The following is a 144,179-nucleotide window of genomic DNA, read 5'->3' as shown; positions in this document are numbered from 1 at the left end:
TTCATGATGGGTTTCTTCCAAAAGCTCACTCCAAGGAAAAACATATCTTTAAAAAAAAAAAAATACATATGTATGATATAGACTTTGAGACTAATCACTTCTAACATCGTGGTCCTGGAGCGCTGGTGGAGGAAACTCAGATCTCCTATTGCTAGTAATGCAGTCTGCCAGCACTCCTGAAAAACTACCTTCCTTGCGGCCCCCAAAACACCGTATTTCCGGGGGGGGCCTGCGCTGCAGGCAGCGGGAGATTTGCCATTGACTTCGGCAGGGACAGGATCCCTTTGCCAGTACTTGCATGCGTTAAACTCTGTGTGGCCTTTGGAGAGAAAGGGAAAATAAATACCGCGCGATGAGATTTGATTTTTCAAAATATAACAGTAAGCAGCTCGCCAAGGGAGCAGGGAAGCCCCCTGCCGCGCGCGGGAGGAGGAGGAGGAGGAGGAGGAGGAAGAGGAGGAGGAGGAGGAGGAGGAGGAGGAGGAGGAGAAAGCCCCTGCGGTGCCAGGGAAACCCGACTCCCACCACTCTGCTAAAAAAGCAAACAACAACAAACCAACGGGCCAGGACTAAAGGCCTCGAATCCCACAGCTTTTGCAGCCCCAGTAAATTGCTTTGGTCTGGGCGCTAACAACTGCGTCTGATTTCACAGCAAGCCAAAGGACTGAGAAGCAAATTTTTCCATTCTTCGTGGTTCCCCTGTTGCAAACCAAACACGAGCAGTGCAGCCGCTTCCTCCTCCGACGCGCCCGCCCTCCCCAGCGAAGCTTCCCGCCAGGCCGGGCTTTCGGAAAGTCGCTGAAACCAGCTGGGAGGAAAGGTTTAGAGCGGCCCCGGCCCAGCTGCCCCGCGCGGCTCCGGCACCTCGCGTGCCGGGAAAACCAGGGAGCGCGGGAACTGGGAGGGAGGAATACGCGCCCAGTTCTCCTCTCCGCACAGCCTGCAAGCGGGAGCGCCAGCGCTCTGGGCCTGGCTCTGCGTGCCTGTATGCCTAGCTAAATGTGCGGAAAGAGTAATACCTAGGAATTTTGTGCAGTAGATAAATCTGCACCTTGCGCAGCAGGAAGAGGCGTCGGTATCGCTGGCCTGGTAAATCACGCTGCTCAGGAGTTCAGCAGATTAACTTTCCAGTCATCCCAGGTCTTTTAGAGGAATCTTCCCCCCCTCCCCCCCCTTTTTTTTATGATCCAATTAGCTAGACATGTTAATAAGAAATTTTCTTTCTTATAAAAACTGAGCAAATTTTCTGCTCTGCCTGGAGAGGCATAAATAGATCTTTTCACATATAACTTCAGTGTCCTGGGACTGATTTGTGGATGTATATTGCTGCGTAGAAAGATTATAATTTACAGGTGATTGTTTGGAGGGCTTCAAATTACCACCACTCATATATATGGATATATAAATTAAAAATGAAGCTTCTCAGGAGCTTCTGCATAAACAATTTTCTTGGGAAGAAAAAGGATTCTCAATAAAAAAAGAACAGTATTTTTTATATCTATGCCACTGCATAAAGTACTGGTAGATTATCAGTCCTTCACTTCTATTTCAGCATTTCTGGACCATTTCCTCTAACATTTTATCTTTTTTCTTCCATCATATAAATCCTCATATATTTCATTCCCTGTGGAATCCAGCAAGTTTGCAATCTAAAGGCGAAAGGATCCTGTCACAGGAGTCCTGGCTTTGTGGGCTTTGCTGCATGAATACTTGCTCTAAGAGAAATGGGAAAGGAAAGGATTAACTCCAGCTACCTTAATGAAATATCATTTCAACTTGTAAGTCTCTCTCTCTCTCTCTCTCTCTCTCTCTCTCTCTCGCTTGCTCGCTCACACACACACGCGCACACACACACGCGCACACACACACACACGAGGGAGCATTTTGGAAGCCACTTGTGGCTTGGTTGCCTTGCTACTGGGGAAACCCAATTTAAAGATACCTCTCTAGGAGGTGCTGGGAGTATTTACTCTCAATAATCAAGCTTTCTATTTCTTTTTTAAAAAGCTGGATACTCAAAAATCATTATTTCACTTTGGAGGATATTTTATATAAAGCTCTTTTTTTTTGCTTTTTTTTTTTTTTTTTGCTTTTTAATAATTATGTACCCGAAGCACATCTCCTCGCCCACTGAAGTGATGTGGTTGATCCAAAACAAGATTGGAAGATCTGACCCATGCGGCTGGGCCGGTAGCTGGTCTTTGGCAGTGGCCCAGGGCAGCTCTGCAGGAAAGCCCACCGAAGCAGCACACGCGTGCGGCGCTGGCTCCCCATGGTGTTTTTCCAGCCTGTAAGGATAGACGTAGTATAGCCTTCAAGGGACTTTTTCTTCCGGTGATTGTCCATTCACTTTTTTGAACTCATACGAACTTCTAAGCATTTGCAACACCTCTTCCATGGTTTTGTGGCCTTTAAAGGTATAAGCACATTAATGCAAGTTTAGATCACTTTGGCCTGAAAATAGATCACTTAGTGGTAGTTGACATTCTTTCTCACCCATCAGAAAACAGGTTATTTCTAGTCCTTTTATTGAGACTAGCAATAAAATCCTTCTTGAGCTACTAGCTTGGATTTTTCAATGTAATCATATGGTTAAAAATGAGCACCATTTGTGTGGAGAAGAAGGTATATCTACGTAAAAAGAATATGTTTATAATTGAGATTAGTTGATCCATATTGCCCTAACAAAATTCTGTCCAATAAACATATTCCCCGCTCAGGATTTATTGGCCCTGTTTCTAGCAAAGCCTCTTCTGCTGCAGAGAGAAATCCAGGATTGCGGGTATCCCAGGTAGCAGCGAGAAGAAAGAAAGTGGGATGAACTATTGTATATCACTGATCTCCTGGTCTCCAAATGATGATTCAGATTCATACAGAGATCTATAAAAGTCAGTGGTTTATTACTGTCTTGTATTTCTATATTAACCACCTCATTATCATCCCAAATGGGACGTAAATCTAATGGTAGCCCGTTGTTCTGGTCTGCGTGCCGGCATTTCCCCCGCTCTTACCTTGTAAATCTTGGCTCCGCGTAACGTGAGGGTCTGTGCAGTTTCCAGGTTCTGGGGCAGGAGACATTTGTAAAAAACGAGCCCCTTTGGCTCGGGGAGAGGACCTGCGCTAGCGCGGCGGGGAGTGCCTGGCGGCTCTCGTGGCCCCACTGAATCCCGCTGGGCCTCTTGCGTAGAAATTTGTGAAATGTCTTGGTACCTTGGAGACCAAGAGCAGGTGAAATGAGACTGATCTTTGGTTTGTGATTGGGCTTTGGGTGTTTTGGGGTGGAGCCGTTGTTGTTTTCAAGGTGATGAAGGCAAGGCAGGAGGGTGTTTTTAGCCCTGTAGTGGTCAATATAATACCAATATCCAACTGCTTATCCCCCTGCCTGGCTGGTCCATCAGCTGAAGACAGTGGAAATATTCCACTCTCAACCGGTCGCCGTCGCTGCTTCTCCTCAGGTGTCCCCACGGCCCCGACTGCCTCGGACACAGGCCCCTCCGCCCGCAGCGAGCTCCCCGGGGAGACCTGTGGGACCGCAGCAGCCCAACACAACGCGCCTCTCGAGGGTTTGAGACCCAGGTCTCCGCCGAGCAGGCCGCGCTCTGGCCACCACACCGTACAGCTCCCCATGACTTCCAGTTTTAGGGGTAAGAAGAAAAAAAATTGGATCAAAACCCCGCAATACATTGAAAAGAGCTTTTATAAGCGATCCCTGGCTCACTGCTTGTCAGAGGCAGAAATAATTGCCGGAGGAGGCTTGTGATCTTTTGAGCTTCGCCTTGCTCATGAGGTCTCCTCCCCAGGAGCAGGCGCCATTAGCAGGAGCCAACTTTTCCTGTAATTCAAGGTTAACAGACGTGCTTTTAAGCAACAGTGGAGAATGTGCCTCTTAACAATGAGGTATAATTTACCTAAAATAAAGCAGAAAAAAATGCCACCTTTGCACCAAGATCTCCAAAACGAGACAGCGCTCTTGGCCTCAGCAGAATGACATGGATTTGCATCAGCCAAGGTTCCTGTCCCTCAGATCATATCTCTTGCGCTTATAACTTGTGTATAAACTTTGTAAGGATGCTCCAGCTTATGCCACTACGAACTCAGGCAGCTCAGACTGAGCTAATGCAGACTTGCATTACCGTTCTGTATTTTGTTTGTCCGATGTCAAAAGTAATTCTCTGTGTTTTGTTAAGCAAATCCCTTTTCCTGTCCTGTTTTCATAGAGAGAGAGTGAACTAATTATTTAACCTTTCCGAAGTACTTCAGCTGAGCCATTTCAAATCTGATGCAACTCTCAAAATTATTTTTTTTAAATCCCTTTCTTCTCAATGAAGTGTGCTGCATTTCCCTTCTTGTTAGTGATAATTACTGAAAAATTCATGTTTGAACAGGCGCTTTGTTCAATGTCCCACTTTCTGCCTACCTACTCAGTGTTTGTATCATTACAATTTGATGTGATGAAAATTACTATAATGTTACAGGTAGAGAAAAATGACTCTAATTGCTTGAAATGTTGAGAAGAGTAGGTAGATTTTAAAAGCAACATTGGTGTTTGAATAATGATGCCTACATTTGAAAATAAGAAAGACTGAAACTGCTGGTATTAAAATTACAAGAATTGTATAATTCCCTATATAAGTATTGGGCCAAGATGTGTTGCTTTTATCAACACTTTTCTTCTTTGTTTGTCTAGTTCTTTCAGTGGGAGGAGATCAAATGAACCATGGGGAAAGCAAGCAAACTTGAAATTATTTTCCGTTTCTGTGTAATATGCAACACTTTCTCCACAGACACCTCTCTCTCAAAATGTGCATGTCACCACCAGCTATTTTTGCTGCAAGTTGCTGTCCAAAGCAAAGTGATGAGTTTCCAAGAATTTGATAAATTGCACCAATTCTTTGCAAATTTGGTTGGTTGCCTCTTCTCTTTCTCCCATGGGTCTCCTCCTTACAGAAACAAGCACTTCTGCTGTTTACCTTAACTAGCATATCCTTGGCTATAGGCTTCAGGTAGGTTATTTTTCCCATGTTAACACCTTTTGAAGACGTAGTGGTCTAGTGGCTGTGTTATTCTTCATCATCTTGTGAGAAATAGTGAATGCTTATTGTTATTACTAGATTCATGACTACGTCGTCTCTCGGTGAGCCCTGTGTAAAGATCCAGCGGGATGTTACAGGTGACCATTAGGCTGCCCAATGCTCCTACAGAGAACTACATGGCTGTACTACTCCAACACCTTATCAGAATACTTTGAGCACCTTGGCAAAACAGTCATCTTAAATTCCTGCTCAGAACAGATTATTTGAGGAAGGCTTATGGGGTTTCTTGTAAGGAATATAAATTATCAGCAGTTTGGAGCATGCACTTGGTGTTCCACTCACGTCTGGTGTAGCGGGTAAGTGGACCTGTGCACCCCATGCAAGCTGCTGTTTCTAGAGCCATGCCCCTTCGCAATTTAATACCGATGTCTTTCAGGTCCGCACCTCGTCTTTTCTTTTGTTTTCTCCTCCGGGCCCAGCTGTGCTTCTGGGGACAGTGAGCGCTGGGCACGTCTTCATTAATATTTACCCAGCGGTGGCACCCAAGCTGTGTGCCGCAGTGCAAACAGAGATAAGGACACACAGTCCCTGCTGTACACAGCTTCAGTGAATTTTTAAACACTATCTCACGCAACTAGGAGCATGAAATGGTGGTAGCAGTAGAGTTTTAGCACATCTTACCTGGGCATAAAATAGCAAGAGGGGGCTTCCCCAGTCCCAAGCGGCATTGCAGGCACACTCTGCTCCTGGCGGTAGGACCAGTCTGGGGAGTAACTCCAAATCAAGGCCCGTTAGGTCCTTAATGGATTACTCTGGGCCAGTAAGAGCCAAATGAAGATCTCAGTGCCAAAGATTTCAGTGATGGACACATCCGTCTGCCACTGCCCAAGCCCAGCCCCCCCAACATCTGGGCACAGCTGCTTTGCTCAGTGAGAGAGGGAGAGGTGACCTCCATGCCCAGATTCCTGGGTAGGTCCTGTAGCCTTCAAAGTCTGGATTTACTGTCTTGCTTGCCAAAAATTGGGCCGTTCAGCAGCCTCCCGAGCCCTGCGCGGCCAAGAGGGTCCGGCAGGAGGGTCACGGCTTGCAGCGCAGAGCGAAGACGTTGGAACGGAGATGGCAAATACATACAAGGGGAGGTGGGGGGGTTTCTTCCCATACACCAACTGTTTTGTCAGAGCAGAAGGGTGACCCCTCGTGCGATACAGACGCTGGAAGGGGGCCTGTGCTGCTTCCGCAGCCCTGGGTGGGAACGGCTGCACGCGACCGCGCACGGCCCTGCACAGCCGCAAACGCGGAGAGAGACTGTTCAGGAAAAACTCTGGGAAGCGCATGTTCGCTGGTACAGTATCAGGTGTTTCAAAGCCCTGGCCTAGCTGATCTAATGTAATTTTAGGATCCTGTGGCCAAGCCAGTACCTCCAGAGTGCGAAAAGAAAGGAATTTAGTCAGAAACAAAGAAGCTTCTCCAAAGCTGCATTCAGTTTTGGGGCACGTATCTATGTAGGGTCCCACCTGCAAGCACATCCTCGCTCTGGCTGCGGCAGAGTTGTCTCGACAAAGATGACTTCTCGCTGGCTTTGGCTTTGCTGCAAATTAAAGGCACTTAACAAATGTTTCTGAAATAAGAAAACCTCTGTACTCTCCTCCTCGTCATTCGTTTTCAGATTGGTAAGTTAAATACTGTACTCCAGCATAAACATTTCTCAGGGACGAAGTATACACATTTCCAGTGGAGTGCACTTAATGTAATTTTGTTTGCCAAGTGGCTCTGCCTCCTCCCAAGCTCTGGCTACGAGAGGGTTTTGTTTAGAAGGAGATATAAATTAATTGCACTCGGCACAGCCTCTCATCCCAACTCTCTCTTCCATCCGTACCCTTGGATCAGCTGAAGGAAAGGTGGGCGCCGCTATAGCAGCTCCTTGCTAAAACACGGCAGGACGCCGCCGCAAGTGGTGCTCTGGTGGCTTCGTCCTGGGTCACCGGCCCTGAGCAGAGCCCCAGGGCTGTGCCGGCACTGCCTTAGGTAGCTCGACGAAGGTGCAGTCGCCCACAGCCTTTTTGGCGCGGTGTCAGCCGGGCGCCCGCGCGCTTGCAGCGGTGCCGGCGGCGGCCGGGGCCGAGCATCGCCAGGAGCTGGCTGTGGGGCCAGTGGCTCCTCGCTATTCCCGAAATACCTGGTGCCGTTGCTCTGCCAGGTGTGTCTGAGACCTGGTCCCGACTCAGCTGCCTCCGTTTCAAGGGAAGGGTTGATGCAAGGTTGTGTCGCTGAGTTATATGGTGACGTGAGCTACAAATTCTTACACAGCCAGATGACATTAATATGCATTCAGTAACTTAAGGTCTCATTCAAGAGAAGAAAGCTTAATTTTAGGCTCTAATTGAATGCTCATATTCATAACAGCAGTGCTTATTTTCTGTAAAAATTAGCAAAATATAAGTTTCAGTGATCTCTTAAGCTGGGCCATTCCTAGCAAGTGTGAGCTTTCTAACATTGGCCCATCTCTCTGTCCTGTCTGTAGCTGGATTTCAAGGTTTATGTGGAAATTATGCAAAAACTGGTGAACCCTGACTTACTCAGTGATAGGTTTTGTTCACCCCTGAAAGGCTGGGAGAAAATCCTACAGGCAGAGGGTGCTACTGGTAGGCAGACTTACTCGGGGCACCGTAATGCACATCTGTAGGTAGGTGCTAATGACCCCCTCCAGCTTGCAGAAAAGGGACAACTGTACCGTTTCTTGTGCAATTATATATAATGTAGCCACTGGTATCTAGAATGCTACCAGCAACCCTTGCACAAAAGTTACTAGACAAAAAGTTAAGTTGCATGTACTCGAATATAAGCTTTCAGCATAATATTCACAGCTTAGTACTTCAGCCTGCATACACACAAATATGTCAAACATGCTCTTTCCTTCCCAGGAACACAGCAATAATACTTTCCTGTGTTCAGACTCATCTCTGCTTGCAATATGCTGATACAAGCCAGATCCGTATTTTCTCAGAGAGGAGAAGTCCTCCTACCTGGAGGATTTTGCTCAAAAGATCGCAGCCAAAACCCCCAGCCTTCCTCACACAGTGAGACAGGCAGCGTCGACGGCTTTCCCGCCGGACCCGAACCCCATACGCCCGTATCCACGTGCAGGCGACTTCCCGCGGTGGCAGTGGGCCGGGGCCAAGCCGGGCTCCGGCCCCACACGGAGCGGAGCGGAGCGGAGAGGCCCGACGTGCCCCCAGGCCACCGCTCCTCTCTTTGCCGTGAGACGGTTCAATTAATTTTACGGTATCCAAGGAGAGACGTGCAGCTGGAGTCTTCCCGCTCATCAGAGAGATGGCAGCTACCTTGCGTACAACTACTGCGCTCTTCTACTTTTTTCCCCCCTCTCTCTTTTTTCTTACCTTTGATATGAAAAACCTTCTGAAGAAGGCTTATAAGGTTTATGGCAGAGGTATACAAGAAGCAAATTAAAATTCCATAAATATATTTGCTGGCTGAAATTTATATATCCTGTATTCCTAGGGCATCTAATTAGCACCAAGAATAAAATAGCCTTGCAAAGGATAGGCATTTTGTTCAAATAATTTTTAAAAATTGAGCTAAATAATGGCCATTTTATACTGCACACAATATAATTGTTCTTCTTGTATTGGGGGGTAGTTATAAATTATCCAGTGTCCCATTCAGCGTTGTTGCCACGCGGCGCTCCAGACAATTGTGACTGTAGTTCCCGGGCACGTAAATTCGCTGCCTTCTGACAGCTCTCCCGTTAGTGCAGCTCCTAACTAACCTTCTGCATAAAAAATGAAATCCCCGTGAAAGAATGAGCATTTATCTAAGTGCTGACATTGAAACATGCTGAATAACTCTTTGAATCATTTGTACTATTATGGGTAGAAAATGTAATTATTGTAATCAGCCTTGAGTCTGAGGCCATGTTGTTTAAAAAAAAAATTAAAAAAAAGACAGAGAGAGAGAGAGAGAGAGAGAGAGAGGGGTGGGGGGGGGGAGGGAGGGAACCAGATCTGAACAACGAAAATGAACCTTGATAATGGAGCAGCCTTGAATTCCACTTCATTTATCACACTAATGGATGTCAAGATGACCTCAATCAAACATTTTGTTTTCCAGTTATAAGCAATGGAAAATGCTTTCTTTTTTTTCTGGAAAAAAGAAAGTTATTTAAATTGTTCCTAGTAATTATATTAGAGTAGAAGGTCAAAGTCAATATGAAATAATATCCACCAACCTTTTGATGAGTCTAGTCCAGGGTCTTTACTGACAAAGTTCACATATCTCCATAATCCTCCTGCAATCTTTACATTTTGCCTTCCCTATCTTTTATATTTAAATAGAAATCACATTTCTTGGTGGGTTTGTTTTTTTTTTTTAATTTGGAATCCGTGTAATTTTTCATCTTTCTGAATAAATGGTCATGTGGTTTAAACACTAGCTTCCTGACTAGCATATTTCAGAAGGACAGCATATAGCTGTGAAAAAGAGACAGAAATAGCAATTAAAATAAGTTTACGATAGCAGTGCTTCCTTAAAATGTCTTGATTCACTTTGGCCAGTCTTGCAAAGGAAGCCACTTAACAGACTTCTTGAAGTCTTGTCTAGGTACCAGGTGTCCTACTGTAGTATCTGAGGCAGATCCCAGGCAAAACACTGTGAATATTGGACCTATATCCAATTTTTCAGTTCACCTGTATCTCTGTGATGGACAAAAACATCCAGATACAAACACGTCTGCTCTCAAAGACTGATATAACAGTCAGCTGGGTCCAAATTTCAGCAGGGTCTGCCCAGCTCTGCCTCCTGCAGCTCTTCTTCTTCTGGGCTGATGGACTGGGTAGACGTCCTGCAAGTTCAGTCACACAGTTTCACACCCTGAATAGCTGCTCCTCAGAAATGTGCTCATTTGGGTTTGGTTTTGGTTTGGTTTTTTTTAAGTCATGGTGTAGTAGTATCTCTAATCTGGGCCAGTGTTACCTGTAAAGGTCAAAAGACGTGTTCGATGGGCTGTGTCTTAATTTTGTAGCACAGTGTCGTCTGTAAATCCAGAAATTGACTCAAGTCATCTAGGAATTGTTTTACAGGTTTCCAGACATTACTGTCAGCTGTAGAAGTTATGAAGCTACCTGTGCTTCACAATGAATTATTTCATTGAATGCCTGTATTTTAATTAAAAAGAAAAAGAATACAAAAATATCAACTGTTCCAGCAGGAAACTAGTATGAACTCCCTTAATTTAGCTTGGATCCACCCGCAGCTGTAGCATTTACAGGCTCGTCCCTCTTTCACTCTCATTTGTCCATGGACGAACACACAAATCCTGGTTACCTTCTTTAGATACAGGAAAATTTTTTGAGAGCCACCACGGGAGTGAAGTGAGAACTGATGTCCCCAGAAAAGGCCGTGCAGCTAAGGGCCTTAGCCGGGACCGACAGAAGCTATAGCAACAAAAATAACGTTATCCAAAGAGCTGCCTGGGAACCACAGTATTGTCTTCTCCACGCATTCTCCAAAAGCAAACAAATACAAGCAAAAGCCCCCAAAGCCTCAAAATTTCCTCTATTTCTCTTTGAGCCTTTGGGTTACACTTAGGTGTGTTTCCCAAGCTTTCTCTGAGATCGTGGAGACAAACCGATTACTCCAACAAATCAAACACAACATGGGAGCTGGGATTCCCGCTCAATAATATCGTTCCAGAGGACGGGACGTTCCAAAAACCATGCAATATCGTAAGACTCACAGTAATGAGAATCAGCAAAATAGGAATCCTACATTTGTAATTTTTTTTAACAATGCTTTTAATAATATAGCTGTCTATGTGTTTACATGATGGTCAGAGTAGGAAGATCTGCGTCCTAAAAGAAGTCACTGTTGGAAGACAGAGGCCTCAGCTCTGAGCCACATTTGCTACAATAGATTAGGCAAATCCCTGATTTAGAAACAAGAACTAGTTTTAAGTTCAGGTGTATGGACTTAGGAGACCTGCATGTACTGTCTCATCATTTAAGTCTTGTGTTTTCTGTTCTCTAGTGCACTGTTGTTTCTGTCTTTTCTACCTTTAATGGGATAATGATGCTCTCTGTTAATATTTTCCACTGCACACTATAAAATTATAAGCATGTCTTGATTTTTGATCTAGGAACTTTAAAGACTTTTTATGTTACTTTGGACAGTATTAGCAAAAGTAACAAAAGTTTACTTAAGAGACAGCCGAGTTCTTTAGGAAAAGATAAGATGCGGTAAATGATATGCAAGAAAGGTGCAATGAGCCCCCTGCCCTGAAAACAGCACCGTGCGGACAGGCTGCCACGACCCGTCATCCAGTTAATTGCAAAGCTCCTAGAATGGCCAGTCCAGATACATTTATTTGAAATGGTCAGAAATTGTCCATACGGTAAAATAGCAGCTTGCCTTTCCTTACCAATAAGTCAGCATTTAGAAGAATACTTTGCTTTCACAGGATTAACCTGTGGGGACAAAAATATTGCTGAAGAAATAATCCCATGCTGTTCCATGAAAGCCAGCCTCCAACAGGACGGACAGGGACCGGCTTGCCTGAGAGCGGTGGAAAGCCCTCTGCATCCGTGCCAGTGCAGAGAGTGGCTACGTAGCAGAAAAGACTGAGAATAAATAGATAAGAATAGAGGAAAGATATGTAATATTTAGAAGGATGTATAAAGAAAGGTGGGAAACAGACTTCACTTTCTTTCCAGGGAATAATAGTGCATAGTATAGTAACCCCAGGCTAAAAAATAGACCCGTGAATCACAATAGGGGAAAAAAAAGAAAGTGTGGACATTTTTAAGTTAGGCCTTAAAAACTAAATAAATCTGTACAATACGACATAAATCAGCTGTCTCTTTCCGACTCCCTTCCTTCCCCCACCCCCAAACACCAACTGAAGCGACTGGAAACATTTTGGTTTAAAAGAAAAAAAAAAAAGAAAAAGAAAAAGCTCTAAGTGCTTTTTCTTTCTTTTTTTTGCCAAATCATGCAGAAGATGCTGGCAGCTGCAAAGATTCAATTATACACAATGCAAAAAATAATTTAAAAAAATAATGGCACTTGAAAAAAAAAAATTGCCTCTCCAGAAATTGCGTGGAACAATAAATCTGTTAATTAGCTAATTAATATTCAATTGGGGTCAGTGGGCTTAACAGAACCTTTTCCTGAGACCCAGGAAACGCCGGAATGGCGGTGCGGAGCCTGCCCGCTGCCGCTATCGCCGCGGCGCAGGAGCCTTATCGCGCCGCCAGCCGCCGCAGAACAATAGCGGCCCATTATCGCCGCCGCGCAGCCGCCGTCGCCCGCCGCAGCGTTTAGGGCAATTGATATATGGCTCCTGCTCTATTGTTTGGGGCTGTTTGTTTGCTCTGCTGGTATTTAAGGCAGTGGAGCATCAGCACATTGATTTTCATTGGCTGCCATCTTTTTTTATTTTCTTTTTTTTTTTTCCTTTTCCCCCCCTCTTCTAACAAAATCGACGAGGACTCATCAGTGCGGGCCCCCGACCAGCCAAGTCCCTCGCGCCGTCCCGAGCGCGCGGGGTCTATTTGCCAGCCAGCCCAGCCCGCGTGCTGCGGCCTGCGGTGCGGGCAACGCGCTCCCAACGCCGCCGCCGGGTTTTGTCCGGCAGATACGCGGCGGTAGCACGTCTCCTATTCCAGATGCAACATCTGCCCTCTTAAAAGGCGGTAGTCGCTTTCGTTTGTCTTCCAAGGGACCGCCGTTCTCTGCCGTAAGACCTGTTACCCAGCTCCCCCCTTAACACCCAAGTAGGCAAGTGGTGGTTCTCGGTTTTGTGTCCCCACCCCATGTCCCCCCCTTCCCTTACTGAAAAGCTGTAGACCATAATTACAACTTTTGGAGTTCACTGGGCTGCATGCAGTTGTTTATGGCATCCCACAAAATTTTAGAAAATAGTTTGTGATCAAAATTGCATTTTTTGTTTAGCTGGTAGTAAATCCTCCAGGTTAGTTTAGAAAGGCCATTTAGGTCCAAGCAGTTTGACATAGACTCCTTAAATCATTGTCACAAGCCCTTGACATGTACTATACCTTTTTGATGATTAGATTGTAAATGAAAAATACAGTTGGCATTAACACTACAGAAAATGAACATGATCTACAGGAACTACCTGCTCGTCTAGTTTTTCATCATGCTTAATTTCTCCTCAGTATTATAAATGACACCAAAGAATGTAAAAGTTGCCTGAATACTTAGCAATTTCCTACCTTGTGGTTAAAATTTTTCCCAACCATTTCTCTGCTAAGGAGCAACTCTTCTTTTTCTCCTTTCCACCACTCCCTTATCTGCCCTAAGTTTGCATGAGAGATGGTCTCAGACAGCTGAAGAATGAGGAAAAGAGGTTTTTCACTGGAAATTTGGAATCTGGGAAGTCCTTTTTCTTTTCTTCTTTCTCTCTTTCTCTTTCTTGCAATATTTGTTGCCTTTCTGCTGATATTCAGGAGAGAATATAAATACTTAAAAATTAAAAGTGAAAATTTTGCAAATATTTTCCATATAATGTGCTTTGTTCTTGTCAGTCATTTGTGTACTTAACTTTATATTAGAAACCCTTGAATATGGGTGGTTTGTCTCCGAGTCTGTTTGCAAAAGAACAGTTCAGGTGATTTCTTGCCAGTTAAGCTGTGGGGTACAGGATTTACAGGTGTTGGCTTTTTGTAATGGCTGCTTCTCTATCTAGTTTCCACCAAAGAAGTTTTCTGCTAGAAATGTTAGGAATATACAGGTGTTTCTTGGACTGGGAGGTATCTGAAAGAAGCTAAAAAGTACATGGCACTGCAATCCGGCTGCTTATATTTTTTATTTTATTCTTTGCTGTTATTAAGTATAGACTTTTTTGTTTTTAGTTAGTTCGTTTTTTCATCCTGACTTCATAAGGCTCACGTATTTTTGGGGGGAGGGGATCAATTTTTTTCTTTCTCCTTCAACTTTCTTGCAAGTCACTGGACTTTTATACTTATTTCCTGTGCAGCCTATGTGCAATTATTCTGATTAGATCCCATTTGCCACCTCTCTGCTATAGCACACACATACCCTAAACCTTAAAGGGAAAATAAAAGCTGCTATTTCATATTTTCGTAAATGAAAAGATGTTTCAAGTATTGGGAAACACTGAAAGAAATTCTGCAGTTTGAAGATACTTCAACTTAACTACTAATTGCAGAGGACCAGTGGGCGTAATTTTGGCACTATATTAGCTTTGCCACTCCATGAATAATTTGCATACAAAATGCTTTATTTTGGCAATCTATTAAAGAGCTATACAGTATTTGTGGCTTATCGCATTCACGCAGGAAGCAGGATCCTTGGCCATCTCGTTAAATTCTGTTGATGCATAACAATTTAAAGCATGGCACAAGCTGGTATGACATTTAAAGATGCCTTCACTTAATTATATTACACAAATATTGGGTTGTTTGTTTATCCTTGGGAATAAAGTCTTTTTGAAGTCAAAGTTGGCATGTGTATAAAGGAGTAAATTTTAACTGATCCCTCAAGTGGGCCTCCTACCTGCAAATTGGGGTTCTTGCATTTTTTAAATTATTTGTGATAAGAAGCATTACACTTTGAATACAGCCACTGGAGTTTGTTTGGTACTCCCCCCTTTTTCCACCCCCCCCTTTTTCCATAATGGAAAATATGCTGTTTAATAATAAATCATCACATGAAGCTAGAGGGGTAAGTGTAGGTTGTGGGGAGAATTGGGACAAACAATGGCGTTTGTAACAGACTTTGAGGCTGCAAAAAAGTCATCACTTTTGTCTTCAAGAGGAGGAAAGCACAGTCACGTAACACTACCTATAGACTATCTGTATAGATGGGGGGAAGAAAATCAGGGTAAAAAAATTGGTGGTTTTCCCCCCAGAAGGATAGTTACCATGAAGCAAGACCTGGAGTTTGAGTTTCTCTATAGATAATAAGTAGAAACGCTGCTAATCTAGGTTATATTGCTCACCTCCAATGGGGAAATTAAATTTTCTCCAGTGGTAAAGACACTTTGATATATCATATGCAGAAGGTGAAAGCAAAAAGACCAAGAAAGAGACAGGCAGAGAGGTTTCCATCCCATCAAAAGTCACATATGTGGAGCCTGTAGACGAGAAAAATGAAACCAAGCATTTGCCAGTATTTGGAAAAAAGTGTGATCATTTCACTTGGTAGATGACATTGTTAGAAAAGAGATGATTAAATTTTGGCTCAACGGACAGTGAAGGAAAGATCAGCGCATTGGGAAAACAATGAATTGGAACATGCTTTCTTGCACTTCCTGCCCCCCTCTTAAATTAGCAATAAAGGAAAAAAAAAGGGGGGGGGGACAACTAAGGACCAATCCTACATAGCCTTACTTGTAAATAAATGAGGTGACCTTAAGGTATGGACAGACCATCACTTAGTGTGTTACTGCACATCAGTTGAGCTGCATTAACTGGCTATGTGTCCCTTTCCAGCCATGATATTTTAGAAGTAAAACGAGCTGGCTTGAAATACTTTTGTTTGTTGGGTTGGGTAACCGAAAACATTCAGTCCCCCCAACTCTTGCATAATGTAAAAAAAGTATATGTTTATTTCATTCTTTCCAGAAAAGGCATACACTAAACACATCTCAGAGTGCTTGTTTGGATAAAATAACCAGTATTTGTCTCTGATTTAGCACAGATTTATTCTCATAGAAAAACTAACTGTATATCACATTTCTTAATATACTTGTTCATCTATTTAGAGGGTCTTTGAAAAACTGAGATATATATTTATTTTAATTCTGTAGTTTCTCTTATTCTGCAATAGTTCTCTTATACCTTGTGGATTTTTCCTTAAACAAGCAGAAGTAAGGGCAGTGCTGAGCTGTGTGTGGTTAACCCTGGAGCTTCCTTATCCTAAAGATAAACTCTCAAAAGTTGAAAAGAAGGGTTGGTCCTGTTAATTTACTTCTTCTTTGTACTTTGCAAAGCTGCATTTCTGGAAATAACTTGAAAAACATGCAGGCCAGGTGGAATTAGCACCACTGCACCAAAGGCAGAGCTGCTCCTTTTACTCAAGGAGAAGTCTGGGTCTTCAGTCTACTTTTGGCTTCATTGGGTGTCCCCCCCAAAATTAATTAACTAATGAGCTGATATCAAGTAATTTTTTATATCATGGACTATTGATAAAATCAGTGTTAAGTATATTAGCAATTAGGAAAGTAAGAGGATGTTAGGAATCCTTATGTCCAATTAAGTATGATGATTTAAATTACCATCCTCCCCATTATCCTCTCTTTCAATCTATAAACTGTCCTTTGCTGATGATGGATGTTTATAGATGCACAACTTGAGAAGCTGCATCATGTATTGAACTATCTACCAGCAGTGGGCCACATTAATATGCAAGCACAATGTTTCTAGCCCTCACCACCCTTGTAGTGACATTTAGGCACCTGAACACCTTCAAACACATACTCCTTTGTAGCCTAAGTCCTATTGACTTTCGGTAAGATTTAAGAGTCCTGGCTCGTAATTAAATCACTGCAGCTTGCTGAGTGCCGGTACACCAGTTCAGCTCTGGTCCACGCATGTGCTCAGCGCCTGGCTGCCCAAAACACAGGCACAGCCTTGCAAAACGGACCCAAGTGAAGTGGGACAGGACATCCACGGATGTCCTTCCATGGCAGGGCCCATGGGGTGGGTGCCAGATGGCTTAAAAGGGTTACTCTGGCACTGCTCCTGGGCTGCTTTTTAAAATAGTTAGGCATGCCAATATCTTTTAAAATCTTGCCTTAAGGCTCTGGTCCTCAAAGCGCTGTGGCACCTACCCTCAGTTGGTTAAAGCATTTCCAGTGACTGAAATGTACATGGGAAAGTCCCACTGATTTCAGTTTTTCTTAGGAGTTGGACATCTACTTAACTTAAGGATCTGCACCTAAGGACTTGCTCAAGGTACTGTTTGAAAGTACATAAATATTTTCAATTGCTCATCTGCCTTATACACTATCAGAGGCCTAATCAGTTACTAAAAAGATAAGGTGGTCATTTTTAGTCTTTCTAAACAAAAAAATTTAACTTCTGTACAGGAATATTCTTAAATATCAGAGAGGAAAAGTTTGCCTATGTTGTGCTTTGTATCAATGTAATGAAGTCTCCCCTGTGCAATTATTTCAGACACAAATTAAACAACATTCATATCTACACTAGGAAACAGCGTATTGTTTACTGTTTCTACCAAGTGTAGCTCTAATATTTATATTATACTTTCTACTCATTGTGAGATGTGGTTGAATAAAATTTAGCTTCATAATAAATGTCTCCAGGACTTAATGGACCAACACAGACACGGCTGAGCACCAAGTCACGATAGCAGTGCCAGGCACTTCTGGGGAATTATTTGCAGGTGCAAAGCACTCAACAGTGCCAAAGGTTTGCAAAATGCACACAATAATCATCTGAATAAAAAGTTTTGCTGGTAAGTTGGAGTAACTGGTACAGTCCAAAGTCATGGTTAACAGATCTCATGATGCCTGTCTGGCACCAATTCCACCAAATATCTTTCAATAACCAGGACAAGGAAAAGATTCTAAAATGCTTCATTACTGTATTCATAATAATCTAAAAAAAGGCTGTTGCATAACATAATGATCTCCTACACAGTCTAAATATATAACATGGATGACTGGTGAAAGTAATGAAAACTTGCAGTATCAGCACATACTAATTAATAACTCTTTAAAAAAAACACTTAATGTAAAATTGAGAGCACTAATTTTTGTAGCTACATCAATTTTTAGTAGTAAGAAGTTATGAGACATGTGATCTGCACACAGTAGTTATTTTCCACTGATGTGTAGTTCTCTAATCCCAACCAGCCCAGCTCTATCCGCATGAAGGAGGCCGTTTACCCGAAGGTGCCCAGGCTCTTCACGTTCGCACAGCCCAATGCACATGGCATGTCCATGCGACGGCGGCACACGCCTTTGTCCTCACGGGATCAGCTCACTAAACTTTGGGGATGTAATTTTCAAAGTGTAATTGCATACATGAGCAAAACTGCATGCTTGAAAGGCAGTTGTTATTTTGCCCAAGGTGAGTTACATGTATATGTGTGTGTATATATAAAAAATATAATATAAGCCTTTTGGAAGGGCTTGCACAGGGAGCTATCATCGCCAGGGCATTTTTATCTGCAGTGCAGGACTAGTGTGGTTGCTCTCATCTTGTATGGGTTTTCGCTGGTGTGCTCCCAGTAAGTTGTTTTTCTTTCTTGGCTCAGTCAACACCCTTCTTGTATCTGAGTCACCCATCTAACAAACTTAGACCTCATCAGTGTGTTCTTTGAATCTGATCTTGCACTCGTTTAGGGGCTTTTTAATTTCACTGAATGATGCCTGATTTGAAGGTAGAATTTGGGCCTTTGGGCTAATTTTACTTAATGTTACAGGATCTCCTGAGAGATTTTTAATGGGAACTCTGTATTAACTGTCCTTACAGCTGCACATCCAAGGATTATTTACACTAGAGCATCTTCTCAGCCTTTATCATTGAAAATCATAAGCTACCATTTCTACCCTTTTTTGCCAAGCCCTTGATTCTTCCTTCATCCATATGCAGCTCCTGGCCCCGTTGTCCCCCTCTTTGAGTGGGTCTCCTACTGCTGCAGTTTCTGAGCACGGGAGCAGCTATGGCAAGACACACGAGTGTCTCCATCATGCCTTTCCTCATCTGTGGGAGCAATTGATCAGCAGCAGCAATATTGTCATGCCCAGAGGCCTCAACCAAGCTCTAAACATATAAATACAGTCCATAACTGAAGTCCTGCTAGCAATTGAAGGAGCCCAACCAAGCAGAAAAAAGACACACAGAAGCTGAATGACTTAAGTAAAGACACATGGACAGTAAGTAACTGACCCAGAAATAACAAGTCCCCAGTGGCTGTGGTTAATGTTCTGCTCTTTGAACTTCTTGTCTTTTGTTGATTGCTCCTACCTGGCATCACTTCCCAGGGTCTGCGCCGCATCGAGGTGTAGGTGCTTCATGGACACAGGGGCCATCCACTCATTTTGTGCATGAGAAGAATGTCATTTGAATAACACTGTAGCGTAGGCTGCCATTTGAGCCGGTATGGGATGTGCATGTACCTTCAAAGGCACAGGGGTTGACTTCTGAAAATTGTCTTGGAGATGATGGATGACTGCTAACACCCTACTTGTTTTATTCTTCTAGTTTGCTTTCAGCTGCATCAGTTTGGGGGGGGGGGGTCCTACATGATCCTGTTGCAGTTTTATGGTCTGTCAGGTGTTTCCTCTGACAGTCTGCTGTTCCTCCTGTGTGACAGAAACGCACCGATTCTGCTCGTTTTGGCAGTTCCAGCACCTCAGATCTCACATATACTGGGCCTATTTAGTTATCTATCTCACTAAAATGGGTGCTGGCATTAGCGTATTGTTGCTCACATGTAGAGAGTGACATCTTTGAACAATATGATCCATGGCAGCCATTTTCGGCGTCACTTGCATTAAATGACAGCATTTCATACAAGCGCTTTATTAAATCCCTAGTGGATATACATCAGGGTAGCTCTACTCACTTGCAGTTTTCCAGATCTGCTCAGTTGTTTCCATACCCACCAGCACAGCAGCACGTGACAGTCTTCATGAGGCTGGCCTGAGTGCTGCCTAGCTAGCTTGGTCAGAAATTAGTATGATTTTTTTTTTCTTTTTCTTAACATGATGGGTATCATTAGTCATAGTTTTGATTATATCTCAGTGTTGACCTGTCTTACTTGTACAGCACGCAATTTAAGATTTGGAAAGTTACATTTGAAAGTTATATCGGACTATAATTTGTAAGGTCATCATTTAAATACCTTAATTATGTATTTTGTCATATACTAAGTCCATGCAGTAAATTGAAAGGCATAAAAAATGAGGAGATTCTCTACAATATGTATTAATTTTCTGATATTTCTACCACATCAGTAATGCAAAGCTTCATTGCCACTCACTTTGCTATTGTCTTCAATATGGAGAAATAAAAATAGCTGAGATATAAAATGTTATTATGCTATACCTGTATTTCCTCCTCATACCTTATTCAAAATTTGGATCAAGATCAGGTACAGTCATCCTTGTAAGAAAAAGGTGATTACACAGTACCATTTTATAATATTTCCTTCTGTTACATTTCTTAATTCTTTTCTTACTTGATTTTGAATTTTAAACATTTTCAATGTAATTTCTTGTTCATACGGAATAGCTATGTTTTCTCCAGCTGCATTATCACAAGAGCTGCAAATGTATTGCAACAGTAAATAGTATCTGAATTTTTCACCACAGTAGCTCCTGGTTCAACAGCTAACAGCCCCTTTATACCAGCACCAGCTAGTGAAATTTGCAGGGGGGGGTTGCAACATGTTCCTGTGTAGTATGGAGCGGGATTTAGCCCCATCCAGAAGGGATGCGAATCATACGACATGCATGCTCACAATGTTGACAAAATGCATGAAGGTTTCTCAACACAAAGTTTCCATAGCCGAGAGCACTTGTAAGAAATACGGCTTTTCCTTCATGCTTACCTGCTCTTAGCTGATACATAGCTCAAGGTTCTGCGTTCTTCATGCTTGCAACCTCTGTTGACCAGCCAATTACATTATATTACCTCTGACTAAGGAAATAAGCATCTGATCCAAATCTCACTGATGCTAATGAACATTTCTACATTGACTTCGAAAGGTGCTGTTGGATCAAGCAGCACATTATTTACCTCTGCGGTATTTAAATTTTGATGGTGTCCCACAAAACTAGAATCTTTAAGACCTAGTGAGCAATATGTAACTTTTGCCCCATTAGAAGGAAAACATATAGGTTGGCATTGATAAAACCAGGTAGTTCTTTCCTCCAGCTGACTATCTGACTGTTGCGACAAATTGTCTTCTGTCATGAGTTCCTACTAGAGACTCAGCTGTTGGTATGGAGGGCAGGGTCAGCAGTATAAACTTTCAGAGCTTGGGGAAAAAAAAAACACAGGGTGTTTCTGTAAAGCACACATTTCTGGCCTACTTGAATCCAGCTGCGTGACTTTCAGGTCAGGAAGAGGAATTACAATACAATCTTCACTAACTTTTGATTCTCTACAAAAGGTCTTAACAAAATTGGATGAGTTTTATGTGAATATGTTAGCAGGGTGTAGGATAACTCTTTGCTTGCCTTCTTCTCACTGAACTGGTAGGTAGCCTTTTTAGTGTGAATAGAGCCTTTTTTGTAATGAAAGACTTATAAAAGTATAATAAATGAATGGAAAGAGAAGCACAGTAAGTTCTGCATCTTTTCATTGATCCGTTATTTTTAGTAAATCATATGTAATCATAACACAAAATCCTTGAAATACTATGTGACAAAAATAATCAGAAATCAAGCGCAACCTGAAAATTAAAAGCATCAGCTCACACAGTTCATGAAAGCAGGCTGAATATATTTTAGACGGTCTAGTTAGCATATTGCAATCTGTTTAGCAATGTAGTTAGCATACTGCTGCATCTGGTGCAGTGCTGTATTCCTTATTAATTTTCAATACATCTATTTGCCTGCTTTATTCTTCAGATCCTCCAAGTGCTGCCAGAAGTGCCACTCCATTCCCTCGGATTGAATTCAGCGTTTAACAGCCACTTACCTGGTACTGCAAGTATTGCAACACCTGTATTTACCCCAGGTAGGTGTATATGAGATGGGTGTTAGGAGGACAGCTCAGCAGCCAGTGAGAACACGTGTAGCAAAAATTAATTATAGCATACACTATATGTGATAGAAATGAGTTACTGCCTAATTATGTCTCCTGTTTCCATTCAGATGAATTAACGTTTGTTGTGAGCCCTTGGGAAACCAGGCACACTTTAAAGTTGTAATGAGTGCTATCATTATTGCTTTTGACAGTCATTGAAGTATAATTATCTGATCATCTATTTAAAAAAAAATCAAAACTTGTTATATATGAGTTCTGAGCTGGCAAATTATAGAACAGTCACCTTAGGAGCTGAGCTGCTTGGCTCTTTTCTGTAGTGGCACTGCCATCTTCTGGAGAAACAGAAGTTGTGCTTCCAAATTTTTCACCTTGGGATGAAGGAAACTTCATGAGCAAGAGGTTAAGTGGTATACCCTCCTCTCTCCCCAAATTTAAAGAATTAAAAGAGCTGCTGAAACATCTGGTTTTAATGTTAAAAATGGCTGCGTGACTCTGCATTATCAAAGGATTTGGCTGAAGAACAAAAATGGATGTGATGTTTGGAGCATCATGCACTGTTTCTGTCAAGAGGCGATGGTGAGAACAGTTAGGTGCTCCAGCGGTCTGGTGTTTCTTTACGAAACATAAGTTCCCTAAATGCATCATGACTTGCACAACAAAAAACAATGCAATATTACTTACCCTAATGCCCCAAACAGTCAGTAACCCAGAATCAGGCACTTCCAGATCATGGGATTTTTAAAAGTAAAGAAGATTGTACTGTTTTTCATCTGAAAGGGGATTGTATTGTACTTTGAGTCTGCTTCCTTGGCCTTTCCTGAGCAACCCTCTGATAATTAGTGTTGACTAGCCTACCAATTTATTAAGTGGTGATTTTGGCTGCTGCTGAAGGACCTCCTCAAGTCCAGCTGCACCTCCTCGTCTCTAGGCTTGGCATTAGTTCTTCTACCCAGCTTTTACATTTGCCCGGATCCCCACTTCTTCTCTGCCCCAACACCAGCTTTTCCATGAATTTTCTTGGTCCTCTGGCTGCTCAGACGGTCCTTCAGGCCTCGGAGGACCTCTAACAAGAACCTCTTGGACTCTTCTCAGCCTCAACTTATTGGGGTGGGAGCTGAGATGAGATACCCCATTGCCTGGGGCAGAAAAACAGGTCTGGGCTCGGTGGAGGGGTCTTTTCTGCCTCAGATGCCTTTTGCAAAAACAAGGGGGAGAGCAGCATGTGAGCCTCACATGGGCAGGTGAGGCAAGCAGCTGATCTGACACATTTTCTCTCAAGCAGGGCTGAAATTCCCCTCCATGCCCAGCTATGCCAAGCAAGCCTTGTCTTTTTGCAGCGTGAAACAGGTTGGGGGAAGACTCTTCTTGTTTCAGCTAAACAGTTTCTTACTGTTTTCTCTAATTACAGAATTTTGGCCACCTCCAAAAGATGAAATCCTTCCTCACTTGCACTTCTCAGGTATTGTAACTCAGGTATCCTAGCCCATGCATTTTACACTACTCCCTCTCCCCTCCCAAATTAGAATACAATTGTAATTACATTCAAATTTATCATGCCTTGTTGTCAGGCTATTTTTCCACTATCAGTCAAAAACAAGCTTTGCTTTTCACCCAATCTTCTTGGAATTGTTCTCTCTCTGCTGGGGGGCAGCTGCTTCTGAATTACCACCATTTGTGCTGTGGGAGGGAGCTGCAGCTGAATTATTGCCATTTGTGCTCTGTTCTAGCAGGGCTGCATTCCCACCACACGTGGCTCAGCCTGGTCCCACTCCCATTTTTGCAGGGCTGGAACAGGGGTATGTTGGCTGCTCAGTCAGCCAGCCACATACATCTCCAGCTGAGCTGTTCCCTCATTCTCTCATATTGTGGGTATGCTGCAGGGATGCTGGCCTCATGGATATCCAAAAATTGCACAGCCTCTCAATAATACTTTGGATTTGAATCTTTTTTTTCTGCTTGTGATGCATGCAAGATTCCAAATCTGCTGAAAATGAATTCACTAGAACGTAGCTGTCCAGCCTGTTCATTGCTTACTGTGCGTAGTATCAAATTGCTTCCTGAAATAATCCTGTGGATAATAGGATTGGCACCCACTTTCTTTGACTGCAGTCAAAGCAAAGCACAAGTCATGTATACGAGTCCTTCTGGTCTTGTGAGGATTTTCCTTTTTATCAGAAACACCTAATTTCCTCCACAAGAATTTTACATCACACCGAACAGAAGCTTTCTCATAGACTCGCTAAGATTTTTGTAACTTCAGACTGCCCTTGCATTTTAAAATCATGATATAGCCTCAGGATTCTATTTTCTCTTAAACAAATCCAGTATAACTAGTGGAGACTTCTACCAATATCCAAGAGGATTTTTTTCCGAATCTACAAGAAGTTTTCTTTAAGCTTCAAGTTTTCTCTTAGACCAAAAAAACCCCCACCTCTTTTCCTGTGGTATTCTAAGGGGATATACACGCCAAGGTCAGTTACCTGGCAGTCTATTCCTGCAGCTGTACCACTGAAAGACAAGGAACATTTGTATGTCTGCAAAGAAGAAAAGAGAGGCAATAGACTTTTTTTTTCCCTGAGTACATTTATTCCCTTCAGCAGCCAATACTTTTCTCTTATGCTTAGGGCAATGTTTGAAATTAGTTTCCCAATAAGCCTATCTGGAGAGAACATCAGCAATGCAGAGATTTTACCCAAGACAGATTGCAAAATCAAAGGGTTTCTCTTCTCCTAAGTGGGCAGACAGGCATCTGCCAAGATTCCTTAGTCAAGAGCTACTGCAAGGAGCATGGTTCGAACTGACCGTGTTGATAGAGCCAGGAATTCCTAAGACAGTCCAAAAGTATTTTTCCAAAGAACTTAGTTTTTCATAATTGGCCATTATCCACTCAATTCCTCTGCATTCATTAGCTGCTAGTGGCCCCAAAGTGTAAACATTAACCACAAAGGTCTTCAGCTCCACAAATATTAAAATTCACTCATGGCCATTACAGTAGCTTCCTCTTCTCCCTCTCTGCAACATTGCTGAAATACTGCTGGACCTACAAGTGGATTTTCCGTAATAGCAACACAGCCTTCCCAAATTCTCAATATCTGTGTATGTCTGGTAGATGATCGGTTACCAATTAATTCACTGTTCTTTTGGTCACTAAAAGTTCCCCCTGTTGAAAGGACCAAAGGTAAATGATCTCTTTGAAATACAACATTACCTTCATGTTTAATTTCAATCTGGCAGCTTTAACTCAGTGAAGGTTATCAGATGGTGTCATCAGTCCTTGATCCAGTGGTTTAGCTTACACAAAGTTATCACTTTGATAAAACTGACTGATGGGCAATGGCATGTTTTGCCATGTTCTCAACATAAAGGGTTTTCATAGGGCAGATGTTTTTAATAAGCTGAAAACTACAGTTCCAGACTGCCGGTAGTTCTCAAACAAAGCTAGAGGCTTTCCTGGACACCTCTGAAGTTATGGGCTCATTTTGTGATCAACTTTTCCCAATACTAAGTACACACTTAAGTGTACCGTTTCTTTTCATTATTGCTAATAATTATTGCTAATAATTGCTAATTATTGCTAATAATTTTCATTATTGCTAATTTCACTCCAAAATTAATGATTTTTCTCAATACCTAAATGTCACGAGCTCTTCCTCTTTTCTATGATCTACATTATTCACAGACTGGTGCTGAAACATACTGTAGATGATTAACCTTCTTAGTCAACAATGGCTAGTTCCTCAGCGAAAGATCTCTATTTTCACCTTGTGTGTCTTCAGCCATGTGAGAACAGACTATCCTATGAGAGACATACTAGTTACAAGTTAAACCTACAAAACTGTTGATTTGCTTAGGAGCTCTCTTTCCTGGCTTCCAGTAATGCCCTTTGCTGGAAGCAAAGCGCCTGAAAGGGGCAGCAGCAGACCTGTTTCCAGATATTTCAGCCTGAAGCTGTGCTCTCCAGACATTGATATTAGTTGTGCTCTGGTTAGCTCATCCTGATGACTGGATTAAAACCATACGTCAAGGGCTTGCGCTGAGCGAAAACAGTGGAGATTTTGAACTATTTCACGCAAACCATTCAAAATCTTCTATGTTATCAAGGAACCTCCATTTTCATTTCTTTCTCAAGGCAATTTTTTAGCTCTTTCAGCCCAGCTGCCAGGTTGACCAAAACTTTTTTTATCTCATCTGGTTTCTGATGTTGGTATTCTCTTTTCCACTTCCTGAGTGAATTAATGATGTGCTTCAAAGAAAGGTTTTTTTGTTGCTTCTCGCTTGGTGGGATTCATCTGATCCCATATTCACAACTGCAAGGTGGCCACCTATCTCTGGGCAAGACACTTCATGCACTCTTTATCGCCAATGGGGAAAAATATGTTGCATTTCATCACATCTGAAAGTAAATCTCTACCTACAGTCAGGTGAATTATATCTGAGAAGTACCTATTTCCCAGTACTTGATACAAAACATGTCCCAAATAAAATTGTATACATCACAGCTATATGAAGCTAGTGACATGAATCCTCAAAGACAAAGGCTTTGTGATGTCCTGGCACAGTCTTCTGTAGGTCATGTTCTTTAAGGGGGGCTTTGCAAAGTAGTCAGTACTGTATGTACTCTTTAAATTATCTGTATCCAAGCCACAGTGAAATCAATACTCAGGATGCAGAACTTTTATTTATAAGTGAAGTAAAAGTTTTGCCAGTAATGGATAAAATTATAGTTTAACTGGCTCTAAAGGTGGCTGGCATATAGTAAAGAGGCCATGTTCTCTGGTTCCTGCTATACTAAATGCATCCTCTAGCTGAAAGAAAACAGTGATTATCAGAAAGTCAATTGTCATTCTGCCTCTTTAGAAAAATTCCCATTAAAGATAAAGCCAATTTTAATTAGATTAAGTATCCAATTACTGTAATTACATTTTTAAAAAATTCACATCATGAGGATGACCCTTTTAAAAAGGGTTACAAGAATAATTAGTGTATTCATATTAACCAAAATGTATTGGATAATATTTATACCCAGAAGGCAAAGTACATTACACATATTTCACCTTTGGGGAAAGCTTGCAAATGTTTTGGCAGTGGTATGAATATTTATAGGCAAGAGCGTGCTTTAGCAAGATTATATGAGAAAGCATTTATATGCTCACAAATTTTTACCCAAGGGTAAAGTATACATAAAATGTAGTGCAGAGATTATGGATATGCAAAGTACAATTTAAGCGGGGAATTTATATCAATTTGTTTAATTAATTGGAGCAGAAGACTACTTATTTTTGTGACAGAAGGGCCCAAAGAATTCAAGTTTGAGCTTCCTTTCTGCTGATTAATGGCAGCAGGGAAGATGCAGGGAAAGGGTCTTCCTTCTGCAAGCCATCACCTGGACCAGAGGTTAAACCAACCCCTTTAATGCGCTCCTGATCATAGTTTGTAAGCAATCCCATCTGTTACCTTGTACCATTCTAAACTCACCATGGAGTTGGAAAACAAGCAGGCATCATTTAAGTCAGTACTGCTCAGTACAATTTAGGGTTAAATCCTCCATTTCTCAATATGGAGAAGAACTGAAGATATGCCAAAGAGGTTTGCTCATGCAGAGAAGGCAAGAAACCACATCCTTCTTCCAGGCAACCAGTGCAGCACTAGGGTCACCACAGAAGGCACAAAGGATGTGACCCATTTCTACCTCTTCTTAGCACTGTCCTAGTGCACTGCAAAAATCTACCACCCACACTCCTGCACTATGCACAAAAATCCTCTTTGTAGACTAGAGAGAGCAACATATCACAGAGGCTTTCTCGGCAAATAGCGCGGATGCAATATAACCACTGATTTTCATTTGTTCTACTGCTAATCAACAGATTTGGGAATTACCAGGACTGTGTTAGGATTTGGCATTTCACCTTTTCTCAGAAAAAAGCTCTCAGGCTCTCTACTGGAGTTTGAAGTTAATTCAGACTGCAGCATTTGGCCCTTCACTATTAGGCTGCACTGCAATGAGAAGTGTGTTTGCAGCAAGTACCTACACTCCAACCTAAGTTAGATGACAGATATTGTGTTGGCACATATTTTAGCATGGGCTAGACATATGAGGAGGTTCTCGAGCCATGTGCTAGTTTGCACTGTAGTTTGATTAAGTTAAGGACGCTGTTCCTAATTTACACTGATATCAATTTTTTTTAATTTTTATATCAATTTAGAAGTGGCCAGTCAAGAATGAGCAGATAAAAAAAAAACAGCTTAAACTGATTCATTCAACTCATTCATTTTATTTTTATTTTTGCTAAATTATCAGTAAACATGCTTGAATATTCATGCCTTTCCTGTTTTTCAGAATTGCTGAGTATTGTTTGACCTTACCAGAGGTAAAATTATATAAAACATCTTGATCTCCTTTGTTAGGATCCTATTTTCATAGTTGTTTTAGATTATTAGGGCAACTTGAATCAAAAAGATCTTGCCAATGACTTCCATAGACACAGGACTGGACCTGGTATTTTTTGTGAAGTCCAAGTCTCTTATATCTTAAACTTTCACTGGAGGAGGTCTATATTTGGGTGCAGAAGACAAAAGAGTTTTGTTAAGTCCTCCTTTCTCATTCTTTTTTTACATAATTCTTGATGATTAAAGACTTTGCAAAGAGTTGTTGCATCTGTGCAGTCTCTACATATAGTTCCAGCATTAAACTCCTTGTTTTGACACTGGGCTGCTGTAGGTTTCTTGAGTGGTCATGGCACAACTGCCACACTTGAATCAGAAAGCTGGTGATTTTGTGTGAAAAGTTAATTTTAGAGCATTGGTCTCTCCACTCCTCTTTGGCTTTGAATGGGAAAAATGCTGGGAAAACTGCTGTAAGAGTTTGTTTTTTTCTTCCAGCGATCTTGTTAGGAAGAAGGTAGGAGCAGAAGGGCAACCTACTTCATCCAAACCTAATAATGAAGGAAGCCCCCAGATGTCAATGTTTTAAATCAGCTGGCTTGATAATGCCCACAGCATTTCTAATGGTGAAATTGTCCTCTGACAGCTGCAGCTAAAGCCCAAAAGGCTGAGGTGGTGGTGCTCCTCTGGTAGGTGCTTTTTGTCCTCCCTGCACATCCCAAGGGTTAAAATGGAAATAAAAATGATGCACAAGAGTGCTGGGACAGGCCAGTAGTGGTCTCCCTGTGGTCAAGTTTTCTGCTGTTGTCCTGACTAAGGATTGATGTTGTAGATGCTGAAGTGACTATTCTAAGCAACTGCAAAATCTCACAAACAGTCTCAATGGAGAGACCAGCGCTGCCGTTCATGGCGGTAGGTCATTACCAGGGAACCATTGCATGTTTCATATCACAAACCAAGTGAATTATTTGTTGTTAGAAAGTGGATCGATGACACTTTTACAGTCAGGGTGATGCTCCTACCCCTGCCTGCTGACTTTCCCACTTCAGACATCAAGAGCTGTTGGCAAGTCCAGGGAAGAGGCATAATTAAGACACCAAACAGGTAGTTACTGCTTTTCTTCTTCCCTGGAGCAGTGGCAGTGCCCCAGGAGGACCACCGTGAGGTGCCTGAGGATGGGCGGGCGAGTGACCAACATGTGGGAGGAGACGGCCCAGCCGGGTTAATCCGATCGATCGCAGCAAGCGGGAAGGTGGCCAGGGGCTGCCCCGTCCCTCAGGCGGAGGGCTCGGGAGGAGCCGCTCCTGGCTCCCAGGGTTCAGGCAGTGGCTATTAGCTTGGTAGCCATTTCTGGGTCTGTGGTATTCAGCTGCTGCAGAGGTCCGCGGGGCGAGCCAGAGTCCTTCTGTGCTCCGCTCAAGCCTCATTAAGGGCAACTCTTGCCTAAAAGGAGTTAAATTCAGTAGTCACAGCCCAGACCCCATGGAAAATAGTCTGATTCAACCACAGTAATACAGTGTAATACAAATATAATGAAAATACAAAACCATATAATTTAACTTGACATGACTGGCAGTTTTTTGCTTTAGGCTGTGAAAATGAACAAGTACAAACAATGAGCTTCTTTCTCTACTCCCATCTTTTCTTTTATTGTTACTTTAGAGGGAAGGCAGCTTCAGGATGACTTTGCATAGTGGCAACCTAAACAAATTCATTGGCGATATGCTGCACATTTCAAGCTCTCTCTTGAAAATATATGCCTGTTTATGATTTTTAAATTTCTTTGACAGTCTCAGTAAACGGAATTAACTTTAAATATGTTCTGGATTCTCCCACATCTGTCCTGTGTGCTCAAACCGGGGGAACAGCTCGGTATGGAGGACCCAAACGGGTCATAGCCTAAAAAAGCCACAGGTGTAGCTAGTTGTCCCCCCCCGCCACGGGAAGCCTGACGGGCCGGCGCCAGCGCGCATGCGCGCGCGTGCTCAGAGCGCGCGGGGGGGGGGGGCAACGGTTGAATAACTGTTGACTAACGGCCGCGCTCTGCCTCGGCGCGCGCGGGGCGGGGGGTGGCGGTGCTGCGGGGCAGCTGCGGGCCGCCATGGCGTACTCGACCTTCGGGAAGGTGGCGATGGTCTCCTGCCTGGTGCTCTGCGTCTCCCTGCTGCTGCCGCGGACCTTCTTGTCTCGGGGTGGCGGGAGGCAGGAGCCCGGGGCTGCGCCGCTCGCAGCGCCCGCGCCGCCCGAGGGTAAGAGGCTGCTGGGGCCCCGCCGGTGGCGGCTCCGCTAAGGCGAGGGCGGATAGCTTCTCGCCAACAGCCCGTACCCCGGTGTCGGGGCCTGGTCTCCCCGAGGTCCGTTTTCGGCTTCTGGTCGGAGCACCGAGCTTGAACCGTGGACGGTGACTCAGGCGTGAGCCCGGCGCGGGGCGGCGGCTCTGCGGGGCGCCGCGCAACCGAGCGGGGCCGCGGCCCGTGGCTCGCGAGGTGCTGCTCCGCTGCCCGGCCTCTCTTCGAGCCGTCCTTAGTTGTGCGTTGCGTCTGGAAAGTGCTCTGCCGCCTGGTATGAAAGTGTAGTGTAGTTATTCCTTCCCATAATAAGCGTTAATCGTCTCATTTTCTCTTGTTCTCACCTTAAAGATGCGTGGAGGTTCCAAGATTGAGTTTATTGTTCTCATCTTTGCTGTGGTTTACATTTTTCTTTTTCCCTCAAAGATAGTTTGAAATATTCCAAATTTCATTTGTGTTATGCAACTAGGATACCAAAGTTACTGAAAAGATGGTCATCCCACGTTCTCTTTTTTGTGATATATTACTTTTTATTTGAAGGTTTTGCTTTGTTTTCTTTGTTTTTGTACATAATGCTTTTGATGTTTCATCTGAAATAAAAATTCACTTAAATCATCTTCATTGTTTAGTTTCCTACTCCAGTATTTTAAATTTGGCTTTAATGCACCAGATTCTCACTATCAGCAAGTTATGTCATGATTCATAGACTCAAATCCTGTCATTACAACCCCTTGGACTGTATCCATTTTGCCTGCCATCCCACTGTGTGTGTCCTCCTCTAAGTTTTAGAGACATGAGTCCTTACAAATGTATCCCTTTGGTTTTATGACCATTGCCTTTCACCTTAGGTTTTTCACTCCAAAGCACTTTACAAAGGCGGCTAGTTTCAACTCCATTTCTAGGCAGAGAAAGAGTTTTGTCCAAGACTACTCAGCAAGCCAGAGGTAAGGCTGATGAAAGTACAGAGAACTTGCAAGTTGTGTGTGGTGTATGCTGACCCACTCAGACTCTTCTGTTTGATGGCTTCTTCTATGTACTGCTAACAGCCTGATATTTATGTGATTGTAAGCTTAAGTGACGTTGATTTCATTTGCCCAGGGTAACATTTCAAGCGCACTAAGGCTGATGTTACTGCTGAAACAACATTCTGCATCTTGAACACACACACACGACTCTTATACTACAGCTACTTGACCATGGTTACTGTGTATTCTTGATCTTTAACAGCGTGAATATAGATTCATGAGCACTGTAGATCTACAGGTTTGTAGTTCCATTGCATGATTCTCACACTGAAAACCTAAATGGTAAGTGATTTTTTTTTTGATAGCATGCTAAAGACAGTATTCTGTGAGGGCATAAGTACTGGGCCCAGCAAAGGCCCAGTAAAGAGCATGTGGCCTCAGGGCAGACTGTTGATTTACATGCTTCAAGTTGGTACAGAAGCATGTTTTCTGGAAGGTGGCACCTGTGTGTCTCTATTAACTTCTGCCGAGGTGCAGCTCCTCACTTTGGTTCCGGAGTGACACCAGATGGCGGAGTTGGACAAACCATTTTCCTACAGCAGTGCAGTCTTAGGTGTTTGTGAGTTACTGTTGTGGTGCTCTTTTGGCTGCAGGATGGCCTGGATTCAATTGATCTGGATGAACTTTAAAAAAAAAAAAAAAGTGTCCACAATTTTTCAGTGAAATCTGTCTGATTTATGGTGTTTGTACGTGTTCTGGGAAAGTGTAAAGGGAAGCACCTGCTTTAAGCAGTGCAATCATAAAGTGACTAATCACAGCCATAGGTAAATGCTCAATGTAGATAGTATAAATACTCTTTCCCTCATCCTGTGGGTAAGAGTGAAACAGGAGTTAGTGCATTACTGGCTCAGAAAGAGTGTTCAGCATGTTCCACTGTTGTGCTCAAGGTACCTCTCCTTAGCCGAAGATGTAATACCTCACCTCAGATGATAAGTTTCAGATTAGAATTTGTTGTCCATATTTTCAATTTGATAGCAAGAATTTCATTACACCTGCTATATAGAGCAAACTTTATTTCACCTGATGTAATTTTTAGTAGAAGACTAAATCTTGATTGAACAGTTCTGATTCATATCTTTGTCATTAGTTGTCCTCTTGAGTGAACTGATACTGCAGTTACTGGATGGTAGTTTCAGGGACTTGAAGTGTAGTGACATTCTTGAAGTTAATAAAGTGCTTATTGTAGTCTTGGGGACAAAATGCCTCTGAATAAAATATTCTTGAAGTATACTACCATTTGTTAGAATTGGATGCTATAAGAAAGCTTTTTCTCAACATGGACTTTAAACATGGGAATGACGCTTCCTGTAATAAAGCTATTTTCAGAAGTCTCTTTTAAGAAAACAGTAAACCCAGACAGTACTATAGAAGTTGATATCTCTTGGACAGAAAGGATGTTCTTTTTCCCTATAATAATTTCACATCACATATATATTAAAAACTTAACTGTGAATGCACCACACTTCTAGTTTGCTTTATGACCAGGTGTTTGAATTTTCTAAAAGATTTAAAAAAAAAAAAAACTAGGTAAAAGAGGAAAAAAGTGCTAATGACAATTTTCTAGAGTATTTTTAGTATAGTCCTCAAATGTATGCCTTGCATTTTGGAAAATAGTGCTAAGCTGGTAGTTTAACAAAAACTTTACAGCTCCATGGCAATAGATTTGCAGTCAGTTTGCATTTGTGAGAAGAATGAAGTGACATCAGTTTTACAAGAGAAATATGTGATTCAGATAATTCTTTGGGCCAACCTGGATTTGTGCAATGCATCAGGTGTATGCAGGTGTCCCTACTTGAAAATTAAGATGTTACTGTTTAGGGTAACTTTTGTTTTTAACTGCCAGCTGCAATATTTAATTAAAGATGTTTAAGATTTTGATTGTGTCCATTAAAAACATGTGTGGTAGTTTAAAGTTAGGATTTCCAAATGAACATTCCTTCTAGCCTTCTTTGAGTAGGTTTCTAAAGTTGTATTTTTAAAACTTTAGGAACACAGCAAGAACCATGTTGTAAATTTCAGTTGAAAAAAACAGGAAATGAATGCATATTGTTTGTCCGAGTTCATCTTGATGTTACACTGTTACAAAGTCTGTAGTGACAGGAAAATAAAAAGAATTAGAATAGAAAAATATAAACTACTCCACATGGAAAAAAAATCTAAAACATGGATATAATGATAAATGAGATCATATAAATTAATACTGAAATATAGTGACTTCAACAATGAGCTGAACATGAATTTGTAGTGTAATTAAAAAGGACAAATTATTTGGGTTTTCTCTGGGCAGAGGTATTGGGAGATTAGAGGGTGTTAATGAAAAGCAACAGAAGTGGTACAGTGGCTAGAAAGAGTACTTGGGTTACATGCCAAGAAAAACACTTCTTCCTTGTGGATTATTCTCAACTATTATACTAAGCATGGAGGTTATACAAGAAAATATAGAAGGAATATACTTCTAGTCTAAACAACAGGTTATTTTATCACACAGTCCGTGCATCTTTCTGTGTTCCCGCATACAACTTTAGAACCATTTGGCCAATTCATCTGGTTTGGCAGAGGGATAGAAAATAAATGTTTTATGAAAACACACTGCTGAGTAGGGGATAAAGAGCCTTAAAAGTGTCCTGACTGAGACAAAGGCTTCAGTATGAATGCCTCTTGCTATTAAGAGTCCACCCTAGAGGGAGATCTTGCATACCCTACATAGCAAAAGCTTTACTTGGAGTATGGATCTCCTTAAATAGCAAGCCCAACTGAGCAGGGGAGAAAAATCTGTACGAAACTCTGAATTCTGGTTCTCACAGAATCGTATTTCATTTCCCGTTCCTATGAGTGTTGGAAAAAGAGGTTTTCTTTTTCATTCACTATGATGAAAATTCTACGAGAAAGGCATGTGAGTGGCACCTAGGCATTCCTAACCATGGGAGTCAAAGTACAGTTTGCAGATAGGTTTGAAGGCTGGAATTTGCATTGCTAATTCAGGAAAATAGTTTTGTATCCCACTCTCACATGTTCTTTCAGTTAAAGGTGTTGCAGAATGTCTAGATGTCCAGCTGCTGCTTTTCTGTGTTTGTTACTGTTTTTTGGGGGGGTATTTTTGCATGCACAGTAAGGAATTACAAATGCCAGCTGAGACCTTAGTGTTTCCAAGCCAAAGTAGCATAACCACATTCTGGGGAGTGAAAGAAAAAGACAGGGTGCCTATTGCAAACTGGGGAAGAATTGTGATGAGATTTGTGTGTCCTGGTGCTGTCATTCTAAGGAGTGGTTTGGGTAACATTTGAAGAGTGATGAGAACAGTATTTTTTGCTTTGCTGTCAACTTGTATAAGTCCCATGCACTTTCTAGACCTCTGTTTCCTGTCAGTAATCCTTCTGCACTTCCTGGAATCTGATGTTTGATGTTTCACATTAAAAACTGTGAAACAATGAAGTCGTATACTGTAAATCTCCACATGAATGGAGTGCAAACTTAGTATAGCAGCTGCCTACATATACTTCATGTATGTCAGATTTCATTTTTTTATATATATGTATGTATGTATTTCAGCATTTTACAGATGGTAAGGTATTGCAGAATGATACACTATCCAGTCTAAGAGCTGCTTTATTATTGTACAATAATTGAAATCTAAATACCTTTATCAGCTGTCAAGCTGAGCTCAGTAGCATTCCCTAAAACATCCTCGTTAGGTAGAACACATAACAGGTATTTAATAAAAAAGACACTTGCAATGATCTGAATATTATCAGCTGGCTGGTTATTGTATTCTTTATCATCCGGTTGACTTTAGAGATCATACTTTTTTAAACTTTGCTTTATTCAGTTGAGTATTATTATTGCTGAAAGATGAAAAACTCAGTAATTCTAACGTGATACTGCTATTAAGTAGGATTTCACCTACATTCAGAAACCTGCAGTCTCTTAACCAACAGAAATGTTAGCTGGGACATAATTTTGGTTTCTGGACTTAAAGCTATTCATTGAAGAGACAGGATTAGACAAGACATGCTCTTCTTGCCTTGTAGATGGTTTGAAAAGTTGATGTGAACTGTTACTGACAAATCATTAAAACTGTTACTTAAGGTTAAAAGATTGTAAAAACAGGTAGGGTTTAGTAGGTGGAGTTAGCACATGCACAAATCAGACCTGCCAGGATGCAACCCTCTGAAGCTGTCACAAACGAGTTGAGAAGCCGCTTGAAAGGACAGCAGCACTACACTGCCTTTCAGGCAGAGCTGAACAAAGGTTGTGTGAGGCCTTCTCCAAGGTAATATTCTTCTCCTTCCCACGGCACTGAAAATGTATTTTTAAAGTACTTTCTATCAGTACTGGAGACTAGATTGTGCAGCAAACAAGAACCTAACACATGCACTTCTGTGGTTACAGAGAAGTGTTGCTTACAGGGTTTTATCGATGAATATGTCACTATTTCCATTTGAACATGGTTCATTTTTTTCCCTGAAAAAGCGGAATCTAGTTACATCACCTACAGGTGTGTTAGGATGTTGGCTTATAGCATAAGGCCAGAATAAAGTCACCGAAGAAAACTGAATAAATGCAAGGAAAAGAACCTGTGTAGGTACAGGAAAGTGGTCTAATTAGTGGGTCACCATTAAATTTGACAGAATATATTAGTAATCAGGAAAAAGAATGGTGAGTCAGCTCACCCTTCTCAGGAAAACCTGCTCAGTATGCAGCAGGTGTGTTAAAATCAAAATGCTAGCTTTGATTTAGAGCACTGGAGGTAACGCCAAACATTTACAGTCCCATGCTTTGTATCAGTGGGGCATGCTTAACTACGCTTTGTGTTTTAATTGTGCCAAAATCAAGACTGTTCTGAAAGTTAGCAAAAATTAGCTGCCTAAATATCTTACACTTGAACATTTAACAAGATTAGGATAGCACTGTTCAGAAAAAAACATACAATAGCAAATGCCACAGAAAAGGAGAACTAGTAACTTAGCCTTGAAATATGAGAAGCTGTAAGAAAATAAAAATTAAGAAAGGTATATCACTATGACAGAGATTTTTAAAAGTAGTTGTTTACTGTAGTTATATTATTTTAAAACTATTCTAAAATACCAACAACTTTTAAATATAACAAATGTATTTTAGATAGTTTTTGTCATGTCTGTGAACTTCCTCATGCATTATTTGTAGTGCTGAATATTCCCATAAAGCCTTACAGAGTGAAAATAATGCTGTATTACATGCTGTTTCCTGTAAAGTTGCAACAAAAGCGTTCTTGTGCCTTTTGCTGTTAGATTAAGCCATTAGAGAAGATGGGATTGGAACAGTGTAGGGCTTTTAAAGACATAACAGTTTGAAAATCAGTATACTTCTGACAGTTAAGGTAAAGTAGGTTGTTTAATTTAAAGTGGCATACAAAATTGCTTCTCTCTCTTAAGCATTTCCATTTATTTACAGTGTATGTGACAACTTTTTGCATATGCTTACCTTTAAGTTGCCTGTGTAGTCATTTTCCTCTATCATTTGCATGAGTTTTTCACAGTAGAAAGCTATGGGAGATTTTCTTTCTTTTTTTTTTTTTTAATAAAGAAGTCATTATAAAATTATAAAAATCAGCAGGGAAGATTTAGTACTAGAAGCCATTAAGCTCCCCTTTAAAATTATTTTGATAATGAAATGACTAGAGTGTGTCCCTTTGGCCTGATTATTTTTAACTGAATGAAAGCTTTTAACACATAAATGAGGCCTCGTGGAAAATTTAGAAAACTAATCCATTTAAAAACATTTTCACCATTGTCAATTATTTTCTGTGTTCTTGTCCACCTCCCTTTTTTTTTTTTTTTAAAGGAGTTTTTCATGAATATAAGATGTTTTACAGAGGTTTATCTTCTCCTGCTGTTTAATCTGCACCTGAAGTGATACTGTTTTCTTCATGATATAATACTTGTTTCCACAGTAACCTACTGTTACAACGCATTCCTGCTGTAGCAGTGGGACTTTCTTGTAAATAAGATACTATGACTTCCATCATAGACTTTTAATAATTCTCTAGAACTAGACTGCATGATAACAGCTTCCTTAAGTTAATCCTGAGCTAGTTTGAGAGTGGTTTTGGTCAGTGGTAATATACTTGGACAGTTTCACTAAAGCCTACAGCACAAATGATTAAGTTATCATTTAAAAGTATATGTTTTAATAACAGAACTTTTCAAAACTATTGATATCCCTTCCTAATATTTATTATTGTAATTGCCTGTGCTCAGAAATTTGGTTGTCTATGGTGATGTATCCTAGCAAGAGCAGATGTTAACTTAATCTAATTTTCTGTTGTCTTGCTTCTTCTAAAAATATTTATATCTGGGGACTTACAGAAAATAAAGCTAGTTATTTTCAGTGCTATTTCAAACTTTTTTTTTTTTTATGGTTTCTTCATGCAGTGCTTGTAGCATGCCCCAGCATCAGTGTTCAGGCAGGCTGGCCTAGAAAGAGCTTTCCTACTCTGCGTGCCAAGAAAGGGGGAATGTTGAAACTGGCTTCAGTGACTGACCTCGGCATGGCAACCTTCTTCATACAGCCCGGTCTGGCAAAATGTATCTCTGGTTCTTCTAGCCAGCTCCTCCTCCTGCCAAACTCTGCTGCTTCATAATTAAGTAATTCAGTTCACTCCCCTTTTACGGTGGAGGCAACTGCAGGTGGCTAGTCCAAGCTGGGCAGGGAGATAGAAAACAGGATGTCAAGTACATGGACAGTAAAATTTTCATGGAAAAATTGCTGAATTAATAGCATCAAGGAAAAATATTGCATGAGCATAGGTTTATTGAGATCCTGGTGCCCTTAAGTTGAACAAAACAGTCCATACTTTACAGCACCATTTCTGGCTCTTTGCAGTCTTATGTTGGCATCTATGCATTCGTTCATGTTCACTTCACTTTTTTTTTTTTAATTATCTCTGTATCTCTTAAAGGCTAGAAATAGTTTTTCTTCCTAAAATACTGAAAACAGTATGGCCTAGGCTGTATGCAGTCTGCTCTCTTACATTGCTTTACGCAACAATTTTTTTAAGGGAAATAATTTGAGATGCCACCACTTTTTTGTATCTTTTATTACATATTAGGTAAAATCAGGACTATGCTACCCATTTCTTACAGCACTAATCAAGAATCTGTGAGCAGGTACTGGGCTAACATTGCAGTCACACATCAGTCCTCTAGATGGGTAGTGGTGTATGCATTAGCATACTTCTGCATAATATTGAAAGATCAGGCTCACCATGGAAAGCTGATATGTTTTAGTGTTTGTAGTGTTGTAGCAGAGAAAGGAGATCAGCTGCACATGCTAGTTTTAGGCTGCATAGAGAAGGCATTGAAAGTAATAGAAGAAATACAATTGCCATGTGTTTTTTTGCAGGGAAGCTTGGTCGATTTCCACCAACAATGCGTTACCAAGTGACGCCCGACAGCCGAGCAGCCCCTCATTTACCAAGGTCCCACCTTGCTGAAGCAGTTGCCAAAGCCAAGGCTGGTGGAGGTGGAAGCAGTGGCGTCACTGGGAGAGGTCTTGTGGGGCAGATTATCCCTATTTATGGATTTGGCATCTTCTTATATATCCTGTACATTTTATTTAAGGTGAGAACAACATAAATTGAAAAGATGGATATATCAGCTAAGCAGCCTGAAAACTTAAATGCAAGTACCAGTTTTATATCTGGTTTCATTTCAGCCCTCTTCAAAAAAATGCTTAAACTGGACCTTGGACTGGCAGTGAAAGACTGGTATATTTGATGGGTTTTGCCATTGCAAATACTGTAATTAAGAGTGCAGCAAAGGGTTGCTATAAACGTATATTAGCCTTTGTCCCTTTACAATTTTTTTAGGCAGTTTTTTTCCTTGGAAAATGTGTATGTGTGGTGTGTGTCTATGTGGCTAAATGTGTGTATGTTCTATGTTAGATTAATTTCTAACATATATATTGCATTCCTTTTTATTATGTACTATTGCATGCTATATATGCTGTATAGGTTATGTACTGTATTATGCAGAGAGTGAATACAGTTATTGAATACCTTTTAGAACAAAAAGCACCACATTCTTGGAGAGTGGAAGTTTGTGAGGTTGTATTACCCACTACTCAGCTGAGGAGCTGGCTGAAAGCTGGTTTAAAATGCTACATGCCCCTCAAATGTTTCACATTTGCTTTGAACTTCTTACAGCTTTTTGTTACACAGACCTGACTTGTATGTAGGTGATTACGGCCTGGAGAAGAGAGAACGATGTTTGTACAGTTGCTCTTCCCCCGCTGCACAAACTGACAGTCGCTCAAAGTACCAGCTCGTTCAGGAGGAGGAGGAAGGGGACTAGGCCTTGGGGAATTTGTTGTTTCCTTTGAGTGAGAGTTGAATCCAGACTCCTCAGTGCCTGAAAAGTTGAGTCTGCTCTGGCAAGTAAAAGAGTCCCAGGGCAGGAAAGAAGCGGATTGGGTGAGTTGATTAAACACAGAGAAGAGGAAAGAAGTAGAGAGCCTGCAGCTTCTGTATAGAGCCACACAGTATCTTTGCTGCAGGTACAGCATTTGTACAAAATTGGTAAGGAATAAATGGCAGAAAACATTGCAGGAGGGACAAGTGGGTCGCGTATATTTCTTCAGAACCTGTCACTTTATTTCAGAATAACTGCTCAATCCCCCATTTTTTCCCTTTACACAGAAGAATTACAAGAACAGGCCCTTTGGTGCAATAGATACACATTTAAAATGAAAATGTTATATTTGATGAGTTATGCTTTCGTTATGTTTAAAAATACCATTCATTCCAAGTTTCTTTTAGGAGTTTTCAGTTGGCAAGATTTCTTAGCCATGCTTCATGGTTGTCTCTTTTTGCTGCTGGGGATGCTTTTCTATGGTTAGTTTATAGCATAATTTTAGCTTTCTATCCTTTTCTTTGTTTTGCTGCCTTTGGGGCTTATATACTGCTATTGTTTTAACTCATGTGCATACCAGAGCATTTCTTTTTCACTTACCAGCTGTCTTCTAAGGGAAAAACTGCAACTGGGGAGCGGAAATGTCCTCCTGCTGTACCTGGAAACATGAAGAGAAAAATCAGTAAGTATTATTTCTAAGTTGTGTCTGTGTAGCTGTTTACTCAGTAGAGTCACAATCTGAGCAGCATCTTCAACTTCTGGACACACTATAAAACTGCTGTTCCGCCCAGTAAAGAGAAAGCCAGGAGCTTCTGTGTTAGAATGAGCATATGTTAAAGTGAATTTCTGCACTGTTAATATCTAATCACTTTTGGCTAATGAGAATCTGTGATAGCAGCCTGACCTGAAGCCCTCTTGGAGCCATGTTTTCAGGATACTCACTGAATTAACTGCACTGATTTGCTGAAAAGCTAAAGTGAGTAATGATTAAAAATGGACGATGTCAGTCTATAATTATTCTATAATCTGTAGGATTCTAGTAATAGTATATAAAGTTATTATTAAAAGCTAGCTTCATTTTTTGAATGTGTGAATTCATTGCCATCCCCAGGCTTTTCACTGCTTTTTCCCTTCCTTTTTTACATTGCTCAAAGTTTTGATGACTACAATGTAAAGAAAGGAGGCAGTATTCTGAAATGTTTCTGTGATTTTTTCCTAAACATCAGTGAGGTAACAAATTCACCTATTTGTACACATTTGTTGGAGAAATTAATAAGTTTACTTTTAAAGATTGGAGAGTAGTTACTGTAACAGTATTTAAATGTGTCGTGTTTAGTGGCTAAATTCTAATAATAAATAAAAGTATATGGGGCTTTATAGAAAGTGCTAGCAGTAATGTAGTGCTGTCAACATAGCTGTAAAAATCTTCTCATTAATGCTTATATTAGAATACCTTGCAGATGCTGCATTCAGTGTTCTAGATTGTATTTTCAGTGCACTTACACTGTATTGTGCCTGGCAAATTTGTGCAATTTATTAACAATGCTAATTGTAATTTATTTTCTAATGCTTGGTTAGAGAAACTAACTTTGCAGTCAGTTAAATATTTGCTACCCTTATAGCCCAAAGAACTAGTGATGAAAATGACTCTGCCTTTTTCTAGAGCTTTTCATTTGTGTTCCTAAAGCATTCATTGCAAACTGTAGCAGAGCAGGGGACAAGTCATTGGACAAGTCATAGGAACCTGAACGCGTGGGCTCTTACTAGATCACTGCCCTACTTAGTGACTGGGAGGAAGTAACTCCCTTTCTCTTTGCTACAGTATCCCTGTTTCACTGTCTTGGTGCTGCAGAAATCAGTGCTTGTAGCATCTGCATATAGAACTAACGCAGCTTGGTTTCATTTTGTTCTGCTCTCAGTAACTCTGAAGTTTGAGCATGAGTTTGAGCATGGGCTACACAAGCCAAACAGGGAGTGCAAGTATTTTTGTTGAAGTCTATGCTCTTGCATCTTTCCCATTAACCACTTTGGCTAAATTAAGGCCAGTTTGGGCGTGCCTGCATGTATGCATGCATGTCTACTATTGTATTATGGACACACTTAGAAAAAGAAGGAACCACTGAAAATGTCAGCAGTGCTTTGCTCCCCAGACATAATGTGGCTAGCTCTCGTGCATCCAGGTAAGCCTGACAGACTCTGTTAGTCCTCGCTGTTTGCCTTGGCATACCTGTGCAGGGTCAGATGCGGTCAAGCCCATAAACTTTATCCTCTTTGACAAAGATGAGGTTTCTCAAACTGTAGACTTATTAGAAAATGCTCAAGTGACCTTTTGTCTTTGTTCCCAAGGACTTAGCAGGTAAATTCCATGAGGACTATTAATTTTAAAACAGTCAGTAAACTAAACTGGTATGGTTCCCTTAGAAAAAAAGTTAGATGGCATTTTCTGTTCCCTGACTTCAACCTCCAGGGCATTTGCAGTGACCCACTCACTGTGCTTATCAGGTGGTAGTTCCAAAGCTATTCAAAGGTGGTGCTTTCTGTATGTCCCCCTGCCATTGCCTATAGTACCTGGAAAAGTAGCTAGAGCTCTTTAAGCTTCATGTCTTGGTTTCCTCACAGCCAGTTTGGTTTGGTACAGCATATGCTGCCTGTGGCAATAGGACAGGGATACATTTTCAAAGCTCCTGTTGATGGATTTTGTTTTACAGCTGACTATGAGCTCACCCAACTCCAAGAAAAACTAAGGGAGACTGAAGAAGCTATGGAAAAATTAATCAACAGAGTAGGGCCTAATTGTGACAGGTATGTTTCAAATTACAGCATTTTAAGGAGGGATTCTTCTCCGATTAGAAATGAAACTTTTTTTACAGGAAAAATGTACTTTTGTAACTTTTTTACAGGAAAAAAAAAACTTTTGTGCAAAAATAGCAAAAATTACACTGGCTCTATTAGAATAGTGATTTTATTTCTACTTCAAAGTGTAGAAACTTGGTTTTACATGTCACATTTTTTATTCTGCATTTTTTTCTTTCCAAGGTCTATTTTTTAAAAAAATCATTCTTTGCATCTTCATTTTCCTTAAACAGAAGGGCAGCTATCCCTGCCCCCTATTTTATATACTGTGTTATTTAGAAGATAATGACAGGTGCATCTAAACTGAAAATAAAACATCTGTATTTAAAGTATACAAATCAGCCTATCTTATATGGCCAAAGTAATTTTATGAATAAGTCCCAAGAGAACCACTTGTTTTATGTTATTTTCCAGTGCTGTAGGTTTTTTAAAAATAGAAATGCTATTATATTCTGTATAAATGCATGTTAGAATCTCCATAAAATATTTCTTTAAGGGCAGAATTGTATAATAATCTAATTCTGTAACTTAATTCCAATCTTGCAACCAGTAAATCCATGTATTTTCTACTAAATGTGAAAGAAAAAGAGTTGTAAAATCAGAATTTAAAAAATTTTGTTTATTAATGCTTGCTATAAATCCTAAAGAGATACAGTATTTTACATTATAAAGAAACATTGATAATGTAACAAGTTTGTATTTTTAATAAGTGTAACAGCACATCAATAGGAAAATTCGTAACTGCAATGTTTGAAAATGTAAATACCACAAATATCAAGGTGAAATTTGAAAGCAAACAAGATAGCTGTTCAAACTGTAAAGCATGTTAACTTTTCTTGATCAATCAATTCCTCTGTTTTCAACCCTTTGATAGGAACAATTCTGTGCTAAGCATGAACTTGCATGCCTCGTTCATTTACGCTTTAAATCCTGTTCTTTTTGAACGTGTAATTTTGTCCCTCCTGCACCCGTGGCCACTATTGTGGTTGTATTAGTCACAGCAAGCTGAGGTGCCAAACTTGCCTGACTTAAAGGAACATATCCCTAAGCTGCCCTGTTTCTGTTAGTGAAACAAGGATGCTACTTTGACTGTTCTGATTTATCTGTGTTTGGAGAGCTAGCACAATGCTCTATGCTTATCTTTAAGCTGCCAGAAATGAGCTTATGTGCTGCCCAGATACTGTGATTGCTGTCAGTATAGGATATTTTTTACTGAGAAAATGGGTTTAGGTCCGATCCGATATTTGCTTCATTCATTGCAATTGGTTCAGAATTTTTATTTAGTAGAACTTCCCTTCTTTGTTCGACCAAACTGTTTACATAGGTGGATCTAAAGAGCTCAGGGGAAATCAAAATCTGAATCTAATACCAAATATTATATACAGTTTCTCTTTAAAAGAGGGAAAAAAAGCAACCTCAAGATGGACCAAATACCTGGTTTCCAAATACAACCAAACTTTGAAGCTTTCTGAGCCTGAACTGAGAAGCTAATTAAGTTCAGTGATACTGGATGAGTGCCTTAAAATAAAATGTATAATTAAGAAGTATAATTAGAGCACAGAATTCAGTGCTAGATTTAAATTAAAAGGGAAGAAGAAGAGCATGAAAATTACTTGCGCTCCATTTATTAATGTGCAGGTAAACAAAAATCTTTACAATAGAAATGTCAAAGAAAGAAACAGCTGGTATCAATTTTGCATTAATGCTTAAAGGCCCCAAGCGAGGTCTTAGCCTGTTATGCTAGATATGGCAAAAAAGACTTTCTGCCAGGCAAGTATTGGTAACAGAAACAAAGGTGTATTTTTTTGTTGTCACAAAAAGTGATTTATCACTGTAACACACAATGTTTGTAGTAGTGCTGAGGTCTGAGCTCCTGTCATAGTGTTCTCTCACTATACTTTAAAAGTTCTTCTCTTGACTAAAAAGGTCCAGGCTTTATGCTGGGTTCCTCTTTCTGTTGAATTCTTCTTTGAATCCAAAGATACCCTTAATTCTGTATATTTTTGTCCAAAAATGGTTCTATTGAACTTCCAGTGAGTTTAGAATGATAGTTGATTCTCAGATAATGCTATACCATAGAAAGAAATCCTTGTTTTGAAGGAATAACTTGTGCTGTCATCTGTAATTTTATCATGCTTTCTTCTGTAGCAAGTGTCTGTATTGTTTTATTGCTGTGGCTTGCCCTGCTCATTTTTTTTCCCCTTCAATATCATTTCAATGAAGTGATGCTAGTGGAAGACCTCTCAATACTATTATCTGCTTAGTCAGATGGGATAGAATTATCCAGCCCGTGTTGCACAGAAGAGAGGCAGGCAGGAACTTGGATCTGCTGTTTGTACCAGCCTTGGAGACCTTCCAAACCAGCATACCAGTTGCAATTGCTAAAGCCTTAAATACAGAAATGCCCCTTGCAGAAATGGAAAACTTTCAAAAAGCACAAATGCAAAGATTTTTACTTAGAACTAGCATGTATTAGCAAGGACTAGAAGCAGGGTAAAGAAAGAAAGAACTAGGAAGAAAGAAACCTGGCAGGTACTCAGTAATGTAACCATACCTAAACTAAGAGACAGACAAAGGTAAGTGTTCCATAATGCACACACTTAAATGGATAGTACATAGTACCTAAGGATATAATAATTCATAGCTTTGAGAAAATTTAGCATTCTTCCCACCTCTTTTTTCAACAAATTAAGAATTTAAATTATGAACTTTTATAATCTATTATCATCACATCCTATCAGCATGGGGACCTCAGAATCTCCAGTTTCTAAACATAGATCCTCCTAGTGCAGTATCTGTCAGCAGAGATGAGGATCCTTGCTGGGATTTTGATGATTCAGAAGTAAAGACTGGATTGATGGTTGTGTAGGGTGCTCTGCACTAAAAGCATGCATATTACTTTTCCAGGCTTTTAGCAGAATGTTTGAATGTTGGGGCAGTGGTAAAACCAGTGCAAAAGCTTTCCCTACCCATAGCACCTGTATTCTTTCCATCACTCTCCATAAAGTTTGGTCTATTTTGAAACCACTTTAAACTGAAGAATACTTATAACTGTCTCTCTGTTTCTGTTGAAAAATACTCTCTTGCAAAAATTTCAACTTCCGGGAATTATGTAAGAGGTAGAAATAATGCAGCTTGACTGCCTGTTTTCAAAGTCCTGCTTACCAAGCTGGCATTTTGAAAAACCTTAGCTTTTTTAACATAAACTGAGCAAATGTAATATGGAAGTTATCAAGTGAGAGATATATAGTACTCTGTGGTACAATTTTTGGCCTATAGCTGCATTTTAGTGGTGATTTTTTTAAGATCATGAAGCAAAAAAATGCCAGTTGACATGTCTGAGACATCATGTTAGATTATGGATTTTCATTGCAATCATGATAGCCCTTTAGGAAATGTTATGATTTCAATATGAGAATCAGAAAAATTTACTATATCTATTAGTACTTTGGGACCCTACAAAGCAACGTATGCATCATCAGCACTATGAAAAGTAATAGCTCTTTTGGAACTACAAACACACACAGCAAAAATTATGACCTTTTCTTACACTGTAAACCTTTTACATCCATTGTCCCTTTACAGTGTCCAGAAGTGCATTATACTCGGTAAATCTCCCGTACGAAGCCAACCAGACAGGTGTCTCCCACATCACCAGTGCTAGAGTACGTCTTACTGGAGGCCTTAAATGAAGTAGTAATATTGCGTGGGTTTTCATTTCTCCCTCTGCCTGGGGAATTTCCTCTTTTAAGCAAGACATCTGGGGTCAGAACAGAATTCTGAAATACTCACAGAGACCTTGTGTTCCAGTAAGAAAGTAGTGCTTTCTTTTGAGAGTATCTAGCATATTAGGAATTATCCTTTATGAAATGTCACAGTTATGCAGCTTGTATTATGGATTCTATTATCTGAGCTAGCATATCTCCACACTGTGCTAAACAGACAGGCCTTCAGTGCCTGTCTGTCTTTATGCAGGTGATATATATTCAAATTACATACATTTTTGTCTATAAAAGGATTAGTTTGGCAGTTCTATTTCAGCTATTGTCAAAGGCAGCTTGCTGATGAAACCATTTCCTCTTGCATGCTGATTAATTTGCATCTCAAATTCTACATCTACATAATCCAGGCTTTTTATAACATGCCATGTCAAACCTTCACTTGTTCTGTGAAACAAACTGCTATAGTAACTTGATGGGTCTCAGGGCAATCTCCAGAAAGATTTGGGACTATATCAGCTTTCCAAACTGTTCTCCCTTAGGAGAAGCACAAAGACATGGCGAGAACAAGAATTCTGGAGTTTAGTCTTGTGACCTCAGTCAGACAGTTTAAATCTGGATAACTACTAGTAAAACCAGTGGGCCTGCTCCTGATCTAAATTCAGTTACAGACAACTGTGTATTGTAGCTGTGAGCAAAATCTAGCCCATGCTTTGAACTTTGATCACTACTGCACAAACCAGCAGTATGATTCTAGTCTCATATTGCCTTTACATTAATATGATGCTGCTGCCTTTCACAGAGTAACTATCATGTCATAATCATTCCCTTATCTGTAAAGCATAAAGTACCTGTAGCATTCCCTTATCTGTAGCATAAAAGTACCTGTTACCTTGCTACTCTGTTCATGACAGTTAGTTAATAATAGGAAGAACTGAAGGTGGAAGCTGCAAATCACATGGAGCTGCAAATTTTCAAGTTTATGAGAATTTAGGCACCTGAAACAGTGTTTAGATAGATATTCATTACTTAAATCCAAAACTATTAACCAATTTCCTCCCCCCTCTCTGTCCTCACTAAGATTCACAGAGCAGCTGTCTAATCCTGGAGATCATCTGTCTATCTGATGGTCTAGAGAGCATCAGCTATAATCTGTCTGACCTCACATATCACCTACAGTTTGGCATTCTGTGGACACCAAGAACCACCCTGTCTGAATAACTACAGGTTACAGATCCTGCCTAAAACACAGAGGGAATCAAAAAATAGCCAGAGTAATGCCTCAGTCCCCAGAGGATTTGAACTGGTACCTACACGGAAGAATAACAGAAACACAACATCAGACAAGCACAACAGTCAGAACCATTTTCACGTGTACGTAGGTACAGCCAGTGGTCTTTTTTATTCTGACCTCCTCACCTGCCAAGTACTTTCTTCTTTGCTCATACGATTTTTAGGAAGCTTTATTTCATAGAAAATATTATTTATTGATGACATAATATTAGCTGTTGGAAACATTTTGTTGTAACAGCAAGTAATTGTACTAACTGAGCAACAATAATCATTAGAATCAGCAGTGTAGAACCAGTCAAAATTATAATTTTAGTCTGATAAAAATATCAGTCCTCTCCTACCAAGAGAATCTAAAGGACAAATTAGTTAAACGTAACATTCCCTTATCATTTTAAACCTTCCTTCCTGCTTGTCCATCTCCCCCAGCTAGGCAGCATTGTTGAATCTGTTGCTTGATATAATAACAAACATGATGGTTCTGCCCAGCTGACTTATTTTCAGTGAGGCCTTGCAAATGTAGTGTCTTTAAGATCATAACTAGGGAGTCAGACTGTGGGAGACTAATGTCTCTGTGAGACATTTTGATCAGGCCCCACATGTTGTTTTAAATGTAGCATAGGTTCTGAATTATAGTTTCTTATAATGCCTCAAACAAGGCATGGTCCTCTTATTCTCACTAAACATTGTTTTATAGGCCAGAAATTTCTGTAGTGTCTTTTGTACAAGTCAAGCAGTTCCTTAACTCTTGCTTGTGTATCACTTTTATCTTGCTCTCATGCTGGTTGTACCTGTCTTCCTTGATCTGTTCAAGATTGCAGCCTTTCTGGATAAATGCCATACTTTTTATTCTGAGTTAAAGTGCAGACCACATGAAATTGTTGAATAGTGATCATACTGCATCCAAGGTTTCTTCAGAATGTGCTATAGAGACTGAGCCCAAACTCTGAGTTATCACTATTAGTAGTTTGTAGTAATAGTGGGCTGAATTCTGATGTCTGGTATTTTCTAGCAGAACTCAAAATGTTACAACAGACCAGGAGAAAAGGTTACTTCAGCAACTCCGAGAGATTACTAGAGTTATGAAAGAAGGGAAATTCATAGATGGTATCTCTCCTGAGAAGGAAGCTGAAGAAGCTCCCTACATGGAGGACTGGGAAGGTAAGCAAGACCTTTCTTACCATTATCCTGAAGATAAAATGGAGCAAGGACCCTCACCCTGTCAGAATCTGTTGTTACTTTGTGCTTTCTTTTAAAAAGGGAGTGCCATAAAAGAAAATGGATTTTGAGGCATTCACCATTTCTTACTGTGTAAATACCACCACCAAAAGTGGCATATGAATGTCCATATATGCTCCATCTGCTGCTAGGCTTTGGCTGTTGTAGGTTTATGTCCTTCTATTTCTTCGCTGGGCCAGATTTCATACAAAATCATAAAAACCTTGGAAACGAGAATCAATATGTTTTTTCATAACAACTTACAGATTTTTATTTTTGATTCGTGGTTCTTTGCTCCAGTATTGTAAAAATCAACTCTAGGAAGTCTGTCTTTTAAAAAATTCTCCATTGTAACATCCTTTCTATTCCTCATTGTTTACTTGTTATATAACTGTTTTCAAGACATCCCAATTGAGCTGTTAGCTTTTAGAATTCTAAAGGCATCTTTGCAGACTTAATTCCTTGCTACTTAAGATCCTTTCAAAAATGATTCAAAATATAAAGCATAAACAGCACCCTCAAGCTCTGTTTTCTTCATGATGCATTCTCTAAAATGAAATGCACAGTCATTGGCTCATATCTGGTTTTCCAACTTTATAAATGATGCTGTTTTATAGCTAGAATCTTTAAAACATTAATCAGTCATTCTGCAGACAGGAACAAAAAAATGCATTTATTTAAAGATCTAAGCCTTGGTTTTCACACAGTTTTTGCCTGTTAGCTCTCACAGCTTTCTGCAAAGCTCAGGCATTAACTCCTGAATGTCTGGATTGAAATCTTGACTCCCTGAAAGTCAGTGGAATTTTGCCATTATCTTCCAAGAACTCATGTTTTGCACATTCTTGGCATAGCATTAAACAAGTTATACTGTCAGTACTAAAAAACAGTTGTTTTTAATAAACTTGTGCACTCATCACTTAAATTATTACTACTTTTAAATTTTGTTAATGTTTCAAGCTGCATTTCACTTTATTCCTAAGGTTATCCAGAAGAGACCTATCCTGTCTATGATGATCCTGATTGCTTCAAGTGTAAACAGGACACAATCCTTGTAGATTATCCTGTCCCAAACCAGCCCTCTGCAGAAGAGCTGGCAGAAAGAATGGAGGGCATGGAAAATGAGGATTATCTGTGCAAGAAAACCCTGCTATCTAATCTCACCGTGGGGAGCGACAGCCATGATGTAATGCACAGGACGAATGAGGTAACTGGCATCAATGACCAGGGCAGGGACCTTCATGGCAGCCCAGACTTTGAGGCGTGCTGTTACTGTTGCGAGGAGGACAACGATCCTGCTGTTGTAGCAGAGAACGCTGGATTCCACTCTGAGAGCTGCAGCAAAGCAGAAGAGCCAGCCAGAGAGGACCTGTCCGTGGAGTCTGACAATGAAAATGCAGCACTGAAGGAGGAAAAAGTCAGTGATTCAGATGAAACAGGCATACTGAGGAAGCGCAACACAAAAGGACTTGAGTAATAGGGACAACATGTGGACATGATCCTAGATGGTGACAGTAGAGGTCATAAACTGTCATTTCATGTGGGTTTTTGTTCTGATGCTCCTGTTTGCTTTCATCTCCTCATACTAATTTCATTCCCACAGTAATGATCGCATCATCTCCTATCTGAAGTGCGAGCCAGTGCCCTCTATCATGCAGTCTTGTCATGGTTTATACTGATTTGCCAGTAGCACTTTGCCTTGCTTTTCAGAGACTGATATGTTGGAGCAAATTACACCGTTCAGCTGTTCGTGATTCTTTCCTTTCCAATTTCTGAACAATCAGTTCTTATTTTTGCCATTGTCATCCAAGAGTAAACTAAATGTCTCTTCTGACAACTGTTTGTGTCTCCCCTTATGAAAATGAATCAATATGTATTTATGAGACTTTCAGGAAGATGGAGGAGGAAATATGCTTTCTTTCTCTTACCTGGATGTTAACTGATCGGCAGAACAGACTGTGGTCACACGAGTGACTCTGCTACTCAATCATGTTATTGCTTCTGTAAACCCAAGAAGCTGTTGTCACTGCAGGCCGCATGCTACCACAGCCCAGAGGATGCTGCCCAGCACATTATATGCTACAGGACCAGAAGTCTAATCAATTTTGTGCCCCAGGACGCGCATGAGAGAGAATGAAGCATTGCCAGTTGTGCTTTGTCTTTGCCGTGGCTGTTAGACTGGTTGGTGAAACGCCAAGAGGAGTGCAGGAATCAGACCATAACCTGTGTTATGGAAGAATACTGAAAATACCCCTGGGGAGCCACCCTGGGACTTGGAGAGTACTGGTAGTGTATTGAACAGCTTATTTGAATCCAGGCCATATGATGTGTTTAACAAAATACATGTGTAGCCACAGCGTAGCAGCTTTATTCTTAGATCACTGGGGCATAGGCTGGGTGCGTTTGAAAAGACAGAGCCTCTTGGCCTATGCACTCACATCAGGCTTGTTAAGATCAATGGATGTCTGCCTTTGTTATTCATAGAGAATTCCTACTACAAAAACTAGGTCATACTAAAGCAATAGGGAAAATAGCAGAGAAAACATACTGAATACTTAGTCTATTCTATGAGGACCGTATTTATTTTTAAATCATTTGATAAAACAGCTTTTATTTTGCTTTTATTTTTGTTTCAAAACAACCTGGACTCCTTCAACACTCTCACTTTTCACTGTGGCAGCAGTTAGACCTCTCTCTGAACAGAGGGCTACTATTTTCTTCACTGGGAATCTCTGCATGAGTAAGTACTAGACTATAGTTCTTCTGCCTTAGTCGGTGTCCTTGAACTGGAGCACTAATGTCACCTGACATCAGTCACTGGAATGAAAGCTGTTTCATACTCCTTTGCCTGCTAATACTCTCATATACCAGCAAATGAAGACTTTTATCACAAGCTTGTCTAGCCACATCCCTGCAGTGGCAGACACTGTCCTTATTTGAAGACCACATTTTATTTAGAAAAAATATTACTACCAAAGAAAGAGAGTTGTTAAAGGACTGCCTTCATTCCACTGCAAATAGCATTGTTTTCTCCCCCTCTGAACAACAAGCTCACTGTTTAAACACTCCTAAAAGCTATATGCGAGGAGAGACTGAGTGAGGAGAGAGGTGGGATGATGGGCATTCCTGGCTCTTTTGCAGTAGTAGAAGATTGATACTGTTGCATGGCTTGCCAAGCATACAGCCTTTATTTGGTATTGCCAGATGTTATATGATACACATATGCCAAGGCTTCTGTGGATGCAGCAGTGGTCCAGCCCTTGCCATGAGAAACAAGGACACCATCTCAGCTCTACTGCAGCTTACAGAAAAAAGGACTTACAGAATTTGTCATGTCTGCAAATACGTGATATGTACTTCAAATTCCCGCTGCTTATAAAGGTATGTGAAATTAAAGAAGTTCACTGTTTTTATTTGAATTTGTGCTCGAGTTTTGCAGTATGTTTTAAAACACATAAAGTATATTATGCATAAAGTAAAGGTAAAGTAACATTTCTAAATAGATGTTTTAATACATTAATAAGTTAAAATGTAGTAAATTGTTTTGAGTAAGAAAGCTCATACTCCAAAGTACATTAATCGTAAAACTACTGCAGCATGCATCCAAGTTTTCATGCTGCTAAGGACCGCTCAACTTGGGACGATATCCAGCAAGTCACTGTGCATAGGTAAATGCAGAATTCAGCTCTCTCCTGGGAATCAGTTTGACAGGCTAACATGATCACCACAGAGGCAGCACATAGCTGCGGATGACACGCAGTCACCAAGCACACATTGCACTGGAGTGCAAGAAGAGAAATATTTCTATCAATCAGAACCAATAAAGTGAGCCCAGTGAGCCCATATTACAACAAAAACAGTCATTAGTACTTCTTTTAATACCTGCAACACAACTAAAGGCTTGATTTTTTTTTTTTCTTCTTTACAGCAGCAGGAAGAGAGAAATGATGTTAATGCAAGTTGACTGGTGCCAAAGAGTCTAAACAGCTCAGTCACTTTGGCATCCCCATCCAAGGTACCAGTAAGCGCTGTTAGAATGGAGGCATTTATACCTCACATAGCAATTTACCAGCAGCCTTCAAACTGACTAATTCTCTTCCTGCTTTTATATGCCACTCTTATTTTTGTTTGCTTCATTCTTTCCCTTTCTCAAACAGAAATATGTATTTATATAAGCATTTTAAAATAGGCTGCTCTCACAGGTGTGTCCAGCATTCTTAATGATTAATCATTCATTCTTAGGAGACAGTATTTATGTTTTGAAAAAGAGCTTATTTGGATCAAATCAGCAGTCCACAAAGAACTTACCAGCTTCTAGTCTGGGTAAATCAAAATCATAGGGCAGAAAATCAGCAAACTGGGACCCCAGGAAAAAATTGTAGAAGCTCAAGTGGACTCCCAGTAAATTCACAGTCAGGCTTATTAAAAGCACGTGCTCCTTTACTTATAGTATTTCCCAACTAGCAAATTAAATGGCTATACATTTTGTTAAAGCTAAAATAAACAGTACCTGTTGTTTAAATTAAATAGTTCAATAAAAATTATATAAATGTATATATAAAAAAATAAGCACTTGCAGTTTTATATACATATAAAAATACAATGTTTTATATACTTGTATATAAATACATAAAAAGTATGTTATATATTTATATTGATACATTTTATACACTATATTTATATCTGTATATAAAAAATGCAAGTGGCTAATTATTTCTGGGTATTTGTACATGGGTACAGATCATTATAGGCATAGCTTGGGATCAAAAAATAAAGTATGGATTATCAGATCAGTGCTGGGCGCAAAAATGGTACCAACAGAATTACTAACTCAATAATGTTTGGATAACAGGTAAACATGTAAGAATTTTTTGATCTGACTCACTGAATCGCCCATTAGTGTTCATTTGTTGGATTCTTTCCTTTTTGAGCTAATTGTAAGGCAGTAAGAAAAATCTTGAGGTCACAGAACAATCTAGTGCAATAGTCTTCTATTTAAGTGACTTTTTTACTCACACACCATTATCAAAATATTGTTTCTGTCCTCATGTATCACAAACACTGGACAAGAGAACCCAGGTAAGAGTTGCAAAGTGGTATATTTCTCAATGCTCCTTTAGCAATTACATATTTCAAAGCAAACAAATACAACATCAGACCTAGTATTCCTTGTACAAATACAGCTGGAAAGGTTGGTCTAGACTGCTGATTTTTCTTAACTTGTGAACTTCACCAGTTTTGGGGAGAGGCATAGATTCCTGGAGAGCAAGTTTAGACACCCAGCAATATGCTTGTTTTTCTTAGCTTTCCAGGATGCCTTAGATACAGTCCAGAGACCCCTCTTGCCCTCTGTGAAAACCACTGATGTGATCACCCACCTGTCAAAATGCAGGACTACCCACACCTGTCTTGTTCCTGACAGAGGCTTACCTGAGGAAACTGAGTCTCCTTTCATTGAAAGGTTCTGAGATAAGATGGTCCATGCCAAAGGTTCACTAGCCTTGCAGTCAGAAAATTTCCTGATGTCTAACCTGACTCCTTGCTGCAGTTTGAATTATTTCTGTCTGTCACAGATACAGAGGACAGATGATTCTCTTCTGCTTTCCAGTAGCTTTTTACATATTTGAAGATTGGTGGGTTTGGGGTTGGGTTTTTTTTGTATTTGTGCAGTTGATTATTCCTGCCTAAGTATATTCTTTGCTCTTGTCCTACTGAACTATCCTCTTAGGTTTTTTTCAGACCATTTTGCAGTCTTGTTTTCATATGAGTGAGTGAGTAGGCCAAAAATTCAGTCCTTAACAACAGCTAGAATTGGAAAGAGTTCGGTTAGTTAGCGTTTGCAGAAAACAGCACTGAGGTAGCAGGCACTGCAACTGATAGTCCAGCAATGGAGATCTAAGACAGCAAACAGTTGGGCCTCTACTCGCCCTGTGTTCATTAGGAATCTCATTGTCCTCTTCATGAAGATGAGCAAGAGGAGTATTTCTACACTATGCATTAATGTCAAATCTTTGAGCTCAAGAAAAAATGAACTGAAAATGTTTAGAGATCTGGTAAAGTCAGGGCACTTAAGTCTGGACTGATACTACATTTTTACAGTTATGTTTTAGTTTTGGAATTTATATTAGCATTACACATTAAAAAAACAGTTTAAACAGTACTGGAAACACCTTATGATAATAACCCTCAAATTTCATATAGATAATTATTAACATATTTCGAACCTTGGGTGGGGAAAGACATACTCATTTCAAACAGATTAAGTTTAATATGTCTGCACAGAGGTTTTCTATTGACAAACACTGGAACCTCTATGCCATACACAATGTAAATTATGTGAAAATACAAAATTAATGGTTGCACATACTGATAAATAAATACATTTGCTCCAGAATACCAAAGAGTTTCTTTAAAAAGTTTACTTCATAAAAGCACATTCTTGCAGCTTTATCTAAAACTCCATATAGTTCTAAACAAAAATGAGATGTGTGACTATTCGAAACAGGACAAGACAGTCTTGTGCAAACAGACATAACACAGGCTTTATGAAAAAACACAACTGGTTAAATATAAAGACAGTTTTTCTCAATCTTGATATTTTCCCCTTTTAAATCCCTATATAATTTAAATGAACTTTATATGGTAACATACTCATTCTACTGTATATCATTCATTGGTTTATTTAAGAAAGGCACAGTGATGGATTAGAAAATGTTTACTGTGGGAGAAGAAATTTTTAATAAACTTTTTCATTTTATTGGGACAGAAACATCCATGTAGCACCTACATTTTCTACTTCTAGAAATTGAACTAAACAAGACAGAAACAAAGATGCATTCTTCTTAACAAGGGTTTTATAGTCTAAAATGCATAGTTCTGCGTCTGCTCCCAAAGACCGGATCTTTCAGACTGTCATTAGTTGGATTGAAAACAGTGCAGGAAACATGCAAACAGTTTAATGTCTATTAGGAATTCTCAAAAATTAACTACCTCAGAAGTATTTACTTTCTGAGGTACTTCTACAGGTGTATCAAATTACAAACCATACTCCACAGACCTTTTTTTCCCTGCTGCTCCCCTACGCTTGCGACAAGAAACTGTTCAAACAGGAGAAATGCAAGTCCCAGTCTTACAATAATGTAGGTACAGATGGGCTCATTGCATGGCTCAACCTACTGAAAAGTCAGCCCAGAGGAAAAAGGAAAAGCAGGCAATCGTCTATATTAAATACAGACACTTATATAGAGAAAATGTAAGGGTTTATTTTTTAAAAAAAAACTTCTCCACGTAAAGATTTTTCAAAAATTATTTTAAAAGGGGTTTCAATTGACAGAGTTCCTTTAGAGCTATTATTTTGCAATAATTAACTCCAAGCCAAAGTAATAAATATAATTGTTTATGCTGTCAGTGTGAATAGTGGAAATGAAGCCTGATTAATCCCTAGATAACACCAATGGAAATTTTTTAAGACTATATATACACGTGTACATATATTTGTGTACCCGGCACATATATTTGCACACATAACATTGGAAATATTGGCAAAGGCATAAATTAAACCTATTCCTAATATTGAGAATGCCTGCTATGCTGGGCATGTATGTGTTCCCCCTTTATCCTGTATATATAATCCCCAGATGATCTTATCTTCATGTCACCAAGTACAAGATTTATTACTTAAAATAAACTGTTAGTTTCAATCACAGGAAGAGAATTCTTGCACTTCTAAAACAGTTACAAAAGTAACAAAGGTCCAGTAGTCACCTTTTTTTCATAAATGTTTTACTGTAACCAGCAATAAGCTTGTTTCTTATAGTACTTGTCTGGGAAACTCCCTAGGTAATTTGGCAATTATTATGCAGGGTCAGTTAGTTATTCAATGAGAGTCCTTAAATCATGGACAGCTATTAACAATGTTTTGTCTTTCTAAATGCCCTGTCTGGTTGCAGTAATAACATCTCAGAATTTTAAGGCACGTTTAATAGAAAATGTCACGTTCTTCACTGATAGACTTTAATATGACCCTTTTGGTCCGAATGATGCTTCATGGGATGTGCTTAAGAGCAAAATTTGACCTCCCTTCCAAATCCACTTTCAGACAAAGAGAAAAAATCATTAGGACTCTTGTAGACACGTGCAAGTACAGCATTATAGAGACACAACAGAAGTTAGCGAGGAAAGTTTTGGTTATACCAGTGGGCTTTGCATTAGGCCCTAAATGGAACCAAATGTGAAAATGGCATCAGGAAGACATTTCCACATAAAGAAAGCTGTTTAGGAGAGAAGCAATTGGTACAGGGAGAATTCATACCAATATAACACAGCATAAACAATGATGACCATTGTGGTCTAGAAACCAATATTGAATTCCATTACTCACGCCAGGGGATGCCAAGTAACATGCCAGGTCTCTGGCAAGAAGTCACCCTGCTGTCATTCCCCAGTGTAACCACCTCTTGCCTGCACACAGCATGTGCAAATGGAGCTTGTTCTCACTTTTGTTTGGTTTTATGTAACTTTGCTTGTCTAGTCCATCTGGGCACAGGGCTGAATATAGTGCAAGTATAATAATAATTTTTAAAAAAAGTTATCTTTTTATATGCAATACAAACATCTTAAAATTTTGGTTGACTTACTTAAAGAGCCACAAGTCCCAATTTCTGACCTCAGGAGGAGCCATTTCTTCAGTATTCGGAGAGCTGTATCTCAATGGCTTCAGTTCTGCTTTTTTTCTTTTTTTAAGGTTCCATGCACATCTTTGCAGCAGTGTCCTCAGACTGCAGACAAGTGCACACAAGGTAGGAAACACCACACGGGGAAAAAGCGTGCACTGTTACATAGCAGAACAACATACAGTAGTTGCACTGCCTAGTGATAAACACTCCTCTGTCATAGATATGCCATGTGTTTTTCTTATATGATGACTGCTTGCATGAATGCTAAGACAGCTTTCATTGTCCTCCATATCCAAGCAGACAAAAATGAAGAAGAAGAAAGGAAGATTACTTAAAGGAAGGAAGATTATTTTCTCACTAAGCAAAGCTGTGGTGGGCTCTGTAAAAATAAACCTGGTTATTCTGGCATACTTTACACCATGCTCTTAGCATCAAGCTAAGCTATACTAATAAAGTAGTTGCTTTTAACCTATAGTCCATGGATCCCTGTCATCCATAAAAATCCAAAGAACATGGACTCTTGTCAGGAAGCTTAAATGTATTATACAGGTGTCAACAAATCAGAAAGGGCTAAAAAGCACTGCAACAGAAAAAGAGGACTTTAGAAATGAGGCCTCTGGTGTATGGGCTCTGAGCTTTGAGACTACAGTTCAAGGAACCAGCTGTTAGAAATGCTGTACTAAGGCAAGGTGAATCCCTTTACATGTTCTCCAGTATCTTGGTCAGAAACCTATTCCAGGCTTTAAAATTCACCACCTACCTTGAACTGTGCAATCTGAATCCATTGAGGATTATGCAACTGGAATGAAGGCCACCCTACTTCAAATGAGAACATATACACAGGGATTTAACACACTTTAATTCACAGACATTAGCTTTCGTTGACTTAACTTTCTTGTGTGTCCCCATATGGAAAAACTTGTACAAGCTTAAAAGGAGAAAGTTACAGAAGAATAAAAATCTGGATCTTAAAACTAAGAAGTGGAAGTTAACACAGATTACTAAGAAGCTGAACAGCATCTACCAACTAACTGCAAGGAAGGATTTGAAGTGATAACAAATAGGAATTCATCCTCATGGACTGGTCTACACGCTCCAAAAGACAGAATGACCAGTGGTGTTGAAAATAGGCTTAATATAGTAGTTGGGACAGATCATATCTTAATTAAAAAAAAAAGTCATAGTGTCATTGAATTCAATGGCTCTTGAGAATCCCTAATAGTTAAAGAGCCATATCAGCATTGCAGACAACAGTGCTACAACTCCTGCAAGCGAAAGCATCACTGCCATGGCCCTACTTTAAACAAGAAGTTAGGAGTTATAATATATGGCATTTTTATATTTTCAGTGCACACTATAGAACATTGAATCCCCAAATAAATAGGGTTAGAAATTAAATATAACCCCCTTGTTTTTTACTGAGAAAAACTCAGTTGGCCTGGTTTAATTTATTTGCTGACCAGCTTTTCGGTTCCTGACATTTGCACAACACCCTAGTGTCTCTTCTGGGTCATTAATGTAAATTAACATGCAAGAAACTTGATTTTAGTGTAATTTCAATTGCCTGATTAGAACTCTCTGTAGTAGGGTTTGGTTTTCCAGTATTCTATATTAAAGTGAAATAGCTTAGTCTTCACAGTGCAGTTCAAAACTGAGATCCTCTGTCCACTAGTCAGTCACCTATGGTAAACAGATGAACACAGGTTTGGGGACAGAGAATGTAGTTCTAGTGCCAGCTCCACAAACAAATTTTTGCTTGTTTTTTTTTTTAATAAACTGCAAATGGCAACCTCCCTGCCATTGAAAGAATACTACTACTTACCTACTGTTTCTGAATTGCTGTAAGGCTTTACTAGCTGATGTGTGTTGTCTTTGTGAAAGACTGTTTTTAGTTTCCGGATATCTGTTAAGGCTGATATTTACTGGCCTAATTACAGCCTGACCCCAAGATGTATTGGAAAGTACTGCAATAAGAATACAAATAAGAAAAAAAAAAAGAAAAGAAAGAAAGCGGTGATATTCTGGTGAAAGAGGGCTGTATGTTCAGGCCAGGTCTTAGAGCTGAGTCACAGATTTGTATGCAGCAGGGTCATAGGATGTTTCATGGCACACACTGCACTACTAGTAATAAAACTGCTGTTTTGAAAAAATCTTTGTCATAGCACTAAGCACTGATGATTTGGCCTAGAAGTCCTGGGGGGGGTTAGGTGAAAAGCTTGTATTTTTAGTATCAAATCCCAAATCTCCAAACTGGAGGCAACAGAAAATAAGGCAGAGAATTTAGAAAACACTTCTCTTCTGATATGCTCTATTTGTGATTAACATTGGAAATACTGACCTCCAGAAATAAATGTAGAGGTGCATGGAAAAAGAACAAAAAAAACAAGAAAAGGATGTTGTAAAGGCTACCTTATGTTTTTTCCCAGCAGGACTAGTAATGTCTGTTCATATATCAATTGAGAAAACTTCTGGAAAAGGCAGCTCCCTCTCAACTGAATGAGGTTTGGTATGTCTGCAACTACTTCAAAGTCTCTTTTCTTTAAGCCCAAACTACGTCTTTGAAAATGTTTTAAAAATAGCTCAAAAATACCAGTGTTTTAAGAGACATGGGGATCAATATAGTTCTACTTCTAGCCAGTGAGGACAGGCGATCCTCCCTAAGGAAGAGAGCATGATGGTAAAATTTGTGTTATCTTCTAATATGCCCAGTCTGGAATGAAAAACTCCTCTTAAAAAGTACATTTCACAGACATGATTGAACACTGAACTTATATAGCATAGGTGGTGCCCAAAGCCTGACCACTGACACAAAGCATACTCTCGTTTCATATACTTGGGAGATTTTCTGCACTGCACTCAAGACTGCATGTCTCATGATACTTGCCTAGACAGTAAGCATAGCATAGCCTAAAAAAAAAAAAAAAAAAAAAAAAAAACCAAAGGGAACAAAACAATTCCTGCAGTTATGTGTTTGGTAAGTCAACATAGGAAAGGGATTTCTTAGGGGACATTCAAAAGTGCCTAAGAGAATTAGGAAGTGCAGTCCTGTGAGGACTTTGGAAATCCCATCACTTAGTGTGTCCTGATCACACTGAGAGATTCCTGCAGCCACAGGCTGGGAGTCTGTGTAAGCCAAGCCGTTTCCATTTGCACAGATGGAGCTGCACGATCTCGAGCTTACTGCTTAAGTGAGATCTCAAATTTCAAGGCAAGCTTAAGGAAATAAAATTTTGAATGAATAATTTCCTTGTAATTTCATTCTATCCATAAGCATTAAAATCAGCTAGATTTTAACACTAAAATCTATAAGCACAGTTTAAAGCTTGCATTCTATTACTTTGAGAAAGTTTGTTTTATAATTTACCAATACTTCTAATGGCCTAATTAGGGCATTGTGCCAACTGGGATAACCTCAGTAAAAGAGCCTCAGTTATGGCATCAAATGTGAGAAGCAGATTGCATTGCAAACATCCCAGTATGAGTGTAAAGGCAGTCATAAATCATAAGCCTCATTGTTTTTAAATCAGATGTGCGTGACAGAGTCGCAGTCTGCAGTAACAACAGTTTTGGACAGCTGAGTCACATCCAAGGGGGAAAAAAAGGCAAAGAGTACAAAAGGCAATTTGCAGCACAATCACCAAGTGTGCCCATTTGCTATATAAAAGCATAAATAGGCAGCTAGATTAACTGAATCACTGCAACATGTTCAGGAATAGTAGTTTTAAAACAACTGATGGTGCAGACTAAAACACAACCAACAATACACTGTGAAAAGGAAAAGTAAATCAGATGGCTTTGCCCTTACTGCTTTTCTGTACATTTTGTGACCAGGATGACACAGAAGGTAAAAGTTCAAGCCCCACTGAAATCATTGGCAAGACTTCCATCAAATTCAACAGTGTCAAGATTTTATCCTAAGGAATTGGTTAGCTCTTTGGCTTCTACAGCAGGTAACTCTTCTTACTTTACTGCAGTTCATCAGTAACAATTAAAGAGGACACTTAGCGTGTGGCCAGTGCCTGCCATTCACCATCCTCAAAACACTCCCGCCCGGCCTCTCTGACCAAGGGGCTCTGCTACATGTTGTTTCCACTCAGCTCAGGGGCACTGAGGCACAGAGAGGTTACACAATTTGCACGAAATCACACAGGTGGGATTAAAACCCAAAAGACCTGATCCCTAGGCCTGTGTTCTAACAACTGTTTGACACTGTTCTTTTAGGCTGATTTTAACACAGATCTGTGACTCATAGGGACATCTTTTGCAAGCCGTACCGAAGCACAGAATAAATGCATTACTATTCACTGTTACTTAGTAGGTTGTCTCTCAAGTAGGACTTTAAAACATTCCAGTTCATGTGCAAGCAAGCTTTTGTCAGAGTAATTTTCAAACTGCCGCTGAAGGCTTATATAAAACCAATGATAAGCTTTCATTGTGTTATTGAGTAACCAAATTATAAAGTGAATAGAAAGCTTTTTTTCCTCAGGAACATAAGCATAATTTTCCTGAATCATGTCATCTTCCTAAAGCAATTTAGCAAAAGCAGTGTACTGTTTCCATTAAAAAGAGTTCAAAAGAGCCAGTTAATTCAAGTCTTTTCAGTGAAGGTATGGAGAAACATACCCTTATTGAAAAAGAGATATCCATAATTTCTAGACAGTTAAAAAAATTCAACATATAAAATAAGTTTTAATGCATTTTCCCCCAGTACACAGGCATTTGCAAGTATCAGCTACTGAGCTATAGTTCCCAGCAAAATACCAAAATATTGAGATGATTGTGCAGATCCTTTTCATAGTTCCTGGGCTAGTAACAGTGAGAACTGAAAAATCTCTACACAATTAATTTTGAATACTTACAGAGTAGAACCCTAAAAGGGATGTTTCATACATGATGAACACCACAAACCCACTTTCGTGAAGTGGCACATCTGAAAGGAGCCTGGATCTGCAGTTAGATGAACTCCAGTTCAAGGTTGTGTGAGAAATCTGAGAGCCGTCAGCCCGTAATTCTAATGCGACTGCCGTTCTATTACATGTGCTGTTCTTACTGGCCAAGCAAAGACACTTTACTGGTGAGCATATGCTTCTCTAAAAACAGCAGAAAAACAAGATAGTAGGGGGGTTATCTGGAATTCCACAGCATCAAACCAAAAATCTTCCCTCTGACATCTGCCAAACATCAGTAGAAACTGTCTCTGCCTAAAACACCAGACAACCTACTATCCTGTACTACTAATATAACCAAAGACAAAATATTCTGATACCGGTTCAGATTCTTCATCTCTTCAGGGCAAGAATTTGTTTGCTGTGTGACTGTATAGCATCCAATCCTTGTTGCATCCATATGTAAAATAAATGATAATAAAATCACAAAAAGCCAAGATGCAAGAACTGGGAGTGAATTTCTGATCACTGAAGTGATCTCATTCTTTCTTAATGGGCAGCACTCATGTAAGGCGAGCTTTTTATAGGTAGAAAAGTAGGTCTAATGATTAGTACTTTCAGAGATGTTTCTCTGATGTCTATGCTCGTTTTAAGTCCCTCTTAATTCTTTTGTTCATCAAAAGGGAGCAAAAAGCCAGGAAGTCAGAATTGATGGCATTGGTTCATCATGGCAGATAAAACTCTGTGGTGTCATTTAGGTCCACAATTGTGGAGCTACAAGATTTTATTATAGAGCCCTTTTCACTAAAGCTTCTCTGTTCTAGTACCTCATGAGGAGAGCCAGCTGGGAACTCTGCTACTATTGTAAGGCAACTTGAATAGTGAGAGATTTGCGCAGTAATTATTAGAAAGCCATTCGCGTAGACTTCTGAGCATCAGAATTCATAACAATGGCCTACGACATTACTATTTTATGGGATGAATGCACCTTTGTGTGCCATATATTATCCTACAAGAGGACCAAAATGATGGTTCGCTTCTAGAAAATAAACTCTATTTGAGGGCACCAACGCATTTCAGTTTACAGAATCACTTTCAATACCTTGAAAAAGGAAAAATAAGGCAAGACTGCAAAGAGAATTTGTATAACATTTTGCTTCCAGGCTTGTGGAGAGTTCTGCTCATTGATTGCAACCAATGGTTTGGAAACTAGTTACTGAATGTTTACTGAAAGAAACTCTGATTACATTTTAGCCAAGCTTTTTTAATCTGCTACCTTTTAATGTGTTAATTTACTCTACTGAAAAGCCAAAGGGCCAAATTCAACCCTTTGATAAGGCTTCTATTGTAGGAGTATCACTGGATGTGCACTGTAGGCATTATTCATCTGTAGAGAAATCACTGAGTAATATTGTCAAAATAAACACTTTTAATTTGCACATCCTTGAAGATAAAGGGATTGTGAAGAGAATGAAGAGGAACAGCACTGAGAGATGAAGAAAATTATATAAAGAGCTAGGAAGAAACTGTTTGATGTAAACAGAGTGACAAGTTAGATTAAGAACTCTCATTAAAGCATGCAGTATTTGCCTATAAGCAATTCAGGCAAGGAATTTGTTTACAACACTCTGCCAAAATCAACAGCAGATGAAAAAAAAATCAATATTGAGATTTTAAATAATATTAAATCTACTGTATTCCAAGTACTCACTGGAACTACATGAAGGAAATATATGGCTTGCTGCCATTTATATTTGTCACACTGAGTGGACAAGGTTTATTTCCTGTTGCAAACTGACATGCAGCCACTCCAGAAGCTACTACTAATATGGCTGTGCCAATAACTACTTCTAGGTTATTTTAGTATGTATGTATCTCTGAAAATATGTACTGGTGCCAAGAGTATACTGCTGGTGCGCAGGAAAATCTAATTTCATGAAGATTGTGTAATCTCAGATATGTTCAGATAGACCCTGCAAGTATGTTCAGACAGAACCTGCAAATTCATCAAGCAGTCAAAAAAACAAAATGTGCAGAGCTGCTGGAAAACTAGTAATATAACTTTACATTGTAGTGCTGCCCTTCACCAGAAAGTATCCCTCTCAAATTATACAAATGCCAGTCTAAATTAAAAGCAACTGTTTTTTAGAGCAGATGATGACAAGTGAATCAAAAAAACACAATACCTTGGCTCAAAAACTGAGGAACCAGGGGTTGGCAAGGGACCCTAGACACAAATACTACTGTAACTGACACCTGATTTCATGAGAGCGCCTCATTCCTATTAGTCCCAAGTTAACATCCCCCTCTAGTGACCTGAATTTACAGTGGGGAATTTCTCCTTGGCAGTTCCTTGGCTGTTGTGGCTGACAGATTCTGTTAGGATGATGGGAATTTGAGTCACCGCTTTCCTCCTGGCATGCTTACAGGTTAAAAAAAAATGGTCTGGAAAGAACACGCAGTAAGAGTGAAGCTACACAATGTGCTGGCAGCAAAACTGTCCCAAGAAGTTTAGCTCTCTGCCTTTCCCCAGCTCCTCATTCTCACTCTTGGGCAGAAGTTCATTGCATGCGAGCTTCCATTTTGTGCCAGTAACCTCTTGGGGCCAAGATGCAAGTCAGACCATTGTTATGATCCAGGTTAAAAATAAATCTTCCTAAGCCAACTTCACTACTAAAGCCAACAGATTGTGTATTTGTAGCATATGACTTGCACTTAGGTCTTTTGACACAGTTTTGTGCACAGAGAGAGGCAGAAAATTATGTCAGGACTCACTTTCTTGGGTTATAAAGAAAATACACTACTGGTGAGCCACAGAATTAAAGCCACACAGATTCAACCATTCCCATGCTGCAGCATACCTGAAATCCAAATCAGACCTAAATACTAGCAATGGAAATTCCTGGTTTTGCAATAGGCTAAACAAAAATTCTGATTATCACTGGCACTAGTGTTTAAAGACTTATAACAGGTAACCGAAGGCTTAAGAGCCATCTTTGCATTAAAATCCAAAATGAGATCATGGATGGGGGTGTGGGGCACTGCAAAACCACCAACTAGAGGGGAAAACAAAGCATCCACGTACAAAGTGCTACGTAACAGACTGCAGCTCTTGACTCATCGTTTTGATCATTCACTGAAGGATCTGACTGCTCATTTACCTCAAACAAAGGTGACTTTCCAGTTTATACAGTTACATGGAAATGCTTCTTGCAAAAAAGATGCAAGAAAAATGACAGTCTCCTGTTATTTAAAGATCACATTTGACAGGCTGAGTCCAGCAAGAAAACAGTTCAAAGCTAGCAGACTTTTTTCCCATAGATATAAAGATGATTAGAAAAAAAAGCTGCCGATTATTTATTCCACCTCCATCTGAGAAAACAGACTTTCAAATAAAGCTGTGAAGTGAACAACAGCAATCTAATGGCAAGCATATTAGTCCCCTGAAATTTCCTTGCCTGTATATTTGGAAGGAGACCTGAAGGCAAATGACAGAAGACAGCATTATTTCTTTTATTAGTTGAAATTACACAATCCAAATGGCACAACCTGTCCTTATGGCCTGTCCCCTACAGTCAAAAAGGGACTGAAAGCTATGAGACACGCAGATTTGATTTCATTTTCTCATTATATAATCTTTGGTTGTGCAACACAAGAGGCTATAAAGAGTAAAAAGGGGGATCTGAATACACACAGTATAAAACACAATTACTCCACTCACATTTCAATACCCTTCTGGTGAACTACATATAAATTCTATTACTTTGTGTGCCATCTGGGATAATATTGTATAGAACAATATAGAAAGATTCATTATTTTTAAAGGTGTTTTAAGCTGCACTTTCAGTTGCAGCTCTTGGCTTTTGAGATATTCAGAAGAGAAGAGAATGGCTTGCTCTTTGCTTATGTTTTGAAATGGTATTTGTTTATATATTCCAGAAAAATCAGAAAAAAAATGAAACAAAAGAAAATACTATTTTAAACTATTCAGTGTCCTGCCAATATCTCATTTGTATGCAACATACACTAGATTTGCCTAGAAGGATTTAGCTCAGTAGCTGGCACTACATTACATTACAGAATGACATACACAGTTTCAATCAATTTCAAGCATTCTTACAATGGTAAATAAATATGAAAAGTGGTTGTTGCTGAAAGTTCAAAAAAATGCAATCAACAAATTTTAAAACTGCAAAAGGCCAGACAAATTTAATAAAATATTTCCATTTACCTTCTTCAAGTTTACACAGCCTGCTTAAAATAAGATTCTGTGCAGAGAGTCTTTATCCAACTGTTCATATCACTTCATACAAAATATGTGTTTGAATTACCACAGCAATACAAGGATATAAGTTCCCAACAAGCAACATGCCAGATTCAACATAAGTTATGCTTTCTTGGCATCTACAGAGTTTTCCTTTTCCTTTGCTGTATTCCCAATACATTTTCATTTTAAACAAATTAAAAAGCATGTAGATGTTAAAACATAGTGACAACTCAGAATTCAAGTGACTTGTGCAACATTATTTTGTGCTTTCTACTTCTCCATTTCCTCCTACTGCAATTAAAATTCACCATGCCCTTCTACATATACGATAGCAATGCATCAAGTTCAGTCCAGTATAGGTTTTCAACCCCCAGACTTGGCTTTATGCTACACGAGATCCTTGCAAATTCAAAAAAGTGCATCTTTGTTGTGATCTTTCTTTTATGTTGGATGATGTGAAGCTCAGATTATCCAATGCAGGAATGCAACCTTGAGGTATGGCTGCAGCCTCAGAATAATTCTTAAATGTAAAAAGAAATTTTTTGAAAGCGCGCTTTCTGGATTTAAAAAAGACACACCATTATAAAGGTGCTACTAGAGCCACGGTACAGTACATCATGGCACATCTCCATAACATAATCAAGAACATGAGATAGGACTTCTATTTACACAAACTTGATGCCACTTTCAGAAAAATATGACAGAAAAAAAGGAAAACATTATATCCTGAATGTCCTGAATTTTAAAAAGATTCATTTTATTTTCTCCTCAGCAATATAGTGGTCCTCCAGAACTGCATTTTCCCTGACCTGTTTAGTACGGACCATGAGTGACACCAGCAAAGAATTGGGAATCGTATGGCAAACTGCTTCCTCTGAGATGATGCTCTCCCACACCACTTTACTCACAAGCCAGCTTGCTGTCAAAACTTGAAAGGGCAATAGCAAAGGCTTGTAGTGCACACATTGGGTAGTTGTAGTCCATGGTGAACACATCCTCAGCCACACGACCAAACTGCATCACAATATAGTCAGCTGCAAGAAAGGTCATAAAAAGCGACAGAGCATTATTTTTGTTCACAGCCCCTACTAAATAAGCATGCATTCAACACCATCCTCTGGCCCAGCAGAACAACACACAACAAAACACACTCAAACATCATTCATACATAGTCATGGCAGTAGATGTGCTGACATCAGAGCAAGCAAGGATATCTTGAACGAGGAACAGCTAAGCAATTAAGGATTGCAAAACTTGTACTGCCTTTTTTTAAAAATTACACAGATAGAAAAATGTTCTTTGCTTTTATAGGCATGAAATTTCATAAACACAGAGAAAAACCTGCTTCTGTATAAAATGTGCAAGTTTGTTACATAGACCAAGTACTGAATTTCATATGTACCAAGAACAGACCAAATCAGTTCCTACTTACTTTAGGCAAGTGGATATGTAAGGATAAGGGGGAAGGAGAGAACGTATGATTGCGATCTAGGTCTGCCTCTCAGTTATATGAAATTCAGAAGTTTTTCCTCAGCTTTTTTTCTTTTTTGTACTTTTTTGTCAGCAAGAGGAAATCTTAGTCTCATTCACAGCCTGAAACATGTTGTTTCATTCCTGGAGCTGACCTAATTATTTTCCTTTAGAAAATGCAGCAAATGTATATATCAATGTTTCAAACCCAGTCTAGCTCTCAGAGTCTGGCGCAGCCATTCTTATCACAGTTTCCAACACTCCCTTGTTGTCTAAGCATGGCACTGTTCTAACCCAGTGTGGTCCAGCACCTAGTGTCTATTTATGCCTGCCTAAAATAAGTGCAAAGTGATGTGAAATCAGTCTTTCCCCTGCTCCAACAACTGTACCTTAGCCTGAGAACTAAGAGGCCATAGGAGGCTGGAGGAAAGCAGTATATAGGTGAGGTCCTAGTGGTGGTGTGAGAGGTAGTCCTAACATTTTCAGGTTGAGTACTGCAGGACTAGTGCAACAAAGAGTAGTAATGGCAAAGGGGATGCACAATGGGACCAGTCTGACTCCACCAGCTCCAGGCGGACAGTGTATGGGGACCACAGCAAACAACCAACCGGAGAAGGATTCATGTGCTACAAGTGCCAGAGCAGAGTGATACTGCCCCATGGTCCTGCTGACTGGAAGTAGCTAATGCAGCTCAGAGCAGAAAGGAGTCTAGACTACTGCTCGGTTCACAACCTGGGCAGCAAAGGGAGAAAACTACGGTAGCACATAGCAGAATCACTTCTAGTAGGTATCAAACCGGAGCTTTTAAGCACCCAATCTCTACAACTGTAATGGCCACACAAGGCAGAGCGTAGTGAATTGGACCCAAGTAACTAAATTCATTCAAGTAGCAACAGTAAGGGCAGAATCACTGTTAGACTGCATATGCAGTACTGTTTCCACACATTTCACTCATGGACTCATGGAGCTATACTTACGGTCATTATCATGAATAATTTGGAAGTTTTTCACTGAGGCCTGTGTGACTCGACCGTGGAAATTTAAAACATAGGACTGGGTGTCATCATTCCAGACTGGAGTTTTGTTATGCAGCTCAATGACACTCTCTGTATTTTTGTTCTGCCATCTTGCAAGAAGTGTCTCATGTTCCTGCACACACCAGATACACACTTCAGTTTAACACTTTCACAAGGCAAAAAATACATTCACACAAAAAACATGTTCATAAATCATAGCCCAAAGACTAAATTGTCCCCCTCAATTCTCAGCACAGCATCATCGAATGAAACAGAGAACGCTGAGGTATCTGAATGAGACTGTGCATTTGAATCCTTTCTACAGCTTGGAAAAGCTTAGCTGTATCTTTTGTTAGCAAAATATACTATTATTTGTACTGCTATTGTGAGTCAGACAACTAGTCACACATCCCATTGTTCTGCAACTGTTCAAACACAGAGTGATTTTAACCTCTAAACCTTCAGAGATGCAAAACAAAAACTAACTAAAAATAATTCAAGTTGTTATTATTGTTGACTGATGGTATGCCTTACATTCCGTGGTCTGATGGAAACTCTTTCATGGTCCATATTCATTCCTGGTATGATCACACTCATTTTGCGAGGTCCTTTAAACCCCAAGACATTTGTTTCCTAAAAATGTTTAGAAAAGAATTCATCACGTTCTGTTTTTCTTTAACTTCTTCAGCAAAAGAGATACATTGGCAGCCCAGGGAAATTACTTGTTAGTCAACTCAGAAAACATCTCAAAACTCCTACCTTCACCGACGCTGCCAAACATTCTAGCTTTGTCTTAGAAGCTCCGACAACAGGAAAAATGGAATTGGAGAGTGTTTCCACAAACACTCCTATAACTGGCTGCCAGCAACCTTAATACAATTTAAAAAAAAGTTCTCTTTGTTAAAAAAGGATATATAACCAGATTGCTTGGATACTGCTAGGTCCCAAAATAACGTAGTTGTAATTTAAATATCATAAAATTCAGTCACATATTTTGATGAGAAACAAAATTAAATGTATGGGACCAACTCCATTTATTCCATAGCCAGCACAAAAGCAAACAAGCAGAAGCTGCCAGTAAGAGCATCTGTTAGCAGTGCTGTGGTTTTCAAAGTCTTCAGATATGTTAGGCTTAGAGATGAGGATGGTAAAAAACAAACATATTAGCATGAATGCAAATTTTCTGAGCTATAAAGGCAGAGACAGCAGAGAAATAACATAGGCACCAACAACATATCCATGGAAAATACAAATTCTTCCATTAAACATGATTTGGTGCCTTTCCAGCCAGGTTTTCACAAAACCATCCAGCATTGCACTATCCTCTCAAAAAACAACCACTAAAATCCAAATTCACCTGAAGTCTTTTTTTTTTCACGAGGCAATTTTTTCACTGAACCAACTGGGTCTATGTATTTCAATGTCATCTTCTTCGATCCCAAGAGAAAAAAATAAAGGGTGATATTTTCCAACTCACTCAGTAAAATCTGATTGTATATTTTAGCATTAATTAAGTATATGAAAGAGAGGTGAACAGTGACACCTCTGAAAATTCATCCCTTCATGTTTTGTGCCTTTTTTTGTTTTTTGGTCCCATGCATTTTTTTCCCTCTGCCTTTCCCCAGTGAAGGGCTGTGGGCACATGCTACAGAATCTCAGGAAGGAAATTCCCATTGGTGCTACTCCCAGCGACCTACCGCGAGATGCCAAGAACTGGTCACCCCCAGGCTCCACCTGATGTGGCTCTACCACTGGTACTTTCAGAAGTGACAAGTGATTCAGATGTCTCTCCTTTTACACATTTACTTTAAACATCCTGATTTTATGGAACGCAAAGCTTTCTACAATATCTCTACTTTTGCATGCAAGAATCCACACATCCAGTGAGTGTTTTCCACTCACTGGAAACATCTGAAAATACACACCTAAAATTTACTCATGCAGAAAAAGTTTTGCCATCTGTCAGACCTTTGAAATTACTTTGGCTGTTTCAGCAAACCATCTGGAGATTTTACACAACTTACCAAGCTTTTCATGCATGCAAGATAAATCCCATTGAGTTATTTTGCTGAAGACTCTTGAAGCAGTCCAGCTATATTTATACATCTTCATGACTATATGCATCAATGGGAAATGTTCTACCTCTTTTCTGAAGCACTTACATCAAGGCCTTTGGCAGACTAAACCAATGTCATCAGTTCAGTTGGAAGCAGCTACTTGGTTCTGTATCATGGTGAGACTCAAACTGAAATGACTGCCAGTAGATTATATAAGCAAGAGAGACTGAGCACAGCAAAAGACCATTTCTAAGAAAAGATTCATGCTTATGCTTATTTTCGACTAACTACTGTCAATTTTGGTCTCCTCTGCAATGGCTTAAAAGCTCTTCTCATCAAGCTGCAGTTATGCTATATACAATTCATTTAGATGCTGACTGGTTGAAGACATTGTTCAAGGTAAAATTAAATAATAGTGGTGAATCACTTCCCTCCCAACAAGCAGTATTATCCCTCTGAAACAACAGCACCATATTCTTTGGATTTACTCAGAAACACTACAATCAATACTTCTGCCAAATGATATGGGAATGGAAGGGAATGGTTTCTAGTTGCACAATACATCAGTCTCTGATTACATCAAACATTTTATCTGCAAATGCTACCTGTTTGCTAAAATCAAAGGAAAAGAATAAATTCTATAAATGTGGAATACATAAGTAAAACAGTAGGGACAGAAGAGAAACTTTAATTAAGAACAGACCTTTCTAATATATCTGCATCTAAATAAAATTAATCCCCTTTATCTTCTGTGTCCTTCCTTGCTTCTCCTCTATTTCCTCCCTCCAGTATTTTGTGTGTGTATATTCAGAACTACAAATGGCATTATTAGGGGAACATGGGCCAAATTCTGATTTCACACCATTTTAATGCCACTGACAGTCTTGATTTACACAGGAACTCAAAATTAGCGTTCTTAGCTGGCAGAGCTCTATTGACTTGACCAGCGCTTTAATAATTTAAATCAACCACGGACTTGGCCAGCTATTACTCTGCACTCTCTGCCTCAGCCCAGCCAGTAAGCAGCTCCTGTGAGAAGGCATCACAGCAAACTTGACTGAAAAAGCACAGAACCTCTCCTCAGTTTTACTTTTAAAATATTATGCAGTTTCATGAAATTATGTAAGCGTTTCACTAGAATGGCAATAGCTGCCATGGTAAAAGCTGTGTGCCATATATCCCAGCTGCTTGCTTGACAACAGCTCTCTAGGAGATTCGTGATTGTTTTAGTTATCCCCAAATTTTCCTTGACTTCAGCCACTTCCCTTTCTGGACTTGATTCACACAACAGTGTGCCTTGCCCTTAACACAGTCTGTAGAAACTACTGTTCCATAGGAAGTCTAAACCCACAAAACCCAATACATTATATCACAATGCAAGCGATTAAGGCCTGAACAGAAACATGAGGTTTTATTTTTGCTTTAGAGATATCTGAGTCACACGTTAGATTATCAGCTGAGCTCCGTGCTTGCAGAATCAGATGCAAACTGAAGCATCAGCTTCTGTGGATATAAAGGAACCCATAGCAGAATGTCCTAGTGCAAATGGTACAGTTACACACCCTGCCTCTTGATAAATTTTCCTTCACATTTATGCACAAAACCACAGCGATTCTCAAATCAGCCATTAGGTGCTGCTGCAGGTTTATTAATCTGCTAGCCTGCCATCAGTGAGGAAGAGTTAAAAACAGTTAAGAGCACCTGAAGAAGCTCAGTCCTTGCACTAATTTTATCCATGTTGCTTGGAAAATGCCCTTAGGTGAGCTCCACAAGGAGAGATTTCAACATGGTTACCCCACAGTTAACAGTACACACATTGCCAGCTTCTCCTTGTATAAACGAGACCTGCTGAGATGATTCAGCAGGTCAGGTTCATCAGGTTGGCAGAAGAGGGCACAACTCACTCTCCAGATGGGTATTCGATCAGATGAGCTGAGAGGCAGTGAGCTGCATAGTGGTGCTTTCAACATATTTTTTGTTATCAGTTTTGTTGCAGAAAAAAACTCAAGGCAGGAATTAAAAGGTTTCCTAAGGACAAGGGTGTTTTGGGAATGATCTTTATGGTCCCATTCTTCTTTGCTGTGGTTCTGCTGCAGTCAGGAACAATAATCTCACTTTAGCAAGTCTGACTATTAATAAAATACCATTAAGATTTTCTTTTGTCCTATGGCCATAGCACACCTGCAAGCCTGCTACCTTACTCCATAAATATTAAAACATCCATGGAATGAGTCATTTTCTTATATAAATGTGCAAGTTTTAAACTGCTGACCTCAAAACAGGCATATATAAACATCCTTAGTCTTAGCCGCATTCTCTAAACAGTGGCAATGGTCCTGTTCTTTCCAGTACTCATGTTACACTTCTAGTTACCTCCACTGAACTGCAACTGAATTTTTAATTTAGTAACATTAATGGTTCAAATGTCATTGTTGTTGACTTACACAAACAAAGCCTAAATTTTTCAATGTATAACTGTTTTTTTTAAACTGCTTTTATTGTCTCCTTGTATTTCCAGTTTGCCCCAGAAGATTAGTTGCCTGGCTCCAGGGAATGCCCTCCTATATAAACCAGTAAAATTAACTTTATTAAACATGTAAGTTCTTCTATGGTCCTACTGAAACCTCAGTCCAGCTATAAGCTGATGTGAGATCATGGACTTTGTCCTGTTTTTTTGGATTTCCTGAGTTTCTCAAAGAGTTTCACATCAGAACCTTCAACAGGCTTTGGGGGATCAGGGCAGGGGTGTATGAATCCAGAGGCCAAGTGCCTGAATAATAGAACATGGGGAGAAATATGCCATTTATACTATATTCACACAAGAATAGCAGTCTAAGCAGCAGGAAAAGAACACGCTAGCAGTTAATATTGCTGCCCCTCAGTGCTTTCAGCACTTTACATGGGAGAAGATGGCTCTCCGCTTCAGTTTTCATGCCTGAAAGCTTCCAGGCACATTGCTCCCCACATCCTGAGGCTGACCTTTCCAAGAACACAGTATGTCAATTTGTATGGGATATGCTCTGACAGCTGGACCTTGACCTGCCAGAACTCCAGGCATTCTTGATGACAGCTGGGCAGGAACTTTTAAGAAAAGTGGATTGGGGGGTATTTTTGTTGGAAGTTGCTGATTTGCAAAAATAGAAAACTTTTTGTAGAAGCATATCTACCAATTTTGACTGGAAGAGCTTCTCAGACCAAGAAATTTCTGGACAGAAGGAGTACCCTCACCAAAATAGTTAGTAGTCCAATGGCAACAAGAGAACTGTGCTTCAAGTCCTGATTCACAGCTGTCATTATCTCTGACAAGTGCCCTTCTATAGTAGGCTGGTTTCTCTTAGTCAGGTGCATTTCAGATTTTCTTCTCTCTTTTCTTTTTCCTAGTAGAAAGGAGTTCCAGAGCTTTTATCCCAAGTTTCTCAGCCACTGCTGCAGACATGGCTGTCCAGCTACCTGTTCTTGCTAAGCCACTCTCCATCATCTTTGAAAGGTCATGGAGAACAGGAGAGGTGCCTGAGGACTGGAAGAAAGCCAATGTCACCTCAGTCTTCAAAAAGGGCAAGAAGGAGGACCCAGGGAACTACAGGCCAGTCAGCCTCACCTCCATCCCTGGAAAGGTGATGGAGCAGCTCATCCTGGAGGCCATCTCCAAGCATGTGGAGGACAAGAAAGTGATCAGGAGTAGTCAGCATGGCTTCACCAAGGGGAAATCATGCCTAACCAATCTGATAGCCTTCTCTGATGGAATGACTGGCTGGGTAGATGAGGGGAGAGCAGTGGGTGTTGTCTACCTAGACTTCAGCAAGGCTTTTGACACTGTCTCCCATAACATCCTCATAGACAAGCTCAGGAAGTGTGGGCTGGATGAGTGGACAGTGAGGTGGATTGAGACCTGGCTGAATGGCAGAGCTCAGAGAGTTGTGATCAGTGGCACAGAGTCTAGTTGGAGGCCTGTAGCTAGCGGTGTCCCCCAGGGGTCAGTCCTGGGTCCAGTCTTGTTCAACTTCTTCATCAATGACCTGGATGAAGGCACAGAGTGCACCCTCAGCAAGTTTGCTGACGATACAAAACTGGGGGGAGTGGCTGATACGCCAGAGGGCTGTGCTGCCATTCAAAGAGACTTGGACAGGCTGGAGAGGTGGGCAGAGAGGAACCTCATGAAGTTCAACAAAGGCAAGTGCAGGGTCCTGCACCTGGGGAGGAATAACCCCAGGCACCAGTACAGGTTGGGGGTTGACCTGCTGGAAAGCAGCTCTGCTGAGAAGGACCTGGGAGTGCTGGTGGACACCAAGTTAAGCATGAGGCAGCAATGTGCCCTTGTGGCCAAGAAGGCCAATGGTATCCTGGGGTGCATCAGAAAGAGTGTTGCCAGCAGGTCGAGGGAGGTGATCCTCCCCCTCTACTCAGCCCTGGTGAGGCCACATCTGGAGTACTGCGTCCAGTTCTGGGCTCCCCAGTACAAGAGGGATGTGGCACTACTGGAGCAAGTGCAGCGAAGGGCTACAAAGATGATTAGGGGACTGGAGCATCTCTCTTATGAGGAAAGGCTGAGAGAGCTGGGCCTGTTTAGCTTGGAGAAGAGAAGGCTGAGAGGAGATCTTATCAATGTGTACAGGTATCTGAAGGGAGGGAGTTGAGAGGATGGGACCAGACTCTTTTCAGTGGTGCCAAGCAACAGGACGCGAGGCAACGGGCACAAACTGAAACACAGACAATTCCATCTGAACATGAGGAGATACTTTTTCACTGTGAGGGTGACAGAGCACTGGAACAGGTTGCCCAGAGAGGTTGTGGAGTCTCCTTCTCTGGAGATATTCAAAACCCGCCTGGATGCAATCCTGTGCAATGTGCTCTAGGTGACCCTGCTTGAGCAGGGGGGTTGGACTAGATGATCACCAGAGGTCCCTTCCAACCTCAGCGATTCTGTGATTCCGTGATTCTGTGTTTTGGATCAGAGAAGCCTCCTCCCAAATGTCATTACATTTTGCCTTACAACATCAAAATGTCATTGCATCATGCCTTAGTGCAGTAATTCCATCTGCATAACCTCTCCTCCCAAGTCAACAGGCTCTCTCAGATGGTGCCTGCATGGCTGTGAAGCATCCTACCCCTTCCAGAGCATTATGTAAAAGCTCCAACATCTTCTGACTGAAGGTGAGAACTGGGCAACCTGGCTCTGCACACAAAGATTTTCACCTCTACTTTCGGCTGAACTTCCTGGTTTCTCTAGTGAAGATCAGGTGTTCGATTACGTCAAAGCATGAATGCTGATTTACATAATTGTAAGTGAGAAGGAAATGCAGTATGCTATTTCAGAAACTAAACTGCTCTTTCTTGCATATTTTGCCTGCGAGCAGTACTTACATAACAAATAGCAGCTAGCTCCTGACGTAGGATATTCGCCTCCAGGCTTGCTGTTGTTTTCATTGGATTTACTCCATTGTCATAAACTGTAAACTTGGTTCCCATAAGATTTGATCTATCAAAAAAAAAAAGGAAAAAAAAATTGCCTTTTGTCAATAACACTGCCTGAACCATCTATTCTTTACTGCATTATAGCCCTAAAAGAAAGACAAATAATATCAAGTACAAATAGTTGTCATCTCAAATCACAACTGAATGGCAACTCCTGGATTACAGGGCATAACAAAAATGTAAAAGTACAGTACAGCAGAGTACAGCAAAGATCCCTATAATTACCCCAAAGATTTCTCATGACATCCTATAAACTAGTAAATTCAAGAAGGCAATTAGGAAACATTGAGGTGGGGTGTTTTGGTTTGGTTTGGTTTGGTTTTTGTTTTTAAGAATATGTTTATTCTTTAACAAAACATTTACTCTCTTACCTGCTTGACTGCTAGCTCTATTAGACTATGGACAGTGATTTTCATAAAGTTATAAATAAGGTCAACTTACTTTTACTATTTAAATGGATATCATACAAATGAGTGCAAAATATGACTTTGAGCATATTAATACTATATTATCTTCAATGATTTTGTACTGCAGTAGCACACAAAGTTCTGAGATCCACACAGGCAAACAGCAAGGGGTGGTAAGGTCCCTTTGCTCAGGCATAGACAATCTAAACATACATTGAGAGATACCAGGTAGATACGAACAATGTATGTATGATGGGGTGACAGGTAGAAAAGAAGTGTGTAGTTCTGAAAGAACTGCACTACTTGTAAATAATGACGGCCTTTAGTAAAAGGCAAAAGACAAGAGATTTTCAGAGTATCTAAGAGACAGAACTTCAAAAGTGTTTATATCAAAAGGGCCTACACACAATCTGCTCATGCACTCTGAAAATCCCATTAGATTGTCTGCATCTTCAGGTGCCTGTACACCCTTGAGAATCTGGCCTTCGGGCATTCTAAGAGCATCCATTCTCCTGACTTTTAATAAGATGTTGTCTCTTAAGTACTTGAGACATTTTGAAAACTTGCCTCAGATACCTGAAAACTTTCAGACAATTACCACCTGATGGTATAGTCAAGACTATAATTAAGAAGTCATAGTGGTTTACAGGCTTCTTAATTTCAAATTAAATTTGTATTATGTAAAAACAAACAAACAAACAAACAAAATTTAGATGTATCAGTGTTTACCTCAGTTTTCCAATAAAGCTCTCTCCACCCCGAGACAGGTCAGTTGGGTCTATGGAGATGAGGTAATTAGAGGTTTTGCTCTTCTTTCGTTTCCTTCCAGCTAACAGAAACACCTAAGCAGTGAAAAAAACATCATATTCTAGAATGCCAAAGGTGCTAGCACACACTATATCTTGCTTTGACATAAGGAAACCACAGGCAATTTTTCTGTCTTCCAGCATCATTACCAAAGTCACAGAAGGTCACCTGGGACTTAGCAAAAACAGAAAAAATCAGAAACAGAAAATGATTTTTCAACCACTCAGTCCATTATTTATGGTTTAAATAATTAAACCTGAACTATTTTGTTAAATGTTTAATTCTAAGCTGCACTGGCTTTTCCAGTGGGATTGAAAATAGAGGCTTTTCAAACCACAGAATGCAAAGAGCCCCAGCTGCTGATTGTCACATTAAGCTGCCATGCACGGATTCTCTTAAGGCCAAAGATTAGATATACATGAAGAAAGGAAGTGGAACAAAGTGATACAATTGTTTTGCTTTCAGAAAAGTGTAGGGAAAGGGAATATATATTTAAAAGTAAGATTATATTTTCCTTGTCATACTTCTTCAGACTTTTAATGACTTTTATATTCAGATGCAACTGGTATGCCATTCAAGTTATTTTATGACCTTTTTACCATGCTCCCTTTCCAAGTGGAGGTAATAAGTAGGGTACATCCCTCGATCCATTCCCTTCTTGTCTCTTGTGATTCTGCATTTGACGGTGGCACCCTGTGGAGCAGGTCTTACAGCAAATTCCTCCAGGTCATCAACGTCTATGAGAGGCTCATTTGTGGAAGGACTGGGGGCTGAGGCTGCTTCCTAGAAGAGTAAACAACACTCAGATTTCCTCAACTTTAAGACACAATGTTATAATTACAAAGGAATGACATTTGATGACAGCTGCACTCCCACCCCCCACCCCCACAAAAAGGAGGGGGGAAATATTGTCTTTTCTGTTCCAATTCTTCAGTGGCCTTAAGGGCAGCTTCTCAAGTTAAGGATCTCTCTCCATCCAATCGGTTGAGCTCTTGGCTACTGAAGGCCCGTGGAGCAGATCTTTGGGATGCTGATGCTTAAGCACTCAGGACACATTTGGCAGAGTGGAACAGGGCAGCTGCACAATCAGAGTGTTGTAATGGCACAGAACAATCTCTGACCCACGCCTCCCCATCTCAACACACTTCTCTTTTGAGAAGTCATACCAATGAAGGACAGCGCTGGTTGTTGACAAAAGGAAGAAATGGGCTGGAGAGAGATAGATTAAGCCAGAGAAAGCTGTAAGAGAAATGAGAAATCGGTACAGTACAGATAACAGTGGGGCATCAAGTGGTTTAGCTAGTGTTTGTGGCTTAGAATATTTAAACATCTCAAAGTCTTATTTTATCTTTGGACAGTAGGAGTGAAAACATGGTGGGAAACTGCACAGAAAAAGGCAATAGAGACAAAAGATCTTTCTGTGCGCCTGTGAGAGGCAGAAAGGTAAATATTGACTGTTTACCTTCCTCTTCATTCAAGTTTGGACAATATTTGCTATTCTGTTCTCCAAGTCATAATTTTCATCGCTTCCTTCTGTGAACCCTGAGAGTTATCACAGCAAATCACCTCAGAGATACTCTAGTGCATATTAAAAATGAAACAAGAAAGCCAGGCCTATGCTGACTGGACTCTGAAATCAGACAGCACATAGTAATCCTCACTTGTTGGTACTGACCCCTCACCTTATTGGATTTCTTGCTCGTGGCAGAACCAGGCCGGGTGTTACTGTTTAACTGTGAAGAACTGGAGCTATCTTCATCTTCCTCATCCTCTTCCTCATCAAAATTCATGCTGCTTGAAATGCCTTAGGAGAAAGCAATGCACTTATATGAAATACTAATATACATACTTGAGGCAAAGTGTCATTTATTTTATTGTTGCACCCTGAAGCTTACAGGTGAGACAGGGCATAGGGAGGAGTTCCTTCTGTGAGGCACTGTACAAATACAAACGAGAAAGGAAATATCATGATTTCCATTCTACAGAGAGTACCCAACAAAACACAAACAATACCCAGCTAGGGATTAAAATTCAAACCTCCTTTATCCAGACAAGTGCTTCTAACACAACACAAAATCTTAAACCTGAAATTGGAGCTGAGTGTACAACACACCACAGCTATATGGAAATCTTAACAATTAAAATATGAACCCTCCTACAGCACACTTTTACCTGATCCTATGCAATCTCATGAGGAGCACGTCTTACAGTGAGAAGAAACATTCATATCAAGGAAATGTTCTCTTGCATGTTTATTTGATGCAAAAATCAGAGTATCAGCCCAGGCCAAAGGAACTGCCATAGAGTAGTTAAAAATTTGACTTTATGAGAATCCCAAACCTCAGACATTTCAAAGGAAACAGAACTGTGAACACCAAAGATGACTTGGCAGCAGGTGTCAGTGGTGGGACATTTGCCAGTCCTAGTTTTTCAAGGAGCATCATGCAGATGAAGCCACCCTGTACTTAAGTTCAAAGTCTAAACTCCACATATTAGAGGCAAACTATACAAGATTTTTTTCAAAAAAAAAAAAAAAAAAAGGAAAGAAAAACATTGGTCCAGAATTTCCACTATTGGTAAGTTGGATTGGATGCAGAAGGATAAATGAAATACAAAGATTTCTGGAGCCAAGCAGCATGGGCATAATTAACTTATTCCTTCTGTACTTACCAGGAACATGATCCAGGGCGACAAGACTGGATTGGGAGGTGGAAGTGGACCAGGATGTATTTGCATGGGGATCTGGGAAAGGAAAAAATCCATGGGCTTGATTCTGCAAACCCTCAATTGTGCAAACAAGCCTAACTTGTCAACAGGACTCCTCATAGGACTAAGGGATTGCTGGATGGGGCCGTAATGCTGCTGCCAGAACTTTCAATTAAGCCTTAGGGAAATCACATTTCTCTGCACAACTGAATTTACCTTCCACCTGCTTATACCTGCTGTCACCTTCTTTTTCAGTAATTTGAATTAAGTCAGAAAGACCTGAATCGTAGAACTGAAGCTTCATAATGCATCGCCCATGCTAAATGGTTGCATCACAAACCTTTCTGTGTACTATGTGCCTTTCATGGCAAGTTTTTGGCCTAATTTTGAATTCTAACACGCAGATATACAAATTGATAGACACAAATGTTATACCCAAGTTCTAAACAAATGTTTATTCAGTAACATTGAAAAAAATATCCAGAATCATATTCAGATGGCCTAAATTCTACCTAAATCCCTGTGCCCAGTGTGTCCTCTTGGCTGGCTAGGCAGCTGCTGCTCACTGTCTTTCTTAGGCTCTCTACATTGTTCTTCTGGTACTTCCAGGGATATGCATAGAGACTTACATGCAATTTAGTTTTTTGAAATATGGTGTTGGTCTGCAACAAGCAGAGACTGAATCAAACTAATGCACAGAAATATAAATATTGGAGTCAGTATCAGTAATGATATTCTTCAGTTCAATTTTTTGGCACTGAATGAAAAATGACATTAAAAAGCCTTTAAATATTTTTATGCTGTTGCTGCTTCCAATAACTTCAATGCATATCCCTTTAAAATAACTTTTGACACCAAATGTATACTGGATAATGAAACAAGAGCAAAGTAATAAGAGGGAGAGTAGAAAGGTGAAACACAAGCATATGCAATGTTTGTATTTCATGGAGATGCAACATGAATGGTCCCATTATCCACTTTTTCAGTTCCCCACCCTGGACATATACCACACAGTGTGGCAGCATGAAGTTTTCAATAGAATCTGGTATGCAAGGGAAGCCTGAATTCACGGGTCAACAGATTTTCAAAGTCTGCACAACTCACTCACTCATTAATCACAAGCATTACTTCCTAATAATGACAACCACATTCTAGCCAAATATGCATGGTTAATCTTGGCAATCCATCTTCTCCGGTGGCATCTGTGCAGAAAAACTGCTGCTTGCATATGCTATTATGCACAGACATAATCAGTTACTTTCTATACTTGTGCAAACAATTTCACCACTAATTCTTTTGGTGGTGAAACTTCTGTGTCATTCTTAAAAAAGCCCGCTCTCCAAACCTGGGGGGAAGAATGCTTCAAAGAGCTCCTGTTTTATTCTTGGACCCAGAAATCAAATCTATTAATTCCCTAAATTTTGAAACAGCTGTAGCTTCAGGTGGCAAAGAACTAAGACCAAATTGCTGCATTCCGAGTCTTTACAGAGACATATAGGAAATTGATAAATGTGAAAACTAAATGTTAGTTATTCAGTGTTAAAACTTAAGGAAGTCTGGCTCTGTCCTAGTGACTCATTTGCAAGCAAGGAAGTCTACATCTTAAGACTACTGAAATCAAAAGGATGAATATTTCCTGAAGGAAGAAAATGATTCTAGCTATGGCAATTTATAGCAGATGGAGAAATCAAATAAAACATTTGGCATTTGGTTGCAGGTGGCATCTTCTCTTTGCAAGTGGCATATTCTCTTTGGATTGTCTTGTAACAGAAATTGACTTTCTGGGTGATCCTTGGAGAGCAGAGCTACATTCTGCTAAGAGATATACAAAAGTTCTCTCCAACAAGTTACTGCTAAAGAGCAGAATGGGAACAAATCAGGGTTAAGCACATCTAATGGGAATCAACCTGGCCTTTCCCATTAGGCCAGTTAGCACTCCCCCGTGTGGTTTTCTCCTTTTGCTCCTAGTCCATGTAAGACAAGGATTGATGGGTGACAGCGACTCTAAATGCTCTTTAGACCAATGGGGGCACAGCTGTAAGGGTGTGCTGTAAGCTGTGAAACAGCATTGGAAATCCCTATGAAAAGCCCTAGCTCTACATAAAGGTTCCCATGAATCCTGGGATACTCAAAACTATCTGCCAAGCCTCCTCCACTGGCATCAAGGGGCAAACCACACAATGAGAGTAAAAATACTTTATGGAGACACCACTAGTTGCAGTCTTGTCTTAATACCTTTCTTTGTGTCTCACAGAGCACAGCCTCGTTGTTAATAAAAATAAGCAAATCCCAGCATTCCCAGTTAAAACAAAAGCCCCCACAGAGACTCTAAGCGTACCAGTGGACCAGTTTTAGCTGGTCTGTCTGTTCTGATCAGGAGTATACTCAGATCTTGGTAAGAAAAGGTTGTATTGTACATTTAAGAATATTAAACAACCAAGGGGAAAAAAAAATTGCTTCCACTGAAAATGGACCAAAAAACAGAGAGAATAAAAATGTACCTTAACCTGGATAAAACATCAAAAATAGAAATGCCCCCCTCAAAGCAATAAATCAGAGAGCTCTGACCTAATTTGAGAATTTTTAAGTCAACTGGGATACTAGTAAGTAGTGCGCATGGCAAATAAATATTCTGAGCCATGCTCTAAGACAACACAATCACCGCACAGATCAGAACTTGTTAGTCATGCCAACAGGCCTCCGATTCAAATGTCCAGGAAGTGCCACACTTGGAGAAAAACTGCCCATTTCAGATGAAGTTGCTCACATCTGCAGAATAATATCCCAGAAAAAATGAATCTTAGTGAGGACTGCTCTGCAGACAAGAGGCTGGCATTTAGGTATGAATAGTGTATTCTAGATGAGTCAAGTTTGCACTTACATTTTGCTCTTTATACACAAAGAGTTTATTCTTAAAGCATCACAGCAGTCTTGGCTCAAGCCATCTTAGCTTCAAAGGCTATACACTGAAGAAGAACTCCTAAGCAATTGCCTTCAGAAAAAGCTCTGTGAAGATTTTAGGATTTCTTCCTTCCTACAGTTAATGTCTGATGAAAGATAATAATGCTACAGGAAGGAAGGAATAGATGCATGAATGCATACATACAGGATCTATCTCCCAAATCATGCACATCCTTAAAAAAAAAAAAAAAACAGCACATTTGAGAACTATGTATACTTCCAAGAAATGCTGCGGAATACACAGTTTTGTCATTTTCACCTCTACAAGCAACACCATACACTGTGAAAACATGAACAGAGTTTAGCTAACAGCAAAATTAAAACTAACACTCTAGTTTAAATGTTGTTATTCCAGACTCTTCTTCAACCCTCAAGTATGTGATTTCCAGAGTTGTATAATGTCAAAATGCGAACAGATGGATATAAGCATTAACATCTGCCTGGTGCTTCAGCAGTGCTACTGCATTACAGATGTGAAAGCCACATCCCTGATAGCTTGGAAAGCTCTTGTTTCTTGGGCCAAGAGAGAACTTCATTACTGTTAAGGAGATAATATTACTGACTACTGTTTATTGCAGTAGGCCTAAACTAAAAGAGAGAAGAAACACAGAGTTCCAATCTTTGCTTAGGATAATGTTGAGAGTGAGAATAGAAGGAGTCATCAACATATGTAAAGCAAGCAATAAGAATAAGGAGGCAGCTTTGGCTACTTACCTTTTTTCTGCATTGCTGTTCTAAGATCCTGTTTGTTCTGCTGTTGTTGGCCACTAGCCATTTTCTCTCCATCATCTTCATCATGGCTCGATTGTCCAATAGTGAGAATTTCCACTTGACTTCCTATCTTCTGAACATCCTCTTGAAAAGCAGCTGGGCCATCAATTCCTTCAGACAACAGCAAAAAACTTAGCTGCCATTGTGTCAAGGAGTTACTGAGAAGAGAATCACTTGCAGAAAGTATCTTTTCTAAGAAACAAAGCTCAGTGGCTCATATTCAATAATATTTTTGAGACTTAAACAGGACTAAAACAGCCTGCAAGGCAAGCATCTCACTTCCCAAGTACTAACATCTCCCCTGCTCCATGTCTCTTGATTTGTTTTAAGCAGTCAGAACTACCTGGGAAAGAGCTGTTGCCTAGAAAGGAGTAGTCCTGATTATCAGTATAGACAGAGTTCACTACGCAAAACCAACCCGGCTTCTGAATGCTCACATCTGAACTGCCTCAAATGTATGCCCAGAATGAGGCCCAGATATCTGGGCTATGCAAGGTGTAAAGCATGTGAGCATCAGCAAGAGAGAAGGGCAAGATATATGTGTCTCCTTCAAGCCTTTGCACCTCTGTCTGCAGCATCTCCATTTCTGTGAGAGGCAGACCTTGGTTCCAGTGCACTCTGAGGATGCCAAGCAATCAGAACACACAAATTTTAGAATATAAAACTCTAAATATGAGAGAGACAGTTCTGAGTTCCACATAACAAAACAATGCTCACTAAAAATTTCCAGCAGATGCATATTTAAAATGTTAACACTTGTGGACTTCTTCAACTTTCCTCAGTCTTTATTTTAGAGTCTATTATTTCAGAGTTGTTCAGTCTGTCACTGAAACCCAAACAAACAGCAGATTTCTTATCTCCTTCAGAGAGGAATATATTTATGCAAGGCACTGGTGCCATTCTTTGGCACATCATTCAGCACCTGGATGCCTTAAATGGGTGTTTAAACATGTGAATCAAGGTGTTAGTTGCTCATCTTTATGTGCCAATTTTAGTAAGTGGAACTGCCTTATAATTCATTTGCACTAGAGAATCTCCAAGAGATCATAACCATGATCAGAATCTCACTGCTGCCCTCCTCACCCACAAAACACACATGCCCATGCCCCAGAGACACTGAAAACTAAACAAAGTCACTGGATAGATAAAGAAAATGGATGCAGCTTTCCCAAGGACACAGAACTGGTTCAGAAATAGATAAATCTGAGTCCCATACTACGCTGTATCCCCTAATACACAGAGATTGTCATTGCCAACCAATGCTTCAAAGTTTCAGAAACCTGGGAAACTCACATGTAGATCTAGCAGTGTACACATAAGGAAGAACAACAGGTTAACAAGCCTAAATATGTCTGCTGAGTTAGTACGTTGCCATACATTGCTATAAGATCAGAGCAAAATATAAAGAGGGAAATAAAAATTCCTTGGGTTCTGAATTGCACAGTCAGGAAGAAAGTATTTACCTCCTTATTATTGTAAATCACCTGTGAAGATGGAAAAATGAAAATACAAGCTTTTCATTTTTTTCTTCAGGATAACAAGTTAAAACATCAGATTGCAAATGTACTTCAGCTCTTAGTTAAGATACAGTGCTTATATATATTACTACATTGGTAATATAAAAATGCATTTCTGCACCAATATAAATGGTAATATTATCATTTATAGATATAATAAATAATAAAAGCCTATATACTGCTGGTGTTCTGAAATGCCTGTTAATTGGCAGTCCGATGGAGAATTAGCAAGCATTACAAAGAGCTAGTTCAGTAACAGAATATGGTGCTCCTCACACCAAACAGAGCTGAGTAAATCCTGTTAGAGGGAGCTGTAAGGGGGAATGGGATTTTTTCAGACTGTGATCTGTAGCAGAAGTCTCTGAACATACCATTTCAACCCTTTTTGCTAGCAGCTGTCAACTTGCATTAAAAGACAACTGAATTGTAAATTTAGCATGCTTTGCTGTACTTTTCCATACTTGCTGTCACTGCCACTGCCACACTGCGAAGCACAAATGGAAACACCCTCAGGAACAGCACTGTCTGTACAAACACCTAATGAGACGCAGCTCTGCACTGCAGAAGTGTTTAAAAACTTTCAGGTTAAAAGGAAAAGAGAGAGATGAATAAGAGGAGATGTGACTGATGATTCACAAGTTCTTAGATTTCAAGGCCACAAGGAATTACTGACTCCTCTGCAGCACACAGAACTTTATTTGGCCGTTTCTGCACCAACCCTGTAAATTCTGCTTTAGCTACAGTAATATTAACAACAAATAAACAATCTGTCCATCCAACCTTGAAAGAACAAACCCCTAGACTAACTGAAATCCATAGGAATGTTTCTATCGACTTGGTAGGATGACAATTTCAGACAGGCACTTCATGTGATGCAGAATGCACTGCAACTCGGTGATAATTGTTCCAATGGTAAATTACCATCCCTTTTAATATGTATAACCTATAGTCTGAACTAGTCTAGCTAGTTCCAGCTACTTGTTTATTTTTACACCTTTTTCTGTCAGTCAACAGGCCTTCTATACTACCAGTTATCTTCTTTTAGAAGTCAGTCCTCATCAAAACACTTCTTAACCTTATCTTTGATAAGTTAAATGAACTGAACTATTTATGTCTCTGTATTTTTTCCTGGTCTTCAGATCCTCTGCTCTTCAAATATTTCTGAATTCTTCAAAAGTTTGCAATATCCTCTTTGAAGTTTGGAACACAAGTATTTCAGTAACGGCCTTTTATACAATATACTGCGTAACAGAGATCCTCTCTTCTTGCTTGTCTTCCTTTGGCAGCTATTCTTTCCCAGGATACAGTCTGCCAAGCTGCAAGTGCAATCCACATGCTTTATTACTAAATATAAAACCTGTATCTAGTTTTATAAAAATGCATTTTGTCTGGATTAATTCTAGTTTACTGAATATCCAGATTGCTATGGAAGAAAACCTGGATTATTCACAACTCCACAAATCTATGTTTCTTCAGCAAGCTTTGCCAGCCTAGATTTAAATTCTCCTCAAATTATTGATCAAAGGTACTGAAAAGCATTAGGTCCTTAATAGACAATTAATTACTTCAAAGCAAACACAGATCTGCAGCAACACTGAATGCCTCCAACAGCACAATACAGTCTAAGCAAATTGTGCTGAGGCTGCTGTTTCTGATGCTTGTATAACATCTGCACTCACATCCTGTGCTGTCAGGAACATCACATATTATTAGGCGTTAGGACAAAGGTTACACTAGTAGGTCACATATTTAGAAAAGAAAAACCAACTTCAGCATTCTGAAGAGTGCATCACTGGTAGTGTGTGTTATGAATGCATTATGAATGGTTCCACTGGTGATCCCACTTAAGGGAATGGAAGATGCAGCGAGAAAGAAAAAAAGTGAAAAAAACAAAAAGTAAACCTTTACTGCATTATAACCTTGTACAAAAAACAGTGAAGATACTTGATACTGTAGATGGTTTGTGGCAAATACAGGATTAGCTATTTAATGTTTGTGTGTGCGTGTATGCACAAATCTATGTATGCATGCATATGTAAAATTACTCTAAATGTAAGCACACATACACTTTTATATATATCAGGTCATGTGTGTGTGTATCTTCGCAAGCCACAGTTCAAAAATGATTTTACCCTCACCCACGTACTGTCTGAAAGCCCTTCCAAGCCTGCACAACCATGATGACTCAAGTTGGATTTCTCCCTGTGTTCTCACTTTCTTTGCCTCACTGACTCCTTGTCCTTCCATCCACCTACTAGAAGGATGGTTCACCATGCAATAAAAATAAACCAGCCATATCTATAGTTATAAGTTTCCTGGTTCAAGAACAGGGTCAAAGGAAGCAAAGAAACTGAGCAGGCTGTGCCAAAAAGGAGGTCTTTATTGCCAGTGTCAGGGTTTTCTACTGCTTTTCCCAAAAGTCAGACAGAGGCAAACTGATGAAAAAGCCCTTGCACACCTGCCAAGAAGAAAAGGAATTCTTTGTATTATCCACTCATGTCAATGAGGACAAGGAGGAAAGAGAAAGACTGAAATAACCTCCAGAACACCAGTCCTTCCAGTGAATACACAACTTTGATGTGATCATGTCTCAGATGAAGCGCAGAGGTACAAAATGACAGAAATGAAAACAAAGAGATTACCAAAAATTGCAAATCTCTGGCATTTCCACCCTATAAATGATTATTTATCAATGCCTGTATTCTGTTAGCACCTAAAATGTTCTAGATGGTGTTTATAAATAGACAGTACCTTGCTCTTAGAAGTCTGTAATCTAAACTATCATGTAGAATGTGGATAATCTGATTTTATCATCTAAATTCATCTAAATGCTAAGAAATTTAAAATACTTTAGGAGGACATGTATTGCACTATGATGTCTCTCTTTCTTTGCTTTAAACATCCAAAGTGTCAACTATCTATGCAAAAATTTGAAAGATCCAGGACTGAAACAAGGGAAGGAGAAAAAGATATGGGATAAACAAAGAATAGGAGAGCTGTTAAAAATTTTGCTTAATGTTCATGATGTATGATAAACAAATCTAAGCCTTCATGCATTTTATAGTGTCATGTTATACCTATTTAAAACTTCAGTTTCTAAAGGATGGGCCAACAACTCAAAATCCCTTCGATTTCACTGGATTTAGTAATGACAATACATTATGAGACGTATGAAGCTGAGACCTTTTGTTGTTCCAATCCAGCAATTAGTGGAATCTTTTAACGGGAGGGCCGCAGCACAAGGCGTACATTCCTCTATCCTATATCCCCATTAGCTTTCTGCTGAACAGTTTCTAACCATTTTGATCTGTTCCTATGGACGGATGCTAAAATGAATACTGATGAACCCTCTCAGTTCAACTAGACATAGCTATCACTTTCTTTCTGAGAAGCTAAACAAGTACAAATCATTTGGGATGGAGGCTATAGATCCTCAAGTATATCCCTCCTCTTGATCCTCCAGACCTTGGCGGGGGGGGAGGATTCTGCAATAGCACTAGCAAAGCATTCCAAGTGCAGCTCTGAGTATCCATCTGGGCCTCACTGAATTTTACTTCAGCTTCACAACCTTCAAAATGATTTTGTGGAAAAGAAATATACTTCCTAACCCTATTTGCAAGTGCAAAATCAAGGGTATATTCAGGCTGAACACAAGGCTTGGATCAAAGCCTGTTGACTATCCTGTCTAAACACAGAATCTACAATAGAACAGATCAGAGCTGAGCTTCCTCTCAAAACTGGACAGAGTAAATATTTCTAGACACCCCAACAGAGAAAACCTCAGTCATTACAATCCACTGAAACAGTAACATTATGGCAGAATAAAGAAATTAAAGAAGACAGAACAAAATGGCAGTTTTTATGATTTCACTGCTCAAAAGAATCAAGAATGAGTTAATTAGGGGAAGTAAAGGGGAAGGAGAAGAAAAGACTATTTACTACCAAGCTATGTTTAATCGGGGAAGCTTCAGAGAGGCAACTGGTATATATGACCACTCGTTAAACACGAGCACTAGACTGAACATGAAGAAAGATACTGCTATCTGACAATAGTAAACACACAATGTTATTCTTGAATAAATTGGTTACAGATTCGAATGTGACAATCTACCCAGTAGCAAATTAAAGGCATAAGCATAGTGAGTCAGCTCTCCAAAGCATTAGCTAAGTATTTGACTATGTAGTACATGAATCCCCAATAATTGGATCTTACAAGAAAAGAATCAAATTGTATTTATATACATCACGTTGCACTCATCATGTATTTATGTATGCAAACATTTTGCTGTGAAAAGATTTTTGAGCAAATGTTATTTCCTCTTGCTTCTTTTACATAAACTTGTATGTACAGGAAAGAATTATGAACTAATTATTTACAGAGAGATCTTTACAGTACCTAGGGTAACAAGAAAACACACACATTTCTAAATTATTCTAAAATAACTGTTATAATAAATTAATAATTTCTTCATAAGACATCTGCAAACTAGGAAACATGCTAAAAAGAACTGTACAGTAAATCAGAGAGAACTAAATGAGTTCAGTAACTGAACGGCAAATGAGATTACATACAGGAAAAGGTACATGGCATAGAAAACAAATATTTCTGTCCCTAGTTTACAAACAGGATACAAAAAGTCCAGTTTTCATTTTATAAAGCATTTAGGAGACTTACAAGTTCAACATACAAAAACAGACATATTGCTCACACACTAAGTTTAAAGAATATCCTCTGCCCTTTGTGGGATCAGATCTGAAGAGCTGACCAAGATCAGGCAGGAGGTCTTTAGAAGAACAGAAATCTCAAGCCAAATTTTCTGACCCTAATTAAATATAAGGCTTCCACAAGAAGCCTGTACTTCCTCTATAAACATGCTGGCAGGAAATGGAACTGACACACTACTGGAACATCGTCTCCATTTGTGATTTTTTTATACATGCCTTCAAAGGCAAGATACCAGTTTAGATAAACCACTGGTCTGACACAAGTCATATCCATGTCAATAACATTCACAAGGCTGGTGCCAGCAGTGGGGCTGCAATTGCAAACAGCCCATTAAGATCACTGCAGAGCACCTCTTCCTCTAATTTAAGGATGGCAGCACAACCTTTCAAAGGTTGGTTGGACTCAGAAACCAAAGACAGGGAGTTTAACCTCAGAATCTGTACTTATTAAACAGGATTTCCAACGGTTAAAGAACTAGACTTAAAGCAAATCCTGCTTCTGCATTTATTATTTGAAGTGATCTACATTTTATGTTAAAAAGACCAAAACAGTTGATATTTTTGAAATATGCATTTATCAATAAACTAGACCACTGAGTACAGGTTTATTTCTGGAACAGTGGCACAAGAAAGTAGTATTGCACAAATCAATAAATGGAAAATGTTCTTGCTCAGAATTATTGCTTAGGAAGCACTAATAAAATAGTTATAATGAAATATGAAAATACATCTTTTAGAAATTTAGAACTCTATTGTTTAAAAAAAAAATCACTGTTGGATGAAACTCTCCTCAAAAGGAATTTATTAAAAAAGCAGAAGGTTTAAAGGAAAGAAAAGTGAAGACAAAGCATTTATTGGTCTATTTTTAGGACCAAATAACCTGAAGTATATTCTAGCTGTCAGTATTATGTAAGCCATTTCCCAATGTGTGCCTGCTCTCAAAGTGGCTATGCGTCCATCAACACGGGTGCAAGCACATGCAAAATCACAAAGGTATTTGTTTATAGGGAAGGGAGACAATTAGAAATATTGGTAGAAAAGGACCTCTGGAGGTGATTTAGTCCAAACTTCCATCAAAACAGGGACTATTGCTAACGCCAGACTAGGTCACTAAGAGCAAGTACAGTTATACAGTGTTCTGCTTCAACAATAATCTCTGTGTTCACCTTGATGAAAACAAGAAAACCATAGCAGAGACTATACTTTCATAAATCTGTATCTTGAGGAAAGCCAAAATGACTTCTATACAATACAGTTCATGTGCTGTCAAAGCATAGCCTGGAAGTGTTGTCAGATTGGGGGGTTCCTTGGCTGAAACTCATTTGTTCCTCCTTCTGCCCTTTCTCTTTAATGTGCAGGGAAACCAAGATAAATCTGCTCTGCATGAACTCTTCTTCTCCTGTCAGACAAGCAAGTGCTATGCTGAGAAATGACGCTTCTTGCCCAACAAATGGTGCTGCTTTCTTAGTTGGCCAGCATTAACGTAGTTGCTTGTTACATATATAAATGGGACAGGATGCACTAATCAAAACAGACAGACAGGCGTGAAAGAGAGAAAAGAAACACGAAAGAAGCAAACCAAATCAAGAAATGAAATAGCCATCCTGGCAGAGTAAGTGCTGTGCATCACAGCAGCTCATTTTGCTTTCTGACTTTCATAAAGGCAGGAGGGAATGCCCAACATACTACATAAATTTAATGTAACACATAAAAGAAAAATCACAGGGAAGCTATTATTTATTTGAACACTTAAAAAACTTCCAGATTGCAGATTTCAGTGTCAAAATCCTCATTTATATTGCCCATGGCAGTGAATGAACCAGTGCAGCTCAAAGCAGGGTTCTCCTAGGACATATTTACATGCTATATGTGCTATATGTTCAGTTATAACAAAAATGTTTTCACAGAATGATTCCTGAATTTTCCTATCAAATTTCACTTTGAATTAGCTCCTGGCTTTGCATGTTTTTTTGTTTTTTTTTTTTAAAGAAAAGGTTTTTTATCTTCCTGATTTGTTTCTACCAATTCCTTGTACATAGTCAAAACAAACAAACAAACACACACCCACTCACTTTACCAGATATATTTATTAATTTACTCACAAAACTATACTGGAAAAAAACCCACACTAATATGTACCTGTAATCTTTCAGGAATCTCAATTCTGAAAGAATAATTTAGGTATTTGATATCTAAAGATTACAAATGCTGTGGTTTTGTATTTGTAATACTAACTAAAGTGAACATTTTTCATAGGTAGCTGTTGTAACTATTTTTACTTGTCTGCATTATTTTTCTGTTATGACCATCTAGCAATAGTGTACACCAGGTTCAAAAATATCATCCTTATTTGCACCTTCCTACCATCATGAAAGTCACAAATCAAGCCAGAATTTGATCCACTACCTCCACTGGAAAGGCAAGCATTTTACATATTCATTTGTTTCATTTTGTTTTTTTCCAATACTCAGTATTATACCCAGCAATAAACTGGGAGACCAAAGCTTTCAGAAGTATCAGTTTAATCAGCTGAGCTACTATAAAACGTAAGCAATCTACTGCATTTGCTGCCCCCTTCGCACAAAAATGATGTTTCTTTTTAAAAACAGGCACAGTATGTACTGGATATCATCATTAAAAGTGAAATACCAGCAATAATCATAGATCTAGAAAGAGTTGCTAAGCACCATACTACCCACCACAGAATTACAAAATGCACTGACCTCTGACTTGAGAGGAACAATCAGCTCTACATAAGCAATTAGGCACATCCTTCTCTTGCCTTATGCCACTGTAACCTCATTAGACCCAGTATTTCCCTCACATTTATCTGATGATAGTTTCATCATTCTTGGAGCCACTTAGAAAAGCATTACACATCTAAGATTCAGAGCACTATCATTATACCACAGCTTCAAGAGCTATTCATGTATAATTCAAAGATTTTCACTCTGAATTAGCCCATTATTCATAAGATCGGGTCTAAACATTCTTTTTTCTTAAAGCACAAAGGGCTCAGCTCTGCTCAGAAAGGTAATACTCACTATAGTTAAATAGTGATGGAAACCTTTAACATGCTGTTTTAGCATGTGAAGCATATTCACCCCTGCTCGTTTACAGGACATGCAAAGGTTACAGCATGAAACAAATCTAGGTTGCCTGAATGTTAACAAGGGGAAAATTTCCCCCCCCAAATAATCCACAAAAACAAGCAAAAATATTTCTCAACCATCTAATAGCAATGGAAGAGACTTCAAAGATTCAGTTAACTCTACAGTTCCCAAGCTTACAAGAAAACTTCACTGTTTCCTTCCCTAAGGCTAGAGGGCAGTGTCCATATGGGCCATAAAACTCATTGCAGATTATAAGAATCTTAAACTTTGCACTCACTCCCGTGAAAGCTTCTAGGGCTACTACTTTGTCAAGGACTGGAAGCACGGACACAGCTGTCCACATCATTTCCTCAGCTTCTTCTGGTCACCAGACTGATCCCTAAATTTTCAGACCCAGAGCTTCTTCATATTATTCTCACCTGACCGGCTTCCCAGTTTTCTTTTGTCAAAGGTGCTGTGTAAACTCTTCCCATGATATGCACAAGGTGCAGAGGTCACTCTATCTGGGCAGTTTTCCTTCATACTTTTGCTTTTCCCCACTCTCACTGCCCTTATAACAGCTTTCCCCAGACTTCTAAGTGCTACAGTGGACATTGTTCAGCTAAACACGGTGCATGAACATGGATGCTTCCTGCAGCCAAATGAATGTCGCTCATGTTTATTATGAGCTTGGTCATGTAAGAACCTGAGCAACTCCTGGTGACTGATTGTAGCTCCCACTGGGAGTCAAAGAAAACTAGCACCTAATCAGCTCCTTCCATGGTGATCTACAGTGTTCAGGTGAAAAGTCAAACTGGAGGACTCTCTTTTCTTGCTACTAGTTTTGTAACAGTTACTAACCTCAAAGAAAAGCAAAAAAAAAAAATCAAACATAGCTGTCAGGCCTGACTGAATCAGATCAAATACAAACAGCAGCTCCTAGAAGAAAGGTTAGTACAGCAAAATAAGGGTAAGAATTTCATGAATACTGTATACATTAAACATGTATAAAATAAATTCAATAAACATGTCTTTACACTAGTTCTAAATTACTAGAATAGAACAAGTATAGATAATTTGATAGCCCCCTTCCTTTTAGGATCCTGAAGTCCTTTTCAAGCATGACACCCCTACATTGTACATAGAGGAGGAACAACCACTAAATCAACTCCAAAGCTGAAAACAGAACCTATAACTTCCATGATTTTGATCTAATAACCAACATACTATTCTTCCTCCAACAAAATCTGTTGTGTTACAAAAAAACCTCAGTCCAAGAATTGAATCAGTCTCATCTTCTGCCAATAAGAGAGGATACACAAACAGCCAAGTGTGTTTGAAAAATCAAACTTAGAATAGCGCTCTGCTCACCTAAAGTACGAAAAGATTATATACCCTTCCACAATTAACACCAAGAGCCATATAGAAGTATGATGCTCAAAACAAGTATCTTTTCCCCTTACATATAAAACATTTAATTTTCACCCATTATCATTAGTTAGATCTGAACTTATTAGCAAATCCATTCAGCATTCCTGTAAGATTGTTTTCTAAAGAATCATTCTTACTCTTAGAAGTAACTGAAAAATTGATACCATAAGTTTCACTAAAAGGTTCTGCTACCCCTTGCATTTTCTTCATTCCCAAGTAACAAAAATTAGCTTGTGTTTGCAGTGGACTCATCAGTAAAATCCCTCTGGAATTTGAAGGTCACACTTAGTTTTTCTGTTTCATCCAATAATAAAATATTTTGCAGCTTTGCTAAGGATGCAAGACTGAAATCCAGTTACAATTCCCTGCAAATGCTCCAGGTTTACAACACTATCAAAGGTAAACTAGATACAATTCCATGGATGAGATTAGACACGAAGGAACTGTTAAATACTAGTGTGCAGAAAAAGGAGATTAGCTGGATCAGAAGGTGCAACTTGCACACTCTGAACATACTTTAACTGAAAGGGATTTTGGTTACTTGAAATTTGTTCCTAATCATCAATATAAACTCCAGGAGAAGAGGTACTCATACATGTTTTCAAAGGTTTCTCTAGTACAATTGATGAATGACACCTCCACCCTATGGGATCACAGATATAAGCTGCAACTGATGGGCAACGCTGAAGGCTGAAGAAGATGATGCACAGCATAGCGGCAGAAGCAAGAATTGCTACAGAAGCAGAAGCTTCTATAGTTAACAAATCAAATTCCACCACATATAGCAGTATCAGGATGCCCAGGTCATCTGTGCAAGTCTCACCATCACCCTACAAAAAAAGAGACTAGAATACCTAATTAGCAAAAGTTCCCTGTCTACATATTAAATGATATAACTTTCACTTGACTCAACTGGCTTCCACTAAAGTATGCTGACATTTGCCTGTTTGGGGATTTTTTCCAAAAATGAAGAAAAATGTTATTGGTATATAAGAAAAATACTAGTTTATTACCTGCTCTGAGATAATAAAAAATTGAGTAACTTCTCCTTCATAGTTAGCACACACTGTCCACAGAATAAGTTGTACAGCAAACAATTTCAAAGACAACTATCCAGCAAATTCAGTTCCAGCATGCAAATGAATACTGGTAGAACAATATTTGCAATCATATACTCATGTTATTATTTTTTCCTATGTGCAAGTAAAACCCCAAAACTTCACCAGGCCTGGAGCTAGGTCTTTATTCATGGAGTATTTCAGCATAGGAACTCATCAGAAAACTGCCTAGAAAATATGTGAATTTATATGTACGCTGGTGTTATACAATGTAGATTTGTCAAATCAAAACTGTAACTGATCAGAACAGTATTTGATGTTCTGTCAAAAATATAATACTTACACTGAGTGCCCATACAGGGAAAACGAGCACTGCATGAGTTGAAACACAGGCTCAATATTATGCAGTAACAATGATGTAAGTATTACCCTGTAAAATGGTCAGTTACAGCCTAAGTCAGGTTTCCCTTTTCTTTTAAACTATAAGAAGCACTTCCAAATAAAATCTGGCATCTGTACTTCCGTGCTGGAGCAGAATTAGTTTCTATGCAAGTTCTGAAACATCACCTTTCTGTTCACTTATCTTGCCAACAATTTTTACATTCAGTCAATCTTACCCTTGACTTTTATTTAGTATTTTAAGCCAGATACTGACACACTTTTTTTTTTTTTAATAAATAAATAAATTTACCTCAGGGCTACAATCTAAAGCCCCTCTAACCTAGGTCTTCCTTTGTGGTCAAAAGGACTACAGACAGAGAAGCTGTAGATTCAGATCTCAAAAATTAAGCTGCAATATGGTTTAATGGCTTGTGATAAGGCAGGCTCAGGTCATGCAAAATCCCTGTAGACAAGCCCCAGTATTCTGACCTCAATAATTACCTTTGTTAGTCATTATTACCATTAAACAGACTTGTCAAGGATATACACTACTTTCTTACTTAAGCAATAATGCAGAGACTGTTGGACATATACAAGATGGGAATACAGTACAGTCCAGGCAGGATAGTGTTACAGTGGCCTGATCCAACAAGTGTGAAGTTACTGGAAAGACATTTATAAATTTGATTAGTCATCTGGCATCAAATAGAAAGATGCTGTATGTCCTGCTACAAAAATCTCTTTGTGTGTGTGTGTGTGTGTGTGTGTGTGTGTAATATATACAAACTGGCATACTTCTAAAGTAGTTCACACAACTTCTTCTATCTGTTCTATATAGTTCAGGTAGTAAAACTAATAACAGCAATGTCATTTCTTTTGTCAGTATAAATAGTACATTTTCTTTTGTCAACTCACTCTTACCAAAGTCATTGCAGAAAGCTTTTTATACAAACACCTCACACATACTGACCAAGCAGGGTACAGTAACCCTGAAGTAACAACTCGAAGAACACCACTGAGGATCATATCTTGGTTTTGTTGAAGTCATTATCAAAACTTCCTCTTAACCTCTAATCTGTGCAGAGTTTAAACCTCAGTAACAGTTTGGACAGAAATGACTGCAATTTAAGGCTGTTCCTCCAAATTACATTACATGCAGACAGTCTAAAAAACACATTGGTGTAAGACAGCTCTCATTTCCTTAACATTCATGAAACACAGGTGTCTGTTGCATGAGTACTTTTTTCCTCCTCTAGAATATAAACAAACATGCTGCTTTGGAAAAGATTTGGTTTACAAATTTCAGCCCTCCTTCATTCCCAAGTTGTACATGCTGAGACAGGACCCAAGTCACCCACATTTTCCAGTCTCATAAAAATTTGAATAAATTAATTTTAGGCAATTTTCAGCTAGCAGAAATTCACTGGTATTCAAAGAAATTAAAAAAAAAAAAAAAGGAGTATTTTGCAGTCAATTCAACATTTGACATTCAGTAGCATGCAGCTAACCTTTGTGTTTGCCTTTTTTCTCCTTTCTGGCGTTGCCAGTTTGACAGCTTGCAGCTGCTGCCTTGGTTTTTTTAGTTGATTTCGGAGCTTGGACATCCACTACCACCTTTACATCTTCCTGTTCGGCCTCCTGCACTGCTTGAGAGATTCAGGGTGCCCCACCAAAAAAGAGAAAGAGAGAGACAGAGAGAGATGAGAGAGAACGAACTGAGAACTCTGTGAAGGCACAAAGGAGTAAGCAGACATAGCAGAGTCTAGGGTTTGATTGGTATTTCAGACAATTCATGCAGAGAAGAGATTCAAATAAGCCGGAAATTGCAACACTACAGTCAAAAACTGAAGGTGTTAGGTTAGACGGGATACATTTCCTAACTTTTCTTCTCCTTCCAGTAATATATCACCTTCTATCTTTCAGGCCAAAAATAACGTCAGAATACTAATGTGCTGCTGAGCTAGTGTAAGCAGCACATTTCCTCATAGTAAAACTGTCAGACTGACCATCAAGAGCAGCAGCATGAAGACAGAATGACTTAATTTAGACTTCGTAGTGCATATGCTTACAGCTACATCCTAACCCCATAAGCAAAGAATCATCAGAAGCTTTATTTTCAAAACACACATCTTATACAATTGTATATACCATGCTATGATTAGAAGAACTGCCATGCATTTATTGAGAAATTATAGCCCAGGCTGAAATTACAAACTGCTCTCACTTTGTAATGTCTGCAAATTAATTAATTCTTTTGAAATCTCAGCATAAGATACATGGCATGAATTGTGAATGTCAGCATAATTCATGCAATACTAGTTGTTTTCAAAGTAAAAAGAGGTTTTATTACTTTCTAAAAGCATGACACACTTTGAGGTCAATATTTGAAATCTATGAAAGCACCATACACAATAACTCATTCTTCTGGCCAGGGCAAGCCTTGAAGTGAAATAAAAATGAGTTTACAAAGGCATAAAAGCAATTACCCTTGTGAAATGAATACAGAAATCATCCAACTTCCCAGCCCCAAGCAGAACAACCTAGAGGTGTGCACTGAGAGATTTTGGCACCAGCTGCTCAGTCTCTGTTAATTGCTAAGCCCCCTGGCTTCACATGGTGACAGGGATTTATCTCAGAGGAATATGATGCTGGCACTTGGGGCCTCCCACCATTCCTTTTTCTTTTACCAGAAACCAAAGTGTTTTCTTTAAAAGAAAAAAAAAATATATGTCCACTAAGGAACCTTCTTGGAAAGAACTGGTTGCTCCTAAGATCACTTTAAAAAATCCCTGTTCACCAAATCCTTTACCTACATGAACAGCCATAGGAACACCAATGTGATCCTCAGAGGAATAAGATGAAATGGATTTAGCTATGTCTCTGTGAACTGTAGCTTACAAACCCACATCTACCCTGCCCTGGCACAGCAATCTATTATAAATAGCATAACATTCACAACACACTGAGCATCTGAGGAACTCATTAAACACACACTCCTTTTTTCATCACAGAGAGGGAGGGCTCAACTTTTATAGAGAACATGCATGAAATTGTCAGGGTATGTGTGAAGAGGCCCAAAGAAACAGCTTGTCATAGCCCAACTCCTCATTCCTCTTCCTGTCTTTATCAAACACTAATCACAAGATTGCAGTCCCTTTGCTGAGCATCACAGAGCACTGTGGATAATGAGCAAGACAACCAGAGTAGCGAGTGCACAGAACCTCAGGGAAAATGGCACATAAAAGGCATCATGGCAGCCTCTGACTAAGCGGGGCACCAGAGTCCCTGCTGTGATGTCTTTAAATAGGTGTCTTTGTGAGCCCAACTATCTGTCCTATATTTGTAGCTCAGCTTTAATAATTAGGGTAGGTTCTTTTCATTGTTTCAAAGATGATAATTCAGTTCATAACTGAAATTCAGTACTTTTCAAATGACCTACACTCAATGACCAGTTAGTTCTCTAAAGCCTTTTAAATATGGCCATATTCATTCATTCAGAGGAAACATCATTTACTTAGCCCAAAATAATGATTAATCAAGAAGTGATGAAACATTCTGACATTGTTAATTGAAAAATGACTTATCTTCACTGTCTTGTCAGCCATCCTTTGATCTAATAAGTAAAAGTCTGAAGCTTTATGAATTAGTTTTGTCCTATAACTTTTGTCAAGAGATATCTGATTATAAGTACAGGAGTGGGACTCCCACAGGAGAGAGAAGGAATATTTCCATTATTTTGATCTGTAAGGTGAAGACAAGATTTCAGTCCTGTGGCCATTTTAAACATATTCCATCACTGCTGTACATGGGAGACAGGACTTTCAGACATAAGTGATGGAGGTTGCAAAGTAAGATCTAAACCATAAATGTGCAAAACCTACAGCTGGGTTCATGAAAGGAGTTAACACGGACTGTCCTGTTTCTAAAGGACACTTTTCTGAGCCATAACATTTCACCATAACACTTCATCATAACATTTTATAACTACATCTAAAATAAACCCAAATCTAACCCCAAAATACTATCTCCCACACAAAAACCCACCATTTTATTCTTAGCTATTAATTATTCAGACAGCAGCCGATTTTGGCTAAGGCTCATCCACTCCCTAATGCTTTCTTTGGTGAGTGCAGGTATAAAAGAAATCACGCAGTTTTACTACTGGCTGTACAAACTCAGGTCAGGAAAGCATCAAGTTCCAGGGACTCAGCTCTGCATTCACAGTTAAGCACACAGGTACGTCAGTACTGTTCTGACGCTGCCCGTAAACGCTAACCTTGCTGAATACCTCATGTGTTAGTGCTGCGCATTGCAGTGGGGTAGGAAGTGAAGTTTATGCAACACAGCGTTTCCCATCAGACAGGGCCAATACTTCGATTCTTGCAGAGGATGGACAAAGGTCTATTTTCCAAAATCTGTGGACCTCCAAAAGAGAGCTCTGTGGACCTACCTTGCTAAGTGGCTCCAACAGATTCAGCTGTGGTGCAAAACAGAAAGTTCTGTATTCTCTTTCCAGTCCTCTGCTTTCCCCAACCCTGGGTAGTTGCAAGAAAAGAACTACCATTTCTCATCTCCCTATTCACTCTGCAGCTGGTCATTATGGTGTGGAGCTTTGAACTTATCTATCCAACACTGCTTCTAGTCGGTCTTTGTGGAGATGAAGGGATAACTGAACAGTTCGCAGAGGTGATGGTCATCCCCCACTATGTAGCTGGGGAATCACATATCCTTCCCTCTGTCCTTTACTACATCTTTGGATCACTAAGCAAATGCAAGAGTATCTGTTTTTAGAGCCACAGTCTATCAACACCACAGATCTCTGTGCAAGCTTGTGCAAGAATTTCCCGTCTCAGCAGGATGGGAACCTTAAGCCAAACTCTAACCTGCATTTTCCACAGACCTTATATAGCACCATAAAACAATGCACAGTTCCCCACAAGAAAGCCTGAATGAGGGAAATGAGTTAAACTGGCCTCCCTAGGTAATATTCACAGATACAACAATATGATTGTGTCCTTCATTGAACAAAAGTTTTAAACAACAGTAGCACTAGCACAGAACAAATAAATGCATATACCTTAAATGCAACTACAGGAATGGATTTTAAAGACTTTCAGTCACCCAGATACACATTCATTTCAATACGGAGAAAGTTTAGGCAGCTTTAAAAATCCCAGCTGATAGTTACCTTGACCATTAGGAGTATTCTCTCAAAACCCAGCCCAATATTCCATATACCCTGTCCAAATTATTCACATCTTCACTTAAAAAAAACTACAAAAAAATCCTTTTCTGTTAGACTTGTTTGTACCAGAATTTGCACTTAGGCAAGAAAAAAAATGCAAGCAGGATGTGTCGTGATGGAACAGAATTCCAAACAGCAAATATGGCTGGACTGTCAAACTTGATGTCTCATTCTCTTTTGGTCTCTTAAATCATAAGAAATAGCTTTGAGATAACTGGCAAACTTTCAAATAATACAATGACATGATTTCGATTTTAGTGTTATTCATACATGTTCATTAAATCAACTGACCACTAACCTCCATATTGTAATATATAACAATTATTTTGAGGAAACAGAAAAGAGCGCAGATTACTATATTATTTCAGAATCTGAACTAAAAAGAAAAGAACAACAACAAACAAGTAGTATATATTAACATAGTACAAGGTGAGCGTAGGAAGACTTATGAAAGCAGAACAAGGTAGAGTTCTGGCTTTCCCTGGCTTTGCCAATGTTCTAACTGATAAAAGTGGGGAAAAGAATTCTCCCTCATGAACAATCTGTGTGTTGAACAGTACCACGTTTTGCAGGATAGAGCTACAACTCACAATCAAAAAAAAGGATGCAAGTTGTAAGAAAGTGAATAATCTGTGATGCAGGCAGTGCAAAATTGAAAAAACCACTGAAAGATAATTGTCCGAACATATTGAAGTGAATAAAAATAAAAGGGATGTTTTTCCATCTGTCCTTCATGATCACAAGTTCACACAGAAAATTAATTTCAATGTAGCATGCAGAGAAAATGCAGATTTTTTTTCATTTGCATACCCATATTTCTTGATAGGAATGCTTGCACACTCTTAGGATCCTAGAGGAAGAAATAAGAAAAAAAAAACAACTATCAATCCTAACCTACCAATCCCTATCACATAAAAAATGCCAAGTGCTAAAAAAAAAAAAATATTCTTGATCAGCACATTATGTGAAGAATGAAGGGGGAAAAAATCACAGAAAAAAAATTTTTAATGAATACGTTAAAAAATTGTGCAGTCTGCCTGAAAAATACCTCAAGTAGAAAGAGGCTAAACCAGATGGATAAGTTATGTGTTGCAAATCATTCGCTCAACTGTATAAAGCAAATACTCACTCTACTTATCAATGTCCTCTCACAGTAAAACTGAAAGCCAGAATGACTATCAAACAAAGAAAGCTAAACTAGGGTCATCTTAGGAAATCAGTGCAAATCAGTCAGCATTTTCCTAGTGTTGTTTGAGATGTTCTTGTGTTTCACAATGAAAACAGCTTGCTACTTTTCTTTGTAACATTTCAGCAGTAGTGAACATTACTGTTTATTTGGGCTGTCATTCATTATTATTTTATTTGATCAACTTTGGATTATGAGCTAGACCAGCCTTTTTGCAATCATCTAAAAGACACTGGATTCTCTTAGAAATATTCTTAGTAAAGTGAAGATGGGAAAATACTATATTTATGATGAAATACTTTTATTAGCTTTGTATAGAAGACCTAAATAAGGATATATTAATGATAAAACTAGTTAGATACAAAGGCCTAAATTGGGATAAGGGTTGTGGTATGCTAGATACAATTTAATCACATATGAAGACTTGATTTCTCCTTCAAAATGCTTATAATCAAAAACATTATTCCTGCAACTAGTAATTTAGAATCAGATTCCAGACCCCCTAAAAAATTACACTAACAGTAAATTTACTCCTTGCAGTAAATGGCTCCTTGCAGTTTATGTATCTAACACTGTTGTGCTGACCAGGCTGATTTTACAAAGGTGAAAATACTCATAAATGAAACTGAATGTGAATGGGCTGCAAAAAGCAAACAAGTGTACACAATAATTTGGAGCTGCTTAAGGACACTATCAAAACCTCATTGTTACAAGTGGACTTCCTCAGAAGGTACAAAGGAATGAATGAAACAGATCCCTTTCACCCCCAGGTATCCGCTGTCTGACTGCAGAGGGGGGAAGAAACAGGAGCATGTGCAATGGAGAGTTGATAGCAATGAATCAGATTCCTTGGAAAAGACAATCAATAAGGAAAGCTAAAATTTTCTGTGGAAAAACCTATAGCAGGAAGATTAAGGACAGTAAGGAGTTACAAAATTGAGTCAGGGTCCTAAGTGCACCAACAGGCCTTAATGGCCCTGACCAGCCTCACCTGGGACCTCCACCCACCCCCTGCCCATGGGCCCAGGGGTCCATTTATGCTCAGCCCAGGGCCTATAGCTCCTTCCTGACCTACAATGTAGGTGGGCCTGACTCCAACCCTCTCTCCTGAATGCCCTCGGCCCTACACTACAGGTAGCTCACCCCCTGGATGAAGGACCCCATACATATGTTGTAGCTGTGTCTCCAGCCCTGCCTCCTTTTGCTCTTGACTGGAGCCCTGGCAGGACCTTTGCCCTGGTCCTTGCTGTGTCTGGGGCTGCAATGGACCCTGTTACCAGCCCTGGCTCTGCCTGCGGCATCCAGCCCCGTGGGACAGCGCCCCGTTGGTAAGGGCACTGCCTGTGCTGGGGTCACCCTCAGCTCCTGGCTCACCTCCCCTTTGGGAGTAGCTGGCCCTTGCTGCTCCCTGACATTGAGATCATCAGAGGACCAAAAATAATGGCTAGCTGTGAAATGGTAACTGCAAGCAAATATATTTATGGGGAATATTAAAGCAAAGAAAAAGATTTTCAAATTATTATCAGCAATTGCCTTTAAACGTCCTTCTCAAATCTTTTAGTACCAAGAGACCCAAAAGACCGCTAAAATACTTGCTACTTGCTGCTGTGTTTGTTATCAGGTTAGGTCTTTATTTTATAAATGCACTAGCACAATAAAGACTGTTGATAAATCAAAATGTTTTAAAGAGGGAAGGCAAAGAGATCACGGCTGAAAGGGAGATTTCAGAATATATGTTTATTTGAAGCACGGTATTTTACCCACAGGATATTAAGGGGTCAGGCAGCACTCCAAGAATTAAGAATACAGTCTTACACACAAAACATACTCTTTGCTATCTTAAAAAAATAAACACCTTCTCCTTCCACAGTCAGGAAACAAGGGTGCAAGAAAGTGCTTTGATGAACACACAAGTATTTTTAAAATGCATGGTTAACTGATGTCCATCATGTAAGTTGATAGCTTGATACTCATCAGAAAACACTCTCTCATCATTCATAGTAAAAGAGCAGAATGACATGTCAAATTTAACAATCCAGAGCTATGACTTGTCATCAGAAATCTGCACAACATAACCATTTCATCTAGATGTGCTGCCAAATGTCAAAAAGGAAAGTAATTTTGCTTTTTTACACTGGTTAAGCTAAATCTCTACATTAGAAGTTTCCATAAAAATTATTTTGAGAGTCTCTAATTCAAAACATTTTTAATTTCAAGCTTTTAAGAAAAGCCACATCTGCAACAAAGTATGGTAATATTAATGAAAGCATCTCTGGCACTTGTTCAAATCTTTGCCTTACTCAGTCCTGTGAAAAGCGAATCTGTCCCCAGTGGAAATGAACCACTTTCAGAGAAATAAAATTACTCTTCTTCCCTATAAAAATGCACTTTCATAATTTATATTAAATGTAATTAAATAATGTTATTATAGTGTTGCAGTAACTAATTTATCTCTGCATGTTACCTAGCTCCAGGAATGCCCAGCATATATTTGTAATCCAGACTGAACAGAACTGTGCTCATTGCAGAATCCTGCCATCTCAAATCAGGCTAAGATGTTTGTTCAAGTTTGCAACAAACTTCACAAAATAAGGGGTGTAGAGATATGTGAAAATAAACCAGCAGATGTGACTGAGGCATTATATAATGGCAATTTTAAACAAACAGGTTGCAATGTGCCTTATGAAGGATGCCTAAATGAAAATAAAAAAGAACAAAAGACAGAGAAGACCAAAGCAATTTGTAAGTGGTCTCTCCTACATAGAAGGGTTAAATTTATTCATGAGAATAAATGACTACAATATTTTCTTTTATAAATAATATAAACATAACGGAAATACAAACTGTTGTTATGGGTTCCTATTTAGCTACTTATAATGATAAAATAGTGATGAATTTGTATTTGGTGCTGCAAGAGAAACAGACATTATTTGTGATAGTAACATCTGGAGCCAAACCTGATGGAATTTAAAGGAAAGATACCTATTGCTTGAAATAGCAGGCAGACAGTTCAGGGTCTAGACTACATGTGTAGTCCCAAAATTATATTAATACTTTCATTTCAGTGTAAAAAAGAACACTGCAGTCATCATTTTATATGAACACTTTATGTCCTTATACTCAGGTCTGTCCCAGACTTACCTTAGAATTTTGCAAGGAACCATTTCTCCTACTAGTGTGCTTGTGCTCCTGTGTGCACAGGTTATAAAACAAGGGGTTCTGCTCATATTAAATATATCTTTAATCCTTTCCAAATAATTAAAGCAGTTCCCTGCATGCTTGGTCCTACCTGATATGCGGATGCTGAAAGGCAAGTACTGGGAAATGGGTTCACTTGAGTGGCTAACTGGCCTAACCATTGGCTAATACTCCAGCTCAAACTAGCCACTCTTACGGACTGGAGTGCCAAGGCTTCATTTTATCTCAGGCTGGCCTGTTCAACCTAATTCATGTCAGTTCTCAAAGACTTTAGTGTTATTAATCAGCCAATATTCTAGTAACCAAAAGGTACAAAAAAAACAAAAAAGACAAAAAAAATCTCTGCTACATGCAAGTAACTCACAAGCTACAGGATTTGAAAGCTTACACCTGTAGGTGAAACATAAGCAGAAGCTGAGAAGAAACCATCTGTCTGGGGAATTTTGCACAATGAATTATGCAGTACTGATCCATTTCCTCAGGGGCAGGGCACCCATCTCCCTAAAAGCCTGAAGGCACGCAGAAGAATTACTATTAAAACTTGACAGGGAATGGAGAAACCATCTCATCCTACCATGTCAGCTCTCTGCTTTGAAGGTATCTAGGAAAAAATATGGTGCCGCTGGTGACTCTCTTTCTTACTCCGTGAAGACAGACTTTCAGCAGAGCCAGCCATTCACTCATTTATTATGCTAACAAAATGAAAATCTAAAAGAGCCCTGTGACTGTTCTGTTTCGTACAGATAGTTACACTGATCCCAGCATTTTCAATCCTAGTCAACAGAAACATAGGAAAGCTACATTTGTATTATCCTCTTTGTGAGCTGCCTCAGCTGAGCTCAGTCACAGCCCTTAATTAATATCCTTCCATCCTGTTGCATCTTAGATTTATTCTCTTCCCTACAGCTCCAAACTGGATGAAACAGAATACACCTGCAAGCAGAGGACTAACAGCAATCTCCCTGCAACTCCAGGAGAAACTCCCTGCAGAGATTCAAGAGTAGCTAAGGGCTCCTTTATATTGAAAAAACGGATGATCAGCTTAACTAACAAAATATGCTGTTCCACTATATCTATCTACAAACAGCTCCCCAGGCTGATATTCTTCTATTCCAGGACAAAAGTGACTGACTTTTTTACTCTACTCTCTGATAATTATTCTGGAATAAAATCAGTTTTTATTCCAGAACAGAGTTGCCCATCAGGGAACCATTCCAGCACAGATAACTGCATTAGAGTAAATGATGGCAGTGTATGGAAGACAATTTCCCAGTGCAGAAACCCTAACATCTCAGAATTGCAATCACTGACCTATTTTGCTCAAAGTATTATAGAGATATCTCTACTTGGGCCTCCAGTTATTCATTGAAATCAACAAGAATCTGTGCTACACAGAAATTATACACGGAAAAAAAACGGAGGAGGATGATAGGTGGAAAGAAGTGGTCTTTTTGTAGCATTTGCAATATAGGAATTGATTTCACAAACATGCTCATCCAAGCAATGAGGTTCATTCACTAGAATGTCAGTTCCCATCAAAGAGTCATTCTTAACTTAAAATCAGCACACCCATAAGAGAAACAAATGAACGGAAAAGAGCAGAATAGTTCTTTAGAAGCAGCCCAGCTGTCTCATGCATCCGACACTCCTACATACAAATGTTTTCATTGAAGGGGGAAAAAAGCACAAACCCTGAAGCTGAATACCATAGTTAAAAATGGCCATCAACCTAAATACGTACCATGAGAACACTGTATCCTGAGACACTAAGCACATTCCCAGAGAAGACCACACCAAAAAAGGACACTTCTGAAGCTCTTATAGTGTTTTCAAGAGCAGTGTTCCTAACGGAGGATTTTACAAGGCAATAAAACACTTTACTAGGTAATTAAATTCTCCTAAGTTGGCTTTTGGTAACTGCATAGTTTATTACAAGGACAGCTGTCCCCAAAAGATTAATGTACTCTGGGTTGACTACAAGACTCTTGCTTTTCTGAAAGCTAGTCAAATACTGAAAGGGTTCAAGAGAAAAATTTAAAACAAAACTGATTTAAGAAGAAATTAGTCAGTGTTCTAGTAAATAGTGTGCTACAACATGATATGAAGGGTCAAATTTTGCCTTAAGAGCACAGGTAATCTCACTTATGTCAGAAAGTCCACTATGGTGCAAACTTGCAAAATTTAGCTCATTTAGTGTACATAAGAAATTTGCTACCATTTATGGTAGATAATGTCTGGTTTCTCTGATCTGTGGAAATTAAAACCTTGTTGTTCAACTGACAATACAGAAGATTTTGTATACAATGGCACCTTTGTACCGTACGAGACTCTCTACCTGTGATAAGCTATTTTGAGCACAAGCAGAAAGAGAAACAATTTCTGTTTTCTCTGATTTAAAAAAATAAATCCTAAAATTCTATGCTAAATCACCTTCTTAAGCCAGCCTGGAAAGAAATTTAGTTTCAGCTTAAAAATTTTGTATTCCCTGACTCTGAGAAGAAGGTACCAAAAAGAAACAAATATTATTAATGGTTTGATAATAGTTATAAGAAAAGTGTTATTAAAATAATACTATCAGAAAAAATAATTCTTTCTCTGAAATCATTATGGTAGTCTAACTGCTTGCAGAAGCAAGATAAAAGGCCCATTACTAATAAAATCCTAACAATTAACCAATGCAATTTCCAGTTTGCAACAATGAACTCTGTAAGAGTAAATATACCAAAACAACCCACCATTTGCAAGTGGAAGTAGAGACTCTAAAAACTGCATTTCTCACAGCATCATTAGTTAGTCCAGCAAATACCTACCATAACCTTGTTAAAAGATGTGACCACCTCCTATTGAAAATGAAACGATAAGGCAGATGAAAAATACAGCACATGCAGTGTTCAGAGATCTGAAGTGAATGATGGATGAACATTGAAAGGTTTTTGCGCCCCCACCCCCAAGACTATGGATACTGTTTTATTTTTCAAGAGTTAGATTCACAAAAGCATCTTAGATTTTGTTTTTTAAACATTAAACCTTAGGTACTCTGCCACCTAGTAGAATTTCCAACCTGAAAACAGCCAACTACACTCCCTACACCTGAAGTTTTCAGCTCACGTCCCACATACCCCTAAATATTCAAGGAAAGCAAGCCTTTTGCTGTTAAGGGGTACACTCCATTATGAATTGATTTCAACTTAAGGATTTGCAAAACAAGAATGGTGGGAAATTATTGTTCTCTATAACTCATGGAGGTTTTAGCAGCCTGGAATGAGATCCACAAGAGACAGAATATTGAGTAAAGGTTACCCAAGCTTCCCTCTAGGAAATTCTGAGGAAAAGCATGCACCTACTCTCATTAGGTGTCCACAAGCATGGGCCATGAGCACAGAACTAAATAAAAACTGATTTCCTTGGGATTGATTTCTGATGATAGAATTCTTTGGAGCCTACCAATACATAAATGGCATTATATTTTTTTTCCATATGGCTGTGATACCTGAAGTTTGTTCGTCCCTTCTGGATTCTGTAACCTCTAATAAAATAATGAAGACCACATTGTACAAGCTTGGAATGTTCTTCTCTATCGAGTCACCTATTTTAATAAAACTTGCAGAAATGCAGTATCTTTGAGATTGTTACACCCAAACTTAGCTGAAATTGGTTAACAAGTTCCAAATTTATCATTGAGGACTGACAGGTTTAAGCACAGGTACGTACACACAGAGACATTCACAAAGCAGGACAGCATAAGTCTCACTTCATTAGGAACCACGGCTGAAGACACTTAAATATTCCCTGCAGAAGTGACAACCTACCCCCTTTCCCACAGCACTGAAATGGCAGTTAGTTACCTTGGTTTCTACCTTTGAGACTAGCCTTGGAAGTTCTGATGTTTTTACTCCTGAATACAAATTAAGGTTATCAATTATTTACTAAAAAGATTTTGTTCTTGTAGCATACATTTAACATTGAGAGCATCATACTTGCAGTAAATATGCATGCAATAGGTTATATTCACATACCGTGATATATAGTGCTGCTGTTGCTGTTAAGATACGATTCAACCAATGGGGCTTGTTCTTCCGAATGTTTCATTCTGCGCGTTCTTGTGCGACCGTCCACATTGGACTGAACCATTAATGGCTCCTGGCGCTTTTTTTTCTGCTTCTGTTCTAGCAATGCTCGCTGAGGGAAATGCAAAGAAAAGTATCTGTTACTGGACTCCAAACAACAGCAATCTCTGATGAAGTGCAACGGATATCTTTACACCTTTTACAGTTTTCTGGTGGTGAGAACTGGCAAGTGAGATATTGGATATCAGATTATAGGAAATCTTCCCCCACCCCCACCCCCCAAAAAATCCACCACTAAAACACCTTCTGCTGAAAATATCAAATTATTAAAACAGATCTTTCTGAGCAGTCTACCAGCTGTCAGAGCTCGCTTGAAAATAACCCTTGGAAAAAAAACAGTGTGAGAGTACTGGCTGTGAAGCAATGGGAGGGTGAGTAAAGGCATGAGGCAGAAAGGGGTCAGTTTAAGTTTTTGTAAATCAGGAGCAGATAATCTGTAAATTAGAATCAAGTGATAAGGCTGGACATGAGCCTAATTTAACAACTATACAAGCTGAACTTTAATTAAACACTTAAATTTTTCAGTTATACCTGATGAAAACCAAAGCAATAGTGATGGGAGGCAGGGAATTATCCTACCAGCCATACAAGTCTCTTCTCCCAGATACTTTGTTCAGCATCTGTTGGCACCATAGGCACCTCTCTGTTCGAGCCCTTTTCCACAGCCTCAGAGAACTGAACTGATTATTTTAATTATCCATTACCTTACTGTTTCCCTGCTCCTGTGCAGTGATTTTTGCTTTTAGAATGGAGATGCACTAAACCTGAAGAACAAGAATGGAGATGGGACTCTTTCAGTCCCATGAGTTGTGTGGAACACCTCAACTTGACTTCAGAAAGGTCAGAATCAAGTTCAAAATTACATCATAAATAGAAAGTATTTGAATTTGAAGATGAAACATAGCCTGATAAAATGATGCCAGAAGAAATGGCTATAACAACAGAAAATTAAACAAAGCTTAACTATAAACATGACAACGGTTCACAGAAATGGGACCACAGAAAAATCAAAGGTAAAGTGAAAACCCTAAACCATATTAAAACTTAATGGCAAAATTCTCTTAGATTTCAGATGAGAGATTCTGAATCACTTTGTTGTATAAGTCATGTAGGAATACAGTAGCAAATAAACAACCTAGCACAAAATACCATTAGTTTACAGTCACAAGGGATAAATCCAGGGAATGGAGAAGAAAATATGTAAAAACTTGGAGGTAAATTTCTGTTGGTTGACGTGCCTGCCAGAACCTCTTGTCCTTTCTGGTCCTTCAGATGGGTAACACATTGTAAATCAGCTTAAAACAACCCCTAGGTGGTGGAAGTGGGAATCACTCAAACTTCAGTCATAAGAAAAACCTCAGTGGAAGTTAGACTTCTATATAACCTTCATAGACCTCTCTTTTGCATTCCCTAATTACTAGATACAATTTTTTGGCAGGATACATCTATCAGTTATCAGATATGTGTCAGCGATTTCCCTGCTCCAAGATCTACACTTCAGAAAGCAAGAAACTTCCAAAATCTTACCTGCCTGTCAAGCTTCTGCTGACGCAAAGTACTCCCCTCATCATCCAGAACACTGCAAAGACAAAGGGTAAATAATTAGGAGTTTATCACTCAAACCAACACCAAACAACAATCACTGGAGCTAATTCTTGCAAGACTTATTCAGGAAAAAACTTCCACTATGTTCCATGGAAGTTTGCCTGCCCTAACTTGCAGAAGTTGGCTCAAGAGAACTTAAATGCAGTCCATGAAAAACAGAAAAACTCTGGTTCACATAAACTTCAAAGTTTATATTCAGCCAGATCACAAAGAGATGCAAAATCCACAGTCCAAAGTTTGCTTTCTTCTCTACTATTTTCTAATGAAAATGTCAATGTATATAGAAATGGGATTTGACTGAAAATTTGCATATAAAGCATATAAGAAGTGAAGAGCGTTAGGGAGCTGCTTAGCAAATCAGCAGCATTTAAAATTGCCTTAGGAAAATTAATTGTCTAATCTTTTGCACACTGAAACACAGAATTTATTCCTGAATATCTGAAAAGTCACACTTACTGCTATGCAGTTCAACTTTCAGAGACTGGCAAAATAAATAGTACTGCGCACTGCCATATTTCCTTTCTTCTAATTGTTACTAGTTCGGAGATTAGCTCCTGTGGCATTCAATCATTTTCATTAATTAGATGTTAAAAACTAATAGCACTAAAATGAGAAAATTATTTTTGTAAAGTGTTTTATCAAACCACTGACTACACTTTATTTTTCCAGAGAACAAAGGTCTCTATATTGTAAGAACATTATGGTTAAACATTTAACATAGATAATTAAATCTTTTAAACTATAATATATCAACTGCAAGGAAAATAGCTACAGAAAAAAGCCTCTTACAAGTAGAATTCATTTAATTTCCTCTTACAATACATATTCTTTTAAAAGATTAATCCCTTTTTATAATCACTCTTAACTGAAAAGCAAAATAAAACAATCCAGGACAGCCAAACCTGGTTTCTGACCTAAATACAACTAAACTTTAGTGCAACTGAAACGTCATAAAAATGTGACTTCATATGTATTAATATACATGCTCTAGAAGACAATTAGCATTACAGTAAACAGGAGTTCTAAAAAAGGCATACAAAACATCACCTTTCAGACACCAAGGTTATCAGGACCTGTAATGAGGCCCACTGGTAACTCAGCCTTTTATAATTTATACACTGGTTACATCTTACAAGAGGGTGCTGCTCCACAGAATGAAACTCTGATCTACAAGTACTTAGAGTATGAAATTTTGTGGTCTCTTGTAGAGGTAATGCTTTATTTTTAGTCCACACAACACTTGGGGTCAGTATTAAGGATGTTGATGCGAGTCTTGGAAGAAATAAGTAATGTGCTAGTTTCCTAAGACAGAATGCATCAGCAGCAAGGTAGTGCTAGACTAAAGAAAAGAAATACACCCACAGAAATGTTCTGCTTTATACCAAGCATTCTTCATTTGATAGATTACAAAAACAAGTTATAAAAAGAAGACACGTATTTCTCCATGTTACATGTGTTGCAGTTATAATGAAGTACTCCTAGGGGGAAAAAAAAAAAAGCTATTGTATAAGCTACACTGCTAGAAAGCGAAACTCGCCAAACGGGTATTTTGGCCAAACAATTGAAAAAACAGATGCATAAGTTTAACATTTCAGGCTTAATGGCCTGAAAAAAACCTCCTCATTTAACATATAATGCTTGGAGAAAAAAAATGAAATGATTTTAGTCCAGATCATCAGAACTGCAGAGGCAGCAATGTATATACAGCCGTGTTACCCAGAGCGGTCAAAGGCCAACCTTCATTCCACCAGTCATTTGCAGAGCTAAGGAGATAACTGATCTCTTCTCTCATCTTCTGTTTTATAAATCAGGCTAGGCTGACTCCTTCAGATGATATGTTAAATGAGCTATATATACTTCTCAGACATTCCCATAAACCACCAGTTCAGTAATTATCTTCCCATGAATATAATGGTTTGCAGTAATATGCTGGATTGGCTGTAATTCTAAATTCTCTATCACGGAGGAGGTGACTGAGCACTCGGGGTGTCTTTGGTTTCCTGTAATTTCCCATCATACAGTACCCAGGCATAACACACTGCATGGAACAGGGCAGCAGTAAAACGTCCTCAATCCTTTTCTAAACGTTACCTATGATTCCCCAGCTAAGTCACAACAAGCTAAACTCAGGTTTACATAAACAAGCACAGCTCCCTTGGATCTCTTTATGCTTAACCTTACTGTGATAAACATGGCAGTTTTAGTAACACCATAGCAAACACTAGCCAAAGGAAGGGTGTGATTCGCATTGATTCAGCATTCCATGAATGCAAAGTGACTATCAGACGTACTGAAGGAGTGCCAGAAAAATGAATCTCCATCCAAAAGCTGTGGATGCTGTACTGCTGAAACACCTCTCCATATTGCCTTTCTACTGCAACACATTGTGTTTAAATCCTCTGAATATATGCAATCACAGCTGAGACCAAGAGCAGTGCGCCAGAAGCTTACAACCTCTTTTGTAACTTCCAAGTCCTTCTTTCTGTGACTTGATATTTTATAAATCTCTGGGTTGTTTTCTGCAATCCTTTTGTAAATATGCATTAACTAAAAGCCTTGTCCTTGCATTACTTCGGCTGCAACCTTCAACAATTAAAACTGAACTCAAGCTTTCTTCACCAATATGGAAGTTTAGTGGAATATAGTTATTTCAACAATACTATTTCTCTCTTAACTGGAATTGTACTAGAATGTCTTACTCCAGTCAGTCACACCACACTTCTGAATCCTTCAGTTTAGAAAAGGCCTTAGAAAATCATCTGATTACCACCACGTCTGTTTATTTTAATGGTTACTCGGAGCCAGCATCACTGAAAAGCTGCAGTTCTGTCCTTTCTTGATACTTAAATAATCCTCATGCAAGCCCAAAGAGAGGATCATTTAGCCTATATATTCTTCTGTTATAACAGCAAAACACCCTAGTTTGAGACTGTTTACTTTGTTATTATTTTCCATGGGACTAGTGGACCTTGCAGCTACTGATTAACGGCCAATATTTCACATTCCCTGATTTTCAGTTTAACAACTCTTCTGAGGCTGGGTGACTCCTTAGGTTTACCATGAAGAGACCTCAGCCTTTTAAAAAATATATCTTTGTTTCCAGAGTGATTCCATCTGGCCCTCACTCTTGCTGCCTTAAAAACATCTGCTGGGGACTCTGAGATGCAAGTATGTTAGCAGCACTTAAGTGACCCTTTCTCAGACTCAGATGAAAGCCTAGCAGAAAGATCTAGCAGACGATTTTGCCATAGCGTCTGCCAGTCCATGTATCCTGGCAGATGCTCCAGGATCCGAGAGCTAAAATACAGAGAACTTCTCCTCTCCATTCTGTGGGAAAACAAACAAAATAGACAAAAGTCTAGGAGTAGAAGCTGACTCTTTGCCCTCCTGGTCTCTGGAAAGAAGAGAATCCAATTGCTCTTCCTCTGGAAGAAGGGGAACAGTGCAACACCATTTTCTGTGCCCCAGGCTGCGCTTGTGCAGAGGACCCAACAGCTGCAGGTACAATTTCTTAAGTGGCAATGATTTTGTTACTCAGTGGTCAAAATGACTGGGATGGACAGAGACTAACAGCACAGTACGATGAGAAAACTGAGCTGTAACAGTGTTACAGAGAGTGTATGGCTGTAACAGAGAGTGAGGCTGTTAAAACAATTCTGGCTACATGCTTGACGTCATGTTAGAAAATCCCAGCAGCAGCATGAAACTCAGTCAGCTGTAATACAGCTTTATAATTCATAAAAAATTATTAAGGAGAATATATACATATTAGCAATCTGCTGAAGCAACCTGAAGACGCAGCAAGCTTCACTCTTAGTTCTATTCAATCAAGTATCATGTATCCATCTGGCATCTTGGCCATGGCTTTGACCCCATTTAAAAGGAAAAGCAATTTTACACTGTATATAATATTGTAAACAGTACTGCAGGTTTGCAGTAATACAGTCTAGTCCAAATTCAGTTAATTAGTCAAAGCTTGCACATATTCACTTGTAGATAATTGTCGAGGAAGACCCATCCACCCACACTCAACTCAAGCAGCTCATCCATTAGAGCGTATTGGATGTTTGGCTTAAGAAAAATTCAAGCCTATAGCTATATATTTCAGAGATTCATACTAGCAGCTTCATCCAAGGCCCACAGAGACTTGAGTATTAAATTTAGAGTGCGTTGTTTTCAAATTTTAAACACGACATTTGATTCAGATATCCCCACTTCCTATTTTCCATAGGGAAAATATATTAAATGAACAGTCATCTTTTTGTCAAAGTATTACTTTTTGTACCGCTTTTTAAGAAAAAAAATCTGTTTTACAGAGAAAGGTTCACAATTAAATTCAATTTACACAAAAATAACCAAGCTTTCTAAAAAGTTCCATGTCATAATGAAGACAAAAACATAAGCACATATTTTAACATTGTAAGCTTTTCTTCATAATCAGTATTCCTTAAAAAACATTTGGAGAGAAACCCCAAAATAATCAGCTTTTAAGGATGAAAGTTAAAAAGAATTACATGAAGCTCCTCTATTTACTTCTGAGATGAAGGCAGGAGTTTCTGTAAATCAGTCTCTTATTATGTTTACTGTAATTCCACATAGGTTTATTTCAATTTAAGTAAAACTGGAAAAGACTTGATTCAAATAATAACACATTTCACAGCAGTTACTTCAATTCTTCTCTTCAAACAAGCAAACTGCTAACATTTCAATAAACCACTGCAAGAAAAAAACAAATAATGAGACTTTTTTTGATTAGAACATCCAAAATGCATGTGGTCACTGATGTTTTTTAATGAAGAAGTCTCTGACACACTAAAGCAGCTCTATCATTTCTGCCTGGCAAATGAGGCAATGTATTTGTTCCTTGCTGATACTGCTTCATAAAGGAAAATCTTCCCTGACATTAACATTTTACCAAGACAAAGGTGCAAAATCATATCCATCGCATTTTTGGAGGCCAGCACTGATTGTCATGAAAAATGTTCCTGTTCAGACAAGATTACACACATACTACCAGTAAACTTTCATACACTGTTTCAAAGCATCACCCTTACATTTTCTTTTTCTGCTGTTTCATGACAATGCATTACTAGTGGCAGTACCCAAAAACTCCACATGAAATCACGGACCTTTGTACAAGCAGGATGAACATACACAGTCAGAGAAAATTCCTGAACCAACCGGTTTACATTATAAAAAGACAGGGATTGAATAAGAAAATATTATTCCCATTTGCCAGATGGAAGGAGAAGCAATGGAAGATTAAATGAGATTCTTTCATTTCAAATTTCTCCTCCCATATTGCCAAATGCAATTCAAAAACAAAGCAGGATTGAACCAGATGGAAAAAGAAAGAAACACCCCATGTTAACCTTCGCGATCACTCGGATCTTGAAGACCTGGTATGTCGCTGTGTCAAGAGAAGTAGATTATGGGATCTTTTAGATTAAAGCTGACTGAAAAGGACAAGAATGGGGGTAATGTGCCATTTGAACATTTGAAACTCTCTAAATATATACGAAATAAAAATACTACAAAGTGATAGCACTTGGCTTATTGGATACCATCTGTCATATTCACCCAATTACACTTCTCTATAATCTCTGTACTTCCATAAAACCTCTGTACTTCCATAAAAACCAACAGCTCTAGATAATGTTACTGTTAAGCCTTTAGGAATGAGCTTTCCAGCAGCACTGATGAAATGCTACTGAAATGCTAGCCCATTGACAGGGTCAGGGAACCCCCAGACTGAAGTCGTGCTCCACAGGGAATGGCACACAGTTAGGTTCTTCAAACAACTTTAAACAAATAAATTCCTACCCGGTGAAGCTAGTAGTCTCTACAAAGTCCCAACACCTGCAAGTCCCCACATAAAATGAGATCTGTTCCTGCAGGTACACCACATGCCAAGTTCACCAGAAGCCACTTGGAAAAACAGTATTATAGAAGACACACTGCCTAGACCTTTAAATGAAACAAAGACTGTGAGGGCTGCCCTCATGCTAGGATTCATCAGGGCTTTCTGGCCCCAAAGTAGTTGCTCAATCACGTGATCTAGACTAAAACCTGCAGCTACTATCTTTATAATAAAATGAGTAACTTCTCTCTTGGGCCATGTAAGCAAGTAAAAGTCTGGCCATCCTACTCATTCAGTAGTAGCCCAAGGCCATTCAAACTTAGTTTGCCCTGCTAATGTCAACAGCAGAACAGCAGAAGCTCTAACTTTTTCCCATGTCATGCACATACAGGAGAGAAGGTGTTCAGGCAACAGCTGGTACACAGAGATACCACTGAACTGATGATTGAACTACTGACACCAGGAACTGCTGCAGAAAGGAAGATTGCATTTCTTCTTGTGAACCTTAATAGGAATAAAATTGTTCTACTATGCATCTCACACGGTAAATAAAAAAAAATGCCTGTTCAGGAATACAGCGTTGCTTCCCCTTCCTGTGCAGCTGTTCTTCAAACCCTTAAAAAGACTAAAAGAGATAAAGCAGAAGGATGTAAAAAAAAAAGGGGGGGGGGAGGAGGAATATGAACACATATTTGTGTCAGAATTATCAGCACCAAGTCAGCCATAAAAACACAAGAAGATGCAGAGATCGCATACTGTGCCAATGTTCTAAATGGCTGTAAAAGTAGTGCCTGCAGGGCAGATGGCTGAAAGCAGAGACTGAATTTGTAGTTGCACAAATAATTACAGAACCAAATGCTTTATTTTCTCTTCAAATCCTGGCTGGCAAAATAGCTTAAAAAAATCCATAAATGAATGAGACCTTTCTGAATTGTCAGAAGCATTGGCCTCAGTAAGGTTCATCTGAATGTTCATTGTACATTCGTTAATATCCATGCAACTAAACAGGCATGTCCAACAATTCTGTTTTGGGGATTTAAAAACAGCAACAAAAAAAACTTTTTAGCATCTTATATTTTCCAGTAAGTCAACACAGGAGTCACACAAGTTGTTATTTTTCTCTTCCATCACCACTCAGTCATATGCTCAGTATTTGCATCTGAGAAGAGATAACATCTTTATCAATGACCTGGAGGAGACGAAAGAGTGCACTCATCATGTTTGCAGATGACACCAAGATGGGGGGGCACCAGCTGATACACTCGAGAGCAGGGCTGCCATCCAGAGGGACCTAGGCAGGCTGGAGGAAGGGGTCAGCAGGCCCCTGATGAAATTCAGCAAGGACAAATGCAGAGCCCTGCACCCGGGAAGGAAGAGTCCCCTGCAACGATACAGGCTGGGGACCCACTGGCTGAAAGGGACCGGGGATCTTGCTGGACGGCAAGCTGAACGGGAGCCGGCAACGTGCCCTGGCAGCAAAGAAGGCCAGCAGCATCCGGGGCCGTATTAACAGGGGCATGGCCAGTACACACTCAGCACTTGTGAGACCACACCTGGAGCACTGCATCCAGTTTTGGGAGCCCCAATAGAGGAAAGACATTGATAAACTGGAGTGAGCTCAGCAGAAGGCAACCAGCATGGTCAGGGGCTGGAGCACCTGCTCCGTGAGGAAATGCTGAGGGAGCTGAGCTTGTTCAGCCTGGAGAAGCGGCAGCTTTGGGGGAACCTAACAGCAACCCTGCAATACCAGGCAGCCCAGAGAGGCTGTGCAGTCTCCATCCTTGGGGATTTTCAAGACCCAACTAAATAAAGTCCTGAGCTACCTGGTCGGACCTCATAGCTGATCCTGCTTTGAGCAGGAGGTTAGACTAGAGCCCTCCAGAGGTCCCTTCCAGCCTGAATGGTTCTATGAATATTTTGGATGTCACACAAAATGGAACTGAAATGTCAATGTCCTAACTCAGCTACACTGCGGATTGTCCCACCAGTAACATTAACTGAAAGAAAATGTAGCAACAGAAATACACATTCATAATTATTTTCTTTATTATACTTAGATAATTGTTAAACTAAACTCTAGCCAAATCCCCAAGGTAACCACACAACTCACATTTTTCTTTAATTAGCACAGTTCATCAGAATAGCTCTCCAATTGATAGGAGTTCAGGAACACATAGAACTGAAAGGAATTATAGAAATGAAGTCTTTTAAATATTTCACTCGGAATAGATTCTAAGAAGAAAATCAGAGTAAGGTATAAGTATGATGGAAAAAGGATGTATTACAGGTTATACATAATCGAGCACTGGCCAAAGGCAAAGCCATCCAACAGAATCTCAGTGCTGAAGAGAACAGCAAGAGAACTTCAGATACTGCAGATACACTTCGTATCAATAAGATCTCCTGGCTTTGACTTCAATCGTGAAAACTGTTATTTGCCTTCCAAAGACAAAACAGGAGTCACTGGGAAAAAGATACAGTTTAGGATCTGAAATAGCTAGATTGACAGCTTTCAGTGAAGACAGTAAGAAACCAGGAAAAGATCTAATAAGAGGCAAAGCAAAATTACTCCCGGAATCACATCTGCATTTTTTAAATGACCAGAACTACAGGGCTGCCACTATGGCCCTGGAAAGATCCATTGAACTAATATTTGTACAGATGCATTCTATGCAATTACACAGAGGTGAATAAGATAGCACACAACAGTAAATTACAGGTAATGGAAATAACACCTGAGGGAAGAGCGAATGGTTGGGCTATTTCTCCCCCTCCCTCAACACACACAAACTCTGAACGCAATGTTAGAAAGGAAAATCTATGTCCCAAAAGAGATGGGTGAATATAATAAACATGAGTGATGGAGAACAAACACAGAACAGCCTTTGGGTATTATGTGAGCTAAAATAAAATTATGTTTAAAGCAGATCAATGAGAAGTGTCTGAATAGGACCAAATTGGGGGGGGGGGGGGGAACTGACCCAGAGATACACTACCTGAAATGCAGGCTGATCCAGATGACAAATGACATGCCTTTCAGGAACTAGGTTTACTGAAAGTACAAACTAACATCAGCATATCACTGCCAGCCACAGGACAGATCCATTCCAGACAGTCAAATTCATTTCTATTTCAACACCAAATTCAAACCATCTCAAGTATTAGAATAGTGAAATACATACTAAAAGGAAATCAACCCATAAACGTACAAAGCATGCCCACCACCACAAGTAGTAAATGAGCAGAAACTAGGAAAAAGTATTGTCTGGATAAGGAGACTATACTTACACATATACTGTAGGACAAGAGTGCTCAGTCTGGAATTCAGAGGGCCATGACTACTCTTCCATTCCAGTATTGCTACAGTGGAAAAGGATGCCTCCTAAAACAGACCTCTGCGATTCTGACAAGGAAAAGACTGTGAAACACTGCTGCCAAGAAACAAACTGCATAATAAGACTTCTGGCTCCTTTCTCTCCCTCTCTTATGCCAGTTCTATGAAACATGTTTTTGTCCAGTTGGTAGCGTACCGGACCTATTTTACATCAAACAGTATAACCTTTCAAGAAACCCGTAAAATGAGATTAACAGCTCTTAACTTCCCTTGGAAACAGCTTTATGACGCAAGAGTGAAGCATTACAGCTACAACAACCAACCCCAAAATAATGTTGGCCTTTAAAACTATAGCATTGTCCTGAAGTGTTTAACAAACAAAACACTGATCCAAGCCATAGGGTCAACGCTGTAGGTGTTCAGTGAGGATTCTCCCAGTAGTAGGCATGTAAACACTGGCACAAATACATAGATCAAATATCCTGCTGCTGAAGAAGACGGTGGCTGAGGCAACTCATTAACACAGCAACTCATTAACAGATCCCACTGCCTACCTATGCATTTAGGACAGGATAGGAAAAAGATACAGATATATTTATTAGATTTTAGCAGAATAGAGAAAATAAGCTATTGCTTTATTTATTGAAAATGTGAAGGAGAGAGACTAACTAGAATCCCTTGGCAGTTTTAACAAGCAAAACTAAAGAAAAACAGAGTAAGAATTACAGGTCTGATAGGTTGTGTTAGCAAAGTGAAACAGCCAAGCTCCTATTTTTTGTTAAAGGTAGTTTTTACAGAGTACAGTTCTACAGAGTACAGTTTCTAAGGGAAGACATGTCATTTTATGATAAAATACTAACCCTGAAACAAAATATTTTGTCACTTTTTCCCACACACATACTATCTTTATAATCCAATCTAGTATTTTTCTTCTGAAACTGAAGAAAGCAGTTTTTTCATTTTGCTCTGAGTTCATTCTCATAATTATCTTCTATATAAGTAGAAAATACTGACAATACTGGACAGCATTTTCAGTGGAAAAATGACTTTGTCATATTCTGGTGCCTGAGTACGTGATACAGATTTCAAGGTATGTAAGATGCTGACAGCTGGCAAAAGTAACAAACATCATTTGGCCTAGGTTTTGTATGTATTAGTGAACGCTAACTCATTATTTCTCATAGTACTCTATGCAGATGAGGTATTCAATGCAGCATGATCTACATATTTGAGCCCTGATCCTGTACAAAGTCAATTTAATCTCATGAAAGTGTTCCCACTATGATGCATATGTACAAACCCTTTACAGTCTGAAGTTCTGAATGATGGGAGTTTGGACGAACTCCTAGCAACACAGAATTCTTTTCACCATGGCCATATACAGTGCCCCGCATAAAAGAGACTCCTTTTCCAATGGAGTTGTCCAGGTATTAATGCAGAGACAATCTCAGAAAAGCATAGTAACAATAATAATAATGTTTGAGGGTTGGACTTTGTTATTATTATTTTTATATGAGACACAGATATTCACTCCTTTCTAAAACACAGTAATGTCTACAGTAGTCACAGAGAATTTCAACAGAAATTACACATTTCAGCTTTTCTAATTTATCAGTCCCCCTATGAAAAGATGATCTTGTGACTGAACAACCTGAACAGCATTATTCTCCTTTTCAGAACTAAGCCAGTCCCTTTTCTGTGCTTATGAGCGCAGCCAAGGGTGGGTAAGAGGAAACTACTCTCAAGATTTGGGAAAAGCACAGAATTACAGAATCGCTGAGGTTGGAAGGGACCTCTGGTGATCATCTAGTCCAACCCCCCTGCTCAAGCAGGGTCACCTAGAGCACATTGCACAGGATTGCATCCAGGCGGGTTTTGAATATCTCCAGAGAAGGAGACTCCACAACCTCTCTGGGCAACCTGTTCCAGTGCTCTGTCACCCTCACAGTGAAAAAGTTTTTCCTCATGTTCAGATGGAATTGTCTGTGTTTCAGTTTGTGCCCGTTGCCTTGCGTCCTGTCGCTCAGCACCATTGAAAAGAGTCTGGTCCCATCCTCTCAACTCCCTCCCTTCAGATACTTGTACACATTGATAAGATCTCCTCTCAGCCTTCTCTTCTCCAAGCTAAACAGGCCCAGCTCTCTCAGCCTTTCCTCATAAGAGAGATGCTCCAGTCCCCTCATCATCTTTGCGGCCCTTCGCTGCACTTGCTCCAGTAGTGCCACATCCCTCTTGTACTGGGGAGCCCAGAACTGGACGCAGTACTCCAGATGTGGCCTCACCAGGGCTGAGGAGAGGGGGACAATCACCTCCCTCGACCTGCTGGCAACACTCTTCCTCATGCACCCCAGGATACCATTGGCCTTCTTGGCCACAAGGCCACATTGCTGCCTCATGCTTAACTTGGTGTCCACCAGTACTCCCAGGTCCTTCTCCGCAGAGCTGCTTTCCAGCAGGTCAACCCCCAACCTGTACTGGTGCCTGGGGTTATTCCTCCCCAGGTGCAGGACCCTGCACTTGCCTTTGTTGAACTTCATGAGGTTCCTCTCCGCCCACCTCTCCAGCCTGTCCAAGTCTCTCTGAATGGCAGCACAGCCCTCTGGCGTATCAGCCACTCCTCCCAGTTTTGTATCGTCAGCAAACTTGCTGAGGGTGCACTCTGTGCCTTCATCCAGGTCATTGATGAAGAAGTTGAACAAGACTGGACCCAGGACTGACCCCTGGGGGACACCGCTAGCTACAGGCCTCCAACTAGACTCTGTGCCACTGATCACAACTCTCTGAGCTCTGCCGTTCAGCCAGTTCTCAATCCACCTCACTGTCCACTCATCCAGCCCACACTTCCTGAGCTTGTCTATGAGGATGTTATGGGAGACAGTGTCAAAAGCCTTGCTGAAGTCTAGGTAGACAACACCCACTGCTCTCCCCTCATCTACCCAGCCAGTCATTCCATCAGAGAAGGCTATCAGATTGGTTAAGCATGATTTCCCCTTGGTGAAGCCATGCTGACTACTCCTGATCACTTTCTTGTCCTCCACATGCTTGGAGATGGCCTCCAGGATGAGCTGCTCCATCACCTTTCCGGGGATGCAGGTGAGGCTGACTGGCCTGTAGTTTCCTGGGAAACTACAACAGGAAACTTTACGATGTGGGCAGAAAAGTTTTCTGTACCTGTGAAGGAAACAGCTACTGAGAAACAGTGGCAGAAAACCAACATGGGAGCTTTGCTCACAGTGAGAATATTAATGACTGACCTGTGAAAGCTGGTCTTTCTCATTACCTAAGTCAATCATTGTTCAGGGAGTTTACAGTGAATGACGACATGGTGGATGTTCAAATGGCATCGCATAGTGTGCAATTCCTTCACAGTATATGATCCAGTATATAGGACAACCATGAAGGAGTGACATTTACGTGCAGAGGCTTCTCAGTGCAGCAGACGTGAATTAAACCCGTGAGTCCATCCTATGTTCTCGTCTGCCGCTCAGTAATCCTGGTTGGGGCAAGCTGCGGAGGGGTCTACCCCACAGGGCTGTGGCAGATTACTGTCACTACATAGGACTGGTCAAGGAAAAGCCATTCCATGAGATTGAATGACTCCAGATTTTGAAATCTGATGTCCTAACACTGAAGTTTGCTCTAATTCTGAAAGGAAATCAAAAGCTTTCAAACTATCCGTGGAACAGACTGAGTTCCTGGCAGCCCTGGGATCTCTAATCCTAAGCCTATCCACCTGCCAGACTGCCAAAACCAGCAACGTGGAAGCCCCAGGAATGAAGGCAACTAGCGAGTCCTGAGAGAGAAGCACATGGGACATGGGTCCTGTTATCACCCAGGTGGCTGAGAAGATAGGCAGGCAAGCTACCAAGGAAATTTCCAAAGGAATTTACCCCAATAAAACTTTTCTAGCAACAAGTTTTCTCCATGAAGCATTTTAAGGCAATAGATCAGCAAATTCTGTGTTTTAGTATGCAAGACAACCATATGGTAGCTGGAATTACTAAAAATGCAGAAAGCAAAACTGTTAAACTATCATACAGTTAACAAAATGTCCACCCTGCATTAGACCTTCTAGGTGTTTAAGATTATTAAGATACCATGCACCACAACTTTAGCCATCAGACCTTAGGTATAGCTTTCACCTCCGTCGGCAGCAAATGACTCCCTTTGCAAGGCAGCCAGGGCACTGTGTCGGCAGGCAGTGCTGGAGAGCAGGCACCAGCAGCCGCACAAGCGCCAGGCAGAGTGCCACAGCTGTGGCACGCAGCCTCTAAAGTTGCCTCATTTATCACTCACTCCCTATGGGGGGAAGAGTAAAACTATACATTATTTTGAGGCATATCATCATTTCTTTTCTTACATAAGTGACTATCTCCCCTTTTTTGTGTAACTACCAGTCACCAAAGCTGAACCCAGGCAAATTTCAGCCTGTGCCAGTTTCCGACATTTACTAGTAAAAACATTTGTAAAGAGAAAATAAACGGGGGGGAGCATAAGAAGTAATATTACATAGAATCTAACTTCATGGGACATGTTATGAAAAGCAATGATTTTTATTTTTTTTTTACATATTTTAGGATAAAACCATAACTTGTGCTATTATAGCACATACTACTGCAATCTGACCATACTTTATTTAACCCCAACTACGCTGGCATACATATTTGTGTTTCAGACTGGCAAAAAATAGTCCCTTTAATAACCAAATGCATTCACAGCATTTTTAAGTACTTGGAAGTATTGCACTTAGTAACAGTCTCAACATTGTTATACAACATACCACTTTTTGTTGTATATTAAAATACATACATTGTATAAATTCTAATCACCACATATTCATAACTATTAACTGTGCTCATGAATTTGAATTTATATGCATGTCTATTTTAAATACTTCAAATAAATAAGGCAAAATTAAAACAGAACAAGTATTTGCTATAGGAGTACTTTTATTTTTATTTCCATTATGAATCATATTAGTCCTGAATTTATGTTTTCTTGACTAGTCTTTGACCATTTTTGCTAAATTTTGGAATCATGTGGCACCTTTTTCCTAAATAAACGTACTGGAGGAAACAATATTAGGAAGACCAAATGAGCCTGGGCTCTTCTCATGCAACGCAATAGGACCATTCCAGGTGCTCAGCTAACAGATTTCATCAAGATTATTTGTGTCTCCCATTTCTATTATCAAAACTGTGTCACAAAACTACAATCCAAAACAGTGTTTGTCCATTCGGAAAATTCCAACAGATAAAAGAAATCTACTCCATGATCTTTTGATTCCATTTCTGACACTTCCTCATGCAAAGCTTTTGTCTTCAAGGTTGCCAGCAGTCTTTCCTAGTGCAAATTGAAAATTAGGGGAAACTACAGAAGGCAGAGTATGTAAAATGCAGAGGGGGATTACTCCCAGGGATCTTCCCCAGTGTTATACAAGATATACTATATGAACTACTACCATTCCTGGAGTGTCCCATTAATATTTTCAGAAACAAGACAACCAAAACACCCTGGAAATGCTACCTCTGATTAGGATTACCAAATTGTCTTCATTTGGTTCTCTCAGAGTGCCTCCAATGAAGTTATCACTTAGACTAATAATTACTCTGGACTGTTCTCTCAAAACTTTTTAGTGTATTGTGGGGAGCAACAAGGCTCTGTGGAATGCCTTGCTGCAGTGAGACATAAATGGAAACACACAAGAAAGCATGACATTACTAAGAAGCTTTATAACTTGTTAAAGTACTCCATTATCTGCTCTGCCCAGCTTAAAATTCTCAACAGAAACCTGGACAAGACATTACCTTAATCACTACAAAGAAGACATCCTAGTTACTATTTTCTCATACTTAAAATACATATATATATATAAACTGGCAGATAAAATCTGTAAAATTAGGAGTTAATTCTCATGACCCAACTCATTCCTATTTCTAACTGCAACTACCCTTTCCAAATCATTGTTCTACACTTGAAAAAAATCTTTACATAATCAGCCTGAGTACTACCGTATGAGGCTTTCCATAGGTCACCCACGCAAGACATTTCAGACTCTTGAACACATTCTTCAGAATATTTGAGGAATACTGAAAACGGGAACTAATACATGCATGCCACTTAACTAAGTTTAAGGGTTCTGTCACTCAAAAGGATCCAATAAACTTGTTACTGCCAGACATAAATATTGCCATTCAGATGGCAATATTTATAAGCAGTGGACTGCACAATGGCTATGGATCTGCAAAATAAAAGCTTACAGGATGTGAAATTGGGAACACTAAAGGAAAAGGCTGAAAACACATCTTTCGATTTTTACCTTTGTTTTCTGAACTGCATGTCAAGTATTCACCAGTTCCATCAAACAGTAACCAAGAAGAAAAAAAAATAGATGAAAAAAGCAAGATGCCTTTTCTGATGAGTTGTTACAAAAACTTCTAAAATTTGCTCAAATATTTTACATGGAAGAAAAGTATGCTTTTCTCTAAAACAATAGATGCATAAAAAATTAGGATTTAAAAAAAAAAGGTGTGTCAACTCTAGACGTTTTTTTTAATCTGCAAGCAGTTATCATCATCCCTAAACTGTAACATATCCAAAGGCATTAGATCAAAGACAGTCTATTTTTTAATCTCTTCTCTTACATTATTTAAGCATTATTTTTCTCTTATAATCATTTGAAAAATTCTGAGCAAATAGGGTATCATGTTTTATAAACCAAACGATAGCTATCATATAAAATCAAAGCATTCTTTTGAACTACAAATTTTCAGTATAATTTGACTTCTCAAATGGATAAAGGGGACACATTACCAGCATGGTATCCAAGGAATTAGACAGAGTAATTCTCATTAAGGTTGTGCTGTTAATCCCTGCACATAGCGTACTGAAAATTTGCACTCAAATGATATATTCTAGATATTGGTAGAAATTACAGTTCTCTAGATTCAGATTATAATTATATAGGATTGCAAATTGTACGTTTATCAGTTCCTAGGAACAAAGCGCAAAGCAAAATCTGCAATTCTAATGGGTGTTTTCATGCTAAATACAGATCCTGAAAACACTGCAGTTCATTTACTAATTAGACAAAATCTGTCTCCCTTGTCTTTTTCTTTTCTTTTCACTAAGATATAGGCACATTATTAAACAGCAGAGAGACAAATAAGTGTACTGGCCAGAAATAACATAGGAAAAACTGCTGAATCTTTCCTTACCACATAAAATAGACACACTCTCCTTTTTGAAAACATTCCAAAAACTTTCAGACATACAGTAAATTGGATGTGACTGGGTTTTTTTTATTATTATTTATTTCTTATCACCTTTCTGTTTGTTTTTTTTACGGGAAAGGCAAGTAGTCCTACACTGAATTTCAATCCACAGATTCAGGGAACAGAGCTTAAATAAATCTTCAAGTCTCAGTTTTATTATGAGAAGTGCTGTTTCCTAAGTGTTTACATGGAGCCAATAATAGTTTCAAGATAGAAAGAATATCCAGAATCTAGATTTTTTTAAATGTCATTTATTACTTTCCATGTATTCAGAGAAAGCACAAACTGTTTCCCAGCCCAAATATTTTAATTTTAAAGTCTATACAAAATCACCTCTACTTCTAATTTCAAAAACTGCATAGCTTTAGAGAGATATCACTGATATGAGCCATGCTATTTGTAGCAGATTTGTTCAAGCACGACATAAATAGGTCTTGAGGTAATTCAAGACACTACAGGTCCTAGGCTTTTGTGCCTTCCATTTTTCAACAAAGGAAACAAGCATAATTTCATTTGCTCCAGTGTATCTTTGAAGAAGTCTAGAGATAAATCATGTTTGGTTTTATGGAACTAAAATGATCACAACTGAAATAGATCAGTCTAACTGCCAGAGTAAGACTGTATTGACAAACAGCAAATAGAAAAGTTCATCAGCACTTTTTCTTTGTAGATATAAAAAGCACAATAAAACACACATCAATTTATTTGCTGATATGCTGTCATAAGCTTGCATTTAACTTGTTGAGAGTGAAGGATGGAAGAATAAGACATACAGGGTTTTTAGTGAACAAAGAGCTGTTCAGGTGCTGCGACATTAGTAGCAAACCATTACAGGAAAGGGCTTTTCACCATACTTTTCATTTTTTATTAATATGCAACTGAAGTTGCCATTTCAATCATTCCACTTCACCTGCTATAACGCCTGTTAGCAACAATTATAGTAAAAGCAATTCTCCATTGGGGGCTGAAGCTCCCTATAGAGCTCTATCAGTGCACACACTTCTAAGCCCACTAACTCCATCTTATGAAACATTTTCAACTAAACTGTGGGTAAAATGTGGACAGAAATGCCTGATATCAGCCTCTGGTTGCTAATTTTCTAGAATGGGAAACAAATCATACCATGCAAGAAAAATGAAATTCTAAATATTTAGTTCTCTTGTCAGAAAAGTAGCATTTAAGCTTTTCTTCTCTCTGTCTCGTGCCAAGCATTTATCCTGATGTTACACTTTGCATAAGAATACAAGAGACAAAGCAATGAACAAGTATATCTCTGAAAGTTTCAGGAAAAATTCTCATTTCCATAGTGGTTCTGTGATAAAATTTGACCAGAGCACTCAGCTTTCAGATTCCTTCACAGATAGTTCAGTATCTGTATACTGGGGTTTTTGCCTGGTTCCTTAAGGAACTGAGGTTTACACATCCATAATGTCTATAAATGTTTTTGTCCAGTCGAATTAATTTCAATTAAAATTAAAAGAGAGGGAAACCCTTCAAAGACACTAAGTTGAATAGGTTTCATGAAAAAGGTGGTAGCCGGGCAGAAGCAAAGACCTTAATTAGCATCTCCATGGAGCAAAAGTTACAGGCTTAACAGTACTACTAGACAAATGAGAATTCCTCCTAGGGAGACATTATGAGGGCCAGCTAAAAGAAATCTGGCTTCAGAAGTTGCAGTGATCCAAAGCTATAGGTATATACCGGAGACTCCTTGCCAACCTCACACACTGCGAAGAAAATTTACAAGGTTCATTTTCTCTTGTCTACATATGTGTAGTTCTCATTATCCTTATTTGGATTTCTTTATACACAGGCAAAAGAAACACAAAAAGGTAATCTGTTTGAGACGCAAGAAGGATGGAAGTAGATTATGAAGCAGATATAATTCCTTTCCTGACCTTGCTACTGACTCATTACCTAATCCTGTAAAAGCCACTCTTGCGCTGCACGTGCAGTGTTCTCACCTGTACCACAAGGGTAACATGCCTCTACCCTGGCAACACATCCCAGAGCGTCACACAAAAGGCAGCATGGGAGGGTGAGACTCAAGATGGCAAGCGCACTAGGGCACCAAGCAAACAAAGCCTAAAATAGAAGTTGCATCAACGCATCCGGACTACTAAGGCACAGGTCTCACAAGCTGTGGTCCCTCCATAAATCACCAGGTGCACACCAGGAAAAGGAGGAGACAACAGTAGGAATGACAAGCAAGCATGCATAACTCTCAGGTAGAGGAAGCTACCTCAGACAAAGCTGGAGATCCCTTTTAATCATACCCAATATAATTAAGCATCTTCTGGCATTGTGGGAGGCTATTTCCAAATGTGGTTTAGTAACACAGACAGTATCATCTTGAATACTGGACCATTAAAAAAAAAAAAGTGAAAATAAGATCCAACTTTTCCTCTAATCAACATTCACACACCAGCAGATGGTTTGGCTACTCCTCTCAAATAAATACATACGACTGCATATCTTCCAGTTTCTTTATGGAACGCTAATAGTCCACTGCACAAAATGTCTAATGTCTAGCATGTGATCACTGTTATACGCACATTAGTCATAGCTCTAACACTTCAGGGCACAACTTGCTAGAGTTTAACCTCCTGTTGTGCCTTCTCCTCTTTTCTGCAATCCCTCTCAAATACTTAGATTTCACTTTCCAAAACTGCCAGAACTCAGCAACAAAACAAAACCAGAAAAGCCTGACACCCAATATAGACTAGCTTTATCATCACTATACTCCTCTCAAGTGTGCACAATGCAGATGCACAATGTGTGCAGTATGGATCAATGCCACTACTGGTGGTCTCTGGCTTCTGGGGTCACAGGTAACATCCCACGACCAGAAAATGATGTGCTACATAGCCTTTGAAAACATTCAGCATGAGATCCTAGCTTCCAACCTGCATTTCTTAACAGCTACAATGAAAGGATTTCTTCTAAAAATATTGCTAGTTATTAAAATCACTAAGGAGGGTACTACTTTACCTCCAAAGGATAGCACTTCTCAACCTCAGAAGATCCCTCATGTTTTAGTGTGCCACAACTATTTATTGTGGGATACAAGGTCAGCCACTTTAACTTGTAGGATCAGCCAGTGAACGACCCTGCCAAAACTGGAACAAGATGATGACAAATTCAGCCCAGGAATTATGAAAAGAAAGCTGGCTGATGCAAGCAGGCCAGAAACGCGTAAGACAGCAACAGCTTCATCAATGTGACCCTTCACAAGCATTTACCATTCTGGAATAGCACTGTACTGCTAAGAGTGCACGTGATGTGATCTTTACCTGCGGCATGTTGAACGCGTGCAGCATGCTTCCCTGGATTTCAAGCCTCGCCGTAGCGACCCTGCTGGCAAGCACGGACCACTTGCCTGCATCACTGACTGCGAGCACAGTATGCAGCTCCCTGTGGAACACGTCTGCTCCCCTCTATTTCCAGGTGCCGACAGAAGGATCTCTGCTTGAATCTGAAATCTATTTTAGAAACGTTTACAATGAAAGTTTCTGAATGGCAGCAAAGACCTGAAATCTTGATCAAATATTTATCTGCTTTATGATTATTAAAAGATAATTTATGAGGAGCTGAAAGTTTACAAGGAAATACTGCCACTGACTTACTGACAAATTCAACTCAACCTTAGTTGCCTTTTGTCCAGGCAATAACCTGGCAACATAGGCACTACTCTTCCCCAAAACAACATCAGGTATTTGATAGCCCATTCAACAGAACACTACAGATCACATTTCCAAATATGCAGGACTCATATGAAAAAGGTAACAGCCACAGAATCAAGCTGAATAAGTTTCTGCAAGTATTAACTATCATTAGAATACAGAGGTAGACCCTCTATGAAGTAAAAAGGAAACAAATACTTTCCATTTCACAAAATAAATACCTTGGGGATTATTAATAGTACATCAATCATTGTTACTCATAGACCTAGTCTAATGGAGCAAAAATAACAAGGAAAGAATATCATAGCCATTTTGATGAAAAAATAGCAACAATACAGCAGTGCAAAGCATCAAGTGCAAAGTCAAAAGCAAAACCACACACAAGACCATGTTTCTAATCAGGATTTATTGCATACGCAGTCATGTATAGCATTGTTAATCTAAGAGCTAGTCCACTGTAAATGCAATATTGCAAAGCTAGTTGTAAACCAAGACACTTTGGGCTGAATTTTCATCCCAAAACACAGAGAGTTACTTTGAGGACTCCTAGCACAGTTAAATGGGTGCATTTACAATTCATCAGACAATGCAGTGAAAACTTCTGTGCTTCTCATGTATTTTAAGTTTTTCTTCAGAATAATCTTTTTCAGATGAGAATGAGTTGTTCTTGCCAAAGAATGCATAAAAACTGCAAAGTGTTATGTGTTGTTTGTCACTTTGACTAGGCAGCACAATAGTCATTCTCCTCCCTTCTCTCTCCACCACAGTAAGAAGCATCTTCAACAGAAGCTTCATATTTTCAAAGGAGCTCATGATTAGCAAATAATGCAAGCAAAGAAATACAGCGACCCTGAGCACTCTTGAAAATGCAGCCATAAACTGTCCAAGGCTCACTATGTATTATTACATTCTGTCTTTTGTAGGCCTACAGCAGCCTAATACTAAAATACAACTATTCTGTCTGTGTTCTTAAGTCTTCTATTTCAAAATCTTTGTATTTTAGCAGAATGCAACAAACAAAACCTAGTAAGCTGAAAGTCCAGCAAGTGGGTAGTCATTCTCAAGGAGCTCACAGTCACCTTACTATCTCCTTTAATTCTTGTTACTATTGATACTATTTGCTATCACTTCAGTGAAATTATGGCTTTCAGAAATCATAACTTCTTGCAAGTAAAATTAATCCTCTAGGCCATAAAACCTTCCAGACCAAGTCTAGAGCTCACTGGATTTTTTGCCAAAAGTCTTTGTAAGATAATGCCTATTTATCAAATCTAAAATTTTCCATGCAAATCTAATGACCTCCAGAGTTTAAGGGTAAAATTTCTGACAAAAAATGAAAGGATAAGCCCAGCCCACATAAACAAGTAACCTGAAAGTGAGGATACCCCCCCAGGGTATTAGAAATATCCTCCTAAGGAACAAAACACACAGAGCAGAGACTTGAACTTGCATATGCCACCCTCTAGGCTATTCAGATGTAGATTTCACATTCTCCCAATGGAAAGACCTTGGAACTACTCCTAGAGCAAAGTGCACAGGACAGGAAATCTTTCTCCCTTCCAGTACTGCTCAGAAGAACTTCTATCCTGCAAAGCCTCAAGCATATATCACTAAATGAATAAGTAATAGCAGTAGAAGGAAAGATGGAAGGAAGAACAGAAAGAGAAGGAAGGAAGAACTTTCCATTTTGTTTACATTTCTTCTGTGCTGTTTTTTCTTGGTCTTTAAAATGTGAGTGATATTCCAGCCCCAAAGAAGTAATTAGTTTTTCCAGCTACTTAAGCAGTGCCAGAATACCAAACTATATTATTATTTCTAGTGGCTAACATTTAAAGGGCATTGTCCAGGATGCCTCCAACATCTAGCAATGTCATGATATTCGATCTTTTTGCACTGATATGATGACCCAGCTTCTCTAGGTACTAATACAGTATACCATAATAAATATATCTGGCATATCAAAGAAGAATGATCCTAGTACTCTGAAAAGCCAGAGCCTAGATTAGGTGCCTTATGACAGGATGGCTAGAGCTCTAAAAAGCCAAAAATTAATATTCTCAGTTTAGACCAAATAACGAAGCTTAGATTAAAAGTCACATCCATGTTGCGAACTGTGATACAATAGATACTGAGCTAGCTGTAAACAGGCTTACACATACACTGGAAACAGTTTAACTATGTAGCACATAGCTCATTAGAGACTGAACTGCACTGCTCCTCAAAAGAATAAATCACTTCTGCGTTTTTGATGTCACTGTACTGCTTTCAGTATCTGTGTTAGCTCATATGCAGCTAGCCAAAGTATCTCTCTACTGCACTGCAGTATGCAGCATGGACTTACCACAGAGATGAAACACAGAAGATACTTAACCAATACTAAACCAAGCAAAGCTACAGGGTTCTCCATATCTACATCATAGCATAGATTTAGGTATATGCACTGTGCAGAGAGACCTGAACTCTACCTTAAGGACTGGCAATAAAACAAAGCTAGTGTTATTCTAGTGCAGGTTCAAACTTTCTCTAAAACACTCTATGTCACTTTTAAAATCTACAGCAACAGCCAGTGAAAAGACTTAAAATTCAGTAACTTGGAAGAATCTATTATAAGGGTCTAACTCAGATGTAGAGACATCTTTAATGTTATTTAATGCTTCTCTGCAGATGCAGTGTCCCAAAAGATTAATTATTTCCCCATATACCTAACCTGAAGTTTTAGGTAGGCAAATACGAATTCAAGCAATCCCTTGGTCTGCAAAAGTTCGTTTAAATTCTTACTCCTGGCTTGAGTCTTGGGATTTATATTGGCCAAACTTAGTGGGATGCATTGCAAGGTAGAGTAAGCATCTCAGTTTTCCAGTTGCCACTCTGCCTGACCTGAGCAGTTGGTCTAAGTCATCATCCAGACAAGTTATTTATTTTTTAATTTCTGTGATATATCCAATAATTTCTCAAATTTTCAGACAGGAGAATTACAACATGCTGTTGTGATATATTTTTGCCATTGCAGACCAATGAAAATGCTGCTGCACCAGTATTGGTTAGCCGCAAACTACTTTGGAAAAAATGGAGACCAATTTTCCTTACACTTTTTCCAGTGGCACAGCTACCGCTTGCGGGAAATACTCAGTCTTTGACTTCATTCATTTTGCTTTTAAACTGATACCAAATTTGAAAGACAAAACAGTTTTGATCCCTTCCTTAAATGTGGATCAAATCCTGATGTATCTGTATTTTACTTGCAGATAAATTTCCAACTTAAGACATCATTTCAAGTTAATCAAGGAATTTCCTCATCTTGTAATTTCTCACCTGCAGGTAGTTAGAACTGTGATTACAATTAAAATTACCATTAAAAACCTCATGCTGTGGCTTCATTACCTGTGTCAAATGAATTATATTAATTATGAATTATAATATTCATAGATTTGTGTCAACATGCACCTCAACGGGAACCATGAGATTTCCAGTGAAATCTTCAATTCAAGACTTAATTGGGTAAAAATCTGAGAACTCAAGCTAAAACTCAATGTCATGAAAGAAAGACTTGGCCACTCAAGTAGTCAGAGAGCAAACATAAGGATGTCACTCAAACAAACAAACAAAGTGCTCTGTCACATTCATATTAATGTATTATAGACTACTTTCCATTATTTGTTCAACTAAAACATGAACTCAGAGAAGGTCTTGGAACCAATCCAATTCCCTTCTAAGTCGATGGAAAGGGTCTTGTGGCACCTCTTAGCGACTCCTTCCTGCAAGCACCCACTCAACTGCATGCAAAGCGGACTGTGGTGTTAGATACTGCAGCATTTCTGTCTCAAGATACAAGGATAGTAGTCTGACGGCACAGAATCAGCATCCAAGGTTTGCAAAGTTCTTGTACTGACAGGAGCAGTTGCTATCCTCTGCTGTATAAGGCCTACTGCATTTCCCCAAAAGAAGTGACTCCCTCTAAGGATAAATAATAATGCTGTAATCTCCCAATTTATTAGCAACCCAAAAAAGAGAAAGCCTCTTCTGCAGTAATCAGTGAAAGGGACAAGCAAGGATGTATTTCAGGTTGCTATTAATGTAGAAGAAGAAAATACATGCACATCTAGTAAATAATTTAATTTCAGACCAAATTGAGCATTTAAAGACTTTAGAAAAGTCACAGAGCTACAGAATGTAGACATGCACTAAAATTATCCAATAGAGGACCCACTGTACAGCCATGGTTACTGAACACATATAAAGCAAAAAAATATGTTAATGTCAAGTGTTAGACAAAACAAAGCTCTGAAAACTGGTATAAATCAACTATGTCAGCAAAAGAATCTGTTTTCATCTTTTAACAAGTGTCCTCACCCATTCCAAAACAATTACTCCAGTCTTTCACTTGCTCCCAGAGTTACCTTGGTATTCTCTATCCACCCTTCCTTGACAGCACACTTCCAAATCCATTTAAGTCACCATCCTCTTCTTTCCTGCTTTCTTAAGATCAGAATAGACAGTCAAAAGAAGGTGATGATCATATGTCTATTACAAAAATGTAAGTAACGATAAGCTTGCCAACAATCACCCTGATCTCTTTGCTTGTATTCTCTGCCCCTACCTTGTATTTGTCTTCTAAACTGTAAATTCTTCAAATCGACAACTGTCTTCCCATATATCTGCATAGCCTTAGCATAATACAAATAACAGAGCCCAGAAAGAAGTCCTTAGAACTTGCTGGTATTGCCCTGCCACTACTGTGAGATATGGGAGGTTGCAAAACCATGGGAGAATGGTTCTTCAGTTTCTCACTGACACGCATTTGCGCGACACAGACTATCACCGATAAGAGCATCCCCTGAATTAAATGGCAAGGATGCATCTCCTAATCCTAATTACTGGCCATCGTATAATACAGTGACACAAGCTTTAGCAACAAATGATATAAAATAAGCACCATTTTTAACATTGCATGCTTACAACAATTTGTCTCGGAATAATCTGCTGCAGGTACTGAAATTAATTCTCAATAACCTGCAAGAAAATAATCTCAGCTTTGAAAAACCACAACCAGTACTATCTACTGAAGTAATGCATTAAGAAGTTGGGATGGATTTATTTAAAATTTACAAGTAATAAAATACAAATTAAAAAGAAAACATTTACAGAGAAATTTATCTTCTATAGGCACCATAGAGCTCGCAAGATAGAATTCTATGTTCATGAATAAGCTGAAAGTGGGGAAAGAGAGAAGAAAACAGAAGAGTCAAGAAGCGCAAAAAACAGGGACAAAATGGCAAGAGCCAACCTGTGTTCATAAAGAGAAATAACAGAAAAGCATGAATTAGAAAATAAAACAGGATAAGCCATCAGTATGAGGAGAACAGGAATGAGGAGGAAGTGTGAAAAGAATCCAGCTCTCTAGAATGTCAATTTTTAGTTACTAATAGAAAGTACCACCTTCCAGAGAAGCTGCTTTGTGCATGTCTAAATGAAAGAAGCTTTAAGGGAAGTTCAAAGCCTCAGGCATAGGAGAGGAAACTGTCTGACTCAGGGAACTGCAAGAAGAGACATAAAATTTCATATCCACTTTCCTTCTGCAGTCCAAATCTGGCACAGATGGCTTGTAAATGATCGTCACTGCCAGAAACCTGCAAATGACTGTCACTACCAGAAACTCGCTGGCCTGTTATGAAATGAGTCGTTATTCTCAGTCTGGATGTTGATGTTGTAAAGGTAGTCGGGGGGCACAGTACTACAGGACGGTTGGTGCAGACACTTATCTGTCATATTGCCCAAAGTACACCCTAAAACAGGTGGCAACGGCCCTTCAGCCTCTCCATCACTCCCCAATTTAAATCCACCTTCGGCACTACACAAAGCACAAGAAGACTAGGTTTCGCCTCCAGCTCTCTCACTTATCTCCCTTGAGCCCTGTCCCATTTCTATTTAAGCCAATTCCCCACAACTTCAACTGGTCTCTATTTCCCCTACTGGTAAAACTGAAGTAATACTTCATTTTCCTTTGCTCTCTTTTCTGCCTGGTTGATCTAGGCTATCGGCTTCAGGATAGCAATTGCCTCTGACGATGTGCCTGTACATCTCCCACAATGCTGATGCTGAGTCTCTATGCACTGTAACGCTAACTCCCTCATGAGGATAGACCCTCATTAAGGGAGAGCTCTAACTTAAATGTTTTAACAGCACACGACTAGGCTAATTTTGTACATCGCAATAACCTGAGAGAAGACAGCCTAATTTAGAGCAGAGCAGACACATGCTCTTTGTACCCTGTTCTTTAGAAAAGCAGCTCTCTTATAAATTATCAATGCCATTCCCCACAGCAGGCAGCTGATAGCGAGCCTGCCTGCATTGCGATGCACTCACAGTCACTAACAGCACCTTGCAGAGGGGGCGAGCATTTTACCTGTATTGCTGCCCTTAGAATACTGAGGCATAAAGATAAATGATATACCAATATTTCAAATAAATGCATAGAAACAAGTTTTGGAGACCTTTGGTCTTCAAGCAAATTCTTGTTCCAGAACTTGTTTACACATTGCACCTTCAGAAATCTTATTTACTCTAATTGCCATGATTCATGAATCTACGACACAGCACTGCCCCAACACAATTTTCACCCAACTGCAATCCTTCACCTTACAAACAAATAACTAGTGACTGTTTATAGCTGCAATATCTAAGCACCCAACCCAAAACTTCAAAGCAAATTCATAAAAACTACAAAAAAGAGAATAAAAATATAACAAACAAAATAATGTATATTATTACTCATATCAAGATGTATTATGCCACTGCATATGCACATTGTATATTTGGCTTTATCTATTGCCTTCCACTCAAATGGCCAGACCCCCTGCTGCACAGTTCACAAGTTCCTGTTGGGCTACTGTAGGACTGCCTGTACAAACCTGAAGTTTCAGGAGAATTACACTGATGCTTTATAGAAAACTCAGGGGACTTAGGGCAGATTTATTCCTATGTGTACCGCACTTTCAGCTGACAGTGTTTATTTATTTCTTATTAAACAGCTTATATATTTTTATAAATGCTGCTTTAAAACTTATACTATTAAGATGTAATTTTAAAGAACCAGGTAAGAATAATAATAGGCACTGAGGCCTTATTTTGACAAAATGAATAGATGCTTTTATCTTAAGTAGCAACAGTTCCATTTAACTATAGTTACGTAGTGTGAGGAATGTCCTTGCTCATCCACGGCATATCAGCAAAAAGAAAAATGATTATGCTAATTTCAGAAATTCTATAAATTTAAAATGAGTTCAGTAAAATGATCTGAAACTTATTTGTGATCTAAAAAACCCTAAACTCTTGTGAATTTGGAATGATTCTGGTCAAATTGCATTTAGTATTTTCTACTGAAAACTGCAAAGGGATATGCAATCAAAATTATTACTGTGCACACGAACATAATTTCTAAAGAAGCTACATCTTACCAGCACAAGGAACCTTTTTTTTTTTTTGATATGTGAGCTGCAACTGATTTTTTAGCCAAGTTCTAAATTTTTTTGATTCTCTATAATAAAGGATAGAAAGGCTGTCAAAATAGGCTCAATTAAAAAAAAACTGTTTGTACCTTATATATAGTTTTATAGGAGTAAGTGCTTAATCATATACTTGAATTCTACCTATGAAATAGTTTAATGAAAATAAATGTAATATACTTACTTTTAAAGCATCATTCTCAATTGTATTCCCTATCATAGAAGAAATTAAAATCTCATACTAGGAGCATCAGTGAATTAAAAGTAGCGCACAGAAGAAAGAAAAGGGTTTTAGGGAAAAATGACGAAACAGTGCAAACTCTGTTCCACAAATAATATGAATATATTTCATCCACCTCAACATGAAAAAGCTAGCACTGGCACTGAAAGAAGTGTCTAGTACTTCTTTTGTAAACTCACCCAAAATGTTCTGTGTCTTAAAACTGAAATATATAAATCTGTTTTGTGAGTTTTGGACATGCAGGTGGATTGCTCAGTGATTCATGCAAGACGCATGCAAAACTGATTCCCTCTGGCTCGTTCAACTCGTAAGGGCGTGTATATATGTATGTGACATTTTACTAAAGAAACAGCACTTCTCTGCTTGAATTAATTCAGGTATATATTTGCACGTATACCTAATTAGACTGCTAAGAGGAACAATGCAAGTTTAGGAGTCATGCCACCTTTTTAAAGTCCATGCCAAAACTGAAACAGTTTTCCCAAGCTTGGAGAAGGGCTTGCAGCATTTGCTAGCACACTGTATATCAATGAAGCTCAGGATATGTCACATACTTCTTTACGGACTTTAGCATGTCAAATATGCCATGCTCTGGCCCCCAAGCTAGCACTGACATTGCTGGCTGTCACGTCACCCAGACCATAAAGGGGATGGAAAACAGGCCTCTGAGATTTAAGAGTCAGCAAGCCTTGAAATCACTACAGCAAACAGGAGTTCAAAGCAACAGAGCAGATCAGTCAAGGGGCATTTGCTCCCAGAGAGATCAAGAATTCCTAGATGTGCACAGACACCAGGCCTCCCCCACACCATGCATGTTTCACTTCTAGAAAAGACGGAGTTCTGACCTAATTTACTAATAAAATGTTTTCAAATATAATCATAGTCACATATTTGTTTAGAGACTCATGTTTCCTGGGTAAATACATTTAGGGTATCCTAGAGGATACGGAAAACTAGCAAGTTCAATGAGATTTACAAGTGTATACCTCCAACTCTGGAATTAGCTCTCCGTAGACAGAAAAAAAGTCAGCTTCTTTGAGAAAAATGGAATTATGCTAGAAACCTAAACAAAGAGACTTCAGAGCAGGAGCTGGGTTTGTTTGCCTTTTGATTTGGAGGGGCAAGGGTTCTTTAGCAGTTGCTGCCCATACACATAAGGCATGGCCTGGTTAATCTAAGCTGTCAGCATCAGGGTAGCAATTGCCTCTAGTTCCAGAGGGAACACTCATGGCAAATATTAGTTTAGAAAAACTGTGAGACTCATCAGATCTGTGTTTCTCTGAAGATCTACCATTTTGAACCTCCTTGCTTCTCTGACTTGCACTGCACAGAAATGGTTACATAGGATGCTTTGTTTCCTTTTCAGAAAAAGTATACTACAAATCCCCTAAGCAAAGTTATGGTACTGGCCTCTACACAGCCTTATGTAGAGGGAAAAAACAAGAAAACAGTTAAGCCACTACAGGGAAAAGAGTCATGGAACAGCTGTTCTTACGGTATTTATGCCTTCATTACGTGGCTTCAAATTGCATAAGAATGCACCAGCTTGTCATTTTGGAAGCTTTATTGCCAATTCCTTGCATCTTTTTAAAACACATGCTCTGAAAGGGCTGTTGAAGAGTCAGTGGCAATATTCTTAGGTTTACTATAATCAGTTTTCTTTCTGATTCTTCTGTTGATTAAAACTATCACACATACAGATTAAAAACACTTTTACTTGTGTATCTGTCATTCTATTTTTATTCTATATTAGGGAATGATTTATTTGTGTTTATCTTGCACTCAACATCTGGTCACTACAGCTACTGTCATCTAGAACGGGGCAAAACACAACTCCTGCTTAAACAGGTACCTTTGTTTTAAAATGCATTCCGTAAATTTTTTAATTCGTGATTCTCTACAAAAAATAATTGATCTACATTCCTCTAGCTACATTTTTACTTGAAAGCAAGTAAATGAAGCAAGTATATTTTGCTGCATTACCTATTTATTTTTGTAATACTTCAGTTAAAAAAAAATCTAAATAAACTGTTAAAATTGGTACCGATAGTAGATTCAGTAATTGCTTTATTACTGTTCCACAGCACAGCTCATCCTGCCTGAAACGTATGTTCTTTGGCTCGCTCTCTCCTACCTACCAAGTCACAAAATATTTTCATACATCAGCAGCAAACACTCCTGCTCGGAGATGCTCCGAGTGCCCACGGAGAGGGCACCCTAAAGCAAGCAGGCGTTGCAAGGCGAACGAGGGAGAGCGCAGTTCCCTCGCACGCCCCTACGCCGGCCGCAGGGCGAGCACGGGACCCCGGCCCCGCATGGCCCGGCCCGGCACCACCCCGGCATCGCCCCGCGGCCGGCTCGGCGGCGGCCGCCGCTGCCCGGCGCCCTCTGACGCACGGGGCTCTCCAGCTGGAGCCGCGGCGCGGCGGCGCCCGTAGCTTATGGCAACCGCGGAGCCAATGGCAGCCACCCGCCGCGGCGCTGCCATGGCGATGCCGCTGCCCGCCATGGCGGCGGCTCCGCAGCCGCGGCCGCTCCGCGCCCCGAGGAGCGGGGGGCCCGGCCGCGCCGCCGCGATGCGCGGCCCGCCGCCCCGGCCTGCGCGCCCGGGCTCCCCGGCCGCCCTGCGCGACGGGCACGGCGATGCGCAGGGGGAGGCACCCGCTGTACTGCCGGGCCCCACCGGCTAAGGGGCGACGGCCGCCAGCACAACGACCCCCGGCTCGTGCGCTCCCGGCCCGGCCCCCGGGGGTCTCGGCGGCGCACGGGCGCCCACGGCCGAGTCGTGGAGAAAAGCTGCCCCGCTCGGAGCGCGAGCGGGTCGCCCCACGGCTCCGCATCCGCTGCCCGCAGCCGAGGGGCTCCCCGCTCCCCTCTCGCAGCGGGCCCAGCAGCTCGCCCGCAGAGACCAGCCTCCCTGAACTTCACGGAGGAGCATCAGCCCAAAGTTTGGAGGCGGGATCAGGGGCCACCGCCGGCGCATCCTCCAGCGAGAGGGCCCGTGAGCCGGCAGGCACGGAGCTGGCCCCGGGGATGATTCCCGACAGCGGGACCCGACCGCCTCCCCGCGCCGTGCCCCGGGCAGGCAGGGTCCAGCCGTCCCGGCCCCGTCACCGAAACACGGGCGCCGACAACCAGTCCCCTGCAGCCCGCCGAGGGGAAGGGGCTCAGACCCAGGCGCAGCCGGGATGGGCGGACAGGGCAGCCCCCTCCCCTCAGCCGCCCAACCATCATCTCCCGGTCCCCCCGTACCTGTAAGGGATCCAGTCCGCCTGGTACCTTGAAGTCATCTCTCCCCGGCGGCGGTACCCGGAGCCGAGCGGGGGTGCGAGGCCGCTGCTGCCCGAGTCGGAACCCGCCACGGCGCGGGCAGCATCCTCCGTCCGGGGCGGGGGCGGACGGGGCGCCGGTTATCCCGGCAGCGGCCGCAGAAACATGCCCCCGGGGAGGGCTCCCAGCGCCGGGCTGGGCTGCATGGGGAGGGGGCGCGGGGGGCAGCGGGAGGCGGCTCCCAGCCCTCCCTCCCTACCCAGGAGCGGCGGCAGAGACGGGGACCGGAGCGGGGCGGCGCGGGAAGGGGCGGAGGAAGGGCCGCCGGCGGGCAGCGAAAGGCAGGGCGGCAGCAGCGCCGCGTCCCCGCTGCCGCTAGCCGCCCGCCCCCCCGCTGCCGCTGTCGGCGCGCTGAGGCATCGCCCGGGCGAGGCGGGCCGCGCCGGGCCCGCCCCTGCCCCGTCAGCCGCGCCGCCACTGACTCACGGCCGGCGCCCGCCCCGGCACTGGGCATGTGCGGGGCGCTGCGGCCGCCGAGGGCCCGGCCCCGCCGGGGTGCCCCGCGGGGCGGCCGACAGCGGCCCGTCATGGCGGCGCGGCCGGGCCGCGGCGCCTCCTGTCGCCCCCGAGGCGCGTAACGGTCGGGCCGGCAGCGGCGCGAGGCGAATAACGGTCGAGCCGCCCCGACCCGATTTGGGCGAGCACAATTAAAAATTTCAGCAAATCGACCCACAATGACTGACGAGTCACGGTCTGGTGTACGGCAGTAAAGCTCCACGTTGCTATTAAGAAAATAAAAGTCATGTTTTCTGTATTCCGACCCCAGACTAGCACCTCAGAGTTACATAGACCCATTTGAAAATGGTGGCTTTAATCCCCCTACACCTGGCCCTGCGTGACCACGAAACGCCATCAGCCATCCCAGGGAAACAGCAGGCAGGTGGGTGCTGGCCACCTCCAGAGCACAGTCAGCGCTCTCCCCCAGCCATCCAAGCTTTCTCCCTGCAAGTTTCTTACAATTA

General features: G+C 39.9%; 2 protein-coding genes across 4 annotated transcripts; one reads left to right on the top strand and one right to left on the bottom strand.

Moving 5' to 3' along the window:
- Window positions 1-30,251: 30,251 nt before the first annotated feature.
- Window positions 30,252-52,332, top strand: RIC3 (RIC3 acetylcholine receptor chaperone). Its single transcript, XM_067296092.1, has 6 exons — window positions 30,252-30,405; window positions 38,850-39,067; window positions 40,460-40,538; window positions 42,565-42,658; window positions 48,734-48,879; window positions 49,917-52,332. The coding sequence occupies exons 1-6, from the start codon at window positions 30,258-30,260 to the stop codon at window positions 50,408-50,410; spliced, it is 1,179 nt and encodes a 392-aa protein (XP_067152193.1). The 5' UTR covers window positions 30,252-30,257; the 3' UTR covers window positions 50,411-52,332.
- Window positions 52,333-65,983: 13,651 nt separating this feature from the next.
- On the bottom strand, window positions 65,984-143,516 carry TUB (TUB bipartite transcription factor). 3 transcript variants are annotated; one of them, XM_067295518.1, is made up of 13 exons: window positions 143,140-143,516; window positions 111,916-111,967; window positions 110,278-110,440; window positions 98,141-98,275; window positions 84,372-84,539; window positions 80,661-80,732; window positions 79,673-79,794; window positions 78,582-78,773; window positions 77,913-78,025; window positions 76,666-76,780; window positions 69,782-69,880; window positions 69,209-69,380; window positions 65,984-67,795 (listed from the first exon to the last, which is right to left on the bottom strand). In XM_067295518.1, exons 1-13 carry the CDS (start codon window positions 143,175-143,177, stop codon window positions 67,662-67,664), a joined length of 1,575 nt encoding a protein of 524 aa, XP_067151619.1. In that variant the 5' UTR covers window positions 143,178-143,516; the 3' UTR covers window positions 65,984-67,661. The 3 variants fall into 3 exon arrangements, with proteins under 3 accessions (XP_067151619.1, XP_067151620.1, XP_067151621.1); XM_067295519.1 differs by lacking the exon at window positions 98,141-98,275; XM_067295520.1 differs by lacking the exon at window positions 69,209-69,380 and having other exon boundaries at window positions 67,697-67,795.
- Window positions 143,517-144,179: the final 663 nt, after the last annotated feature.

Source organism: Apteryx mantelli, chromosome 4 (assembly GCF_036417845.1).
Source record: "Apteryx mantelli isolate bAptMan1 chromosome 4, bAptMan1.hap1, whole genome shotgun sequence".
Classification (NCBI taxonomy): domain Eukaryota; kingdom Metazoa; phylum Chordata; class Aves; order Apterygiformes; family Apterygidae; genus Apteryx; species Apteryx mantelli.
The sequence above is the reverse complement of the archived record's forward strand: the minus strand, read 5'-3'. Positions and strand labels throughout refer to the sequence as shown.

What these genes read in the sequence shown, in the direction of transcription:
- RIC3 (XM_067296092.1), top strand. Translation starts at nt 30,258, where the DNA reads ATGGCGTACTCGACCTTCGGGAAGGTGGCGATGGTCTCCTGCCTGGTG. An exon ending in TCCTGTACATTTTATTTAAG is followed by an intron (nt 39,068 to 40,459) that starts GTGAGAACAACA and finishes TTCACTTACCAG; the next exon opens with CTGTCTTCTAAGGGAAAAAC. An exon ending in CTACATGGAGGACTGGGAAG is followed by an intron (nt 48,880 to 49,916) that starts GTAAGCAAGACC and finishes TTTATTCCTAAG; the next exon opens with GTTATCCAGAAGAGACCTAT.
- TUB (XM_067295518.1), bottom strand. Translation starts at nt 143,177, where the DNA reads ATGACTTCAAGGTACCAGGCGGACTGGATCCCTTACAG. An exon ending in GCGGACTGGATCCCTTACAG is followed by an intron (nt 111,968 to 143,139) that starts GTACGGGGGGAC and finishes TTGTCTTTGCAG; the next exon opens with TGTTCTGGATGATGAGGGGA. An exon ending in AGCTTTATTGGAAAACTGAG is followed by an intron (nt 76,781 to 77,912) that starts GTAAACACTGAT and finishes TTTTTTTGATAG; the next exon opens with ATCAAATCTTATGGGAACCA.